Raw genomic sequence first — 144,179 nt, 5'->3', positions numbered from 1 at the left:
AACCAAGTGTTATTTAAAACATATCAGATTATTTAAACTCAAGAAATTTAATTGTTGTTTCTTTTCTTGTCTAAGTCTAAATATTTCAAGAGAAGTTAGAAATGTTTCTACAAAGAACATGTAACAAGCTAGCATTATCAAAACAGACTAAGATTTATAAATCTGACCATGATGTTTAATGGTAAATTAATCACCTATCCTGGCTGTGTTTTCATCCTATAGTAAGACAGTTTGAAATTATTCTCATGCATTTCTTGAATAACTTATCAAGTAAGTTCTGACTTGAAACAATTTTTTCAATAAGTATGTTTTGGATGGAAAATGTTTTAAATGATAAAATAAGGTTTTGTTGCTGTTGTTGTTCTAAAGTAAAATGACAAGCAAAAAAAGCACTCATTGGTGACAAAAGTATGTATTCATTGGCAAAGAGAAAGCCTTGCTAACAAATGGTTCGATAAATTGAATAACTGCATGCAGAAGAACGATCCGCTTCTCTCACCCTGAGGAGCACTCAACTCCAAATGCACAAAAGACATTAATACAAGACTTGAAACCCTGGAATTCCTAGAAGAAAAGTGGGAAGAACACTTCCTGATGCAGGCAGAGCTAAGGCCTCTCTGAAGAGGACTCTAGTCATCAAGAAGATGGGACAAATGGACAAATGGGACCACGTGAAATTAAAAGATGTCATTTGGAACTCATGGATGGAGTCCATGACCATCATGGCTAGGAGCATGGCAGCAAGCAGGCAGGCATGGTACTGAAGGAGTAGCTGAGAGCTGACATCCTATTCCCTGAGTGGCATACAGAAAGAGGGAGAACTGGGACCTGTGTGGGCTTTTGAATCCTCAAAGACCACCCCAAGTGACACACCTTCTCCAACAAGGATACACTTCAAATCCTTTCCAAATAGCTGCACAAACTGAGGACAAACATTCAAATATATGAGTTTATGGAGGAGATTCTCACTCAAACCACCACAGGGTCTCAGCACAGCGAACACGACTATTCATAAAAAAAAAAAAAAAGACAAATGTTGCTGAGGATATGGAGAAAGAGGAATCCTTAATTATTGTGGGTGGGAGTTGTAGTGGTCTAAATGATCAAAATACATTATATAAGAAAAATGTTTGCTAGAACATTGCAGCAGAGACCACAGAGGAATGCTGCTTACTGGCTTGTTCTCCGGAGCTTGCTTAGCCTGCTTTCTCACGTAGCCTAGGACAACTTGCCCTGGGGGTGGCACCACCCATGATGGGCATGGCCCTCCTGTATCAATCATGTTTTCCAGGAAGAGATTCACACAACAGGCAACTGCCACCAAGCCTGATCTCTGGAACTGGATGACAGAGTTATATATGGTAGAGAGAACAGACTCCCAATGTTGTTCTATAATTTGAACATATAATCCATGGCATGTGCACACCCAGACATGCACATATATACACATACATACACCATAAGCAAACACCACACATACACATGCATATACATATACCACACGCAAACACAAATAAATGTTAATACTAAAGAAATAACCACCACTCAGAGACTGTAAGCACCTCTGTGCTGATATTGTGGGTCAGACACTAACTTAAGCCCAGAGGACAATCAACAAAGAAGCTAAGTCCTCTCTTCTAAGAGTTTCCATCCTCTTTGTAGGTAGAAGTGACAGAAAGAAAGCAAGTCTGTGCTGTTGGGTGGCAACAAGTGTCAAGCAGAAGAATAAAGGAGGGTAATCCTGGAAGGACAGTGCTGCTTCAGAAAGCAGGAAGCAATCTTCTTACTAGTGGAAAATCATTCCAAAAGAATGGAGAAGCCAGTGCAAAGGTCCTGAGGTGAGCAAGTTCCTGGTGTGTTCAAGGAATAGAAAGGCAGAGCAGATAGATAACCCACAGCTGAGTGAGTGAGGAGCATGAAGTGGGATCTAATGTCAGAAAAGGGCAGGGTGGGATGGAGAGGGTCATGTAGAGCTCGGGACCACTGAGAGGAACCAGTGTTTCCCTCACCGTGAGATGGAAAGGATAGGAAGGTTTGACTAAGAGGTGACTTAAACTAGTTTACATATTAGATTGTAATTCTGGCTCTAAGACTGAGTTACAAGAAGACCATGAAGCATCAGCAGGAGAGTTAGGAAGCTGGAGCGCAGACCCAAGATGCTGGCTGGACCAGCGGTCTCCTTGGGCACAGTGAAGAGTCAGATTACAGATCTGTTCAAAAGCCAGGGTCAGGGCTGGGGAGATGGATCACTGGATAGAGCACCTGCTATGCCAGCATAAGGACGTTTGTCTGATCACAGCATCCTCACAAATGCATGCTGGGATGGCTACAGGCTTGTCATCCCAGAGCTCAGGGGGAGGAAACAGAGAGTACCCCCAGCTGGATGACTACTTAGACTACCCAAATCCATAAGCTCTCAGGTCACACACACACACCACACACTTGCAGAAAAAAGATGATGTTCATGGAAATCAAATACCAGATTTGAGATTAAGGAGAGTCCAGGAGTGAGAAAGACCCAGGGTTTGGGGCCTGAGAGCTATTTCCTGAAATGAAAAGTCTGTGCCCTGAGCAGGCTACAAGGAGGAGAGTGAGTGCAGAGATCCAGAGCACAAACCTGGGGAGATCCAGGAGCTTTTGCTGAACTGGGACCTGTTGGCAAACCTGGGAGACCCACAATAGTAGATGAGTGAATCGAGGCTCAGACATGAGTCCTGCACTCAGGAGGCAGGGCCTCTGCAGGCCTGGATGAAGCTCTCAAGCCCGACTCCTCCAGCCCAGGCGTCTGCAGAGATTTCATAAGAGGAAATGAGCTGAACAATGTTGAAACTCCACTCTCACAGCTCAGAGGAAGAGCAACTGCGCAGGCTCTCTGACGTCTGGCTTCCTGGAGGAGCCAGAGTCTCTTTCACTTTCAAAATACATTGACTTACTGAAGAACCTTGGCCTGGGACACACATCAGTGAGCCCCATAGAAGAGCAGGGTGAGTAGTGGGATCAATGGAGTCCACCAAACCATTTGAGTTGTGGGAAGGAAGTCCTGGCCTGACTGCACTAAGGCATACTGTGGCAGACATGGGTGTCCCGTCCTGAGAGCCAGGGCCCAGGCTCCAGCCCTGCTTGGAAAGTCTGCAGGCCAGCGCTGGTGGGAGGGAGGTGGCTGGATTCCCCTGTGTGCTTCATGTGCCTGTTCCTGTCATAGTCTGTCCTGCACCCTCCTCTCTCCTGTCTGACCTGAAGCTGCAGGAATAAGGGACTCCAGTGGTGAGGGGTTTTGTGGGAAGCCTGAGGATGAGAAACAAAGAAGACAAAAGTAGCAGCTGGGGCCAGTAGGTGTTGCCTAAGCTGATGACTTATGCCATGCAAATTTATTTAAAAGTACAACATCATATCAACTATTTGCAGGGGAAAGTGGCCAAGGTCAAAAGAGATCTAAGTCAGACAATGTTAGCAGAAAGAATCCAGGATGTCTCAGATACAGCTGTCTTAGGACTCATAACCACAGCCCAGGGGGGAAAGTCAGGTCCCCGGAAGGCACAACATCCTCTGAGTCACTGGCTCCAACATCAGGCCACCCTTGCTAGGTCCACCTCTAGACAAAGACAGAACTAATGTCCTTTTGTCTGTTCATCAGAACCTCTGGGAAAGTCTTGGGTCTTTCTGGCTCCCCACACTTTGCCATGTGTCTCCACTTCAGCAGATCAATTTAAAATTCTTTTCCTGTTACCTGAAGTCACTCCACAACCTACACCCCCTTAAATCCTAGGGAGAGACCCTACCACCACCTCCATTCTCCTCCTCTCACAGGAAAGAGCCAGTAAGAGAATACACCTCCCCTTCTTTTTATCTGTCCTCGGGATCAGATCTTAATAACCTAAAGAAGAAACCTTAGACAACTAAGAACTCCTGACTCAACATAATGATAAGCACACCTGCCTGACAGGAAAGTCAACTCAGTAAGGAGAACACCCACAGACATCATTCATGAAACTACAGAGAACACATCCACTGATAAAAACCTTCCTCCCAGAGTTCCCTCTTCTGCCCTACAAAGCCCAAGTCCTGCACCTGGACACACAGTCTCCATCCCCAGGAGACCCTGGAGTCCTTCAGGTGTCCTGACCAGAGGACAATTGTCCCAGTAAAGGCTACTCTACTCTTTCTTTTATTTCCAGCTCTCCTCCATCAGATTGTTCCAATCAAACACCTTTTCCCAGCACGTAAATGGCTGACAGAGACAAGGATCCACTGGCCTCCTGCTTGGAGCAACAAGAGAAGGGAAATATGAAGATGTATGGACAAGCGCTACACAGCCAGGCATGATCCAGGAGCCCTATCAACATAGGAGCAGCTCAGTCCCAAGAGGCTAGTGCCAAAGAGGAAGCTCAGCATAAGGGTCAAAAGGTCTTGGACCCCTCCCACTACACCTGCAAACAGACCTGGAGATGCAGCAGCCCTTTTCTCTGTCAGAGAAGGACTTAATGCAAAGTAAGTACACCAAAGACCCCAACCCACCACTACAGTGACCCCTTCATTACCACTGAGCCCTCCTGACAGGTTTCCTGGGCAGGCTAACCTGTCAAAAGAGTTCACAGGTCCCAGGAGAGGCTGGAACAGGAAGGCTTTCAGAAAAGCTGTAACCGAATGCTAAGCCACACACAGTTTTGTACACCTATGCATTTCAGGCTCTCATGTGGTCCTCATAGCCCCCAGGGAAAAGCAGTCAGAAGCTGTAGTGGGGAGAGGCAGGCATTCAAAGGGGGCTCTGAGGAGGCTGACACAGGGATCAAGCCAGCTCCCAAGAGAAGTACTTGGTGACATTGAAGTTATAAGCCCAGACTTGGAGCTGGGCAGAGGCAGACTACAGCCCTCCTCGATGTCTCCATCTGGGAAATGGGAAGGTAAACAGTTGTCTCCCTGGACTGTGCAAATAAAGTAATAATCCACATTGAATATTAAACAATCTAATAATCAATAAATGCTCAGTAATTATAAATACAAGCCCATGTGATTGCTGATGCTCTTATTATACTTCGGAACCCTGTGGGACAGAAACGCAGAGCCCCACCTGAGGGAGCTGAGGCTCAGAAAGGAATAGAGACTCACACAGAGGAATAGTGTAGAACCAGGACAGCTGTGTGGACTTCATGGTTCCAGAGCAGGACCATTTCCCAGCAGCACTTGTGACAGTGTCTTTCTCCCCATGAGACTATAGAGAAGGGTATGAGTGTGAGCAGGAAGGACCACACTCTTGCTTGTTTGGCTTCTATAGCTGCCTCTATGACAAACGCAATCTCTGTATCCTTCCCATTGCACATTCTTCTTCATTTCCCAGATCCACAGACAAACCCACTATATGGTCCCTTAGCTGGCCAGAACCCTTGGACCATGAGCTCAGACCATGAGACTTGGAGACACTTAAAGATCTTCAAGGGGAAACTTTTTAAATTGGAACCTGAGGAGTCTGGATTCAGAAGCAAAGACAAGCTGAGCTGAGGGCTGTGGGTGGGACTTCAAGTCCACATAGGTGATGTTTCTTCACAGGTGAGCCTCCACCTGTATGGGACCAGGAATAGGGGACTTAAGTGGAAAGGCAGAGGGGCCATGGTGGAGTGCTAAGAGTCACAGGCTGGAAATGATCCCTCTGGGCTCTGCAGTGCTGAAACTGAATTTGACACAAGGGGAGTCTGGAACCCATGGGGTCAGCAGTGAGCCTAGTGTAACTGGCATTCAGAATTCAGCTCAAAACACGAGTGGGAACTGAAAATCTCAGAGATTATGCAGGTCCTGAAGCTCCAAGGTTTATTTCTTGGGCTGGACCCCAAGAAGAGGGTAGGCTCCTGTCTCAGCTTCAGCTAGTTTCTTCTACTCCCTAGACTAACAACTCAAAAGAAGGCTTCTCATACCTGTTTCTAGAGTTTATGTTAGACAGTCTATGGCTTTTGTGGAAGCAATGTCATCCCAAATGGAATATCTTCATTAATGTGTTTGTGCGTATGTGTGTACATATGTGTGTATGCACATGCACTTAGAAGTACTATATGTAATTTAAGTACATATGAAACAATGTGACTCCCTAAATAACATCCTTCATGTTGTTTATCCCTCCTTCTATTTCTATTTTGTCCTCCTTCCCTCTCCCCAGTTAAAGCCCTCCACTTCATTTTTCCAATTTCCCCCTTCACAGAACCTGTATCATTCTATTCCCCTCTCTAGAGCTCCTTCCCACCCCATGGTTCCTTCTATTTCTATATTGTCCTCCTTCTATATATTTCTATATTGTCCCCAATTAAAGCCCTCCACTTCATTTTTCCAGTTTCCCCCTTCACAGAACCTGTATCATTCTATTCCCCTCTCTAGAGCTCCTTCCCACCCCATGGTTCCTTTTCTCTTCCCTGGTTTCTGCAGTGACTCCAGGTTATGTAATAACATCTGAAGATTTGGAGCTAGGAACCACAAGTGAGAGAGAACATCAGTGTGTCTTCCTAGGTCTGGGTAACCATACTTAATAGAATATTTTCTAGTTATATCCATTTACCTGCCAAATTTGTGATTTTATTTATAGGTCTGTAATAAATCTTGAAACCTGGAATGGTAATCCCTCCAGCATTGTTTTGCTCAGGATTCTTCTGGCTGTCTAGGGTTTTTGAGACTCTATATGAATTTTAGGATTTTTTTTCTAGTTCTGTGAAGAGTGTTGTGGTGAAGAGGGCATGGTGACACATGTGTGTAATCCCAGTACTCAGGAGGCAGATCTCCAAGAGTTCAATGCCAGCCTATTCTACATAGTGACTTTCTTGACAGCCAGTGACATAGAGAGAGAGACTCTATTGAATAAACAAGAGCAAATACAGGAGCAAAAATGTGGTGGGTGCAGAAACTAGAGAAATTGCTCTGTAGTTAACAGCACTTCTTATTGTTGCTGAGGACCCAGGTTTAGTTCCCAGCACCCACACAGTGACTCAGAATCATCTGTAACTTAAGTTTCAGAATCATTGTTCTCTTGTGACCTCCTGGGCTCCTGGCACAAACATGGTACATATACATACATGCAGACAAAATACTCCTACACATGAAATAAAATAATCTTTCTTAAAAAGGAAAAATGTTTAACAGATGTTGTAGGCATTTTGATTGGGATTGCATTAAATCTGTAAGTTGCTTTTGGCAAAATGATCATTTTTCACAATATTCTGCCAATCTACAAGCATGGGAGTTCTTTCCATTTTCTTGTGTCTTCCTCAATTCTTTATTCAAGGATTTGAAGTTTTAAATGAAGGAGTCTTTCACCTCTTAGTTAGACTTATTCCTAAATTTTAATTTCTTTGATGCCATTTATGTGGGAAAGTGTCCGTGGTCTCTTTCTCATTGTATTTGGTGGTGGTGTATAAAAATGTTACTGATTTTTGTTAAGTCAATTTTTTTTTATCCTGCCACCTTGGTACAATTGGTGATCATTTAAGAAATTCTTCTGGTGGACTGTTTGGGATCTCTTACGTATAATGTCATATCATGTATATGTAGAAATAATCTGACTTCTTTTCCCATTTGTATCCATTTAATTTCCTTCTCTTGTCTTATTGCTCCAGCTACTGCTTTGAGCACTATATTGAAAAGGAGTGGGGGAGGGGTGACGGAGAGGTGGCTCAGCATTTGAGAGCACCAGCTGTTCTTCCAGAAGACCTGGGTTCAATTCCCAGAACCCACATGGCAGCTCACAACTTTCTTTAAATCCAGTTCCAGTGGATCTGACACCCTCTTCTAACCTTGAAGGCACTGCACATATGTGGTGTACATACATGCATCCAGGCAAAACACCCATACACATAGAATAAAAAATAACATAAGATGGAACCTATGGCCTATGCTGAGACACTTTGCTTAGCTTTGGTGTAGGGAGGAGGGGACTGGACCTGTCTCAACTGAGTCTACCAGGCTGGGCTGACTCCCCAGAGGAGACCTTGCCTTGGAGGAGGTGGGAATGGGGAGTGGATTAGGGGGGGAGGCTGAGGGGTGGGAGGAGGGAGGACAGGGGAATCTGTGGCTGATATGTAAAATTAAATTAATTATAAAATAAAAATATTTTTAGAAAAAGAATTTTAAAGGAAGAAAGGGTGTAGGAATAATGAACATCTCTGTCTCATTCATAATTTTAACTGGATTAATTTGAGGTCTTTCTCCATTTAGAAAATGTTGGTTGTGTGTTTGTTATAAAGAACATTCACTATGTTGAGGTATGGGTCCCCTGACCCTATTCTCTCTACAACTTTTCTCATAAAGGAATTTTGGGTTTGTCAAAGGCTTTTTTTGCATCTACTGAGATAATCATGTAATTTTTCTTTAGTCCCTTTATATGGTTTATTATCTTCATTAGTTTATATAGTGCATTAGGGTTTCTATCGCTGTGAAGAGATACCATAACCACTGCAACTCTTATTAAGCAAAACATTTAATCGAGGCTGGATTACAGTTTCAGAAGATTAGTCCATTATCATCATGGTGGGACATGGCAGTGTGCAGTCTGACATGGTGCTGGAGAAGAAGGAGCTGAGTGTCTACATCTTGATCTGCCTGCAATATAAGGAGTCTTTGTCCACATGGACATAGCTTGAGCATCGAGGAAGGAGAGTTCAAAGCCTAGCTCCACAGTGACACTCTTCCTCCACAAGTCCACGCCTACTCCAACAAAGCCACACTTCCTAATTGTACCACTCTCTATGGGGACCATTTTCTTTCAAATCACTACATATGTTTTTGTTGAACCACCCCTGAATCTCAGTATAAAACCAACTTGGTCATGGTGGATAGCCTTTTATATATGATTGTATTCAGTTTACAAGTATTTTATTAAAGATTTTTCATTGATGTTTATCAAGGAAATTAGCATGTAGTATTTGAGAGATTTTTGTTTGTTTATTGTGTATTTGTGTGCTTGTGTGTGTGTATCTATCTGCTTTTGTTATTAGAGTTATACTGGCTTCATAGAAGGAGTTTGGAAGTGCTTCTGTTTCTGTGGGGATGGTTTTTGTTTGTGTGTTTGTTTTTAACTGTAGTTTTTTGCATTTCTTTTTTATTTTAATTTTTCATTTTACATACCAACTACAGTTTCCCTTGCCTACCTTCTCTCTCTCCCTCTCAACTCCATCCCATCCAAACCCCCATCCACTCCTGTGGGGCGTCAACTAAGTTTGACACATCAAGTTGAGGCTGGACCAAGCCCCTTCCCTCTCTATCATAGCTGAGAAAGATATCCCACCATAGGCCAGTTCATGCACCAGGAATAAATCCTGGTCCCACTGCCAGGGGCCTCACAAACAGACCAAGCCACACAACTGTCGCCAACATTCAGAGGGCCTAGTTAGGTCCCATGCAGGCTCCCTAGCTGTCAGTCCAGAGTCTGTGAACTCCCACTAGCTCGGGTCATCTGCCTCTGTGGGTTTCCCCATCATGTCCTTTACCTGGCCTGCTCATACAATCCCCACTTCCTCTCTTCAACTGGACTCCAAGAGCTCAGCCCAGTGCCAAGCTGTGGATCTCTGCCTGTGCTTCCATCACTCATTGGATGAAGGCTCTATAATGACAAAGTATTCACCAATCTGATTACAGGGGAAGGCCAGTTCAGGTACCCTCTCCACTATTGCTAGGAGTCCTGGGGAACACCTTGTGGATTCCTGGGAATTTCCCTAGCACCAGGTTTCTCCCCAACCCTATAATGTCTACGTCTATCAAGATATCTCTCTCATTGCTCTCCCTCTCCATCCTTCCTCCTACTCAACCATTCAGTTCCCTTATGTTCTCATCCCCAATCCCTTCCCTTCTTCCCCTGCTCCAAGTTAATTGAAGAGACCTTTTCTATTTCCCCCTCCCAGGGTGATACATGCATGTCTCTCTTAGGGTCCTCCTTGTTACCTAGGTTCTCTGGGGTTGTAGATTGTAGCCTGGTTATCCTTTGCTTCACATCTAATATCCATTTATGAATGAGTACATACCATTTTTGTCTTTCTGGGTCTGGGTTACCTCACTCAGGATGATTTTTCATGATGTCATTGCTTTTGACCGCTAAGTAATGTTCTATTGTGTGAATGTACCACATTTTCTTTATCCATTCTTCAGTTGAAAGGCATCTAGATTGTTTCTAGGTTCTGGCTATTATGAATAATGCTGCTATGAACATAGTTAAGGAAATGTCTTTGTGGTATGCTTGAGCATTCCTTGGGTATATGCCTAAGAGTGGTATTACTGGATCTTGAGGTAGATTGATTTTCTGAGAAACCAACATACTGATTTCCACATTGGCTATACAAGTTTGCACTCCCACCAGTAGTGGAAGAGTGTTCCCCTTACTCCACAAACTCTCCAATATAAGTTGTCATCAGTGTTTTTGATCTTAGCCATTCTGACATGTGTAAGACAGTATATCAGAGTTGTTTTGACTTGCATTTCTCTGATGACTTAAGATGTTGAGCCATACCTTAAATGTTCTTTGGCCATTTGAAATTCTTCTGTTGAGAATTCTGTTTGGATGTGTACCCCATTCTTTAATTGGATTATTTGGTATTTTGATGTCTAATTTCTTGAGTTCTTTATATATTTTAGAGATCAGCCCTCTGTTAGATGTGGGGTTAGTGAAGATCTTTTCCCATTCTGTAGGCTGCAGTTTTGTCTTATTGACCATGTCCTTTGCCTTACAGAAGCTTCTCAGTTTCAGGAGGTCCCATTTATTAATTTTTGCTCTCAGTGTCTGTGCTACTGGTGTTATATTTAGGAAGTAGTTCCCTGTGCCAATGCATTCAAGACTACTTCCCACTTTCTCTTCTATAGGTTCAGTGTAACTAGATTTGTGTTGAGGTCTTTGATCCACTTAGACATGAGGTTTATACAAGGTGACAGGTATATGTACTATATGTACTCTTCTACATGTCAACACCTAGTTATGCCAGCACTATTTGTTGGAGATGCTTTTTTTTCTATTGTACACTTTTGGCTTCTTTGTCAAAAATCAGGTGTTCATAGGTGTTTGGATTTATGTCAGGGTCTTTGATTCAATTCTATTGATCCACAAGTCTGTTTTTATGCTAGTACCAAGCTGTTTTTATTACTATAGCCCTACAGTAGAGCTTGAAGTTGAGGATGGTGATGCTTCTAGAAGTTCCTTTATTTTGCAGTATTGTTTTGACACTCCTGGGTTTTGTTGTTATTGTTGTTGTTGTTTTGTTTTTTCATATGAAGCTGAGTATTATGTTTTTCAAGGTCTGAAGAATTGTGTTGGGATTTTGATGAGGATTGCACTAAATCTGTAAATTGCTTTGGAAAGACTGCCATTTTTACTATGTTGATCCTACCTCTCCAAGAGCATGGGAGATTGTTCCATTTTCTGATACCTTCTTCAATTTCTTTCTTCAAAGACTTAAAGTTCTTGTCATACAGGTCTTTCAGTTGTTTGGTTAGAGTTACTCCAAGATATTTGATGTTATTTTGACTATTGTAATGGGTATTGTTTCTCTGATTTCTTTCTCAGTTCATTTATTTAGTTAATCTTGTATCCTACCATATTACTGAAGGTGATTGTCAACTGTAGGAGTTCCCTGGTAGAATTTTTGGAGTCACTTGTGTATAATATCGTATCATCTGTAAATAGCAAAAGTTTGACTTCTTCCTTTCCAATTTGTATCTCCTTGATCTCCTTTTCTTATCTTATTGCTCTAACTAGAACTTTAAGTACTATATTGAATAGATATGGAGAGAGTGGACAGCCTTGTCTTGTTCCTTATTTTAGTGGAATTGCTTTGAGTTTCTCACCATTTAGTTTGATGTTGGCTGTTGGCTTGCTGTATATTACCATTAATTAAGTTTACCTATGTACCTTGTATCCCTAATCTCTCCAAGACCTTTATCATGAAGGGGTATTAGATTTTGTCAAAGGTTTTTGCAGCATCTACTGAGATGATTGTGTGATTTTTTTCTTTCAGTTTGTTTATATGGTGGATTACATTAACAGATTTTCATTTGTTGAACCATTCCTGCATCTCTGGGGATGAATCCTACATAATCATGATAGATGATTTTTTTATGTGCTTTTTGATTCAGTTTGCTAGTATTTTATGGAGTATTTTTGCATGAGAGAGATTGGTCTGTAATTCTCTTTCTTACTTGCTTTTTTGTGAGGTTTGGGTATCAGGGTAACTGTAGCCTCATAAAAGGAGTTTGACAGTGTTCCTTCTGTTTCTATTGTGTGGAACAATTTGAGGAGTATTGACATTGGCTCTTTGAAATTGTGGTAGAATTCTGCACTGAAATCACCTGGCCCTGGGTTTTTGTTTTTGTTTTTGCTTTGGTTGGGAGACTTTTAATGACTGCTTCTATTTTCTTAGGGGTTATGGGTCTATTTAAATTGTTTATCTGGTCTTGATTCAATTTGGGTATGTGACATCTATCCAGAAAATTGTCCATTTCTTTTAGATTTTTCAATTTTATGGAGTATAGGTTTTCAAAGTATGATCAAATGATTCTCCGGATTTCCTCAATGTCTGTTGTTATATCCCCCTTATAATTTCTGATTTTGTTAATTAGGTAATCTCTGCCTTTTGGTTAGTTAGCATGAGAGTTTGCCCATCTTGTTGTTTTTCTCAAAGAACCAATTCTTTGTTTCATTGATTCTTTGTATTGTTCTCTTTGTTTCTGATTTATTATTTCCTGTCATCTAACCCTCCTGGGTGAGTTTGCTTCTTTGTGTTCTATTTTTCAGATGTGCTGTTATTTTGCTAGTGTGAGATTCCTCCAAATTTTTTTATGTGGGAAATTAGTGCTATGAATTTTTCCTCTTAGCACTGCTTTCATAGGGTCCCATAAGTTTGGGTATATTGTGTATTCATTTTCATTGAATTCTAGGAAGTCTTTAACTTCTTTCTTTATTTCTTCCTTGACTCATTGATGATTCAGTTGAGCATTGCTTAGTTTCCATGAGTTTGTATGCTTTCTGTAATTTGTGTTGTTAAATTCTAACTTTAAGCCATGATGATCTGATAAGATACAGGGGTTTATTCCATTTTTTTAAATCTGTTGAGATTTGCTTTGTAACTGAGTATGTGGTCAATTTTAGAGAAAGTTCCATTAGGTGCTGAGAAGAAGGTATATATTCTTTTGTGTTTGAGGGAAATGTTCTATAGATATCTATGAAGTCCTCTTGAGTCAAAACATTTGTTAGATCCCTTATTTCTCTGTTAAGTTTCTGTCTGGCAGTACTGTCCATTGGTGAGAATGGGGTGTTGAAGTCTCCCACTATTACTGTGCAGGCTGGATGTGCGATTTAAGCTTTAGTAATGTTTCTTCTACACATGTGAGTGCCCTTGTATTTGGGGCATAAATGTTCAGAATTAAGACTTCATCTTGATGTATTTTTCCTGTGATGAATATGAAATATCCTTCTTCATTTCTTTCGATTAATTTTAGTTTAAAGTCTATTTTGTTAGCTATTAGGATAGCTACATCAGCTTGTTTCTTAGGTCCATTTGATTGGAAAATCTTTTTTCAACCTATTACTCTGAGGTAATGTCTGTCTTTGAAGTTGAGGTGTGTTTCTTGTATGTAGCAGAAGGATGGATCCTGTTTTCATGCCCACTCTGCTAGCCTCTTTTATAGGTGGATTGAATCCATTGATATTAAGAGATATTAATGACCAGTGATTGTTCATTCCTATTTGTGTTTGTTTCTGTTTTGGGGATTTGCAGGTGTGAGACTATCTATTGCCTGTGTTTTCATGAGTGCTGTTAATTTCCTTGGGTTGGGATTTTCCTTCTAGTATTTTCTGTAGGGCTGAATTGTGGATAGGTATTGTTTAAATATGGTTTTGTCATGAAATATCTTATTTGTTATTTGTCTATTAAGGTTGCAGATCTCTTCTTACTTTAACTTTCAGGCTTGGATGAATCCAGAATTTTGTCCATTTCTTTTAGATTTTCCAACTCAGTAGAGTACAGGTTTTTAAAGTTTTTCCTTGAACAATTCTGAATTTCTTTGGTGTCTGTTGTATTGTTTCCCTTTTCATCTCTGATTCTGTTTGTTTGAGTCCTCTCTCTTTTTTCTTTTGGTTAGTTGGGACAAGTGTCTGTCAATCTTCTTTATTTTCTCAAAGAACCAGCTCTTAGATTCATTGATTCTTTGTACTCTTTTCTTTGTTTCTATTTCATTAAATTTTGTCTGTTTTTTTTATTAGTATTATTTCTTGCCATATACTGGTTTGTGATTGGTTTCTTCTGGTTTTTTCAAACTCTTGAGTTTTAAGTCATCTATCTGTGATCTTTCTGACATTTAATATAGGGACTTGGACCTACAAATTGCCCTTATAGGAATGCTTTTAACTAATTCCAGAGGTTTTGTTCTGTTGTGGTTTTTTTTTTCTGTTTTCATTTACTTACAGAATTTTTCGTATTTCTTTCTTGATTTCTTCTTTGACTTATTCATTATTTAGTAATTTAATCTCCATGATTTTGTGTATTTACTACAGATTTATTTACTGTTAATTTTAAGTTTTATTTTATTATGGTGAGACAGGATACAACGAGGTATTTCAACTTTTTTGAATTTGTTAAGATTTGCTTTGTGACCCAGGAGGTGGTTTGTTTTAGAGAAACTTCCTTGGGTGAGTGAGTGGATAATATATTCTTTGTTGTATTGGTAGATTATTATATAGTATCTTTCAAGTCCATTTGATGTACAATATCATTTAATTCTAACGTTTCTCTGGTTTTTTTTGTTGTTTTGTTTTTGTTTTTTGTTTTTTTTTGTTCCCCCCCCGCATGACCTGTGTTGTACAGAAAGTGGAGTATGAAATCATCTGCTATTCGTTGGTTGGTGTTATTCTGTGCTTTCATTCCAGTACTCCAATTATTACAAAATTGGAACCACCAGTGTTTGGTGCATATATTTTTAAGATGTAATGTCTTCTTGGATAATTATTCACTTGATTAGAATGTAGTGCCTTTATTTATCTCTCTTGATTTCTTTTAGTTTGAAGTCTATTTTGTCAGGTACTAGGATAGCGGAGACTGCTTGCTTCCTGGTCCCATTTGCTAGGAATAGTTTCCATATTTTCTCATTAAGGTGTTGTCTATCTTTAAAGCCAAGAGGAGTAATTACAGACAACAGAAAGACTGATATCCTTTCTTAATGCACCAAGCCAGCCTTTTATTAGGGAACAGATCCCATTAATACTATTTAAGTTACTATTGAAAGGTGTGTATGCTGACCATAATAATTTTGTTGTTTGTTTGGTTTTGGTGCTCTTAGACACACTGTATGTTTCAGTAATTATCTTTTCCTTCTACTGTCTCTTATTTATGCTTATTTTTCTCTCCAGTAGAAGTATTGCTTCTAGTATTCTCTGAGGGAGTGGCTTGGTAGACATGAATTATTTTAACCTGTTTGTATCATAAACCTGTTTTTTCTCTCCTTCAATTATGACAGATGATTTTGTTGGGTACAATTAGTCAAAGTTATCATCTATCTATAAAATATGCAGTATGTTGCTCTAAGACCTTATGGCTTTCAAAGTTTCCATGGAACAATCAGCTGTTATTCTGATTTATAAGCCTTTATATTTGATCAGTTATTTTTTCTCTTATAGCTTTTACCACCCTCTCTTTGCTCTGCATATTTAGTGTTCTAATTATAATATGTCATGGGAATTCAATTTTCTTTCTGATCCTTTCTACTAGTAATATCTGTGCTTCTTGTATATGTATGAATTTGTCTTTCCTGATTTGGAGGAAGTTTTCTTCTATAATCTTGTTGAAATTCTAGTCTGTGCATTGACACAGGAGTCTTCTCCTTCATCAATGCTTATAGATAGAAGATTTGGTCATTTACGGTGCCCCACACTTCCTACAATTTCATTTAGTTTTTTGTTTGTTTGTTTTAGGTTTTTTAAATATTGTTTTGCTTATGTGATCTAATTCCTCTACTTAACTTTGAGTCTTGATATTCTATCTTCTACTTGATTCATTCTATTTGTAAGGCTTTCCTGTGAACTTTCTAATCAGGTATTGAGATTTCAATTTCATCTTCATTTCAGCTTGTGTTCTCTTCAATATTTCTATCTTTTTGTTGAATTCAGTTTTCAAATACTGAATTATCTTTGTTGTTTCATTCAGCCTTGTGTTTGTGTTTTCTTGTACAACACTCAGGCAATTATTCACTTTTAGTTCATTCTATTTAAGTTCATTCCTCTAGTTGTTTCTGACTTCTTTAATTTAAAGAATTAATTTAAATTCCTTTATTCTTTGAAGTTTACAATTGTTCAACTACGTTCTTGGTCTTAAGACATCTAGGTTAATTCTTACTGAAGAACTTAATTTCTATGGGACTGTTAAATTCGTAGGGGAAAATATAGTATTGACCTTTCACCTTGTTATTGCAATGACACCTGGGCATATGGGCATCTTTTGTTGCCTCTGTTTCTGATATGAACACATCAGATTGGGCTTAAACACATGATGTGGCACCCTGCCTCAACCTGGGGTTAGGAAGAGTGTAGGTGGACCTCAACAGCCTGAACTGGGGCCAGGTTTGGGGATTGTGGAGGGTGCAGTCAAGGCAGGGTTAGACAGACTCAACAAGCTAGACCTAACAGCACAATGTGTAGGTTCAAGTGAGTCTGAAGGATGGCTATGGTGTAAGTAGTCATGGTTTGATGAGAGTTGCCAGGATGGATGTGGGATGAGGGAAAACACAGAGCACATGTAGTATATCTGTTTCTGTGTGCCACATGACTGGGCTAGAGGGTTCTTGGTAGAGAAGGGTCTATGATCTAGTGAGTCTCAAAGGAAAGGAAATGAATCAGGAAGAGTTCATGATCCACGAGAAGCAATTGCAGGCCTATCAGGATTAGGAGTGGGCGGTACTCCAGAGAATGCAGGTAGAATATTTATGTCTCCATATCAGCAGGATAAGTTAAGATGTTCCTGGTGATCAGGTGGGTCCCATGGGGAGACGAGGATCTAGAAGGAGATCAAGATCCTAGGCAAGCAGCTGTGGAGTGAACAGTGTAAAGGGGTACTGTATCTAGGAGTGCAGGTCTAGAATAATTCTTCTTTATTTGTTTGAAAAGTTAATATCTTTATATACTGTAGCTTCATCATATTCACTTCCAAATCCTGTCTACTCACTCCCCCCAGGTCACCCTCCCAACCATTGGCTCCCATTTTCATGTCCTCTCTGTTTTTTCATTCTGTGGTTCTCATTGTTGATTTGTTTTATAAAATCTCTCAATCCAATTAGTGGTGTCTGGTAGAAAAATGACAGACCTTCTTGGGTTGGTATTATGCAAGTCATGTGCAAGCAGCTATAGCTGTGGTGAGTTCACGAGTACAACAGCCATGTAATGTTCAGAAAAACACATCTCACAGCACTCCACGCCCTCTAGCTCTTTATTCTTTTACCTCTTTTGCAATGTTCCCAGAGTCTTGGGATATCCCAAGATATCCCACTTAGAGCTAAGCACTCAACAGTCACTTAATCAGCATTTTCGCTATAGGTCTCTACATTGATTGCTGTCCACTACACAGAGAAACTTCTCTGGGCACAGTTGAGTATACCACAAAATCCCACAGAGCATTGCTGCTGGCTTGAATTCTAGCATGTTATCACATGGACAGCCTTTGTGACTACCATTGAACTGCCTTTTGTGACTGTTACCTTTTTTAATGTCCAACCTCTGTGTGAAGTGTTTGAATCTTATCTGACTTCTTCCTGAAGTGTTCAAAGCCTCTGGAAAAACTTGGGTGTGAGGGACCTTAGGAAACCAAGATTCCATGTGACTGAGAATTACTTTGATTTATTTCCTTAAGGGAAATTCAGGAAGAGGTTTGGGTATGCAGAAATTGATTTGTTAAGTTGTAAATTGTATAACCATAAAAAAATGGTCTTTTGCAAAGCAGTGGTAATCAGTTCACCAGAAACTGGCTTCCCTGCTGTTTCTAAGAAAAAATTCACCCTGGAGTGACCCTGTTTCTCCCACGGACCTGCACAAAAGCAAACACTGACAGTTGAGAGAAGCAGTAATCTATGGGTATAAGTGTAACTATTCAGAAAGTGTATTAACATTATGCTCATCTAGCAAAAATAGCAATAGGTCTTTCCCTAGGGCCTATAACCTCCTGAGTCATGAGCTTTAGACCAGGTTTACAGATGTGAATTCCCTGCTGTTGAATTCAAATCTAATTAGAAATTCCTCAAGTTTAATCATGAGGCAGATGACTACTCTACAACCTTCATGTCATTATTGCATCTGTGAGTCTGTCTCACTTAGCATGTCAGTATTGTAGCATCCAGGGTCACCATCTGGTAGTATCATTGATGTTTTTCCCACAGTGTCCTCATAGCACTTCCTAGTACTATGACAGTTACACAGCATGGAAGAAGTTTCATGTCTGTTCCAACTTGGAATCTCTAAATCCTGTAACAAAAGTATGTTGTATCTTCAGCAACAGGGTCTTAACTCTAGTTCTGGGTGACCACCAAGAGCAACAGCAACAGGCTTTGCTGCTTTTGGAGTCTCTGCATCCTCCCTGACCAGTAACTCTTAGAGAGGTACCCCATACTTGGCATTGGGATTTGCCTTTAATAACTCATAACTCATGTCTTCTGAGGAAAGCACAGTGTACCCATTGCTCATTTTCCTACATTTATCTAAGTTATATTTTTGATTAGCTTACAAAGTGGTGTGGTTCTATAGGATCATTTATACATCGTTAGTTTTGGTTTACCCATATCACCCACTCCTCTCCCCTGTCACACAATCCCTATTCTCACTTAAACATTGAACCACTTAAACCTCACTTAAACATTTTCAATCACAATGGTTCTACTCTGTCTCTACCACTCCAGGCCTTTTACCCTATTCCTCTATTGGGCTCATTATAGCTTCCTGATCTCTAGAAACACTCCAAATAAGTCTCACATGGTCCCAACTCTAAATAAAAAGCTACAGGTAATTGATGGATGCTGAGAGAGAGAGACAGAGAGAGAGAGAGAGAGAGAGAGAGAGAGAGAGAGAGAGAGACTCAGCCTTCTCGAGAGATGAGGTTATCCAATCCCAAGTGGTCAACATTAAATACACAACAGCAACATGAAATAGACTCGGCAGAATGTGTGTGTACATGCATGCATTATGTATGTATGTATGTATGTATGTATGTATGGATGGATGGATGGATGTAACAATCATTAGAGAAGAAAAGGAGAATTTGACAGGAAAGAAGGGAACACAGGAGGAATTGGAGGGGAGACTAAAAAGGGTAGAAATGATGTAAATATGGTATAGATGTAGTTAATTCTCAAAATGTAACTTAAAAGAAACTTTAAAAATGTCAAATTAAAATGCAAATCTAAATATAAGGATCATCATATCATATATATGTTATATGATCCACAAATAACAGGAAAAAATGGCATGGTTGCCTCACTAAGTAGAATATTTTCCATTCAATCAATTTTATGTGGATTTTGTATTGTCCTTTTCTTATTTCTACATGTATATGTGTGTTTTGAATACATGTGTGTGTGCATCTTTGCATGTGTTTGGGCATACATAGGTGGGGGGGTTATAATTTGTGCTTGTGAGTACCTAAATTGATATCTGGAATCTTCCTTGGTTGCTCTCCTGTATTCATTGAGACAGAGCCTCTCATCCATGCCCAGAACTTGTTCATGGAGCAAGTCTAGCTGGACACCTTGCTCTGTGGATCCCTTGACTCAACTTTCTAAGCATGGAATAACAGGGGCCAAAATGCAAATGCATCATGTACAGGGACTTTTGAGAAACAAATTCCAGTCCCCATGCTTTCGTGTCAAACTCATTAACTTGCTGCCCCAGATGTTTTTAAGTGTGACAGAACTGAAGAGGACTTAGATGTGTGCATGGTAGCAGATACATCCCAGATGAGAGGTCTTGGAGAGCACAGCTGAGGAAGAGCTGAGCCCTTTCTTTGCACCTTGGGAAGACATGGCCTGAGTAAGGCAGACTTTGCCCACAGACATGAGTGATCAGCATGCTATGCTCAGGAGATGTTAGATGTTGTCCTACAGAAGACAATGTGAACAGATCTATAGATCCAGATTTCAAGGAAAGCTGGCCCCTGAAGCCAGGCTCTCAGGGGCTAATTGTGTGATAATATACTCTCACCAAATTTTCTCCAGTACTTTGGCCAAGGCAGGACAGGTAGCTGCCTTATACTTTGCGAAACTGGAAGGTGCTGAGGATTGGATTCTGGTCCATGGGGCATCCTCCTATCTGTCTTATCTTGAGTTCCTTCCAAAGAAGATGCTGAGATGAGATTTGTGGTCAGGTCCACCTGGAGAGAGGACTCCTCAGATGCACTGGTTGGAGGAAGGGGGAGTGTGGCAGGAGGGAGGAAGTCAGCGAAGTGTGCTGTGTGAACAGTGGGGCAGGTGACATCAAGAGCAAGTGTGTTCCTGTGTTTTCCATTGGCAGGACAGGAAACAGAGACTGGGAAAATTTTGTTATTTCTGTTTGATTGATTGTTTGACTGATTAATTGATTGATTGGCTGACTGACTGATTACAGCCCAGGATGTTCCCAAACTCATTGTATGGAAAAGCTGGCCCTGAACTCCTGATTCTCTTGCCTGTTTTCTGAGTGATGAATTACAGGACTATACAATCATGCTTAACGGCCTTTTTGTTTGTGTGTTTAGTTGGTTGGTTTTTTGTTTGTTTTTTTTAGAACTTGTATATTTAATTACACTTCTGGAGTTTGAAGTCCAAAAATAGAGACTACAACTTCTCTGCTTAAGAAATAAAAGTATACAGGCGAGAGGAGGCCTGCAGGAGAGAAAGGGAAGCCCTTCCCACAACAGCTTGTCCATTCCTAGAAGAAAAGTATTGGTCAGCTAATAAGGGGCATGCCCCATGGCTCTAAAACCTTAGTGCCTTATTAGACCCTTGTCCCCTTAGTGCCATACTGTCAACTGGTTTCAGTGTGAACTAAAGACACCCAAACAGTAGTCACAAACAAGGCTTGTTGTTACCAATGATATCTGGAAGGCCTGGGGAGAGGGGTCCAAGACTATGTCATGAAGCATGAACTCTAACCATCCCAAAATCATCCCTTCAGACCCATAATCTCAGAATTTACAGAATGATGTTGTCAGGACTGCAATGGTGGAGGCCATTGTGATCTCTCAGGAGCAGACATTAGCTACAATGTCTATAATCTCCCCAGTACTCCATGCCCTCTTGCAGTAGAGATCACAGCCCCCAATTACAGATGGGAAAGCTGAAGCACAGTAGAGCTATGGGGTCATCTCAGACTGAATGAGAACAGAGTTGTACCTGTGAATTCACTCTTTATTCTCAACCACTAGAGCAGATCTGACATAGAGTAAAACATTAATAAATATCTAAAGTGTGAATGAACATTGTACAGCATTATTATTAATTAGACTAGTGAAGACTTGAACGAGATCCTTCTAGTCTAAATCTCACGTTCTTTGCACTGCCCTGTTCAGAATATCCCAGTGCCCACAGCCAGTCTGTCGTACAGCTTAGACAGATATCTAAGTTTATCCAGGTGTTGAAGGGTGGAAGGAAGAGAGCATGAGAAGAAAGAATGAAAGGAGAAACAACTCTACTATGGACACTTACTCTCCATCCTTCTTCCCTAATTTATGATTCATTTCAGAAATACATCAGAATGAAGGAAGAGAGAATCTTTACCACACTGCATCCTGGAAAACCAAGGATTTGCTTCAAAATTTCACACAGCTATTACTTCTACAAAAATCTTACCCAAGAGGCTGGGACACTTTGGTGTGGAAAAGATGGCGTAAAAGTAAACCAGAGGAGAGGGGACATCTGATTGAGATCCAAGAATTATTTTATCCAAACCCAGATACCCAGGAAGAGCCTCAATTAGTCATATTAGAGGGGGCTGCTGGGATTGGGAAGTCAACGCTGGCCAGGCAGGTGAGGAGAGCATGGGAGGAAGGCCAGCTCTACAGGGATCGCTTCCAGCACGTCTTCTACCTCAGCTGCAGAGAGCTGGCCCAGTGCAAGCAGCTGAGTCTGGCTGAGCTCATAGCAAAAGACCAGACTGTGCCTGCAGCTCCCATCAAGAAGATCCTGTCTCAGCCCAAGAAGCTGCTCTTCATCCTGGATGGCATAGATGAGCCAGCATGGGTCTTGAAGGAGCAGAATCCTGAGCTCTGTCAGCACTGGAGCCAGCCACAGCCTGTTCACAGACTGCTGGGCAGTTTGCTGGGGAAATCTATCCTGCCTGGGGCTTCCTTGCTGCTCACAGCTCGGACCATAGACCTACAGAAGTTCATCCCTGTCTTGGGGCAGCCACGTTGGGTGGAAGTCCTGGGCTTCTCTGAGTCTGGGCAGAAGAAATATATCTACAAATATTTCACAGAGAAAAGAGAAGCAATTAAAGCTTTTAGATTTGTTAAATCAAACCCAGTGCTCTCGACCCTGTGTGTGGTACCCTGGGTGTCCTGGCTGGTCTGCACATGCCTGAAGCAGCAGATGCAACAGGGAGAAGACCTCTCACTGACCTCATGGACCACCACAGCCCTCTGCCTGAAATACCTTTCCCAGACAATACCAGCAGAGTACCTGGAGACCCATCTCAGAAGGCTCTGCTCACTGGCTGCTAAGGGAATCTGTACAAGAAGGACCTTGTTCAGTGAATTAGCTCTCCAGCAGCAAGGGTTGTCTGAGGATGTCATCGACAATTTCCTGAAGGTGGGTGTCATTCAAAAGCAGCCCAGCTCTCTGAGTTACAGCTTTGCCCACTTGTGTCTCCAGGAGTTCTTTGCAGCAATGTCCTTCATCTTGGTGGATAGTGAGGATATATATGGTGATATGGAAAACTACAGAATTGTGGAAACACTGATAGAAGTGTATGGAAGACAGAACCTGTTTGATGCACCCATTTTGCACTTCCTATTTGGTCTTTTAAGTAAAAAGGGAATGGGAGAAATGCAGAAGATCTCTGCCTGCAGGTTTCCTTGGAGGACATGGTTGTACCTGCAATGGCACATCCTAGAGGAAGCCCTATACCATCAACCATATTCTCTGGGTTTGCTCCATTGTCTGTATGAGATTCAGGATAAGGAACTCCTGACATTTGTGATGGAAAATTATCAAGAAACAAGGATGCATGCCCCAGTGGATATGCTACATCCAAGGTTCCTGACAAACATGAAGCATCTGCTGGTCCAGACAGACGTGGAGCTCATGGTGGTCACTTTCTGCATTAAGTTCTGCTGCCATGTGGAGAGGCTTCAGCTGAATCATGGTGGGCAGCAGGAGAAAGCGCTGATGGCCCCGAGGATGGTTCTGTGAGTATCCAGACACAGTCCTCTCTCCAGCTTCCCTGTAGATCCCATGAGCACACATGTTTTGAACACCAGCAGCACTCTTAGCTGGTTCCAGGGCAGCAGGATACAGGTCATCAGTAACATCTAATTGCTAAATCTGATGATCTTTCTCTGCTTCCCTCTGTGTGCCTGACTATGTGATGAGCTATGAGCTTTTATCTCTCCCTATGCCTCAGCAAGAACCCCCTAACTTCTCTGAGTGTGTGTGTGTGTGTATGTATATGTATATGTATATGTATATGTATATGTATATGTGTATGTATATGTGAGAGTCCCTATATTTTTCCTGTCCAGATTACTTCCCTATATGTGTCAATGAAGGCTGCATGGGCCTGGCACTCAGCCTGAAGGCTTCCTAACTACCTGCCAATCCAGCAGCAGTGTAGACCTCCCCTTCCAGAGTCTCCTACCGCCGTGCAGAAGTGATGACTCAGTATCAATATATGTTTCTCTCCTCTATAGATGATTCATTAAGTGCTGATTTTATGTCACACCCTACCAATCAATTGCAAGAGGAGACGTAGAGTTGCTGCCCCGAGGATTTCAAAACTGGGAGAGAAGACGGCGAACTACTCTAGTTAGGGCATGACTCTTGCAATAATAAGGAACATGCTAGTGCTCTTGAGTTGAGGACTTTAACAACAAAGCAAGAACCCATGTGAAAAACTCAAAAGTAGTAGAGCAAAGGTTGGAGAACAGGAAGAAGATGAAGAGATGAGGGGAAAGGGGTCAAAAAGAACAAATGTGATCAAACTTTCTTACATGTAGGAAGTTGTCTCAGTGACTCTCACTTTATATGATTAGAATGGACCAATAAAAACATGCCTGCTGTAGAAGAGTGTGATTTACCAATTATCAAAACAATAAAAATTAGTATATGTGGTGATATATTGTGTACCCTAATAAAATTGCCTGAAGATCAGAGAACAGAACAAGCCACTAGATTAAACATAGAGGCCAGGCAGTGGTGGCACACACCTTTAATCCTAGCACTCAGGAGGCAGAAATCCATCTGGATCTCTGTAAGCTCAAAGCCATCCTGAACTACATGAGATTGATTCAGTCTAGGAGGGAAACAGAGCCAGAGAGTGGTGGCACACACCTTTAATCCCAGTGCTGGGAAGCACATACATGTCTTTAATAGATGGGCAGAGAAAGGTATATAAGGTGTGAAGAAGCAGGAACTAAAAGCTTTTCAGACTGAGGAGTCCTAGAGGTAAGACGTGGCAGTGGCTTGTTCCTTTATTTCTCTGATCTTTCAGCATTTGCCCGAATATCTGGCTATGGCTTTTCTATTAAGACCTTTAGAAATTTGAACAAGTATCCTCAAGAATTCAATTAAGGACAGCATTAAGAACTGGGATAGCTGAGCTTGGTTGTACACGCCTGCCATCCCAAATTCAGAAGACTAAGGAAAGGTCAGAAGTCCCAGTCCAGCCTGGGCTACATAGTGTGAGGCTGTCTCAAAATATTACAGTTTAAGGATGTAACTCATCAATAGAGGAATTGCCTAGTGTATTGGTTAATTTTCTGTTGCTGTGATAAAACACCATGGCCAAGACAACTTATAGAAGACTTCATTTGGGCTTATGGTCCAGAGGGATCGGGGCCCACCATGGCAGAGGAAAAGGATGTTAACTGGAGCAGCATCTGATAGCTCATTTCTTGAAGGACAAGCAGGAAGAAGATGGAGTATCCTCTGAATGGCTCAAGGCTTTGAAATATTAAATCTTGCCCCACTGACATATTTTCTCCCACAAAGCAACACCTCCCAAGCCTCCTCAAAGAGTACCACCAATTAAGAGCCAAGCATTCAAATGCCATTGATTGGGTAGCATCTCATTCAAAACACCATACCTAATAGCCCAGGTCCCAAGGTTTTGTCCACAGCATGAAAGTAAAAATGTGACATGCCCTTTAATATTTTCTCTATATACTTTTATATGGGAACATTAAGCCACACAATCTCTGTTGTCTTATATTCACATTTATTTTCTTACTGACTCAAGGATGTCTTCTCTGGTTGCTAATGGTCTAGTGCAATATCATTCTGAATAGCCTTATGATATTGCCTAGGGAGAATACCTTGGTGAATTGGATCATTTTCCTGTTCTTGGCCAGTATAAGTTGTTTCTAAGTGTCTATGGTTACAGAAAAGTGCGCCTTGAATGACCTTGATACAGATGTTGCAAGTAGAAGTGGTCTGCTGTGGGGCTTCAGAAGAATTCAAAGTATTCACCGAGACAGAGACCAGATAGGGCAAGAGAAACAAGAACAGCAGCCTGCTTGCAAAAGACAGTGGCCTTTTAGAGCCTGGGGACAACACCAAGGGAGAGAGAGAGGCTTCAGCTGCTAGTGAGAAAGTAAAGTTGAGGGGAAAATTCAGACAAGGCAGGGAGACCAGCAAGGAGGCCTTCGCACACTAGGCCACAAGGGGTGGAGGCTGGCCAAAGTCAAAGAATCCAAAATGGCAGGTGAGTGTCTTAGTTAGGGTTTCTATTGTTGGAAAGAGACACCGTGACCACAGCAACTCTTACAAGAAAACATTTGATTGTGGTGGCTCACTTACAGTTCAGAGATTCAATCCATACCATCATGGTGGGACAAGAAAGTGTACAGGCAAACTTCTACTTGTACTGGAGAGGTAGATGTTACATGTTGATATGCAGGCAACTGGAAGAACTGTGTCACTGTGCATGGCTTGAGCATATATGAGACCTAAAAGCCTGCCTCCACAGTGACACACTTCCTCCAGCAAGACCACACCTACTCCAATAAGGCCACACCTCCTTAAATTTCTACTCCCTTTGGGGACCATTTTCTTTCAAAACACCACAGTGAGCAACAGCTTCTGTGTGTGTGTGTGTGTGGCTCATAATGGTGCCTCATTTTTTTTTTTTTGAATAGCACATTCTGAAGTTCCACTTTCAGTCAGTATAAATACTAAACATGCATCAAAACTAACATCTTTTGTGGGCTTGGAGAGTGGTTCCACTCTTAAGAGAACCTGATGCTCTTTCAGAGAGTGTGGATATTTCCCAGCACCACATCAGATGGCTCACAACCACCTTTATCTACAGTCCCAGAAGATCTGATGCCCTGCTTCAAGCCTCTGCCAGTTTCTACATGCATAGAGTACACACAGACAAGCAGGCGTACAAACATACACTGTCTTAGTTCAGGTTTTTATTGCTGTAAAGAGACGCAATGACCACAGCAACTCTTATAAGGAAAACTTTTAATTGAAATGGCTCAGCTCGCTTACAGTTTCAGAGGTTCAGTCCATTTATTATCATGGTGGGGAGCATGGCAGTGTGCAGGCTGCCGGAAGTTGACTAACATCCTCAGTGGTATCCTGAGCAAAGGAGACCTCAAAGTCTGCCCCCATGTGACACATTTCCTCCAACATGGCCACATGCCATGGACTGGCCCATCAGGGGTACCACGACCATAGGGGGACCAGAGCTTGGGTAGTCAGGAAGGCAAGGATTCGGTGAATGACAGACAGACAACACACTCAGAAGTGGTTTGAATCTGCTGCAATTTTACTTCTGCAAATCAGTAGTTTATATACAGAAAAGAAAACTATCAAGTCATACAAGGAACAACAAGAGGTTGGCAATAATTCAATTACATCATCTTTAAAAACAGTAAGCATATAATTATTAATCGGCGCTAGACATATCCCTTCACTCACAAGAACTTTATGACCCAAAGAGCAGTCTGTGTTTTTTAAACTTAGTACAGTTCCTAGACTTGTGTAGGCTTCTTGCAGCTGTGTCCTTCATCTTTATCTCAGCTGCTCGCTAGTTTATTATTCATTTTTACTTTTCTGGTTCTCATGACCCATTTAGCCAATTTGGATGCTGCAGATCCTCCCTAAGTCTTTCTTTACCATATATCTCTTCTAATATAAAATCTTTTTACCTGCTGGAATATGGACTCTTGTACTTTTACACCTGTAAAGGGAAGGGGTTTTGTTGTAGTCCTTAAGTTTTCCATGGTGAACTTCCTCAACAGAGGGGCCCACCATCTGCCTCCTATGAGATAATGCTTTCTGCCATAAATCACTTAAGTTGGGATTCCTAAAGGATTCCTAGTGGGTGAGTGTTCATTCCCTAGAAGTGCCTGAACTATTATACTTTCTATTATCTAGTGGCTTGAGGCTTGAGGTCTTTAAGGAATAGTTCATTCTGCTATATCTAAATAAGGTCCATGTCCAGCTTTCCCTTTCCTCCATAGTTCACAACCCAAGCATTCATTAATTTTGGCTGTGTTTTATAGATTAATTAGAGCATTATCAGAAAAGCAGTTATACAGAACCCATAGCCCAGAGAGCTCATGATCTGTGAAGCACGTCTCCTTCGAGAAGGAGGAATAACACGGGCACTCTGCCAGGGACCTCCAGGGAGCTTAGTCCCGTGGGACATGAATCTCCCATCCGCTATTATTGACATAATTGTTCATGTCACACGGACGACACTGGAGTTGGTGTGGTAGCCACACCCACTCCAACAAAACCATACCTCTTAATAGTGCCACGCCCTATAAGATTATGAGAGCCAGTTACATTCAAACTTCCACACATACAAAAAGTAAAAAATAAATAATTTTTTTTAAAAAAAACACCATCCTTCAAAGTTTAGTATTTGGTTTTTCTTAACATCTCTGGTTATAAAAGAATCCTATACTTTTGTTTCAGTCAAAGTTGGCCACCTTTAATCTGTGTTTTTGAACTTGTGGTTTTATTTTGATTTTGTTTACAGTGTTAGGGATCAGATGTTTCACACACCAAGCCCTTGTGTTTTGGAGCTCAGCCTGATTTAAAATTCACCGTTCTCCTGCCTCTGTAAGCTTGGTTTCTGGCATTAAAGGAATGGACTACCACTCAAGGTGGTTCTCTCTCTCTACCTCTCTGTCTTTCTCTGTCTGCCTGCTTGTCTTTCTGTGTGTGTCTCTGTCTCTCTCTCCATCTCTGTCTCTGTGTCTGTCATTTACCTCTATGTTTGTCTGTTGATTTCTCTTTCTGTCTATCCTGCTCTGTCCTCTCTGTGTATCTCTGTCTCTCCCTGTCTCTACCTATCTACTTATCTCTCTCTATCTATTCATCCTCTCCCATTTCTCTTGTAAAGATATAGGGACCATATGGACCAACACATCTACAATAACATTTATGACCATGCTTAACATCCCACCACAGAGTTGATCTCAACCTCTTCTTCTGTCCAGTTTTCTTTTATGAGATTCTAGAATTCTGTTCCAAAAGAAAGCAGTTATATTCTCATCGAAAGGAAGAGATTGAGTTACCAAGGTCCCCTTTAGTGCCAGGGTCTGTGGTTGGTATTGTAGATTATAAAGAAAAGATGCTAGCCACCTGTTCACACCTTGTGGGACACTTAGACAGAGTCAGAAAGAGACACACAAAATGAACACACAGCATGCTATAAGGATGTGGATGAGGAACCATGCATCAAAACGTTGGAGCAAAGGAGCATGTAGAAGCTGGTGAATCCTGGGGGTGGCATATTGAGGCCTGGTGCTCAGAAAGAGAGAACCCTAATCTGCTGTGTGGGGCTCTGTGAACATACAAGTTATATCCCTCATGTCCTTCTCTTTCTCTTTCCCCCTCAGGTCCAGGTGGACCCCAATCACTAATGACAGTTGGAAGATTCTCTTCTCCACTCTTAAGTTCACAGAAAACCTGAAGGAGCTGGACCTAAGTGGAAACCCACTCAACAACTGTGCACTGCGCAGTCTTTGTAAGACCCTGAGGTACCCTGGATGTCACCTAAAGACATTGTGGTGAGTCTGGCTTGGGTTCTCCCCTGATGCTAGGATGGATGGCAGGAGAGCAAAGCAAAAGCTGAGTCTGGAGTGAGACTTAGTAGTCTTCAAATATTCACCAAATGTTCTTGACCACACCAGTAACAGAGGCCAGACTTGTTATGATAATCAAATGGCTTCTACTCTTGGGGATCATGAAAGACTGACATTCAGCAGGGAGCCCCACTAGCTATTGATAACAAGAGGCCCATGAGGTCCGCAATGGAGCAAACTTCCTAAGGAAGTGGCTACAGCAGAGCTCAAGAACACGGAGTAAGAGGCTAAATGAAGCAGGAGGGAAGAAAGCTCCAGGCCCAGGGAATGGCATCACCCAGTCCCTCCTGCTCTCTGCCCTTGTAACCAGCCTTCTACTTTGTTTGTATGGACTCCATCTTTACTAAGATTTCACATAACAAGTGAGATCACGCCCTATTCTACGGCTGGTGAATTTCACTTCAGATGGCTCTTGAAATATACCGGGGAGCTGTCCTGGGCCTCATGGAGCTCTGCCAGGGCAAATCACAGCAGAGAAGTGGTCCCCAACCTGTACTCCATTGCTCCTCCAGCTCAGCTGGGGGAAGCATGGAATTATCCACCTAGACTAGAAAAGGCACTCCAGAGAGCTAAACACTGGTAGCACCTCATGCCAGGGCTCACAAAATGAGACGGGAGCTGGGTTCCCAAGAGCAGTGAGCCTGGAGAAACTGATGGTGATCATCTCCCATGCAGCCTTGTCAACTGTGCCCTCACATCCATCTCCTGTGCGTACCTGGCCTCAGTGCTCAGTGCCAGCTCCAGCCTGGCTGAGCTGGACCTGCAGCTGAATGACCTGGGCAACCGTGGTGTGAAGCAACTTTGTAAGGGGATCAGGAATCCAGACTGCAACCTCAGAATCCTGTGGTAAGTAAGACCCCAAGATTCCTTCTGGGCAGATGGACACAGGTATATTATTAGATGACAAGACATAGAAAAGATAAGGGACAGATAATGCACAGTCAGCCTGGCTCCTGGCCAGGCGTGCCACGACTACCCTGGGACTTGGGGAAGTCATTGTCTTTTTTAAAACTCAGTTTCCTCATCTATTAAATAAAATGTCACACCCACCTCTTAGATTGTAATGACACAAAATGTACATATGTAAAAACAAAGATAATACCAAGTGGGTAGCTAGGCAGCGTGGAATCACATGTATTAGCAAGGCTATATATCCTGAAAGACTCCCAGGTTTTCCAGGACAGTGATTTCCTCAATTATTTGTAGCTAGAGTTTTCCTGCCTGGCCCACAGTCAGGACAAATCTTTGTCACCTGCCAGTCCCACAGCCGCTCAGACCCAACCAAGTAAACACAGAGACTTATATTGCTTACAAATTGTATGGCCGTGGCAGGCTTCTTGCTAACTGTTCTTATATCTCAAATTAACCCATTTCTATAAATCTATACCTTGCCACATGGCTGGTGGTTTACCAGTGTCTTTACATGTTGCTTGTCCTGGCGGTGGCTGTAGTGTCTCTCTCTCCTTCTTCCTGTTTCCCCAATTCTCCTCTCTCTTTGTCCCGCCTATGCTTCCTGCCTGGTCACTGGCCATCAGTGTTTTATTTATATAGAGTGATATCCACAGCAATTATTCATCCATGAATTCATGCATTCATGCATTCACATCAGGACTTATATGTGTAAGCATTGATCCAGACCCTAGGGATACAATTACAAACACACGTGGCTCTGTCCCTCTGAAGCTATGTGGAAAGAGACAGACATAGGTCACCCATCAGCACATGACTCTGTACTGACAAGCTCTGCTGAATGCTGTGGAGTCAACAGTATTGTGAGAATGTCATGCTATGAGAGATTCCACATTATTGAATGGCTCAGGAGGGTTTTCTGAGTCCTGAAGAAAAAGTATGATTTGGGTGGGCCAAGCCGAGGCCAGGGCCCAGACAGAGGCAGAGTTGGGGAAAGCTCTGGAAAAGAAAGAGGCAAAGGCCTAGACAGTCACCATGTTTCACTACAGCAGCCTGAGATAGTCCTCTGCACCAGAAATGCTGCCATTCCCCCTGAACTACAGTATCACACAAGCTCAGAAGCCTCCAAACTAGATCCCTGGAGACCCTGGTCCTCCACTCAGCCCCTTCATGCTGTCTCTGAGCTTCTCCCTCTCCTGTCCCTCCACCTCCCCAGCACAGCCCACAGCCAGTTTCTAGTGAACTTCCCAGAGGTTGCTGGCCAGTGCCCTTCATGGGCTAGAGAACCACAGAGGCTCCCGATCCCTGTACCCAGAATCTTCTGGTTCTTCCAGGCAACAGGAGTCCAGCAGGCCATTCCCCGATACTTCCTTTGTCAAGCCTTCTTCAACTCTATTATTGTTATTATTATGTTATTTATGAATGTGAGTGTGTGTGTGTATATATATATATATATATATATATATATATATATATATATATATATATATATATATATATATATATCACTGGTTCTCAAGCCTCCTAGTGCTGTGACACTAAGTTTCTCATGTTTTGGCGACCCCAAACCATAAAATTATTTCTTCTTTACTTTATAACTATAATTTTGCTACTGTTATGAATTGTAATATCTGATGTTTCCAATACTCTTAGGCAACCTCTGTGAGAGGGTCATTAGACACCTCCACACACAAGTCGCAAACCACAGGTTGAGAACCACTGGTATATATGAGTATAGGTACCCCCAGAGACTAGAGGAGTCAAAGTCGCCCAGAACTGGAGTTACAGGTGGATATGAGCTGCCTGATGTGGGTTCTGGGAATTGAACTCAGGTCCTCTAGAAGAGCAGTATGTGTTCTTAACCACTGAGCCATCTCTCCAGCTCTCTGGTTTGAATGCATGGGAGCAGTTGGGCAGTGAAAGGGTCTTCTTTCCACCTCTCTGGGAGCTGAAACTGGCCCAACTGCTTGGCACCTTTGTTCCCCAGCCTGCTTTGAGCCATGACTGTTTCTCACAGGCTGAAGAGCCTGTTCAGATGTTCAGAGCTGGTGTCTGCTGCATGTGACATTGCTCAGCTTCTCACAGGTACAGGACCCTTTCCCCTCCATCTTTGTCTGTGCCTCACAGTAGGCAGATGGGAGTGGTATAGCTCTGGTTATGGACCGAGAATGTGAAAGCCCAGAGAAGCTCTAACACCCAGAAATCCTGGAACTTGAAGGTCATAAGAATGGGACCAGCAGACCTAAGGTAGTGGCTGCTGTGTAAGGAAAATGCTTCATTGCTTAGCACTAAAGGAAAGGGGGAGGGAGATGAGAATGGAACCAAGGCTCTTTCCCTCAAGGAGAATACCCGTGATCCCAGCACCTTGTGTTTACTTTGAAGAACTGCCCAGATAGGGAGCATGGGAATATGGCCATGACCTCCAGCTACTGAGATTGCTGATGACTACTCCGTGGCCCCTTGTTAATATGACTCCCCTCATCGATGGCCATGTTCCCTTCCCTAGGACAGTCTGTCTCCAATGACCGACCTGTGGGAAGGGGCTATAAATGTCAAGACCCTTATTTCAGCTCTGGAAAATTCCAAAGGTCCTCATCCTGGCTTCAAATTTCCCTGCACAATGACCAACCTTTGACCAACAATGACCAAGAATAATACGGCTCCTCACTGAATCCATCTATGAACAACAGAGCCCAGAATTCTGGACCATGAGACCTCATGATCCTGTGATGGATCTCAGAAGAAACATCCCCCTCTTGTGCTTACAGGCTGGACCAGGCCCCTCTTAGTGACCAGGTGATGATGAAGCTCAGGGCCCTGGAGGCAAAGAATCCACAGCTGCTCATTTCCAGCACATGGTAAGGAGTGGGCACAGAACTCCTATAGGTCAACACAGGCCCTATGTGGCTGGTCCAGAGCTGAGAGGTGGGAACAGGGTCCTGAGATGATGGAAAAGACAAACAGATCCAGAGATCCAGGAACTACAGCAACAAGAGTGAGATAGTGTGTGTGTGTGTGTGTGTGTGTGTGTGTGTGTGTGTGTGTGTGTGTGTGTAATAGTTGTATGACCTTAAGAAACAGAACCATATAACATGTCTTCTTAATTTCTTCAATTGGAAAAAAAAGAATATGAAAAGCTGATTTAGTGGTGAATCCTCTGGCACAGCAAGTGTGATAATAGTAGATAAGAGTAGCCAGCAGTGAACCCAGACCACTGGACAATGAAAATAGTCACCACACCAAGGAGAGAAAGACACAGACAGAAAGACTCTTAAGGAAAAAAAACCACAATGTGTATCACTGTCCCAACCCCAATACTCAGACACATGTGCACACACACATACACACACTTAGGAGGGTCAGCCACTCATTAAACAGACATTCCTGCAGATCTACTGTGTTTCATACACTATTTTGGGATCTGAGGGCACATCAGTGAACAAGGCAGGCATGACCTCAGTCTATCAGGGAGGAGACACTTGTTCCTCCACAGTCACATAATTGTACCTGGGAAGGATATTAGTGCAGTACTCATCTGTTTGATCTCATTGAAAGCTGAGGTGAACTCTCAAAGATGGGAAATGAGGGATGAAAAGAAGGAGAAAATTCCAGGCAGACATAGAGGTTCTAAGGAAGCAGAGAGAGCAGCACACATGGGGAAACCATGTGTGAGACCATCTGCTCTACCTCACTGTCATCTGGAAGCTCCACAGAAATGCAGGTTCTCAGGACCCACTCCATCCCTCCTGACTCAGAATCTCAGGTGGGGAAGCTTCCTTCAGTGAGCTTTCTGACTGAGCAGCCTGTACAGGTGACATTTGAGCATAGTGATTTGCAAGCCACTGGTCTAGAGGTCATTGAGCAGGAAAGGGTGACATAGGAGGATCCAGAGGTGAACAGAGACCACAGCAAGAACTATGACCCATCCTAAGAACCTTCTGTTTCTCCCCAGAGGAAATGAGAGGCTTTCTAGCACCTCGGCTATGAAGGGGCATCTCTACCCATTTTTTATGGTGGCTACCACATAGAAAATGAACTAGAAGGAACCAGATCAGAAGCAGGGATGCCTGCCAGAGGATGCTGCAGAGGTTCAGGACACTGCTCACTCCATACCGGGACAAGGATGGAGTCTGTAGAGGGGGAGAGTAGAGAACAGAAAAGAGATCTAGAAGGTACTGTCTAGGTGATTAGCATTGAGGGTGAGTGATTATTAGTTTGTATTGTGCAGTTATAACACAATGTCTGACACTGGGCACTTAACATAAAGAACTTAAGATTATTTCTTGCAGTTCTGGATACAGGGAAGGGTAAGGGCATGGACCCTGCATCTAGAAAAGCCCTTCTTCCTGTTCCATCCAACTGTGCAATTGGGAAGGCTGAGAGTGAGAGGCCAAGGTGGCTTTAGTGACAAGTCCTGTCAGGCCACAGGAATCTATGTCTGTGATGATAACATTAACTCCTTTGTTAAAGCAGAGCACTCATGATCTCACTGTGTCTTATCCTTCATCCCATCAGCACTGTGGCTTTGGGGATTATCCTTCCTATGTATGAACATTGGGATACACATTCAAACTAGAGCAAAGGAAGGGTTGATGTGATGATCCCAGTTCTGGGGTATGGACACCCAGGATAATGGGGGCATTCTTAGAGATACAACCCAGAAAAGAATCATAAGACTGAGTTCAAATTCAAATGCCTTAGATTTTATGTGGGCATATCATGTACACAACTCCCATTTCTCTGGTTTTTCCTGACATCTGAGGGAAAGAACTTGTCTGTGTGTAGGAAGCCACGTGTGATGGATCCTACGAAGAAGCGGGTTAGAGAAGAAATGGATGATAGCCCAAAATCACGTAAGCGACAGAGACTACAGTCAGGTATGTGATGAGTTCAGACTCAGCATCATGATTGCCAGATGAAGGGACATCTGTGAAAGGAAGTCATCATTTCTTTCTTTTTTAAATTCATTTTTTTATAATTTTAAACATGAGTATGAGTACTGTATTTAGATCATTTCTTTTCCTCTATCTGCCTACTTGTGACCTGCCTACAAACTCTCTCTCTCTAATTCATGAATTCTTCTTAAATATTATTATTAAATATATGTGTGAATACATACATGTATGCATATGTACATATTAATACAACCTGATGATCCCATTTGGTGTTGGTCATGTATGCATCTTTAAGGCTGACCATTTGGGATTGGATAACCTGTTATGGAGTTCTTTCTGAGGAGGACTGATTTTATTCCTCTATAGTAGCTGTTATCTGTGACTGGGGCCTTGTGAGATTTCCCCCCATCCACAGTATCATGACAACTGGTGTTGTCATTGTGCAGATCTTGTAGAGGCAGTGATATTGTTGAGATTTTATGGGTGCAACATCCCTGTCACATACAGAAGACATGATCTCAGATGTGCTGGAAATCATTTCTATCGCCCTGTCTTTGACATGGACCAGGACAGTTCTCCACAAAGAGCCCCACCCCTCTAAAGGTCTTCCGCTACTAGAACACAGAGGGAGGACTGCTTCCTTCTCTCCCAGCCTTGCGGGTTGGTGCTGCCCATCTTTCAAGTCTCTGGCTTACATCAGGCTCTGTACCAGGGCTTCCTGTCTTATTCTGAGCTCCTATGGCCTGGGAATCACCTCCCCATCCCTGATTATTCATCTATTCAGTTAGGTTCTTTTCACAACCTACCCATTGGAGACATGTTAGGAAAATTAACACTTATGGGCCAATAGGAAATGAAACACAACAGCTGGGTAGGGAGCAGATATTAGGGTTGTAGGATCACTCAGAAGGCAAGCAGTGGTAAGAAAACAATACAAAATGCAATGTATGTACTATATATAGTATATATAATATGCATATATAGTATGTCACACACACATACACACACACACACACACACACACATATATATATCATACACACAACCTGGAAACAGAGTTTAGCCTTGAGCCAGAACTAGGGAGGGCTGGGGAGACATAAAGTGACCAGTGTCTGGCTTCTTCTAGAGGAGGGGTGCTCACAACTTATACCACTAGAGACCTTCCATCCATCTCCACCGGACTCCGCAAGAGGTAAGCACCTGGAACCACTGGGGACTGAAGATGACTTCTGGGGCCCTACAGGACCTGTGGCTACTGAGGTGGTTGACAGTGAGAGGAACCTGTACCTGTGAGTGAGCTCTGCCTGGCAAAGGCTGACTTTCCCCAGCACACTTTCCACAAGGGATCCCCACAGATAACACCCACCTAGTCTCTACTGTGCCACCTACTCACCTCACCAAGACAGGTCACAAGGCCAGGAGTGGAATAAGAAGTGTGAGCTATTATAAAAATAGGGATCTTTATCATAAAAATATTTTCAAACATTTATAAAACAGGAGAGCACAAGAACTTCCCTGTCCAATTACTCAGCTCTAGCAACCATTTTTCCAAATTTGTTCAAATACTCACATTCATCCTCTGTCATCACTGTCACAGTATTGTGAGTCCAGGACATCAAGTGACTTCACACACAAACATTTCACTATGCCTCCCCCGTAGTTAAGACAGGACCTCGTCTTCCATAACAAGCACACCATTACCACATCAACAGAGCTGAAGGGAGTCCTTCATTCCATCTAAACAGTCTGTGCTATACTTTGCTTATTATCTGAATTATAATTTTTCTGCAGATTATTTTATTCATGATGTAAACAGCATCAGACCTCTCGTTATATTTCATTTCTCTTGTCTCTTAGATATCCTTAAATACATACTTCAGGAACATAGAGTCTAAAAACTGAAGATGTACCTCAGTGGTAGAGCCTCTGACTAGTGTCAAAAGTCCTAGCTTAATCCACAGAACTTTTCACACACATACACACACACACACACACACACACACACACACACACACACCTCTTTCATCACCACAGGAATATCTAACTACTCTAGGTATATGTTACCTGTAGGTTTGCATTAGATCACTCAGTACTCATAGGTCCATAAGATGGTGTTGACGTTGTTATCCCTATGTAGAGATGAGGAAACAGATTTGGGGGTTAGGTGACTTAGTCAGGGATCCACAAACAGCTAGAAGAGGAACCAGACCTCAGAGCCATCTGGCTGAAGTCTGCTGTGTCCCCAGCCCTGCACTGGGTCTGCACCCAGTAGAGGAGCAGAGCTAATGTTCACTGGTGTCTGCCTCTTCCTCTTCTAGAGTTCAGCTCCCTGTGCCTGGTTCCTACCACTGTCCCAACATAGGACTCCGCTTTGTGGTGACAAGGGCCGTGACCATCGAGATTGGATTCTGTTCCTGGAGCCAACACCTGGACAAGACTCCCTTGCAGCACAGTCACATGGTGGCTGGGCCTCTGTTTGACATCAAGGCTGAGCAGGGAGCTGTGGCTGCTGTGCACCTCCCTCATTTTGTGGCTCTCCAAGGTAACCAAGGGAAGCATAAGGAGTAGAGGGGTGGTAATGGGAGGTGTTGACAGGTCACATAGCAGACAGTAGAATGGTGGTGATGAGGAAAGGTCTCATGGCTTCCTTAGCAGGGCAGAGCAGGTTATGAAGGTGGACACTGAGATGTTTTGTTGTCCCTTCTCGTCTGATGTATCTTTTTTGAAGCACATGTCTCCCAGCCTACTGACCTTATTTCTGTTTTACCTGAAGGAGTCCCTGAGTGGAATCCAGCTCAGAGCAGAGGAAGATAGTGTTTGTTCATGGTGATAAAGATTATGAGTAGCTCCAAAAGTGATCTTAAGAGGGTAGATACAACAGCTGAAGAAGTCATAAAAAAATAAGGTAGAAATACAGACTGTTCCGGGTTATATAAGATCCATGAATAAAATGGTTCACTGAATGACCTCTCAGGATTCTTGCAGGATCTTTGACTTAGGCACATTGCCTGGCCTCAGCTGCTATCTGAAACTGTGTAGCATGACTCAGTGACCCACCAATGTAGCATCTTTCAACTCCCCAAAAAACAAAAAAACCTATAGTGATGACATTGCCAAGTTCTGTTGACAGTTTGAGATGTGGCCACCTTGGACCACAGCTGTATGATGTGCTGACCATGAGAAAAACTTCCTTGCATTTGCATTTGTGGAACAGGGAACACTATCACTTCAGGCTTTCTGCCTTTAAATGAATGTGGATCTTCACAAGATGAGTCTGTGAAGAGTGAGATTGTCCCTCGGGCCCCCTTTCCTGCTGTCACCTGCTGCAGCCTTCCCTTCAGTGACGCTGCTCTCTCACAGTTACAGCGGGTTGTGTAGAGTCATTCTGGATGTTTTCTGTTCTGAAACTCCTCCTGCCAAATTAGTCCCTTATGTTTAAACTCATCTTCACTCATATTCAGCGCATTAACACAATAAATCTAGACTATTGACAAAACTGTTGGATGAATGGATCCTTTCACAGTTCCCAATGGAGACCTTGCTGCTCTCTGCAACCTCATGACTGGCCTCCACTGCCTCTCTCAGCTTTCTTGTCTTCCTGCTTCCACCCAAATGTCCCCGTAAGCTCTGCTCTCAGCATGGAAGTGCTTTCCTAGTCCTGAGTACAAAACTCTTCACATTCCAGCCACAAACAGATCCAAAGCTGAAGAACCACATGATTTGGTTTATTACAACAAAAACCTGAATCCTGGTATCAATTTTCTGTCCAGGTTTACTTTACGTATAGCTCAAACAAAACACTTGACCAAAGAAACTTGGAAAAGAAGGATTTGCTTTGCCTCAGAGTTAAAGGAATAGTTACTCATGACATACAAGTCTGAGAACATAGAGCTTGTGTCACCTGGTAACCTATGTCAACAAAGTGAGCAGAATGCTTGTGCTCATGTGACCTTCTCCACTTTACACATTCCTGGGTCCTAGTCTATACAATGGTGCTACATACAGTGGATAGGTCTTCTCTACTCAATTGATCCAATCAAGACAATCTCCTCCCATCATCCCCTGAGGGCTGTATCCAAGTTGAATCTAGATTTCATCAAGTTCACATTTGACATTAACTATTCCAGAGATCCATCCAGCTTGTTCAGTGAACAAAGGTACCCTGGGTCTCTTTCATAATGTCAAAATTCTATTCTGTCAAGTGATCAGATTAACAGTGTATGTTATCATGGCCTGACTTTAGTGTTAATGGCTTGCTATTTCCTCTGATCTCCAGGCAAACTTTATTTATTAACATGCAAATAAAATATCACCGTCTTTCAGCATAAATAAAATATCACCACAGTCCTCTTTCATAACAGCAAAACTCTATTCTGCAACTAACAATTTAGAGAAAACTGCCAAACCCAAAACACAGAAGCTGGTGATGGCAGCCTCTCTAAGAACCTCCTGGTTGTGAAGTTTCTGACAGTAGCCTCTTTGGCTGTATTCTTTATAGCATCTTGGACGAGACCATGAAGAGCCTCCACTCCACTGTAAATGCTCCCCCATCAGCTAGACAAGGACCGAGGTTAAACTGCCTCCAGTGAGGGTCAGTCTACATGAGTCACCACTGGCAACAACTCACACTTACCCTCCCTGGCATGGTGATTGATAATGAGGAAACAGTTGATAGTTCTGCTGTGCTGTCATTGGACATTAATTAATAAAACTTAAATTTTGATCATAATTTTCCTCATGAACATCAAAAAATAAATACAAACTAAATGGAAATCATAACCAAAGCAACTTATAGAAGAAAGATTTTATAGGGACTCACAATTTCAGAGGCTGTGTCTGTGACAGGGAGCATGGCAGGGAGCATGGTAGAAAGCAGGCAAATTGGCACCGGAGCAGTAACTGAGAGCCTGTGCACAAGGAGGAGGGAGAGAAAGAAAACTGACAAAGGCAAGAGATTTTGAAACCTCAAAGACCACCAGTGATAAAGCTCCTCCAACCAGGCCACACCTTCTACTCCATCTCAAATAGTTCCACCAAATACAGGGGCCCATTCTCATTCAAACCACAACAATCTTCTAAATCATAGAGTGCTATTTTTCCAGCCTAGCATAGATCAATAGGAACATTAATTTTACATCTCTTGAATCTGTTCTTTTACAGAGGGACAGGTAGACATCTCCTGGTTCCATGTGGCCCACTTTCAAGAACATGGGATGGTCCTAGAAACCCCAACCAGGATAGAACAGCATTATGCAGTGCTGGAAAACCCAAACTTCTCCCCAATGGGAGTTCTAATGAGAATGATTCCTGCTTTTGGACACTTCATCCCCATCACTTCCATCACATTGATCTACTATTACCTCAATCTCAAGGATGTGACATTTCACCTTTACCTGGTCCCTAATGACTGCACCATTCGGAAGGTAACACTGAGGACCACAAAAGTGAGTCCAACGTGGGCTGAGAGAAAACTTGAGATGCAGCTAGTGAGCTCCTTGGAGAGATTCTTACTGGTAGTGGGGATACAGTTCTATAAAGGGAACCCGTGTGTGTGTGTGTGTGTGTGTGTGTGTGTGTGTGTGTGTGTGTGATTCTTCCCTCTTCTTGGCCCCCCTCACATTATCATTTCCCCCAAATGGCTTTGATGCCCATTTACTAATTCCTGCACAGCTTTCTATAGCCTCTTTCCACCCATCAGAAGGATGGGAATTCTCCATGCACAATCTGTAGCCAACACCCTTCTTCTGTGGCAGCATCCCTGTTCCCACAATGAATGTGACAGTGGCCAATAAGTCAATAATCTGTGTTGCAGAATACCAGATATAAGAGTGTCTAGGGTGTGTCAACACCCCACCCCACAAAAAAATCTACTAAATGATCATCTCACCTTATTCAGAACAGATTTGTGGGCCAGAAATCTAGATAAATCACTGTCTGCAATGTTCCCTAGGCCATTGATGATGAAGAAATGAAATTCCAATATGTTCAAATAAACAAGCCACCTCCAGTAGACTCTCTTTATATTGGTTCCCGATACATTGTGTCTGGTTCTGAGAAGCTGGAAATCATCCCGATGGTGAGCATCCAGGTGTCTGCTACTATTCAAGGTCGGATGGCAGGCTTGGGAAACCTGTGGGGCAGGTTACAAGGTTTTAACAGCAAACCGAGATTCAGGAGAAAACAATTGGGATATGGGATGATCAAGAATACATCCAAGTTAGGCAGAAAGCAACTTAAGGGACTGAACAGGAATACAGAAGGCCTGGAGAATTGAGAAATTAGATTCAATATGGCAGAAAGAAGGGCCCAGCATAACATGGAATAGAGAGCAAGCCCTGGCTGAGGCTGTGTGAACAGGACTTTCAGGATGAGCTCTCACTCATCCTTAGGTGTTAGCATTTGAATCTAAAAGGCCTCCTACAGGTGTAAATGTTTAAATACTTGCTCCCCAGACAGTGGTAGGATTTTGAGAGTTTGTGGAAACAAATATGTGAGGCCTGGCCATTAGAAATCGATCATTAGTGTTAGGCACTGAGGGTTGTAGCATGCCCTGCTCCAACCTCATGGTATTATTTGCTCATCCCCTGGGATATTATGAGCCCTGCCATAATCTCCTGCCACCAAGAATGGAGCTCCAGCTTACATGAATTTCCCACCATGAAACTAAACAAGATAAACCCTTCCTCAAGTTGCTTCCTGTGAGGTTTTTGTCAGTGATGAGAAAAGAAACAGCAAGATGGGGTCCTAGCTGGGTCCTTAACCTTCTGAATGTGTGTTCAAAGGCTGTGGGTTACCTCAGTACAAAGACAGCCAGTGTCTGATGTGGTGTGCAAGATCAAGAAAGTATGGGGGTGGGGACAGCTCTCCTTCACAGGACGAGTAGTTCATTCTCACACAGTAATTCTTTCTCTCTTCAGGAACTAGAGCTGTGCTACCGGAGCCCTGGAGAATCCCAGCTCTTCTCTGAGATCTATGCTGGCCACATGGCTTCAGGGATTAAGCTGCAAATCAGAGACAAGAAGCATATGAATCTCATATGGGAAGCCTTGTTGAAACCAGGTAAAATTAGTTTAAGTCCAGATACTCCAAAGGTTGAAGAAAGGCAATGAGTGGTGAAAGGTATATTGTCATTAATTCCTGGTGTCATGAAATAGTGAGATTAGTTATGTGTCTTTTGCTAGATCCAAAACAGGTGATCTGACCACAGTTTAAACTATGACGCTGTGTTAGTCAGCTGTTCCCCATTGTGAGAAACTATGTGAGAAAACAACTTAAAAATAGAATGGTTTGTATTGATTCATGATCTTAGAACCAAATTTCAGTTCATGGTCAGCTGCCTCCATCTCTTTGAGACTGAGGAGAGACAGGATATCATTGAGTCGAGCTTGTGAGAGAGGAAGCCGTTTGCCTGGTAGGTCTGAAGTATGGAGGGGAGAGGCAGTTAGAGTGAGAGGGAGGAAGGAGAAGAAGGGGAAGAGAGGGGGAGAAAAGGGAGAGGAGAGGAGAGGAAAAGAGAGGAGAAGAGAGGAAGGAAAGGAATGAAGTCCTTGCAAGATGTTCTCTTCCAGGACATCCCTCTAGTGCCCTGCTTCTTCCAATTGACACTCATATAGTTTCCATTCTCAGTACTCACATTAATAACTGCATTAGTGTATGGTTTCATTCATATTCACAGCCCTCAGGACCAGTCACCTTTGAATACGGATTCATGACTAATCCTTCAACACATCTGCATTATCATGGAACACATCATATCCAAATTACCACACACCCTAAAGCCCCATTTTCTCAGTCCTCTGTCCTGATTTCCTCCCCCATTACTCTTGAAATGACAGACTTTGAGATGTACAAATCATCTGGTACCAGTTCACGTAATATCTCAGCTTTAAAATGTAGGGAATTTTGCTAATAGGAGATACTCAATCTCAAATCCTTACAAAATTTTAAATGAATTTTGTGTTTTGACAATTTTATACATATGTACAATGCTTTCTAGTAACTCCACCCTAAACATACATTCTTATCTCCCTCCTACTCCTGCCAGCCCCTCCACTTTAATACAAATTTCTTCCCCACATTCAAAAAGTCTTGCCTTGTGTCCCTCAGAGTTTAATTGGGACCATCTGTGTGTGCATGGGTTTTACAGTAAAAACCTAGTGAGCTCAAAATCAGGGATACAGATGGATTGTATACCTCCCTTGTGCCCATCATCTACTATTTGTCAATACTTTAGTAGTAAGTGGTACTCTCCCTGGGTGCTGATTCCCCATGTCTAACTGACTGATGGGCAGGCTCTACTTGTGTGGGTCCAGAGACAGTAGGTGCAGGTGATATGAGTTCATGATGGCTCTGGTCATGTCAAGCTTAGAGGACAGCACATCACAGTCCTTCTCCATATCTTCTGTTTCTACATTCTTTCCACTTACTTTTCCACAATGTTCCTAGAGCCTTAAAAGTGTGGTATAAGGCCGGGCGGTGGTGGCGCACGCCTTTAATCCCAGCACTCGGGAGGCAGAGCCAGGCGGATCTCTGTGAGTTCGAGGCCAGCCTGGGCTACCAAGTGAGTCCCAGGAAAGGCGCAAAGCTACACAGAGAAACCCTGTCTCGAAACCCCCCCCCCCAAAAAAAAAAAAAAAAAAAGTGTGGTATAAATACCTACTTATAGGGATGAGTACTCAACCATGCCTTATTCTCAGTATCCTACATAGCTGTAGGTATCTACACTAACCTCCATTCACAGCAAAGAGAGGCTTTTCTGATAAAGGCTGAAAGTAGCCTTTGTCTGCTGTATAAATACTGATATTTAAAAGGGCATTGATACTTCGTCTGCCTAAGCATCAATACTAGCTTCTCTCAAGGGACTAAGACCTCCACAGATATGGGTTTGCTTGTTTTACTAACTCTATAGTGCTAGCGATGGATTCTATCTTGAGGAGTGGGACTGCAATTTAATTGGGAGCTACAGGTTGCTCTCATCATATATGTGCCACTGTTGCAGCTGTGGGACCATCTTTCCTGAAGGTTTTTTAAAGATCATAGAGTACAGAGCTGGGTTAGCTGTTGTTGATGACTTTCCTTCTTCAGCAGCCTACATAACACTGTGAAACCTTAGCAACAGCAAGGAAGCTTCCCACACAGTTCCAGCTTCAATTATCTATACCACGTATCCATGATGTATGGTGTCTTCAGCCGTAAGGCCTTATCCACCAGTTCTGATGGGGAACAAAGAAGAATGACATGCACCTGTATTGTCTTGGGAACCTCCAGGGCCCCCCTGACCAACAGCTCCTATGGAGATATCTCACTCCTGGAACTGGGTTTTTGTTTTGAAACTCACTGCTGCTAAGACCTCCCATTTCAAGCACTGTAGTCCTGAATTCAAATTCTTCTGTGCTTTTTATATTGGGTTACCAAAGACAGGTTTCCTTCTAACTTTTAAATGCTGTCTTCATTTTTATTACAACATCCCACCATCTTCCTTATCTCCTCCATCCCCCACCCCACTTCTTGTTTGACCATTTCTGACCCCAGCATTCCCTCTCTTCTCTCATGTTACCTCTACCCTCATGACACTTCTGCCCTCCTTTCCCCCCTTAGGCCCTGCCCCATTTCTAGTGTTCTGGTTACCAGGGCACACCATGTTAACACCACAAAACTAAAGACTCCAGGACAGAAATCAATGTGATAGATATGGTGTTTTCTTTCTGGGCCTGGGTTATCTTGCTCGATATTTTTCCTATTTTGTATGCTTACCTTTCATAATGTCATTTTCTTCACACCTGAAAAAATTTCCATAGTATACATGTGCCACATGTTCATCTGTTGATGGACATCTAGGCTGATTGCCTTTCCTAGCTACTATGAACAGGACATGATTGAGTGAGCATAGTTGTGCAAATATCTTCATAGTAGGATATAAATTCCCTTAGATATATTACTGGGAATGGTAAGGCTGGGTTTCGTGGTAGTTCTAGTTCTTAAGAAGCCTCCAGGTTGACTTCCACAGTGGCTGCACTAGTTTGCACTCCCATAGGCAGTGTATAAGTGTTCTTCTTTCCCCACATCCACTCCAGCACTTGCTATCATTTGTAGCCTCAATATTGGACATTCTCAAGAAATGAAATGGAATTGTAAGTAATTTAACCTACCCTTCCCTAATAGCTAAGTGTTTCCTAACCTGTGTGTTTTTTCCTTTGAAAATTCTTTGGTTTTTTCTTATGGCCTACTTTGTTGTTGGGTTATTTCGTTGGAATTTGGCTTTTGAGTTCCACATATATACTAGTTCCTAATCTTCTGTCAGATCTTAGCTGGGAAATCGTTTCTCCCATTCTTGGCTGCATCTTCACTCAAATAAGTTTCCTTTGCTATGCAAAACTTTTTTTATTGTCGTGAGATTTGATTTAGCAATTGTTGGTTTCATTTCCTTATTCACACAGTCCTTCCTTATGCTGCTATGTTGAAATGTTCTCCCTACATTTTTCTCTGCCTGGCTCAGGGTATTAGGTCTCACATTGAGGTCTTTGGTTATTTGGAGTTGATTTCTAAAGGAGAGGTATAGGCACCTGGTTTAGTTTTTTCCATGTGTTGCTCTCTAGGTTTTCCTGTATGATTTGTTGAACAGGCTGTCTTTTCTCATGAGTATATTTTTGGTTTCTTTGTCAAAAGCCAGGTGGCTGTGGTTGTGAGACTTTTGTCTAGGCCCTCTATTCTATTCCGATGACCTTGGAGTTTTTTGTGCACACCATGCTGCTATATTTACCGTGGCTGCAGTATTAATTTGAAATCATGTGTGCTGACACTTTCCACAATAGTGTTTTTATTTAGGATGACCTTGGGTGTTCACACACAACTTAGAGTTGATCCTTGGCTGATAGAAACAATGTTGCTACTTTTATTTATATTAAGCCAACCTCTTCCACGTGTTTTTTCTTAATTCTTTCTTCAGGACTCATTAGGGTCTATATCCTTACATATGAGAAAGTATTCTAATACTAGAAGATTATAATCATGGTTCTCTTGTGTCTACAATCTTACATTTTAGTTTTTAAATTCATTGTCATTCAGGGATTTTGTTCATTAGATGCTACAGTTTATCTACAAGTCAGGATGCCCCAAGACGGTCCAGCTAGCACGAAGTGGAAGCACTATTATCCTTCCTTCATACAAACAGAACCAGGGATTCCAATACTATAAACTGGGTCCTTGGGATGACTTCTCTAAACTCTTAGAGCACAGTGAATTTAGGGTCTTCTCACACTCTTGGGGCTTCTACATGAGCTGAAATCTATTAACCTCCCTCACTTTTTGCTAAAATCAACTCACTGTTCCCATGTGCTCAGTCTTTCATTGTATTGATTCAGCCATCAAATCAAGAACACACGTTTGTGGCATGTGAGCATACAAGGTCAAACAAGGTCAAGAAAATAGTTTTCTACCAGAGTTAGATGTAAAAAAATTTAAACCAGGCCGGGTGGTGATGGCGCACGCCTTTAATCCTAGCACTCAGGAGGCAGAGCCAGGCAGATCTCTTTGAGTTCAAGGCCAGCCTGGTCTACAGAGCAAGATCCAGGACAGGAACCAAAACTACACAGAGAAACCCTGTCTCAAAACAAACAAACAAAATTTTTAAGCCAACCAGTAAGAGATTTGGGTAGTTCTCCACATGAAATTTATTATAAGATAAAATTGAAGCTGTGATCCTGTGGGAGAAATTATCTATTGCTCACTCACATGCCCTCTCTCTCTATGACAATAGGCTCAGGACCTAAGATTCCCTGCACACCTGAGGAAATATTCACCTTCTAGAATATATCAGAATTTCTGTAGTTCTTTCTCAAAATCTCAGGCGTGGATGGGAGTTTCAAGAGTGCACTGAGTATTGCTGACAGTCACCATTACAGATGCATCATCTCTCCTTTCTTCCAGGGGACCTCAGACCTGCACCACCCATGATCCCTGCAGCCCACAAAGGTCAGTAACAGGTATAAGGAGTCCAGAGGAGCCAACAGTGTTCCACTGGTAGATCATCTGATTCTTGAAAGAAGGGCAGTGAGAAAGGAGAGAACCTCTCCTTGTAAATTTCACCAGGATCGGTAGAAAGAGGTGCATACCCAAGGCAGAGTTGCTCCCATGCACCTTGTTGCTTCCCATGGAGACAATAACTCCACCTACTCCTAACCTGAACACCCCAGGAAGAACCCTTCCCCCTGATCAGGTCATTGTCAGACTAGTAACTGGTTTCAGGAAGGTAAAGATATTCTTCAAATGACCTTCCAGAGGAAGGAGGGACCCAGGGGGGACAGATGAAGTAGGTGAAAAGAACAAGAAGTGGGCAGCCAGTGGGAGAGCCCATGGAGGAGCCTTTCTTCTCTCAGTACCAGTCTCATCTTCACCCCTAGATGCTGCTGCCTCACTACACTTCCTGGACCAGCATCGGGAGCAGCTGGTGGCCCGAGTGACATCAGTGGACCCTGTCTTGGACAAGCTGCATGATGCTGTGCTGAGTGAAGAGGAGTATGAGGCGGTGCGGGCTGAGGCCACCAACCAAGACAAGATGAGGAAGCTCTTCAGCCTCAGTCGGTCCTGGACCAGGGCCTGCAAAGACCGAGTCTACCGAGCTCTGAAGGAGACCCATTCTCACCTGATCATGGACCTCTATGAGAAGTCAGGTGGTGTCTCTGAGGAATCCTGACATCTTAATAGCTGAGGAGTGAGCACTCTCACTTGAGTCCTGGGTCTGCCTGACCTTCCTTTGGCACTTGGTTTCCTCATCTATAAAGGCCACCAGTGTTGCCTTTCAAATGGCAATGTTTCCAGGACACCTCTTAGGGACCCAGATGTTCCCTCCTGGCCTTTGCCAGCCAGATGTTTACATTGGGTGAGCATCTCAGTAAATGTCCAGTGGAGCCAGCAAGTCTATACAGGCCTTGTCCAGCTACTTTATGGTGTGAGTGGCCAGCCTTGAGGCCATCTGACCCCCGATAATTCAAACTGTCCTGGAGAGCATGGGAATGGAGACAAGGAGATGATACTTTTCCCTGAAAAGTGAATGTTATAATGGCATTCCTGCTGAGCTGCACCTGGCCTGGCTCCAGAGAGTAGCACCTAGCCCTAATCCATCTTTTGCTTAGCAGACACCTTTGGTTTCCCTTGTTGCCCTCCATGTGAATCCTGTTTCCCAAGGATAAAAAGGCCTATGCAAAACATGGTTCAGGAAAATCAGAAGACCATGGTACCCGAGAAATCTAGGAATTTGCACTTGGCATTGTATTGTTGGGAGCCCCTTTCAGGTTGTTTTGAGCATATGGAAATTAACTGGCTAAACTGTTTTGGAGAGAAATAAAACTGCCCTAGGCAAAGGGATAGTGCTTTAGTCCTTTGAGGCTGAACCCCCCTGCAGCCATGAAAGGCTAGATTCATTCTTAAGATGCCTCTCAGTCTTCATTTCACAGACCCTCGTAAACCCACACACCCATGTCATGACCACACAGTTACAGAATATCATATTGAAAGACCCTAACCCTTCAGGCTTACACCCCTCAAGCCCCAGGAGAATGAGGAACTAAAAAGCTAGTTCCAAGGGCAAACTGACTCAGCCATTATTCAACCACCCTTACCACAATGTATGGAGATTTCTGTTAAGATATGTTGCTCAACTGTGATTGGGATAATTGCAAGTGTTCCAGGAAAGACCACTGTAACCTTTGTGTAACCTTCACTCCCACCCTGATACCCCCCAGAGGTTCCGGGGAAAATTGTGCATGTGGACATGATTGTACCTACCCTGTGATTAGGCCATAATCTTGTGAAAGTAGCCCCTAGACATGAACCAACAGGAACAAAATTGCATGGGAATTGTAATCATATGACTTTTGTGGGTTTTCCTTTTCCTTTAAAAGTACCTATGTGGCTGCAGTACGGTGGGACTCTTGCTCTTGGGAGGAGAGTAGCCGGACTGTACAGCCACATTAATAAACCTCTTGCTGTTTGCATCAACTGGACCGGAGTCTGGGTTCTTGGGGCGCCCACCTGAGAAGGTAGTGCCCTGGGTCTGGGGTCTATCAATATGAATAAGAAAGGTAGGGGGCTTCTCAAACATTTCCCACCCTCAAACACTTTATCCCAAATAATTTCCATATAACTCTGGGTATGTAGATATATAAGTATATAAATCAATGTTTTTACTAAAATTAAATCTTAAAGAAATTTGTTACAAACAACTCTTTGTTGTAATATAATGTTTACCATTTGTTAAAAATGACAGCAAATTTGCAAACTACTGAAATGCCTGTTTTTGTTTATGTTTGGCATAAGGAATTAAATCTTGATGGAATATTTGATACTGTAGACATTGGGAATCTTCAGTGTTTTTCAGAGTTGGTGGATATTTTACATTTCTGGTACTTTACACAGATGTGCAGTGTGTATTCCAGAAGCTGGTAGAAATTCTATTCTAATCCCAAGCCAAAATTTACTTACAATCTCTTTATATAACTCAAGTCAGCAACTCAAAACACCAACTTGTAAAATGGAATGTCCTCACATAATGCAGTTCAAAGATATACTAACTTGATTCTTACATCCTAGATAATGAAAATGGGAATATATTTAAATCTTTACACTCCAAAATTAAGGTATCATGTTTCTATGAGAATAGAAAATCCCATATGTACAGGGAAAATGCTGTAAGCAGAGCCTAGACTCTGAACCAAGGTGTTTCAGGAGCATCATAGGGGTTGTATGGTGCTCGGGCTCAATCAGTGCAGAATACTCATTCTGTGTGCTTAGAACTACAGGTGTGAGGAAATCATATGGTACACACTGCAGACACACCTCAGACACAGTGCACATTTGAATTAATCTTGGCCACTGAATGTGCACAAACCTGTTGTTCTTGTCAACATTTCCCAATCACACATTTAGTTCCGTCATCCCATATGGAGGTGGGATTCACAGCTTGAGAAACTCATGTACAGTGGTAGAATGGTGGTGAACAGAAGGCTTGGCGGCTAAGAGCTGCTCCTGCAGAAGATCGGAGTTCTACTCCCAGAACCCACATCAGGCAGCTCAAACCCGTAACACCAACTCCATGTGGAGGAATTCATGGCACTCACACACAGGTGCACACTCAAATACACACACACAGAAACACACAAATATGTACACAAGTGGGCACACACAAGCACACAAATAATTTTTTTTAATTTGTATAAAACAGTGACACAGTTGGATTCCTCTCTCCTGCTCACCCATCTACCAGAGTAGGACTTGAGACGTGGTGAGGCTGTGTGTTTGCCAAAAGGGTAGACATGCTAGTCTCTATCCCCAGGCCACCCAGTTTCTTTCTGGACCAAGCTCATACTCCCCTCCCAGTCAGGCCCATGACCAAAGCCATTAGCCTGGCTTCTCAGTGCCTCCCCTCTCCTCCTCTGGGCTCTGCAGGTGTGCTAGCTCTGACTGTGGGAAGCTCTGAAGCCCTCCTTTTTCTCTCTTGGAACACAGTGTTTTCCTTATTCTAACTCATGCCCTGCACTGTGTCACAGGCAGGTGGCTTCTCCCCAGACACCTTACCCAGAATCTTCTAGGGTTTTATTTGACAAGAGATAATTCCAAGTTTTGACCTCCCTTTCTGCTATATTTATTTCATCAGAAGTTTAGAAATAACTTAAAACTGAACGAATTGAGTAATTACAAGTGAAGTCAAGGTTCTGTTTGTTTGTTTGCATGTTAGCTTGTTTTTTGAGACAGGGTTTCTCTGTGTATCCCTGTTTCTCCGAGAACTCACTCTGTAGACCAGGCTGGCCTCAAACTCAGAGATCTGGCTGTCTCTCCCTCCTGAGAGATGTGATTAAAAGCCTATGTCACTACACCCAGCCTGAAGTCAAGGTTCTTAAATGTGTATGACAGATGAAAACACAGGGCTTATTTGTAAGTAAGTGAAAATGCTAAAAAAAAAAAATCAATAGCTAAATATCAATTTCTAGGTAGCCCATGCCTCCTTACTGATGCGGTTAGGATGTTCTGAGAAAAAAAAAGCCCTGATAGGACAGATTCTGTGTCAGGCAGAGAGACATAGTCTCTATAACCGAGTCTTCAACTTGGCTCCTCTGGAGGACATGTCATCTGGACAGTGGCAAAGGTTTTGTTTCTTCGGTCACATACTGGCACATTCACAGGGAAAGTAGTTAGAGAATAGAATATCTCAGTATTAATTTTCCTTCCGAGAAATGTTACGATGCCCTTTCTGTGCTGGACATCTCAAGATGTGATCTGTGCAGTCTGCACAGCTGTTATCATTTTACAAACACAGTGTGGTGTCACTAAGAGACTCCTGAACCTACAGTAAGTTTTAGATCCTTTAATAAGTCTGAAAGGGACAATAAGTATTTAGAAATAGACTTTAGAATACACTTTAATCCAACAGGAGCTAGTGATTTGAGAAAAATGTGTTTTATATAATGAAGAAGAGTTTATTGACATGTCTACATCTTTTGTGTTAATGATAATTAAGCACAATCATAAGGGTAAAACTCTGAAAACTGAACTTTAAGATGACTAAGGGTTCATCCTTTTTAAATGTCCTATAGTCCGTAGCTTTCATAAGAAAAATTTATGTAACATTAGGTTTTAAAATGGCAACTATCGGCTCAAGTAGCAGTCTGGTCAGGGAACAGCTTTTCTTATTTTTTAACTGAAAATACCCTTTAATAAAGACTTTTTTTGGATCAAGTTACCAGCTGTGGCTTAGCTGTCAATAAAGTGAGTTTTTCAATGTGACCTGATACCAATAGTCACAACAAGTGCTGAGGGAACTTGCTTCTTTGCTTGAAGTAGGGATCGGGGGTTGGCTGTGTTTTCATTTTGCCTGGTCCTTCCTTACATTGTTAGGATATTTTATTTAGCATTTTGTGTCTTCCAGGAGAAACATTACAAAATTAAAAACTATAGTCCTTGGTTCTTGACACCTTAAATGGTCTACTTTCTTTTTTAGCCAAAAACATGTTTATTTTTCAGTCCATATTTATATATCAAATCTATTTATTCCTAAATTATCAGGATTAGACTAGGAAACTGGATGTATTTCTTCAAAGTGTTTCCCTTTGACAGAAACTTCATTTTATAGAATCTAAACATTAACAGTTTGAAAAAAAAAAAAAACAGGCTCTAACAAAACTCAAGGAAACCCATTGCTACTTCAGTCCTTGTTCACCAGGAAGCAGCGTTGTTACATTGTTTCCATTTAGTAAAATCTGATGTAATTTTGTATCCTTCTTCCTTCTGGTGTAATTTCAAACTGTGACATCTTCTAACAGCATATTGACAACGCCATCCAATCCTAGAAGTGTACCAACAATTTTCTTATCACTCTTTGTCACAGTGTGAACTCTTAATCATATACACTTGTACATAAATAATGAAGGAACTACCACAGGTTCTTGGTCATGTTAGCCGCCATGGCTGTGCAGGAATTATGTTTTACTTTAACACATGTACAGTGCTTCCTTCAAGGAAGCCATGCTTGGTCTGGGATGTGTATAATCTGGTAAGTGAGCCCAGACCTCTGAATTCTTGTCACCTCCATCTTACAACAAGCCCAAATGTGGCTGTCCAACATGCCAGACTGTGGCAAAACAAGCTAACCTTCCCATGGTGAACAATGTTGGCTCAAACCAACAGAACCCCTTTTAAGGGCAAAGTATACAAAAACACGTAACTCTTAGCAGTGTGATCCTGGAGTTACCTCTGCTGTTTTCCCACTAGGTGGTGCTAGGAACAAATGTTTCTATCAATTCTGGGGCAGACAGAGCCAAAGGTAATAAGAGCTTGGTGAGAGAGGTCCATGCAAATGACTGGTCTTCCATTGCTCTGAGTAATCTCTAATAAATGTATTTCTATTCACTAAGATAATCTTAATAAACAATTCTTTGAGATGTGGAAATGTCAGAAATGAGGAGCAGATGTTAAATTTACATCTCTCCAGAAATATCACACAGCACTTGGTCAACAAATATTTGAGCATACACAAATGAGGCTATATACTAGATGCAGATATAGACTACGCATGAAAAAGGCATATATTCAAGTGTCACTTCAAATATATTATCAGATAATTTGAACTCCAGGAATTTAATTTTACTTATTATTTCTTTCTTAATGTAAGTCTAAACAATGAAAGAAAAGTTAGAAATTATTCTAAAAAGAATATGTAGCAAGTGTGTGATTTTCAGACTTCTAGGACCACGACTTATCAAAGCATACTAAGATTTATAAATCTAACCATGTTTTTTTTTTTGTGGTAAGATTTTTGTGGTAAGTCTTTATTAGGGTTTCTATTGCTGTGAAGAGACACCATGACCACGGCAACACTTACAAAGGAAAACATTTAAATGCCTTGGCTTACAGTTCAGAATTTCAGTCCATTACCATTATGGTGGAACATGGTGGTGTGAAGGCAGACATGGTACTGGAGTAGAAACTGAGAATACTACATTTTTGAACTGCAGACAATGGAAAATGAACTGAACTAGGCATACTTTGAGCATAGGAGACCTCAAAGCCTGACCCCACAGTGACATATTTCCTCCAACAAGGCCATACCACTCCAACAAAGCCACACCTCCTAATAGGGCCACTCCTTCTGGGGGTCATTTTCTTTCAAGCCACCACTCCCTGGCCCCCCAAAGACTTGTAGCCATATTAAATACAAATGCATTCAGTCCAACTTTAAAAGTCCCCATAGTCTACAACAGTCTCAAACTTATTTAAAAGTCCAAAGTTTAAAGTTTCTTCTGAGATTCATGCAATCTTTTAACTATAATGCCCTGTAAAATCAAAATCAAATAGCAGATCACATACTTCTAACATATAATGGCACAGGATATACAATACCATTCTGAAACAGAGAAGAGTGAGGAAATACTGAAACAAAACAAGACCAAAAATAAGCTGGGCAAACTCCAAACTCTGCACCCCCATATCTAATGTCAAAATGCTCTTCAGATCTCCAACTCCTTTCAGCTTTGTTGACTGCAACACATTTCTCTCTCTCTCTTGGGCTAGTTCCACTCTTTGTCAGCAGCTCTCCTCAGCTCTCCCATGGTTCTTGCATCTCCAACAACTTGGTGTCTCCAAGGCAATCCAGGCTTCACCTTCACAGCTTTGTGAAATGGCCTCTCTTAAGTTTCCATTCAGGGACACCCTGGATACATGCCTTGCCTCAGGGGCTTTCCTTAGTCACTCCTTAACTCTAAAGCTAGAACCATGTGGCTAAAACTACCAAGTTCTGCTGCTTTCTAGGGCTGGAACTTGGCTCCCTTGTTCAATTACATCTTCACCAGCTTTCTGTTTTCAATGCTTTCCTTCACTGCCTAAGCTTGGCTGTTCTGGAACATGCTCTGTAGACCAGACAGGCCTCGAACTTAGAAATCCACCATCCTCTGACTCTCCAGTGCTGGGATTAAAGGCATGTACATTCACTCACACCCAGCTCTAAGCTTTTCTTAATTCATTTTCACAAGGTGGAAAGTTAGTTGAGTGGGGACTTGCCCTGAGATCACCATTCCTGTTATTCCATTTATTAATCTGTTTATCTCCTTGAAAACAGGACTTAGCTCCATTTCACATCCTGGTGCTCTTTTTCTCCTAGAATTGTACATCTTATGTTTTCCCTTGTTCAGTTTGATTCTTTTGATTATATATCTTCATTAGAGTTAACACTAGTAACCACACAACAGAGCCTATGTGTACACTTGGTTAAATTGAGATTTCCTTAGCCAATGCAATTAATCTAAAACTAGTTACTCTGGCCTCCAGCAGACATTTTGGACAAGGGCAAAAAGAAACGACATTTTCCACAAAATATCACAAGAAAGATCTTTAAGCAACATGCTAAAATTCTTCTCCTCTGAAATCTCTTGAGCCAGGCCCTTACAGTTCATCAAATCACACTCAGCACCTGCCTTCTATGCTCCTACCAGTGTGTCCCATTAAGCAGCACTTAAAGCATTCAGTTGCTTTTCCAGTCCACAGTACCAATGTCCATATTCCTTCAAACAAAAGCATGGGCAGGCCTATCACAACAATATCCCAATCCCTGGTATCAACTTCTGTCTTAGTTGAGTTTCTATTATTGTGAAGAGACACAGTGATCATGGCAACTCTTATAAAGAAAAGAATTGCATTAGGGTGGCTTACAATTCAGAGGTGCAGTCCATTTTCACCATAGTGGCAAACTGAAGTATGCAGGCAGACATGTGCTGGAGAAGGACCTGAGGATACTATATCTTGACCTGTAGGTAACATGAAGTGAACTGAACTAGAGCTTGAACATAGACTTCAAAGCCCACCCCAGAGTAACACACTTCATCCAACAAGGCCATACCTACTCTAACAAAGCCACACCTCCAAATAGGGCCATTCCCTTTTGGGGACATTTTCTTAAAAGCTACCACAATCACCTATACTGCAATGTTTTCATCCTATAGTAACATTTTGCAATTATGTTAATGCATTTCTTGAATAACTTATTATCAGGGACTATGGAGGTTGCAGCTACTCAGGGTCCAGGAAGAATCTACAACCAGCTGTTAATCTAATCTTTGATGATATTAAATGAGTCTTTATACACCAAACTGTTTAGTCCATTCACTTTATTTTTCTTAGTCAAGATTCTATCTACACAGCTTCAATTCTATTCTTATACTTAGCTCCTCTCTGTCACTTCTTCTCCTGTCCTCTCATAACTCTAACTCTTTTCCATCTCCATCCTCATCTTCATCCTCATTCTTCTCCATCGAGGTTCCTTCCTGTTCCTCTCAAGAATCAGTCTCTCCCTTCCCAGCTGCCTGACTCTTCCAATACAATGAAAAGCTCCCAAGGTCCTTATAAGAGCCAAGATATCCAGCTTGATTTGCAACCCAAAAAAGGAGTGAATAGAGGAGGTGGAATCAGATAAAGCCTGGAATAAGTCAGAAAGGGAATTTATGTGCTCAAAATATATTCTTATAAGTGGTTAGATGAAACATTATGAGTCTATCATAAATGTACTCAAAATACAATCGTACAGGTAGATAGATAAAAGAGTGTATAAGTCACTAAAATAAAACTGCCTCTATTTTTTTATGCTGTCATATACTGGCAGGGCAGGGTAATTTTGCTCAAAGCTAGGAAACCTGTCTCATACCTACATTGAACCTGGTATGCAAAAAACCCTTTTGTTCTGAGTCAATTGCTCTGGAATGCCATTTGGGCTATGAGAGAAAGGAGAGTCTGAGCTTCATTTGCACAAGAAACAAAGCTACACCTAGGAGACAGGTGGTGTCTCCCTAAGGGTGTTTACCTTAATTCAGGTAATAGCAGTTGGTCTGTTTGCTATTTTGGCCTAGGATGCTTGAGAAGAATTTCAGGTGAAATGCACTGTTAAAAGTTCTTGGAGGAAGTTATGAATGCACATGAAATTCATAGCAGAAGACAGCTGATATATTAAAGGCTTATTAACACCCAATATTCCTGGATGTTTGGCTTCTCCTCCAGAAGGATTCCTTGATCCTACTAGGTATAACTTTATCATATACAGCTGAATCTCTTTCATATTCCTGCAGCCCATAGCAACTTCTCAAATACATTCTAGCTTAAAACAATCTATTGAGGGCTAGAGAGGTGGCTCAGAGGTTAAGAGCACTGCTTGCTCTTCCAAAGGTCCTGAGTTTAATTCCCAGCAACCACATGGTGGCTCACAACCATCTGTAATGAGATCTGGTGCCCTCTTCTGGCCTGCAGGGATACATGCAGGCAGAGCACTCCATGCATAATAAATAAAAAACAACAACAAAAAAAAATCAATCTATTGAATAAGAATGTATCAGAAAAAAATATGTTAGACACAAAAACATTTCCCACTAAATTCAACTAATTTGTGTAGGGAAAAGGGACTGGCTAAGAAACCCACCCTGACCCTGGTGGACTAGGGAAAGATGGGACAGATAAGTCCAGTGAAAGAAACACAGTTTGGCTCAAATAAGAGCCATCTCTGCCCCTGGCCAACTGATTCATGAAACCATCCAATCACAGAGCAGGACAGTAGCATCTTGGGCCTGGGGACTAGGACCAGGGAAAGATACACAGCCTAGGTTTGGGACCTGAGTCAGAGAAATGAACCAAGGAAACATGCTCTGACACTGAAACCAGTACAAAAGAAATACTCTTGGTCTCTAGAATCCGAGTCAGTGAAAGAAATGTGCCCTGGCCTTAGAATTAGCTAAGTAAGGCCAGTGAAAGAAACACAGTGTGGCTCAAATCAGAGTCATCTCTGCCCCTTGCCAACTAACTTGTGAAACCAAACAATCACAGAGTAGGACAGTAGCACCCTGGTCCTGGGCCCCAGGACCAGGGAAAGAAACACAGCCTTGGTTTGGGACCTGAGTCAGAGAAATGAACACTTTATCCCAAAACACAGAAGCAAGAAAACATGCCCTGACTCTGAAACTAGTGCCAAAATAACACTCTTGGTCCCTAGAACCAGAGTCAGTGAAAGAAATGTGCCCTGGCCTTACAGTTAGTGTCAAAGAGCCAAGAAAGGTCAGTGAAAGAAACACTGTTTGGCCCTGAAAGCAGGGCCATCTCTGTCCCTAGCTCACAAAACTGGCCAATCCCTGGGGAGAAAAAAACTAACCAATCACTGGTTGGCTCTGCCACCAAGACATCCAATATAAACCGCCCTGCCTGGTCAGTTGTGGGATGTTCTCTCCATGCTGGTAAAGGCAACTACTCTCCTGGACTCCTCCTTCCCAAATAAATCAATTTCTCAAAAGTTTTGGATGTGAAGATATTCACTGGCGTAGAGAAGATCCTTGCTAAGACATCGCTCAGTGGACAGAGCCAGGAGGAGCTGAACAGAAGACCCTTGCTGAGATGTCCCTCAAAGGACAGAGAAAGGAGGAGCTGAACAGAAGATCCTTGCTGAGATGTCCCTCAGTGGACAGAGGAAGGGAGAACTGAAAGAGCTGAAAAAATAACACTTCTCTCCTGAGCCAGAGGAGATTGCTACATTTCTGCAATTTCTTAGGCAGGATAAGCAGAGCTCTGCTAGGAAGCCCCCTTAAGTGGGGGCTGAGCAAAGCTCAGCTGTAAGGGCTTCTAGGAGAGGGGCAAGATTGCAATATCCTGCAGGGAGACCATTCCCTGTGGGCGCCATGGGCCCTGACCCCCGACTGTGAGTGGCTGCAGCCTTGCTTGCTGACCAGGTGTCCTCCCTATTCAGATTCCCTGCCGGTGTCCTTCTCACCTTAGGATCATCAGAGAGCTTACCGGAGGTTCTTTGTTCCTACATCCTGCTTATGGTGTAAACAACTTAGGTGCATCCTGTATTTGGTGTAAACAACTTAGATGCAAGAATGCAGAACATTGGGTCTAGATTGTAGACCATTGGTAGTGAACTTCTGCCCTCAGGGGATCCTCCATTTGTGTTGTAAGCCTGTATTTAAGGTTTCTTCCCTCTTTCAATAAACGGCATTCGACATCCAATCGTACGAATGACTCGCTGTCTCTTGTCTCTATTTTTTAATCTGCAGCCCTTCGCTCGGACATGGTGAACGGGTATTGGTAACGCGGGCGTTACTGCTACAATTCCCCATCACACCAGGTATAGCCTGACTCTCTCAAACAGTCTGGATACCCTTCCCTGCTGAAGCAGTTTCAGGCCTGATCCTCCTGAGCAGTCAAAAAAGCTTCCCTTCCAGGGCTGAGCTGTCTCTTTGCAGCTCAGCAATCAGAGTTGCCCTAAGCAACTCCAGGTGTCCAGGACACCTCCAGGGTAGAGTTGTTCTGAGCAGCTGGGGGTGTTTGGGATACTTCGCCCTCCAGGGCTGAACTTCTCTTTGCAGCTCCAGCTGTCAGTGCTGTCCTAAGCAGCTCAGGATGTTGCCTGACACCCCAAGTAGTCAGGATAACTTTCCCAGAGTTGCAGAACTCACATTTTGGTGCCAAAACCTGGGACCAAACCAATAGAGTTGCAACAAATTTCCTTACAATTAAGATTCATAAGGGCTCACAGATACTGAAGCAACAATCACAGAGCCCATATAGGTATGAGCTAGGCCCTCTACTTATATGTTATGATTGTTAACTTGGTGTTACTGTGGGACTCCTAACAGTGAGAGTTAGTTGCATCTCTTAATCTTTTGACTGTTCTTGGGATCCTTTTCTTCCTACTGTGTTACCTCATCCAGCTTAGATATGTGGGTTTGTCCCCAATCTTATTGTAACTTGTTATGCCAGGTTTGGTTGATATCCCTGGGAGGCCTGCTTATTTATGAAGGGAAATCAAGGAGGAGTGGATCTGGGAGAAAGGGGAGGTGTGGGAGGTAAACTTGTAGTAGTGGTGGGGGAAGAAGCTATCATCATATGATATAAGAGAGAGGAATAAATTCTTTTAATGTTTTCAAAGAAAAAATAAGTGCTTTGTTCTAAAGTAAAATGATAAGCAAAAAACATTCCTTGGTGACAAAAGTATTCATTGACAAAGAGAAAACCTTGGTAACAAATGGGACTGCAAAAAAAAAATTACATATCTACATATAAAAGACTGATCTCTCCTCTACCCTGCAGAGCAATCAACTCCAAATGCAGCAAAGACAGCACAAGACTTGAAACCCTGGGTCTGCTAGAGAGAAACCAGTTCATGGTGCCAGCACAGATAAAGGCCTTTCTGAAGAGGATTCTACTCACCCAAGAAATGGGACAAATTGACAAATGGTACCATATGAAATTAAAAACTTGGGGCTCATGTTTTGGAGTCCATGACCATCATGCTAGGAACATGGCAGCAGACAGGCATGATGCTGAAGCAGCAGCTTAGATCTTACATCCCTATAGGCAAGGAGAAGGTGGAAAGAGCTGTAGCAACAGATTCCACAGAGCCATTGCATCTGGCTTGAATTTCAGAGTGATAGCACCTAGGCTTTGAACTACTTTTTGTTTAGTGTCAATGGTTGTTATCTTTTGTTTAAAATCGGGATAGATATCTGAGTTGCTCTTTTGTAGGAATTACAGAGCCTTTGCCTAACTTACTCTTGGAGTATCTGGCAAACAAGGAGGTTTCATGGCTGATGTTTAGGCAAATGGTTTCTTCAAACAAATCCAGATAATAGTTTTGGGTATGCAGAAATTGGCTTGCTAGAGGTGTGATTTGTGTAACAATAAAGGAGATTTTGCAAAGCTACAAGGAGTCAGTCCATGTAGACTTTTACTAAGCCTGGATTACACTTTGGAGTGACCCTTTTTCTTCAACTGACCCATGATAAGCAGAACAGTGACATGGGTACCAAATGTAGTGCTTGTAGAAAGAAGGGATCTGGACACTCCAGGACTGGAAGTTAAAATTGTACTTACGTGTGTAAGTGAGGACTCCAGGATTTGATAGGGACATGAGGAATTTAAACTCCCCATCTCTGAAGCAACGTTATGTGCAGTTGTTAAAATGCTTGTTAAAAGGAAAAGCATTAACTGCACAATTACTGCAAATATAAAGATACACATAAAATGGCTTCCAAGACAAAGACTTCCAAGACTATTAATAATTGACAGATCAAAGTAATATGTTACTTGGGATCTATTTAAAAAAGGACCCCCCCCCTTTTTTTTTTAAGATTTTATAAAAATGCTCCATGGGTATTACCTAAGTAACCTCTTAAAATCATATAGAAATTGTTTTTAATGTTTTTATAAATGACTTTTGAAAAGCACAAAAAGCATGTTTACATACAAATTCCACATGTTTCACAAAAAATATTGTACCCACTGTGGGTTATACTGCTTAAATTAATATTTCTGCATTTCAGAAACAGCTTGTAGAATGATGTTTAAAAAGTGGATACATTCCTGGAAAAGCTATTGGAAAGAAATACCAAAGAAAATCAAAGAAAGGCTATACAGGTTGTCTAGCAGCAGAAATTGGCTACCCAAATTTGGAATAGGGGCCACTGCCAGAAGCCCAACTGTTCTACCTTTAAAAAGACTAACTAATAAGCTTGTATGGGTAGAGCAATGGCCCTTAACTAAAGAAAAAGTACAGGTACTTGAGCAACCCGATAGTAAAAGAAAAGTTAGATATTAAACACATTATAGAAAGCTAGTAGTCCTTGGAATTCTCCTGCATTTGCAGTTAAAAAGGAAATCTAGAAAAATGGAGAATGTTAACTGATTTCAGATCTGCAAATAAAGCAATTGTATGGTGATATTTTGTTGCTGGAGGGCTTCTCTCCAGGTTCCCCAAGCCCCGCAGTCCCACAATCCACTTATAAAATAATCACTCAGACGCTTATATCACTTATAAACTGTATGGCCGTGGCAGGCTTCTTGCTAACTGTTCTTATATCTTAAATTAACCCATTTTTATAAATCTATACCTTGCCATGTGGCTGGTGGCTCTTACCAGCATCTTTACATGCTGCTTGTCCTGGCAGTGGCGGCAGTGTCTCTCTCCTCACCCTTCCACTTCCCAGAATTCTCCTCTCTCCTTGTCCCACCTACTTCCTGCCTGGCAACCTACTTCCTGCCTGGTCACTGGCCATCAGTGTTTTATTTATATAGAGCAATATCCACAGCAATATTTAATTTGTACTAAAATGTTATTTGTATATTAATAAACAAAGCTGCCCAGGGGTCAAAGCTATTAGAAAGTCATAGGAAAGCTGGGTGGTGGTGGTGTACGCCTTTATTCCCAGCACTTGGGAGGCAGAGCCAGGCGGATCTCTGTGTGTTCAAGGATACATCCGGCATTGGAGACACATGCCTTTAATCTCAATACCAACCATAGAAGACCTGAAGGTCTGTTACAGACAGGCAGTGATGAGGCAATCAAGTGGTTGGGTTTACAACTCTTGGATAATATTAGAGGAACCAGCCTCAATATTATACATCCCAGGGGCTCAGGAGAGAGAACTACTAATGGCGAGGACTACTTTCAGGAAATAGAATCACAGCACACCAAGCTCTATAGTCCACTTGCTTTAATTCCTCTGGAATAACATCCTTTATACACAGCTTCAGTTCTGTTCTTATGTCTATCTCCTTTCTTGCCTGATTTCTCTCTATATTTATCTACTGCTTCCTCTAAGTTCTATCTTAATTCTCTTGTCTTAACTCTGCCTCAACTAGGTACTTTTCATCTTGTTCTTACCCAGCTAGTACTTCCCCATCTGACTCTTCCTCACCTTCCATCTCATTCCTCTGGTACTCTCTTCTAGCCCTAAAACCTAGTTCTTCCCCATCTCAGTTTGTTCCTCTCAAGTTCTTACCCATCTAGTTCTTCCATTCTCTTTTCTCTTCTCTCCCCTTTGTGTCCTGGAAGTCCCGGTATATAAAGGGAGGGTCCGAGCTAAATTGTGTAAAGCTATTACTTAATGTCTACCTGACCTAGGCATTGTCCCCTTGTGTGATTTACCTTAAGTCAGGAGACTCGTATGCGGGCTGTTATCACTGTTAGTCCTCGGAAATTGGGCGACCACCTGGGTGGTGTCTCCTTTAGTCCTTGAAAGTGGCTAGGGGAGATATCTGATTCCAGAGAAAGCCTTTCCTGAGGCTGTTCTCCAAATGCCTGGAATGTGTATGTCCAGAGAGTGATCAGTCCACATTGTTAGTCCTTCTTAGGGAAAAGTCAATTGGGAAAACTATGAAGGCACACATGATTTTCATAACAGAAGACAGCTGATATATAACAAGGCAAGTAACACCAAAAACTCCTTGGGATTTGGCTTCCTCTGGAGGAATTCCCTGATTCCTCCAGGTAGTGACTTTGCCATAACCAGCTGAGTTCTTATATTCCTGCGGCCCACAGCAAAAATCCCTGCCTCTCAATAATATATACTATATATATATATATATATATATATATATTTCATAACACTGGCATGCCTTTCCACTGGCAGGGCTGACCCACATTTTCGCCAAAAACTCTGTAATAAAACTATTATTTTCCTTTTTCTATAGTCCCTACTACTTTGTCTTTAGTCCCAGTTCATTTGTCTTTAGTCCCTTTTTTCTTTTGGTCTTTAGTCCCCCCCCCCTTTTTTTTTCTTTAGTCCCTGTTCATGGTGCCATTCTGTGGGGTGTTTACCCACCAACCCCACAGATCCCCAGAGTTTTCTTGAGTGGGAACAACAGGAAATATTAGATAGAAGGATTTATATTGCTGAGATAAAGAGATAGGAAATAAAGGATAGCCCCGAGAGGGCCTGGAACCTATTCCAACAGGCCCTGACTGTCTCTGCCTCAGGGTATTTATAGAGATGCCAAGGGGTGGAGCAAAAGACCTCCCCGCCCCCAGCACAGCCAATTGCAGATCATCTCAAACACCTGCACTCAAGCCTGTGGTCCTAATCATCCTCTCTATGCAGACCTGCTGGGTAAAGCCACGAGGAACCTGAAAACGGGCTCCCACACAGAGGAGGAGATCCTCAGTTGTCATAAGAACCAGGTAGCCAAGAAGATTCAGTAACCACAAGAATATCCATATCTCCACAACTTACACCTATGTGAATTGGAGGATTAGGAATATAGGCCTAATATGTATGCTTAATCCCCTTTACGTGTACAGTTACTATAGACAGCATCGCAAGGAACAAATTGTAGCAAATAGTTCCCTAGCCAGTTGAGCTATTAATTCTTTCCCCTTCATCAGGCAATTTCTTAAGCTATCCCCAGGTAGGGGAATCAGCTATCCATTTCAGAAGCTTTTTAAATCTTTCTTCCACAACTTGTCATCTCCTGCAGAAACATAAGCATAACCTCAGTCCCAACACAACATCTTTCCTGGTTTCCATCCTGATGTCAAAACATTCATGTAGTACACAGGCTGACTCAATTCAGCAGATTTCTTTTTTTAACCAAAATCCAGCAGCTTTTTCCCCATAGCCCAAAGTCTTTCATCAGATCATGTCCCTGCCTCATTGGCATTTTAAAAATTTGAAGTTAGTAAATCAGGGAAGCTCGGTCCAAAGCACTCGCTGGTAGCAGTGAGGCCAGGAGGAGCTTGCCCTTTCTTTGTGAGGCTAGTTCTTAAAGGCACAAACCACATAATTCATTTCCCACAACCTGCCTCCCTCTCCTTGGTTAGTATCAGTTTCCTTTTTTCAGTCTTTCATGTTATCTTTATCTCCCGTTTGTTCAACAACCATGTTAGGAGTTTTACATGTTATCTTTATCTCCTGTTTGTTCAGCAACCATGTTAGGAGTTTTATGAGCTGTCTCTGGGGTTTGAGAAGTTTGGGATGTTTTATGACCAATTAGCCCCAACCAGATGGTCGAATATCCTGACTCTATTTCTAAGTCCCTGTAGCTGATATCACCACCTGGAAAATTGAAAGGGGTCTAAGTTCTTATCTACACTTAGGAATCCTGGTTTAAGCTTCTCTTTGTTCTGTAGGGGATAGATTGGGGGGGGAGGGTTACTGAGGTTTCTCACTATCATCTATCCCTTTCTCAATTTCTATCTGTGAAAAATAAGTATAAGGTATAGGGCAGTAATATAGTATAGGAAAAACTTAGGAATGTAAGATTATGGAGAAAAAATAAGGCAACTAAACAGAAAAACTTCAATTTTCTAACTTTGGGGGCTATGAACGCAAACTGGGGGAAAAATCTCTCTTTGGGATTTATGGGTAGTAAAAAAGCTCTTCTCTGAGCTTATGGGGAAGAAAAAGTTTCCCATGGAAGCCTCTTTGACCTGGGGACAGCTGAAATGCTAAGTCCAAGCAGCAGGAGAAAGTGTTTTCTCCCTGAGGCAAAAATGGGGGTGTAAAAAGCCAAAACTTTTAAAGTTCAGAAGTTTTGGGAAAAGTTGGTCTTTCTCTCTTGGGGAAAAAAATCTTTCTCTTAAACTAAAAAGCTTTTCTTGGAAAATTCTTTCTAAAAAGCTTTAATCTTTCTCAAAAGTTCTCTTAAAAAACCTAAAAACTAAAGACTTTCAGAACTCTCTCTCAGAAGGACAAATTGGAATCACCTGAAGATACTAGTATGGGTACTACCTGTGATTAGCTCTAAGGGAAAACAACAAACTTAAGACAGCAAAACCTCTCCAAGTTCTTTCAAGCTTTAAAAATCCTCCCTGCAATGCAGGAGACAGGAATGGAGTTCCTAAAAATCTCTCTTCTAAGCTCTGTCTCTTCAAGCTAGTAAAAGGCAATGGGTCAAAGTCCCCTGAGGGAAACACTTGGGAGAGTGCAGGTAAAGACCTACAGAGAGCCCAAAAGGGCAGGAAACTACCTGAGAAAAGCAAAAAAACCAAGCTTTTCAGTTACAGCAGAGCTGAGGCATTCAAGGGTTTTTTTTCTGAGTGAGCTATGAAAAGGTGCTCCTATTCATCCCAATGCAAAGATCCCCTGAAGCAATGCAAACTGTTAGCATTGTATCCTCACTTCTAACCAAAAACTAAGAAGCAACTGGCCATTGTCTGAGTTGGAGTGCATTTTAGGGATACTAGGGTTCCTACAGTTGCAAACTTTGTGGAGCACAGAGTTGAGGCAGGAAGGTGCAGGACCCAGGGGAAGATTGCTAATGAACAAAGCTAAAGCCGGTAAGAACGGCACAGTTGTCCGCTTTCCTACAAGTCCCAGGTTTATAGGTCCACAGCTGCAAAAAGAAATCTGAGAAAAGCTTTCTTATCAGAGTAAGGACCTTTCTGGGAAAACAGTAAAGCTGAACTGTGTCTGAAGCAGTTGTACTGCTGAGTCAGAACTCTGTCTGGGCAAAGAGCCCAGCCAGGGCAAACAGAACTATCCAGGAGTAAAGCTTTCTTTTCTGTCAGAGAAAGCACCTCTTTGAGAAAAGCTTTGTTTTAACTGACTCCCTATGAGATGAGGAAGTGTAGCCCTGAGGGGTGACTGCTTCTGGCATAAGCTCTGTCCTTGAGCATCCAGACAAGCAAACACAACCCACTGGGAGACTGGGCCAGGTGAAGGCCTGAGGAGGCAAAACACCTGTCCTAATGTGAGCTTAGATATGGCAAAAACCTCCCTTGCTAAGCTTGATTTATGAACACAAACCTCAAACCCCGAAAAACAGAAACGGAGTAAAGCCCCTACCTTCAAAAGCAAAAAATCTCCCACTGTAGTTTGGGAAACTTTCTGGGGTAGAGGGGATAAACTGAAACCAAACTGGATACTGTCAGGGAGAAAGACTGAAGAAACAGAGGGGACAGATTCCTCCCCAGAAAGTGCATGACCTGTGAAAGCTGCTAAGAGTTTGAGGCAGATTGAGGGGGGAAAAAGCCCTTACCTCCAAATGCAGCTAGCAAAGGAACAGAGCAGCCTGAGATATCTGAAGCTCTGCCAGTTCCGGAATGGTGTATCACAACTCTATAACGACAACACTCACTAAATCCCCGTGTTTTATAGCAAAGCTGACGATAAACTCTAAACTTTAGAAATGATGTACATACTTCCTGTCTAGTTAAGAGAATAATAGAGATAGTGATGAAAATTAAGAGTAAGAAGTAGAAAAAGATGAAATTAAGATATGTGAGTTTGTAGAAATTATTCTCTTGTTAGATCTCTGTGTTAAGAATTCTTTGGGTGTTTGCTAAATTATATATATGCTAATGGTAGCCCTATATAAGTTTGTAAAAGAGATCTATAGAGTTCCTTTAAGAATGTAAGCTTGCATGCTCGCTTCGGCAGCACATATACTAAAATTGGAACGATACAGAGAAGATTAGCATGGCCCTGTGCAAGGATGACACGCAAATTCGTGAAGCATTCCATATTTTTACTTCTGTTAAAAAAAAAAAAGAATATAAGCTTTCAAGAAGCATCTATGGTAGTCTTAAGACATGTAGTAATAAGCTTGTAAGATGCTAGTTGTAAATGTAAGTTTAAATAAAAAATAAGAAGATGGAATGAATATAAGAAGTATATAAGAAGTAATAAGAAATATATTTGCTAAAGTAGTTCTATAGTTTCCTTAAAGAGTATAAATAAGTAGATGTTAATATGTTATATGTGAGTTTGTAAAAATGTGTATATGTTGAGTGTGAGTTTATGCTTAAGCACATGTTATATGTGAGTTTGTGAAAGTGTAAATATTGAATGTGAATCTATGCTTAATGTATATGGTAAAAGAATCTGAGACACAGAAGATAGTGTCCTAGTAGACTGCAAAGTAGGCAGTCTGAATGGTTTCAAAAGCTCCAGAAGCCGCTAAGAAGCTAAGAATGGTGGATGCCAGAACCAGCACAAGGCATCTGTAGCTGAGATTTGTGGAAAATCAACGCAACACAGAAAAACCTGAGCTAATATCAAAAACAGTGCAGTTTAGAATACTACTGTACCTAAGAAGGTCTCTGTCTGTGAGACAAAAGTTGCAGAGATGCTTGTTTGAACTAAAATTGTTAACTGTAAAAAGTTTTGGTTGTAAAATGTCTCTTCATATTTTGAAGTGAAAGTCTGATACCAGAATTTATTCCTTGTTTGAACTTTTTGAACTTAAAATGAGATAAAACTACAAATAGATTTTGGTTATGGATTTCTTCATATTTGGAAGGCTAGCACCAGATTTTATCGTTTGAATTTTGGGGCTTAAGAAATGAAATGAACAATAGAGATTTCATTGCAAAGGGACAATTTTGAGTTTACTTATAGTAATGACCTAGGAACTGTTTTCTGGAATTGGGTTAAAAATGGAACTGTTTAAATGAAGACATTTATTGTTTCTACCTGCACTAAAGATGCAATATTGTGTATGTATGTATGCTTTATGAACTGGTGATTCATGAATTGTTTTATGGAACTGTTTATGTAAAAATGGAATTACTTATGGAACTGGTTTTGTGTTACAAATCATACTGTTTAAATGGAAAAGTTTGTGTTTTCTAACTAGGCTTGAGACTTTGCTTAAAAAATTATAAAGAAAAGGGAGAGTTAATATTCCTTAGTCGATTTAGTTTAAAAACTATTTTCTTGTTGTTTGAGTGGATTAATGTCATATTTTGTTAGTAAGAAATGCAAATGGGGTATACCAAAAGACTACTTTTAAAGTGTAAAGAGTTTTATTAAGAAACTGCTTTTGGATGTTTTGCTAAGTTTTCAAAGTGTTAATGGTTAGATTGAGAATACTGCATTTCAATGTAGACTTATAGGAATTGTGTAAGTTTGGGTTCCTCTAAATAGGTTTGAGATTGTTTTAAAAAAATATAAAGAAAAGGAGGAGTTATGAGTGAATTAAGGTTGAATGTATGTTTGTAGAAATTATGTTTAACCTATTTATATTAATGCATCCTGGTTTTGTGGAGTTAAGGAAATATTTAAGTTTGATGTGAATACATCAAAAATTTCCCTATGTTGTTAGCAAGAAATTTCAAATGATTCTACCAAAGTTAAAGTTGTAAGACTGAGAAAATTGTTAACTCCCTATATGCTAATTCAAATGGTTCTGTAAAGAGTTTGCTTTGAATTGTAAGATTGGGAGAATTGTGACTATGTATAGCAGTATTTATGTTAACTTGTTAAGGGTAATGACGAAGCTAAGGGATTAAGTTTGTAATTGCATTAAGTTTTTGGTTTAGAAAGGGTTTGATGAAGCTAAAGACTGCTGTAGTCACCTTGGACCTAATTCAAAAACGAAATGCCATCTATGTCATCCTCTACTCCCATACTGGGAGGTGAAACAGCGATGGAGATTAATAAATATATTAAGAAGGGGGGACCTGTGGGAACCTGTTTTCAGGTTCTTCATGGCTTTACCCAGCAGGTCCTCATAGAGAGGATGATTAGGTCCATGGGCTTGAGTGCAGGTGTCTGCACTTGGCTGTGTTGGGGGAGGGGGGGCTTTTGCTCCACCCCTTGGCATCTCTATAAAAACCCTGAAGCAGAGACAGTCAGGGCCCATGAATAGGTTCCAGGCCCTCTCGAGGCTATCCTTTATTTCCTATCTGTTTATCTCCGCAATATTCTCTGTAATATAAATCCTTCTAATATTTCCTGCTGCTCACACTCAAGAAAACTCTGGGGAACTGTGGGGTTGGTGGGTAAATGCCCCACACCTCTGGAAGAGGGGAAAGAAATCAGAAATTATACTATGAGAGTACAAGGTATTCCTATTTGTACTACAAATATAACTTTGAAAGTGTGGTAATCTACAGTTAATACTAACCAGGATTTTCATAAATTTTATAAGCTTCATGCATCTGGTTTTAGAGGACAGGAGATTAATGATACTAGTTCCATAAATCTACCATTTTTTAAAATGTGGGTTACCATCAGGCAATGTGATTGGGTGCACTGGCAACAACATAAAAGTGAGAAATCTCCAGTGCTTATCAATATCTCCCATGGAGAAGACATTGATTGGAGCCCTTATAGGTTCCCTCAAGGAAAATGTTCTCATTCAGAATTGAGATGGCAATGGTATAATTCAAATGGAACTATGGAAATTAGTTCTACTGTTAATGAACCTATTTGATGGTATGGAGTTGAAATCCAAGTCAGGTCTTCTCTTGTAATTTGGCAATTCAGTTAAGATTAACTTGTGGAAACTAGCAAGGGCCTTCAGCCTTCTAAAGCATGGGAAGGAGAGTTAAACATTAAGGATGGTAAGTATACTTTGTCTTTTAGATTAAATCAGAGTCACCCCTTTGTAGCATGCACACCATTACGTTATTTGTTACTGAAAAGATCTGTACAATGGCACCCTAATAACTCTGGTATCACTTGTGAACACTGTGCTCTTCATACCTGTGTTAATTCTAGTATATCTTTAAATGTCACCTCTGAAAGTTTATATATTAGAGCAAGGCCAGCAGTCTGGATACTGGTGAAGCTGTTGAAGCCATGGCATGACTCATCTGTGATGATTCTAGTACAGAAGCTCACTGAAAGAATATTAAGAAGAATTAGTCAGATGTTTGGACTGATTTTTGCTGTGGTTATGGGAATTGTTACATTAACTACTGCAGCTTCTACAATTGAACTGGTGCTTCATAAAGAAATTGAAACCACTGAGTTTGTTAGAGCCTGCCATAACCATTCTACAGAACTTTGGACTCAACAGAATCTAATACATAGTGAGATAGTTAATGAAATAGCTGATTTGAGGCAAGCTGCAATACTAATATGAGATCAGTTAGAAATATTGAGTGAACAGATAAAAATTAAAATGCGATGGGAAGGTTACATCTCATTGTATTACACCTTTAAAGTTCAGTAATAGTAAGTATGACCAGGAAAAGGTTAAGATGCATTTGATAGGTCATCCTAACTCTTCTCAAATGATTTATGATTTACAGCAAGAAATTAAGGGAACCTTTCCAAAAAGGTTACCTGATGTGACAGGAATGGATGTTATGGAAAGCCTTGAAGACACCATAACCTCTTTTAATCCTATACATCATCTTAATAAATTTCTTGTTCTAGTGATTGTTATTCCTGTTGCAGTGATAATAACTTTATTGGCTTTCAAGTGTATTTTGTCTCATTTGCATAAGATTGTAAAACAACACAATGGAGAAAAGGCTGTAAGGTTACATAATCTTCAACATAATCCATTAGAGCTTAAAAAAGCGGGGAGGGCAGGTAGCAAAAAATTCCACAGAGCCATTGTATATGGCTTTGATTCCAGAGTGCTAGCACCTAGGCTTTGAACTACCTTTTGTATAAGTTGGAGATTGTTACCTTTTGTCTAAGTCAGAGATTGGTACCTGTGCTGATCTTTTTAAGGAATTACAGAGCCTTTGCATATCTTAGTCTTGGAGTACCTGGCAAGTCAGTAGGTCAAATGGCTGAGATTTCTTAGACAAATGGTTTCTTCAAACAATTCCAGAAAAGAGATTTTGGTATGCAGAAATTGGCTTGCTGGAGGTGTGATTTATATAGCAATAAAGAAGGTTTTTGCAAAGTCAGGAGGGGTCAGTCCCTGAAGACTGACTTTCCCAGTTGCTTTTGCTAAGCCTGAGTTACATTTTGAAGTGACCCCTTTTCTTCAACTGTCCCACTCAAAACAGAATGCTGACAGAGTTAACTGGGAATAATGTGAGCTTTAAAACCTCACAGCCCACCCTCTTGACACACCTCCTCCTCCAACAAGGCCTCCTAATCCGTCCCATATAGTTCCACCAAACTGGAACCAAGCATTCAAATATCTGAGCTAATGGAGGCCATTCTCAGTCAAACCACCACAGCGTCTCACAGGAACAAAAAAAAAAAAAAAAAAAAAAAAAAGAAAAGAAGAAAAGAAAAGAAAAAAAAAACCAAGGATAAGAAAGAACAAAACAAATCTCTTGGGGCTCCAGCAAAATGGCTCAGCAGGTGAAGGCAGTGGTCTACAACAATTTTGTCTGAACTGAAATCTCCATCTTGAAGGGAAACTTGTTAAGACACAAAATATGTAGTTGTTGGGTTTCTATTTCCACGATAAACACCATAACTGACCACAGCAGCTTGGGTAGAAGGGTTGATTTCACTCTACAGTGAAGGCCTACTGTCTTTGCTGAGGAGACAGGGCGGGAACCAAGAGCCAGAACACTGCAGCAGAGGCAACAGAGGAGTTCTATTTACTGGCTTGCTCTCTAGGGCTTGCTGGGCCTGCTTTCCTACCTGGTCAGGACCACCTGTCCTGGAGTGGCACCAACCATAATGGGCATGGCCCTTCTACATCAATCATGTTTTCCCAGGAAGAGATTCGAACAGCTGTTGAATGGACACTAACCCACACGAGCACATGGCTCTGACAGGCCTTGCCCTTCTCCCCAATTACCTATGTCTTGATAAAAACACTTCAGTTCCCAAGGTCCACTCCCGTATTTGGCCAATCCCTCCTCTTGAGGTTGACTACCAATGTCCAGCTAGCAAAGTATTGAAGTCCAGCTATCAAAAGCACCCTTTGGTTCACCTAATTAACATGCTCAATTAAAATTAAACATGTCATCCATCATCCTAACCCAGGGTTTCCTCTTGTACCTTTATAAACTGTCATTTTCCTCAGGGCCACATCTGTCTTCTCTATCCAGACAGTCCTTTGTCCTGTGGGACAAATACCCCTGCGCCCTCTCTCTTGTTCCCTTTCCCTTCTCCCTCTTCCTCTATCTCCTGTCTTTGTCCCTTGTCCTTGCCCTTTGTCTCTCTGGGACAAACAATTCCTTTGTGCTGAGAACTTGGTCCTTGGGGTCCCGATCCAATACTTTCCCTTACCACAGGCATCTGCCACCAAGCCCAATGTCCTGAGTTTGAGTGCAGGCTTGCACATGGTAGAAACAGAGAACTTAATCCTAAATGTTGTCCTGTGACTTACACACATACTCCATGGCATGTGCACACATAACACACACACACACACACACACACACACACACACTAAACATATATAAACACACACATACCACAAGAACACACTACACACATACCACACTCACAAAACACACACACACTACACACACACATCCCATATATACACACACACATATGCCATAAGCACACACATACACATGCACACACACACACACACACACACCACATATATGCAAACACCACACACGAACACAGATAAATAAATGTTAAAATTTAAAAATAATTACCCCTCAGAGACTGTGAAAACCTCTGTGCTGATATTCTGGGTCAGGCACTAACTTGGACCCAGGAAAATAACAATCAACAAACAAGCTAGGTCCTGTATTCCAGAGTTTCCATGCTCTTTGTAGGTAGAAGTGACAGAAAGAAAGCAAGTCTGTGCTGTTGGGTGGCAAAAGTGGTGACAGAAGAATGAAGGAGGGTAATTCTGGAAGGGCAGCGCTGCTTCACAAAGTGGGGAGCAAATCTGACTATTGGGAAGTCATTCCAAAAGAATGGAGAAACCAGTGCAAAGTCCTGAGATGAGCAAGTTGCTGGTGTGTTCAAGGAATAGAAAGGCAGAGCAGATAACCCGCAGCAGAGTGCGTGAGGAGCATGAAGTGGGATCTAATGTCAGAAAAGGGCAGGGTGGGATGGAGTGGATCATGTAGAGCTCGGGACCACTGAAAGGAACCAGTATTTCCCTCACAGTGAGATGAAAAGGATAGGAAGGTTTGACTAAGAGGTGACTTAAACTAATATAAATATTAGATTGTGACTCTGGCTCTAAGACTGAGTTACAAGAAGACCATGAAGAATCAGCAGGAGAGTTAGGAAGCTGGAGCACAGACCCAGGATGCTGGCTGGACCAGGGGTCTCCTTGGGCACAGTGAGAAGAGTCAGATTACAGATCTGTTCAAAAGCCAGGGTCAGGGCTGGGGAGACGGCTCAGTGGATAAAGCACCTGCTATGCAAGCATGAGGACATTTGTCTGATCACAGCATCCTCACAAATGCATGCTGGGATGGCTACAGGCTTGTCATCCCAGAGCTCAGGGGGAGGAAACAGGGAGTACCCCCAGGTGGATGACTAGTTAGACTAGCCAAATCCATAAGCTCTCAGGTCACACACATGCACATACATGTGAGTCCACATGCACATGAACATGCACACACCACACACCTACAGAAAAAAACATATTATAAAACATTATCAAAACATATTTGATATTTAGGAGAGTCCAGGAGTGAGAAAAGACTCTGGGTTTGGGGCCCTGAAGTCACTTCCTAAAATGAAGAGCCTGTGGGCTGGGCAGGCTACAGGGAGGAGAGGGAGTGCAGAGATCCCCAGCACAAATATTGGAGATCCAGGAGCTTTTGCTGAACTGGGACCTGTTGGCAAACCTGGGAGGCCCACATTAGTAGATGAGTGAAGTGAGGCTCAGACATGAGTCCTGCACTCAGGAGGCAGGGCCTCTGCAGGCCTGGATGAAGCTCTCAAGCCTGACTCCTCCAGCCCAGGCATCTGCAGAGATTTCACAACAGGAAATGAGCTGAACAATATTCAACCTTTACTCCCAGGATTCAGAGGAATACCATCTGCACAGACTCTGGTGTTTGGCTTCCTGGAGGAGCCAGAGTCTCTTTCACTTTCAAAGAACACGTTTACTACCTGAGGGGCCTTGGCCTGGGACACATCAGTGAGCCCCATAGAAGAGCAGGGTGAGTAGTGGGATCAATGGAGTCCATCAAACCATTTGAGTTGTGGGAAGGAAGTCCTGGCCTGACTGCACTAAGGCGTACTGTGGCAGACATGGGTGACCCGTCCTGAGAGCTTGGAGAGTCTGCTGGCCAGCTCTGGTGGGAGGGAGGTGGCTGAGATCCCCTGTGTGCTTCATGTGCCTGTTCCTGTCATAGTCTGTCCTGCACCCTCCTCTCTCCTGTCTGACCTGAAGCTACAGGAACAAGGGTCATTAAAAGTGGGGTATTTAGAGGGAGGACAGGGAGGAGAAACAAAGAAGACAAAAGCAGCAGCTGGGACCAGCAGGTCTTGCATGAGCAGATTAATTAATCCAAGCAAGCTTTTTAAGAAATCTAGCATCCCATGTACTATTTGAGGTGTGGTGTGGACAGCCAAGCTCAGTAGAGAGCTAAGAACACAGGATCCTTCAGACCCAGTTGCCTTAGGACTGATAACCACAGCCCCAGGGGGAGGAGTCAGGGCTCCAGAAGCTACAACTTCTGTTCCTCAGAGGCACTGACTCCAATGTCAGAGTGACTTTGCCAAGTCCACTACTGGACATGTCACGGAACTAGTGTTCCCTTTGTCCTTTCACTAGGGCCTATGGGAAAGTTTTGGGTCACTCTTACCCTCCACACTTACCCATGTGTCTCTATGGTTTTCTCTGGGTAATTTGTTCTTCCAGATAGTTGGTTTTGAGTTGTTTCCCCCATGTGGTGCTCAGGAACAGGAGACTTCTAAAGATTCCTTCACAGAGCCTAGCTTGAACTCAAACTGGACTCTTGAGTCTCCCTCTGTGATGCCTCTCCCCACCCTACACTCTGTCACAGTAATGGCTAAAGGATTTGTCTCCTAGAGTGGGACATTAGAAATAGAAGAAGCCAAGGAACAGAGAATAGCGAGTGTCCTGCACATTCCATCCCTGCATCCTCCACCCCTGTCTTCCTATCCTCTCATGCTCCTGTCCCTGGAATCCCAGCACCCCTTTCCTGCATCCCCCAACCCTTCTCCCTTGACTAGCATCCTCTAATCCTCCCAGCTGTCCTGTTCCATGTCCTGCATCCTTCCATCTTCTTGCTTTCCCATCCCTACATTTCCCACCCTCCATTCTCCAGATGCCCACCTTCCCACTCCTCCCTCTCCATCACTTTCCAAGGCTAGGCCTGAGCCAAGTCTTTGCTCCTGTGGTTCTCCAAAGTTAGAGACTTAGATTTCCTAGTGGTGGGAACTGTACCCTCCTCCAGGAACAGCACTGCTTCTGCATCAACAAATCCAAGCTGGTAGAGAAGCCAAAGACTTAATTAAGGACCAGACAAAGATTCAGTGACAGTCATCTTCCTAAGGACAGGCTTTTTTTCCCCCCCACTCTGACTCCTCCCCTTGGTCTCTCCATTCCTCCTTATCCTCACACTTCCATTTTCCCTGTCCTTTAAAAGATTTACACAAGTTCCTCCTGGATCAAATCACTGCCATCTCGAGATCCACACTAGGACAATGGCTACCCTGGCTAGGAGCTTACTGGGTCCCCTGTCTCCAATCTCATCTTATTCACTATAGCCCTCCTCTCTAATTACTTTTTCAAAGTTTTCTTCAGGAGAATATGGAAGAAATCATATGATCTACCACAGCAGATCTAGTTAAAACTCCTTTCCTACTACATGAATTCACCCACAACCTATTTTCCCTTAAACCCTAGGCACAGAGCCTAGCCCCACCTCCATCATCTCCCTCCCACAGGAAACAGTCAGTGAGAGAATATGACCCCTTTTCTTTTTATCTGTCCTCAGGGTCAGATAAACCACCTTAATGGCCTAAGAGAAGAAACTTTAGACAAGCTGAGAGCCCCCGACTCAGCATAACAGCACACCTGCCTGTCATGAAAGCCAGTGCAGTGAGAACATTGCTCGCATCATTCATGAAACTATAGAGAAGACATCACTTATAAACTCCCTCCCAGAGTTCCCTCTTCTGCCCTATAAAGCACAAACTCCTGCACCCGGACACACAGTCTCCATCCCCAGGAGAGCCTGGAGTCCTTCAGTTGTTCTGATCAGAGGACAATCTGTCCCTATAGAGGCTACTATATTTTTTTTCTTTTATTTCCAGCTCTCCTCCATCGATTCTGATCAAATATCCTTTCCCAGTGCAGAAATGTCTGACAGAGACAAGGAGCCACTGACTTCCTGCTTGGAGCAGCAACAAAAGGGAGACTTGAATCTCTATGGACAAGAGGTGCATAGCCAGGCTTTATCTGAGGGCCCTATCAAAAAAAGAGCAGCTCAGCCCCAGAAGGAGAGTGACACAGAAAAGGCTCAGCATAAGGGTCAACAGGTCTTGGACCCTTCCCACTACACAGGGAAAAAGATGGACCTGGAGCTGCAGCATATGGAAGCCCAGGAAGAAAAGGACTTGATGCTAAGTAAGTACAACAAAGACCCCAACCCACTACTACTGTGACCCCTTCATCACCACTGATCCCTTCTGACAGAGTTTCCATCTGCAGGCTAACCTGTCAAAAGAGTTCACAGGCTCCAGGAGAGCCTCGAAGGGGAAGGCTTGCAGAAGACAATACCAGAATGCTAAGCCACACATAATTTTCTACACTGGTGCCTTCTCAGGCCCCGTGTGGTCCTCACAGTCCCCAGGAAGAAGCGCTCAGAAGCTGTAGGGAGAGAGGCAGGCATTCAGAAAGGGTTCTTAGAAGGTTGACACAGGGTTCAAGCCAGCTCCCAAGAGAAGCACTTAGTGACACAGAAGTTACAAGCCCAGACTTTGAAGCTGAGCAGAAGAAGACTACAGCCCTCCTCAATGTCTCCATCTGGGAAATGGGAAGGTAAACAGCTGTCTCCTTGAGCTGTGGGAGTAAAGTGATAATCAATATTGAATATTAAATAATCTACTATCTAATAAATGTTCAGTGATTATAAAAGCAAGCCCAGTGATTGCTGATGCTATTATATTTGCAACCCGGTAGGACAGAAGCTCAGAGCCCCACATGAAGGAGCTGGGGCTCAGAGAGGAATAGAGACTCAAACAGAGGACTAGTGTAGAACCAGGACAGGTGTGTGAACTTCATGGTCCCAGAGCAGGACCACTTCCCAGCAGCACTAGTGACAGTGTCTTTCTCCCACTGAGACTATAGAGAGGGGTATGAGGGTGAGCAGGAAGGACCCCAGCCTTGCTTGTTTGGCTTCTACAACTGCTTCTCTGACAAATGCAACCACTGTATCCTTCCCATAGCACATTCTTCCTCATTTTCCAGACACACAAGCACACCCAAAATGCAGTTCCCTAGCTAAACAAAAACAGGCAACTATTGAGCTCAGTCCACAAGGCTTGGAGACACTTTGAGATCTTAAAGGAAAAACGATTTAAATTGGAACCTGAGGAATCTGGATTCAGAAGCAGAGGTAAGCTGAACTTAGGGTTGGGATGGGACTTCAGAGCCACATAGATGGTATTTCTTCAAAGGTGAGCCTCTGCTTATATGGGAACCTGGGATGGGAAATTTAAATGGAAGGGCAGAAAAGCAATGGTGGAATGTGATGAGTCACAGGCTAGAAATGATCCTTTGGGGCTCTGCAGTGCTGAAATTGCATCTGACACAATAGGAAATTGGAACCCATGGGGGTCAGCAGCGAGCCTAGTGTAAATGGCATCCAGAATGCAGCTCAAAATATGAGTGGGAACTGAGGAACCTAGGGGGCATGTAGGTCCTGAAGCTCTGAGGTCTATTCTCTTGAGCTGGACCCCAAGAAGAGGGTAGGCTCTTGCGTCAGCTTGAGCAAGTTTCTTCTACTGACTCTCATATTTCATTCTCAGTTACTGAGGCCACTTCTCCTTCTCAAGCATCAAAATAGCCACTTCTCTCCAGTGCACAAGGTCTAGAGAGAGAGGTTAACTTGTCCTAGCTCATATAGCACATAGAGACAAACACAGGGCTGGAATCTAGAACAATGGAGCCTGAGAAATGACTTCCTCCTCCTTCATCCTGCTGCTACGCTATAAAAATCCTGGATACACATAACCCCTGTCCCTCTCTTCACAGTCCATTCTTCCCACCAAACATTAAGCTGGAGTAGCCTGAGTTCCATAGTAAAATCCTATTAAAATTTACTAACTCCGGGAATTAGTTACTTGTCATTTTTTACTGTTATTATGACAAAAGCAATTTAAAACTAAATGGTTTATTTGGCTCACAGATCAAGAATATAGACCATCAGGGCAGAAAAGCCATAGCTGCAAGACATTGAAAGAGCTACTCATGTTTTGTTTACTTGGGAAAAAGAAAGATGAATGCTGGTACTCAGGTCACTTTTCCTTTCTATTCAGTCCAGGACTCCAGCCCCTAGGATGGTGACATCTGCAATTAAGATGGGCCTTCCTACCTCAGTTTACCTAACCTATCTCTCCTACAAATCTCCCCAGGGACATTTCTACTAGGTACTTCTAGATCATGTGACATTGACAATACTAGCCATCACACCATCACATCATCTCACAGGATCATAGTAAGAGTTCAAAATGTTAGTGTCTAAAGCACAGTGGGTGTTGAGCTAGCTGTTTCTTCCCTGTCCTTTCTCACTGGGAGAGTCCTATTCACACCTTCACTAAGCTTGTCCAGCCACACCTCCAGACCACGAGTTTCCAGGCCAAGGGTCACCCAATCTTTCAATATCCGAAGGGGTTGTCTGGGGCCGGGGAACCTCCTTTCAACCCATAGCACAGCAATCTGGAAGCTCCTGACATAAGGTGACCTCCAGCTGAAAGTTTAAATTCACTGCTCAGGTAACATGAGCTTCTTAATGTAAAGCAAAGACATGATCAAAGATTCAGTCCCCTGGGGCAAAGTGTCAGCATAACACCCTGGACCTGGAGAGCCCTAGAGAGCAGCCTAGAGATTCTGCCCCTGGAGCCTCAGTGTTGAGCTCAGGACTGCTCCCATGAGGCCCTTGGAATTAAGGGCAGTGGCTTCTCCAGCACAAGAAACAGCTGGATTTCCAGGCAGGGAACTGGCAGACAGGAGAATCCATTACCACAGGATCCCTCATCACTCACCTTCCCAGGTGGCCAAGGGGTCATCAGGGGTTTGCTGACACCCACTCATGTCAGGACCTATGCCCAGGGCTTCCCTTGAATCTCACTCACACTTAAATCTCACAGTCACTCTTGAGAGAGAGACTGCTTGTTGTCCCACCTTGGGGACAAGAAGAGCAAGGCTTAGAGAAGTGAAGGCTCACAGTGGAAGAACTGTATTCAGCCTTCACTGTCACAAGTCACAAACTTAATGCCTCTGTCTTCCTCTCTCTGGCATCAGGGCAATGAGGACAGTCACAAAAGTCAGGAAAGTACAAGCTCTGTGTGCCAAGGGCTTGACCTTGAGCAATACTGCCTCTCAGTACTAGAAGATTTCATCTTTGAAGTCTGAGCTACACTCAAAGAAAAGCATCCCTTCTACTGCCAGCTTGCAGTAAACTTGTAGAATCCAGGGCCTTAAAATATGACCCAGGATTAAAGTGCATCAATTGACTTAATTGGTCCCACCACTTCCCATTCAAAATATAAAGAGAGGAAGAAATATAGGAAGGAACTTAGGCATCATATAGTGTAGGGTTTTTCTCCCTCTCACTGGGTTGGTGGGGTGAGGGAGAGGGAGTCACGACAAGTTTCCTGGGACAAAGACTCTGGAGACCAGCACTGAGGTGCAGATCTGGTTTTATGTGTATGTTCACTGGCATATATGCATACATTATCCAATCAGCTAAGGTCATAGAAAGTTACTGTCCAATGAGTTCAAATGACATGCAACCCACGTTATGTGAATGTGTGTGTGTTAGGGAGAGTGTGTCTAGTCAGTGTGTTTGCAAAGGGAAGAAAGCAGACAACACCCTGGGCTATGGCACCAAATTAGAGGATCTCCAATTATCTGGGACTCCATTATGAGTCATCTGTGTTCCAGGGACTCAGATCTGCTCAAACAGATACAGGAGGTGTTGGCACTTCTCATATTTTCTGTCTTTTAGTGACACCATCTAAACAGAGACTAAACTCTCATGTTCCCCTTTTTCTATTAATTCAAGGCTAAATGGTGCCATGAGAAGTACCATTTGAGTATTTGCTTGTTTTTTATATGTGATATAACCTTCCACATTGCAATATTATAGAAACATACAAATGCAATAACATCTTTGTAATGTAGTAACCTTAGGAATGAAAACAGCAAGTGTGATGTTATGAGGTCTGAAGAGTTGCTGTAATTAAACAGTCCATTGGATTAGAGGATTCTGGCATGCAGGGTGATGGGAACGTGTGTTTTGTATTAGCTTTTATCAACAGCAGATAAAAGACCAGTTGAAGAGAAAGACACTTTTCATTGATTCTAAGTCCTGATAGGTTGTCTCATCTCAAAACTTGAACAATATAATATCCAACAACAGCCTCATAGTAAATGCTCAATCCACATGGCATGCTTTGTGACATATCAATAAGAAAAGTGAGAAACTGAGTAAAGGGTATGACAGGACATTTTAGTCTTTGTGGATCTCTGTCACACCTGTACAGCTCCGCTGACACAGTCTTAAAGATGAACAGAAAATAGAACAACAAATAACCATGCTGTACTCCAATGATGCTGTGTTTATTGACATTCCTCTTGGTTTCATTTTGATGTTTCACTTTCTTCTTTCTTTCTTTCTTCCTTCCTTTCTTTCTTTCTTTCTTTCTTTCTTTCTTTCTTTCTTTCTTTCCTTTCTTTCTTTCTTTCTTTTTCTCTCTTGTGCATGCTTGCTCATTCATTCCCCCTCTCCCCCTCTCTTTCTTTCTTTATTTTAATCCAGAAATGTATTCCATGACATTTGCAAATATAAACATCATCAAACTCTGTTATTTTTCTTCTGTTGCCCCTCCTTCTCTTCCTGGCCCCTCCCTCTCCCCAAATATCCTCCCTTCTTTCATGACATACCTGCTCTATTACCCTATCCTGTCCCCTTCCACTCCCTTCAGATTTCTTCCTTTCCTTCATGGTCAGTCCTCTTATACTAAACATTAAATTATAAATTTCACATACCTTTCATGACAAGAAATAGTCTTCTTCTGATTTTATCTAACTTTTTACACTCATAACCACCATTCTCAGCTTACAAAATCAAGTGGCAAACAATGGCCAAATACAGGCAGGTATCCGTGTGTGTGTGTGTGTGTGTGTGTGTGTGTGTGTGTGTGTGTGTGTGTTTCAACAGAGTTTGTTAAACTCTATTCATGAAAATATTAAAACAAAACTCATTAAGAGCATTGGAGCAAGGAATTTTTTAAGGAAAACCAAACTTAAAAAACAAAGTTCTCTTTCTCATTTTTTAGAATAACATTTTTATGATGGCCCCACCCTGCTCCCTCTCAAATTCACAACCTCTTCTTCATATATATATATATATATATATATATATATATATATATATATATATATTCAAACAAATACTTAAATGCAACCTGCTGAGTTCATGTGGTGTTGCTTATATGTATATGATTATAGGACTTCTCAAGACCACCTACTCAATAACCATTAGGTTAATACTGGATAACCATTAGGGAGATCATCACTGGGAAAGACTAGCACCCCTTCTCAGCAGTCATTAAGTGACCACAGCTCTTCATCTAGAGATGGGGTCTGGTGAGATACTCCCATCCATGATGGCATGTCAACTGGTGTAGTCATTGTTCATACCTTCTTTAAGCAGCCATACTGTTGAGATTTCATTGGAGCACCTTCCCTGCCATATCTTTAGACACAATCTTGCAGCAGACTTCCTAGTTATCTGGCTCCTAGGATCTTTCTTCCTTCCTTCTTTTCCACAATGTTCCCTGAGCATTAGGGGTAGGGGTTATGTTGTAGATATATTGATGGAGTTGTTTATCTCATTGGTAAATTATTCTCTGAATTTTTTTTTTTTTTTTTTTTTTTTTTTTTTTTTGGTTTTTTTCGAGACAGGGTTTCTCTGTGTAGCTTTGCGCCTTTCCTGGAGCTCACTTGGTAGCCCAGGTTGGCCTCGAACTCACAGAGATCCGCCTGGCTCTGCCTCCCGAGTGCTGGGATTAAAGGCGTGCGCCACCACCGCCCGGCCTATTCTCTGAATTTTAACCAGGTGTGACTTTATGTAATGATCTCCACCTGCTTCAAAAGAAGCTTCTTGATGAGGAGGAAGAGCTATACTTATCTGTCATTTGTATAAGGACAAGTATTTAGAATGTAGTGAGGGTTTACACTGGTTTAATCAAGCAACAAAGGTAGTGATCAAGCAACAAAGGTAGTGTCTCCACTAAGATCCATGACCTCACTAGCCATGGGTGGTTGGTCTATAGTACAAAGCATTATTTCCTTCCTGTTGAGTGACCTTTAAATCCAATTAGGCAGTTGTTTGTAGCAGGCTTTCTTGGACTGCCAGGCCCCAAATCATGACACATAGACTTTTAACTGTGAATGCTCAGCCTTAGCTTATGCCCATTTCTTGCTAGCTCTTATAACTTAATTAAAATTTTTTCTCTTCATCCATTTTTCCTCAGAGCTTTTTACCTTTCTTACATCCTGTATGGCCTACTTTCCTACTTCCTTCATATCTGGTGTCTGGCGGCTGCCTGACTTGCTAACTCTGGGTATCTCCCTCTGTTTCTCCCTTGTTCACTCTTCTCTCTGGAACCTAGATTCTTCCTTCTACTTACTCCCTCTGTCTGCCAACTGCGCCTATCCCTCTACTGCCTATCTATTGGCCATTCAACTTTTTATTAAACCAATCAGGCCAAGCCTTATGTAGGGAAGGTGAAACAAATGTAAAACATCTTTATATAGTTAAACAAATTCAGCACAAACAAATGGAACATACCTTTACATAGTTGAAGTAATATTCCACAACAGCTATTGGCTACCACCAAGATATAACCTTTAGGGATACCTTGTCAGGCTGATTATCATGGTTCAATGGTGTCCCAACTGGATAGGTGTTTTACTTAGGTTTCCTATTGCTATGATGAAACACTATGACCAAAGAAACTTGGAGGTAGGTTTATTCAGATTATACTTCCACCTCACAGTTCATCATCAAAGGAAATCAAGCAGGATAGGGACCTGGAAGCAGGAGCTGATGCAGTGGCCATGGAGGGGTGCTGCTTACTGACTTACTCTTTGTGGTTTGCTCAGCCTGTTTTCTTATAGAATGCAGGACCACTAGCCCAGGAATGGCACCATCCACAATGAACTGGTCCCTCCCCCATCAATCACTAATTTAAAAAAATTCCTGCAGCATGCCCACAACCTGATCTTACAAAGACATTTTCTCAATTGAGGCTCCCTCTTCTCTGATGTATCTAGCTTGTGTCAAATTGACAAAAAACTAGCAAGTACAATAGGATTATTGGTTGCATTCAGGATTATTGGCTGCTTTCCACCCTTCGAAATTCACATAGTACTTTGCAGAATTAAAAAAGCCAGTTCTTGTAGATGTAACCAACCATCTTATTAAATAAGAAACACAGAATCAATGCAAAGAAGAAAGCCAAGAGATCAGAGCTAAGAGCCTTACCCGCCTGCTGCAGCTAGCCTCTTCAGCCAAGAGACCTCTCTGAAAGAGACCTACTTCCTGTCTGTTTGTCTTTATATAGTCTTTCTGTTCTGCCTTCTCATTAGTTGTAAACCCAAACACATGACTGCCTCGTAACTGCCTGTATGTACAGCCTTCCAGGTCTTCTATGGTATTAAGATTAAAGGCATGTGTCTCCAATGCTGGCTGTATCCTTAACCACACCGAGATCTACCTAGCTCTGCCTACCAAGTGCTGGGATTAAAGGCGTGCACCACGAACGCCCAGCTCTGCTATGGTTTGCTATTAGCGCTGACCCCCAGGCAACTTTATTTATTAACATATGTGGGAGCCCGTTCTGGGGTTCCTCGTGGCTTTACCCAGCAGGTCCGAATAGAGGATGATCAGGACCACGGGGCCTGAGTGCAGGTGTCTGAGATGGTCTGCACTTGGCTGTGCTGGGGGAGGAGGTCTTTTGCTCCACCCCTTGGCGTCTCTATAAAAACCCTGGACCAGAGACAGTCGGGGCCCGTTGGAATAGGTTCCAGGCCCTCTCGAGGCTATCCTTTATTTTCTATCTGTTTATCTCCGCAAGATTCTCTGCTATAAATCCTTCTATCTAATATTTCCTGCTGATCGCACTCAAGAAAACTCTGGGAAGCTGTGGGGGTGGTGGGTAAACCCCCCACAGAATGGCGCCGAACAGGGACTAAAGAAAAAAAGGGACTAAAGAAAAAAAGGGACTAAAGAAAAAAAGGGAAAAAAATAAGGGGGGACTAAAGACAAATGAGCAGGGACTAAAGACAAAGTAATAGGGACTAAAGATAAAGGAAAATAATAGTTTTAATACAGAGTTTTTGGTGAAAGTGCTGAGTCAGCCCTGCCAGTGGAAAGGCATGCCGGTGTTATGGAATATATATATTTTTATATATATATTTTTTGGTGAGGCAGGGGTTTTATCCTCAAGAGAAAAGGAAAGCGGACTGGAAGGATGTCCAATGCTGCAGCGAAATTCTCTTCTGTCAAAATTTTCTATCTTCTATCCCTTTCTCAAATTCTATCTGTGAAAAATAAGGTATAGGGTAGTAATATAGTTTAGGAAAAACTTAGAAGTGTAAGATTGTGTAGGAAAAAATAAGTAAGGCAACTAGACACAAAAACTCTCCAATTTTCTAACTTTGGGGGCTTTGAAAGCAAACTGGGGAAAAAAATCTTTCTTTGGGCTTTTCGGGTAGTAAAAAAGCTCTTCTTTGAGCTTACAGGGAAGAAAAAGTTTCCTATGGAAGCTTTTGACCTGGGGACAGCTGAAATGCCAAATCCAAGCGGCAGGTGAAAGTAATTTCTCCCTGTGGCAAAAATGGGGGTGTAAGAAGTCAAAGTTTAAAGTTGGGAAGTTTTGGGAAAAGTTGGTCTTTCTCCTGGGGAAAAAAATCTTTCTCTTAAACTATAAAGCTTTTCTTGGAAAATTTGGGGAAAAAAAAAAAACTCTCTAAAAAGCCTTAATCTTTCTCAAAAGCTCTCTTAAACTTAAAAACTAAATTTGTCCTTCTGGGAGATGACAAAAATTAGAATCACCTGAAGATATTAGTATGGGGACCACCTGTGATTAGCTCTAAGGGAAAACAACAAACCTCTTAAGACCGCAAAACCTCTAAGTTCTCTTTCAAGCTTTAACAATCCTCCCTGCAAAGCAGGAGGCTGGGACAAGTTTCTAAAAACCTCTTTTAAGCTCTGTCTCTTCAAGCTGGTAAAAGACAGTGGCTCAGAGTACCCTGAGGGAAACGCTTGGGGGAGAGTGTGGGTGAAGAGCTACAGAGAGCCCAAAAGGGCAGCAAACTTTACCTGAGAAAGGCAAAAAGCCAAGCTTTTCAGTTACAGCCGAGCTGAGGCAGCAAAGGTTTTGTTTGAGCATTTCAGAATGAAAAGGTGCTCCTAATCGTCCTATGCAAAGATTCCCTGAAACTGTTAGCATTGTATCCTCGCTTCTGAGCAAAAACCCAGAGGCGACTGGCCAGCGTCTCTGAGTTGGAGTGCATTTCGGGGATACTAGGGTTCCTGCAGTGGTAAACTTCCTGGAGCACAGAGCTGAGGCAGGAAGGTGCAGGACCGGGGGAAGATTGCTAATGAACAAAGCTAAAGCTGCTGGGAACGGCACAGTTGCCTGCTTTCTTATAAGTCCCGGGTTGATAGGTCCACAGTTGAAAAAAGAAATCTGAGAAAAAGCTTTCCTATCAGAGTAAGGACCTTTCTGGGAAAACGGTAAAGCTGGACTGTGTCTGAAGCAGTCGTGCTGCCAAGTCAGAACGCTGTCTGGGGAAAGAGTCCAGCCAGGGCAGAACAGAACTATCCAGGAGTAAAGCTTTCTTTTCTGTCAGAGAAAGCATCTCTTTGAGAAAAGCTTTGTTTCAACTGACTCCTGATGAGATGAGGGAGTGTAGCCCTGAGGGGTGATGGCCTCTGGCATAAGCTCTGTCCTTGAGCACCCAGACAAGCAAAAGCAACTCACTGGGGGACTGGGCCAGGTGAAGGCCTGATGAGGCAAAGCACCTGTCCTAATGGGAGTTTAGAAATGGCAAAAACTTCCCTTGTTAGATTTTCAGTCTGTACGCAAACCACACAGACCCCGAAAACAGACAGAAAACCCCTACCTTCAGTAGCAGAGAAAGCCACCACTGTAGTGTTGGAAACTGTTTCTGGGGTAGAGGGGATAAACTGAGACCAAATTGGATACTGTCTGGGAGAAAGACTCTGAAGAGAGAGGGGACAGATTCCTCCCCAGAAAATGCATGACCTGACAAAGCTGCTAGAGTTTGAGGCAGATTCAGGGGGAGAAAAAAAAGCCCCTACCTCCAAAGGCAGCTAACAGAGGTACAGAGCTGCAGACAGATACCTGAAGCTCTGCATCTGGGGGGTAAGGAATAAACAAAATGAAAATAAGATCAGTGGGAGAAAATCTCTCTGAAAGAGCTATGGAAAAGCTGTTGTAAATGATCTTGTTTTTCACTGACTGGCTAAGACAAGCACAAGCCCCGAGGAAAGTTGCTATCAGAAATGCCAGCCTCAATGCGCGCTAACGAGGCAGGTGTGGATCTGATCAGGGGGCCAGTGTCTGATGAAGGAGAGACACCTGTTGAAGCCAGCTGAGTGAGAGACCAGAAACCTCCCAATGTCCCATAGCTGAAAATGTAAAATGCTTGTTCAAATCTCCCATTGCAAAAGCAAAAAACTTTGTTCAAACCTCCCGGGCAAGAATTTGTAAGCAAGTCTGGTAAAAGAGAACCAGTTGACTCTCAAACCCGATAAGAACTATGGGAAATGATATATGGGACTGATATTATTATGGACTGATATAAGGGAAATGCATTCTGGGAAATGTAGTTTTTCCGCTAAAGATGGCGACATTACCCTGAAACACTTTTGTCAGCTCTAAGCTTAAAATACAGCTTTTAAAAATAAGGAGGAAAATCATCTAAGGGTTTAAGTGTCAGTTCCGATGAAAAATTGAAAGGATACGGAACTAGGTGCTTCGCGGTTTGGGGCTCCATTGGTAAAATGCCTTATTTACCCTAATAGCTGTGCAAAGTTTTTAACGGTAGTTGGATGACAACAAGCTACCTTTAAGAGCAAACAAGCCACTTTAAAATCCTTAAAACAAGGGAAAGCAGCTTATAGACTGAATTTTGTCTTAGATATGAAGAAACTTATGTTGAAATTAAAAAAGTTCTCTGCCTTGAACGAACTGCCTGCAATGAGTAATTCCTTTGCAAATCTAATAAGGAGACAAGGAAACAGACATTCAAAAAAAAAAAAAAAATGACTGCTTTATAGATGGGAAACAAACTTCAAAAAATCTAGCTGTCTTACAAAAGAGTTGCTTCACCTGAAAGTTCCTTATAAGAAATCAATGCTAAATATCACTGCTGCTAATAACATCAGGAGTTAAAGCTAATGAAGTGAAAATACTAAATCCTGAAACTCAAGTAAAATGAAAAGATCCCTGCTCGGGATTATGGAAGGGTCCTGATCCTGTGTTAATATGGGGTCGAGGACATGTTGGTGTTTTTTCACAAGAGGAGAATGAAGCTTGGTGGTTACCGGAGCGTTTGGTGTAAGGAGCGTGGAACTAAGAAAGGTCAGGTCAATGACGTTTCCTATAAAGGAACCAAAATGAAAGTGGCTCGATTAGTATTTCTGAGGTTTTGTCACTGGTTAATGCAAACAGTGAGGAATAAGAGTTCGGAGCTGTGCAACTTTTGGCTTTACTAGCTCCTTTAGAAAAATACCTTATATCACCTAATAGCTGTGCAGTATTGGTGAAGAGCTTTACAGAAGCTAAATGTGGTAATTTCACCCTCAGTGTGAAGTTTTTCGGTAGAACGAACCAAAAATACTGCTGTGATAGAGACGTTTGTTTGAATTAAAGTTCTTAGGGGAGCTATTATGAATTTGGGTGAAGGGACAGCCTCTAGTTAAAAACCGTTTACCGCTGACAGTGCATCTCTGCCGGTCCAAAAGGCTGACAGAAATGGCAACTTTGGAGTGTGGCGTCGTCCGGAGAATGTTACAATCCCCTAGCAACAAGTATCACAACTCTATAATGACAACACTCACTAAATCCCAGTGCTTTATAACAAAGCTAACTAGAAACTGGAAACTTTAGAAATGATGTACGTACTTCCTGTCTAGTTAAGAGAATCTTTCTGATAGAGATGGTGATAATAATTAAGAGTAGGAAGTAGAAAGACAAAAATAAGATATGTGAGTTTGTAAAAATGCTGTCTTGTTAGATCTGTGTTAAGAAATCTTTAGGTGTTTGCTAAGTTAGATATATGCTAATGGTAGCCTATATAAGTTTGTAAAATAGATCTATAGAGTTCCTTTAAGAATATAAGCTTGTAAGAAGTATCTAAGGTAGTCTTAAGACATGTAGTAATAAGCTTGTAAGATGCTAGTTGTAAATGTAAGTTTAAATAAGAAATAAGATGGAATGAATATAAGTATATAAGAATTAATAAGAAATATATTTGCTAAAGTAGTTCTATAGTTTCCTTAAAGTATAAATAAGTAGATGTTAATATGTGAGTTTGTAAAAATGTGTAATGTTGAGTGAGTTTATGCTTAAGCACATGTGTGAGTTTGTGAAAAAGTGTAAATGTTAAGTGTGAGTCTATTAATGTATATGGTGAAAACACCTGAGACACAGGAGATAGTGTCCTTGTAGACTGCAAGGTAGACAGTCTAAATGGTTTCAAAAGCTCCAGAAGCCGCTAAGAAGCTAAGAATGGCAGAGGCCAGAACCAGCACAAGGCATCCGCGGCTGAGATCCATGGAATATCAACGCAGCACAGAAAAACCTGAGCTAACAGCAAAAACGGTGCAGTTTAAAATATTACTATAACTAAAAAGGTCTGTCTGTGAGAACAAAAGTTGCAGAGACGCTTATTTGAACAAAAATTAACTGCAAAAAGTTTTGGTTGAAAAACATCTCTTCATATTTGGAAGTGAAAGCCTGATACCAGAATTTATTTCTTGTTTGAACTTTTTGAACTTAAAATGAGATAAAATTACAAAAACATTTTGGTTATAAATTTCTTCATATTTAGAAAGCTAGTACCAGAATTTATCATTTGAATTTTGGGATTTAAGAAATAAAAAAAAAATAGAGATTTCATTGCAATGGGACAATTTTGAGCTCACTTATAGTAATGACCTAGGAACTGTTTTCTGGAACTGAGTTAAAGTTGTAAGACGGAGAAAATTGTTAACTATATATAGCACCATATATGCTAATTCTAATGGTTCTGTTAAGAGTTTGCTTTGAGTTGTAAGATTGAGAGAATTGTGACTATGTATAGCAATATTTATGTTAACCTGTTAATGGTAATGATGAAGCTAAGGGATTCTTTAAGTTTGTAGTCGCCTTAAGAGTTTTGGTTTAGAAAGGGCTTGAGGCAGCTAAGACTGCTGTAGTCACCTTGGACCTAATTCAAAAGAGAAATGCCATCTATATCATCCTCTACTCCCATACTGGGAGGTGTAACAGCTATGGAGATTGCTGTAAGCCATTAATAGTTATTTTTTTATATATTAAGAAGGGGGGACCTGTGGGAGCCCGTTCTGGGGTTCCTCGTGGCTTTACCCAGCAGGTCCGAATAGAGGATGATCAGGACCACGGGCCTGAGTGCAGGTGTCTGAGATGGTCTGCACTTGGCTGTGCTGGGGGAGGAGGTCTTTTGCTCCACCCCTTGGCGTCTCTATAAAAACCCTGGACCAGAGACAGTCCGGGCCTGTTGGAATAGGTTCCAGGCCCTCTCGAGGCTATCCTTTATTTTCTATCTGTTTATCTCCGCAAGATTCTCCGCTATAAATCCTTCTATCTAATATTTCCTGCTGATTGCACTCAAGAAAACTCTGGGAAGCTGTGGGGGTGGTGGGTAAACGCCCCACAAACATACAAAAAAAATCACATTTCAGTACAGTTAAAATATCACCATATTTCCCCTTTTCTATTTTAATAAAAAGGAAAAAGGTTATAACTAACATAAGAAAAACTACATACAAAAGTACAATAACTATATACAATATATACAAGTAATAAATACCTAAACAATGTCTAGTCCGTTTGTATTTGACAAATTCAGAGAAAATAATTCTATTATCTATTCTATTTTAGTAAGTCCAAAATGTACCTAATTCACTTTCTATCCTAACTAGTCTTCAACTATAACTAACTAATCTTCAACTCCCTCAGAGACCCAAGAAGGAAATAATATTAGCTAACAAAAATAAAAACAGGAAGTGCATGCAAGCAACTTCCAAAAATTTATGAGTTGACAGAAACAGCCAGCTACCTGGACAGTCACCTGAGGTTTCTCTGCAGTGTTGGGGCATCATCTTCAGCCTATAGGCTTAGTGTATCTGATAGACTCATTTGTGAAGTAAGATGTACACAAGGTCAACAGTTCAACCTCACATTGGGTGAGAGCAGTTCATGTACCAGAAACACCTAAATTCCACTAGTGTCATGTCATGATTCAGGATTTTAAATTCTGGAAATTGTCGATGGTTTTTTTAATTCAGCTGTCCATTCTTCTTGGCTGTGTACATATGACTTCATCAGAGCATCCCGTTCTTCTCCACATCCCACCATTAAATGCTACTCTACTACTGAGAGGCATGAGCTTAGTTACTCTTCAAGAATAACTCTTTCAGCTGCTGTTCCATTGCACATCAGAAGCCATTGGCCCACTGCCTGTTCGGCTGCCTTCGAAGAAAAGGTCACTGTACCTTTTCTGGATTGTGAAGGCCACTTCAGGGATGGTGCCATATCATCCTGGCCTCAGAAGATTCCTTTTGATAAAGCCATAACCACACTTGTTTTGGCAAGAATCAGTAGTCTTTTGTTTCGTGTCCTGTCTGTCCTGTTTGTCAACAGTTGATTCAAGGATACTTTGTTGTCCAGTGGCTAACTTTTGCCACAATGAAAGTAACTCCGTATGCAGTTTCTTCAATGCCCATATTTTCTCTGAAGTAGATTGGTACTGCCAGGAGCCGACATGTCTCATAGTCATAACAAAAAAGAAAAATTTTCTAAGTTACTAAAACATTTTAAATGTCATATTCTGTAGATCTCTGAAGAGTTTGAAGATGACCTGTCTATCTAAAATATATCGGCTCAATTTTTAAAACATATCTAATATGACTACAAGTTCTATTGTAATGTCTAATTACTAACTTTCATTTCTTTATAACCTAATAGTTGGTAATAATAACAAACAGAAAATTGCATTACATTGTTAAATGAACAGTATAAGTACAATTAGAAATATACATATAGCATTTTCTAACAATATCAATTTCAAATTTGTATACAATATAAAACAATCTAATCCAATGTATGTAGGGAGCCGCCATTCTAAGATGGCTCTGGCTTCCTGGTAGCCTAGCTGTAAACAACTCCATATTTGGCTATGCTCTCGGAACTACCTGTCCTGTGACCTGCGCATGCATGGGTATGGTAATTGACCTTATGTCCTCAGCCTATCCCGTGGCTCCCCGTGCTTGCATTCTGGCGGGACCCAATCACAGTACGGCACGTTTGCCTGAGTCCTCATATAAGCAGCTGCAATTTAGTTCTCGGGGCCCCTCACCTTCAGCTCTCCCTTAATCAAGAGGCGCTCCAATAAAGTGTGATCTGAGAAGAATCCTCGAGTGGTGGTCGTTCTTCCTTGCTGTCCGAGGAGCTCGCCGCAAATGTAAATTATTTAAAACTAGTAATTGTCTTTTTCTTTTTTTTTAAACAAGAAACTTAAATCTAATCTCCTTTGCTTAGCCTTTTTCCTAACCCTTGACAACAACTTGTAACCAACCCCCCTAAACAATGAAAATTATCCCAGACCCAAAACCCATTAAAAAGACCAAAAAACCACCGGCCCCACACCACCTCTTTGGGAATGTGGGTGTCGTATTCTTAAAATTGCTTCCTGCTGGGTATGGGCAAAGTTATCTTTAAAATTTTCCTGAAAGAAAAATTTTAGGTTAATTGTCAAATTCTAGGAAAGGTAACTATATCCTTCATTATTATCCAGTCTGTGTATAATGCCAAAGTTCAGGGTTTATCTCAAGCCCTTATTCAAGTAGTCTTTGAGACTGGATCATCTCAGCTAGGCCTCTCAAAATTGCTCTGAGCACTTTGTAGTTCAAAGCTGATCTGTAGATGATGTTTGTCAGCTTAGTGATATTATTATTGTCCATGTGGAATTGTTGTTGTTGTGGGGCTCCATCTACTTTCTGGAGACTTCAGTTGATATTAGGCTTGGCCGTGATTTCCTGCACAAAACTGATAAGAGACTCGAACACAAAGATATAATATATATGCAGCTAATTGAAGTCTTTTTTCTAGAATTAGTTAGTACTCTATATGACCATTCATATCTTAACAAAGTTTAAAATGTATATATATGTATATATATATTAATCTTATAAATTTTGATATAAAATTTATACATTAAGAAAAGTTTAAAGAATCAGAATAGAATCAAAGAGTTGAGATTAGTAATAGGATAGTTCCTTAATTAATTTGGCTTTTCTTCTGTCCCAGAGCAGAAGATGGCTCTTTTATTCTGGCATGATACAGGGAGTTTGCATTTTCCTTTTAACAACATGCTTGAGTTTAAAGAAGGAGAGAGTCATTCTCCAACTCCAAAGTCAGCTTTAAATTTTAATTGAACTGGTACTATTAGAAGACCAATAGTGTTAGAGCAAAAAAAAAAACATTTAGGAAGACATAAAATTTTTTAGATAATATATACCCATAAGCCGTTTCACTCTGTTTCCTGAGATAGATGATTTGTCCCTTTTCTTCAGTTGTCTCATTTGTCCAGTGTTCTTCAGATTCCTTAGCCTTCATTCTCCTAAAAAACAAAAGCAAAAACCTTTCCCCAAGACTAATTTTGGGGATGTTCCTTTTTGGTAAGTTATTATCTGATTAAATGAAAAGGCATGTGTTACTGGTATAAGTTAGTTTAAATTGGATGTTCATGCTAGTTGATGGGAGAAAGCTTCTGGATCAGATATACCTTGAATCCTCCAAGTCCTGTGTCAAAAAGAGATGTTTTCAGCAATTAGGCCTTACCTTCAACTTCTAAGAGGCAACCAAGGACAGTAGCAGTAGCCTCTATTGTTTTGGGAGTCCTTTGTACTCATTTGACTAACAACTCAAAAGAAGGTTTCCCATGTATGTTACTAGTGTTTATATTAGATAATCTTTGGTTTTTTGGAAAACAACATCATCCCAAATAAAATATCTTTGTTAATGTGTATCCGTGTGTGTGTGTGTGTGTGTGTGTGTGTGTGTGTGTATAAACATGCATTGAGAAGTGCTTTATGTAATTTTAAGGACATTTAAAACAATGTGATTCCCTAAATAACATCCTTAGTGTTATTTGTCCCTCTTCCCTCTACTTCTATATTGTCCTTCCTCCCCCTCCAAGTTAAAATCCCCCAACTTTGCCGGGCGGTGGTGGCGCACGCCTTTAATTCCAGCACTCGGGAGGCAGAGGCAGGCGGATCTCTGTGAGTTCGAGGCCAGCCTGGGCTACCAAGTGAGCTCCAGGAAAGGCGCAAAGCTACACAGAGAAACCCTGTCTCGAAAAAACCAAAAAAAAAAAAAAAAAAAAAAATCCCCCAACTTCATTTTTTTTCCATTTTCCCCCTTCATAGAACCTTATCATTCTATTCCCCTCTCTAGAGCTCCTTCCCAACTCATTGTTCCTTTTCTCTTTCCTGTTTCTGCAGTGACTCCAGGTTGCATGATGTCAGAAGATTTGGAGCTAGGAACCACAAATGAGAGAGAACGTGAGTGTGCCTTCCTAGGTCTAGTTAACCACACTTAATACAATATTTTCTAGTTATATCTGTTTACATGCCAAATTCATGATTTCACTTTTTACAGTTAAATAGAATTCCATTTTGTATATGTTCCACATTTTCACTATCCATTCATCAGTTGAAGCATTTGCATTGTTTTCATTCCCTAGCTATTGTGAATAGAGAGAATATAACCATGACTGAGCAAGTTTCTGTGGAGTAGAATGTTTAGTCTTTTGAGCATATGCCAAGTAGTGGCACAGCTGGATCAGATGGTAGAACTACTTTTAGTTCATTTTTAAAATATCCAGGACACTTGGGGACAGTTTGTAATATCACCAACAGTGAATGGGGGCTCCATTTTCCTCGAATCATCTCCACATTTGTTGTCTCTTATTTTCTTAATCTTTAGCCACTCTGACTGGGGTAAAATGAAATTACAAAGTTGTTTATTTTGCATGTCCCTAGTTGCTAAGGATGATGAACACTTTCAAAGATATTTCTTGTTCAATTTTATTTATTCTTATGAGAATTCTATTCCAATCCATAGCCTATTATTTAATTGAACCATTTGTTGTTTAACTCCTTGTTTTTGAAATTCTTTATATATTCTCTACATTAATCATCTGTCAGATGTATAGATGGCAAAGATACTTTACTTACTACTCTGTGGGCCTCTTCTTCATTCAATGTATTATTTTCTAGATGTACAGAAGCTTTTTACTTTAATGAGTTCCCACGTATTCATTGTTGGACTTAATTCCTGGGCAAATGGAATCTCATTAAGAATGTCCTTTTCTACACCCATATTCTGTAGGGTACTGCCTATGTTTTCTTCTAGCAGTTTCAGTGTTCAGGTTTCATGGGTCTTTGATCCATTTGGATTTAACTTTGTGCAGGGTGACATACGAGTCTTGTTTCATTCTTCCAAATGTATGCATCCAGTTTTGCCAGAGCCATTTGTTGAAGATGTGGTCTATTATGCAGTGTACATTTTGGCATCTTTGTTTGTTATCTGATAGCTATAGTTAGGTGCATGCATATTGGAATCTTCTTCTAAAGATTAAACAGGTACATGCCTGTTTTTAAGCTGATATCAAACTGCTTTCATCGATATGGCTTGTATACACCTTGTCTTACTTAGAGTTTCTATTGCTGTGAAGAGACACCATGACCATGGCAATTCTTATGAAAGAAAACATTTCATTGAGGCTAGCTTACAGTTTCAGAGGTTTAGTCCATCGTCATCATGATGGGACAGGGTGGTCTGCAGGCAGACATACATAGTGCTTGAGAAGGTGTTGAGAGTTCTGCATCTTGATCTGAAGGATCAAGGAAGGAAGGAAGGAAGGAAGGAAGAAGGAATCTGTATCCACACTGTGCATTACTTGAGCCTAGGAGATCTGAAAGCCCACCCCCACAGTGACATAATTCCTCCAACAAGGCCACACCTATTCCAAAAAACCCACAACTCCTAATTGTGCTGCTCTCTATGGGGGCCATTTTCTTTCAAACCACCACATATGTTTGTTGAACCAACCCTGCATCTCAGTATAAAACCAATTTGATCATGGTGGATATCTTTTTCATATATGATTGTATTCAGTTTACAAGTATTTTATTAAGGATTTTTGCATCTCTGTTCATCAGGGAAATTGGCATGCAGTTTTTGGGAAATTTTTGTTTGTTTTGTTATGTTTGTATGTGTGTAGGGGGTAAGTATTAAAGTTATACTGGCTTCATAGAAGGTATTTGGAATTGATTCTATTTCTAAGGGATAGTTTTTTGTTTCATTTGAATAACTTAAGAAGGATTGTTGTAGAGCTTATTTGAGAATCTGATAGAATTCTACTGTAAATCCATCTCTGCCTGGCTGATTTCAGTCAGAAGGCTTTTTTTTTTTTTTACTGTTTCAATCTCCTTATTTGTTATTTGTCTGCTTAGGTTGTAGATCTCTTCTTGGTTTAAATTTTGGAGGCTTGGATGAATCAAGAACTTTGTGCATTTCTTTTAGATTTTCCAACTCAGGTTTTCAAGTATTTCCTGGTACCATTCTAAATTTCTTTGGTGTCTGTTATAATGTTTCCCTTTTCATTTCTGATTCTGTTCATTTGGGTCCTCTCTTTTCCCCCCCTTTTGGTTAGTTAGGACAAGGGTCTGTTAATCTTCTTTATCTGCTTAAATAACAAGCTCTTAGATTCATTGGTTCTTTGTATTGTTCTCCTTGTTTCAATTTATTCATTTCTCTCTGTTCTTTTATTACTTGCTGTCTTCTACTGGATTTGGAGTTGGTTTGTTCTTGTTTTTCAAATCTTGAGTCTCATCATTAAGTCATTTAGCTGTGCTCTTTCTGATATTTAATATAAGTATTTGGATCTATAAATTTACCTTGTAGAATTGCTTTTAACTCATCCCAGAGGTTTTGTTCTGTTGTGTTTTCATTTTTGTTTATAGATATTTTTTATTTCTTTCTTGGTTTCTTCTTTGACTTATTTGTTATTCAGTAGTGAGTAGTTTAATCTCTATGAGTTTGGAGATTTGCTACAGATTTACTTGTTGATTTTAAGTTTTATTTCATTATGGTCAGACAGGATACATTGAGGTATTTCAAATTTTCTGAATTTGTTATGACTTGTTTTTTTTTCTAGGATGTGGTTTATTTTAGAGAAACTTCCTTGGATTGCTGAGTAGAATGTGTACTCTTTGTTATTTTAGTGGAATAGTCTATAGATACCTGTCAAGTATATTTGATGTACAATATAATTTAATTCTGATGTTTTTCTGTTTAATTTTTTTGTCCAGATGAGCCATGAGTTAGAGAAAGTGGAGTATGAAATCACCTGTTATTCTTAGGCTGATGTTAGTCCGTGCTTTCATTTCAGTACTACATTTTTTCACAAAATTGAGTACACCAATGTTTGGTGCATATATTTTTAGGATTATAATGTCTTCTTGGCTAATTGTTCCCTTGATTAGAATGAAGTGTTCTTATCTATCTATCTTGATTCCTTTTAGTTTGAAGTCTATTTTTGTCAGGTACTAGGATAGCAGGACCTGCTTGCTTCCTGGTCCTAGTTGGTAGGCATATTGTTTCCATCCTTTCTCTTTAAGGTGCTGTGTAGCTGTTCTGGTTCTATGGAACCAGGTACCCTGGGAGTAGGGGTGAGAAGGTATGGAGACAATGATATAGGCTCTGGGAGATTGCAAGAAAGCTTGCTTATTCAAACAAAGGCTCTGTCATATTGGGAAATTGGTGGGCTTTTGCCTCTATAGCTGTTGTGGCATTTCTTGATTTGGCCCTGGGTCTTAAGTTGGCAGTTGTCATCTTGGGTGTCCAGTTTCAGGCTCCTCTGGGTCAAGGCATCATTGTGCATGCCACAGCTTTTTTTTACTTGATGCTTAGCCTGTTCATCTGACATGTGGACCTTATCTGCCTCAGTGCTGTCTATCTTTAAAGCCAACATGAGTAATTACAGACAACAGAAAGACTGATTTTCTTAATCCTTTCAGCCAGCCTTTTATTAGGGAACAGATGTCATTGACACTAATGAAGTTACTATTGAAAAGTGTGTGTGCTGATTATAATAATTTTGTTGTTGTTTGCTGTTGGTGCTCTTAGTCACACTGTGTGTTTCAGTAATTATGTATTTCTTCTAATGTCTCTTAGCTATGCACATTCCTCTCTTTAGTAGAAGTATTACTTCCAGTATTCTCTGCAGGGCTGGCTTGGTGGACATGAATTCTACTTGTTTGTATTGTGGAAGTCTTTCTTTCTTCTTCAACTATGACAGGTGGTTTGTATTTGTACCCATACAGTAGTCAAGGTTGTCATCCATGGTCTTTAAAATACAGAGTATATTTCTCCAGTACTTTCTGGCTTTCAAAGTTTCCATGAAACAATCAGCTATTTTTCTGATGTGTTTGCCTTCATATATGACTTGAGTTGTTTTTTTCCCCTTTGATAGCTTTCAATACCCTTTCTTTGCTCTGCATGTTCAGTGTTCTAGCTATAATATATCATGGGAAGTTTTTTTTTCTGATCCTTTCTGCAAGTGATATATGTGCTTCTTGTAATCTGTATGAGTTTGTCTTTTCTAATTTGGAGGAAGTTTTCTTTCATGATTTTGTTTAAGATCTGGTCTGTGCATTGATCAAGAGTCTTCTTCATCTATGCCTATAAATAGAAGATTTGGTATTTTCCTGGTGCCCTACACTTCATACAAGTTCATCCAGATTTTTTGTTTGTTTCTTTCTTTGTTTATTTGTTTTAATTTTTAAATATTTTTGCTTATTTGGTCTAATTTCTCTACTGAGCTTTGAATCTTGATATTCTGTCTTCTACTTGATCCATTCTATTTGTAAGGCTTTCCTTTGAATTTTCTAATTGGGTTATTAAGTTTTTCAATTTCATCTTTATTTAAGCTCAAATCTCTTCAATATTTCTATCTCTTTGTTACATTCAGTTTTCAAATATTGAATTATCTTTGTTTCATTCAGCCTTGTATTTGTGTTTTCTTATACAACACTCAGGCATTTATTCTCTTTGAGTTCATTCTCTTTAAGTTCATTGAGCTAGTTGTTATAACTTCCTTAGACTCCATACTTCTTTGATGTTTACAATTGTTCAACTAAATTCTTGATCCTTAGGGTTCATCTAGCTAGTTCTCACTGGAGAACATATCTATGGGACTATTGAATTGAGAAGTGGCAAATATTGTCTTGACCTTTCATCTTGTTATTGCAATGATACCTGGGTATGTGGGCTTCTTTTGTTGGTTCTGTTTCTGATATGAACACAGCAGTTTGGGCTGACACACAGGATGTGCCATCCAATCTCAACCTAAGGTTAGGAAAAATACAGGTGGACCAGCCTGGGCTGGGACCATGTCTGGAATTTGGGGAGGGTGCAGTCTAGGAAGAGTCAGGCAGACTCACCAGGCTGGACTAAAGTACAGGATGTGTGGGTCAAGATGAGCCTGAAGGATGGATGTGGTGTAAGTAGCCATGGGTTGATGAGTGTTACTGGGGTGTGTGTGTGCCTGGGAGCACACAGAGCAAATGTAGTTTACCTGTTTGTCTATGCCATGTGAAGGGGCTAGAGGATTGTTAGTGGAGAAGAGTCTGTGAGCCAGTGAGTCATAAAGGGAGGGAAAGAAACCAGGAGGAGGTCATGGTCCCTAGGAAGCAACTTTCAGGCCCATCAGGAATCAGAAGGAAGGGGATGCTCTGGAGAATCCAGGTATAATATTTATGTCTCCACACCACCTGGATGAGCTAAGATGTTCCTGATGACCAGGTGGGTCCCATTGGGAGGAAGAATATCTAGAAGATCAGCATCCATGGCTAGCAGCTGTGGAGTGAGCAGAGTGGAAGGGTGCTATGTCTGAGAGTGCAGGTCTAGAACAACTTTTATTTAACTGTTTAAAATTTTCATATCTTTTTATACTGTAGCTTGATCATATTCACTCATAATTCCCCTCTACTCACTCTACTAGGACACTTTCTCATCCATTGGCTTCTATCTTTATGCCCTCTATTTTTTTTTGTTTTGATGTAGTTTTTATTGTTGACTTGTTCGGTTTTTATTGTTATTTCTTTAAAAACCTCTCAATTCAATTAGTGCTGCCTAATAGAATAATGACTGATCTTTTTGGGTTGGTCTTGTGCAAGTCATGCACAAGCAGCTATTAGCTGTAGTGAGTTCTTGAGAACAACAACCATGTAACATCCAGAAAAAATATCTTGCAGCACCCCTTCCTGCCCCCGAGCTCTTTCATTCTCTCTGCCACCTTTTTTGCAATGTTCCCAGAGCCAAACACTCAACAGACACTTAATCAGCATTTTGACTATAAGTCTACATTAATTGCTGCCCACTACAGAGAGAAGCTGCTCTGGCCAAAGTTGAGTGTAGAGAGAAATCCTGCAGAGCATTGCAGCTGTCTTGAATTCAGGAGTGTTAGCAAATAGGCAATGAACTGGCCTTTGTGAATGTTACGTTTTTAATGGCTACCTTCTGTTTGAAGTGTTTAAATCTTATTCGAGTTCTTTCTAAAGGGTTTGAAGTCTCTATAAAACTTAGTTGTGAGGGAACTTGGAAAACCAAGACGTCATGTGACTGAGAATTGCTTTGGCATTTGATTCTTTAGAGGAGCTTCAGATGAGAGGTTTTGGTATGTGGAAATTGACTTGTTCAGGTATAAATTGTATAACAATAAAAAAGGTCTTTTGTGAATCATTGGTAATCAATTCATCAGAAACTGGCACTTCAAGCCAAAATTCATTCTGGAGTGACCACATTTCTTTCATGGACCTTCACAAAACCTAAAACTAACAGTTGAGAGAAACATTAATCTATGGATATAAGCATAACTATTCAGAAGGCAGATTAACAATATGTCCATTTAGCAAAACAACAGCAATAGGTCTTTTCCTAGGGTCTATAAACTCTTGAGCCATGGGCTTTAGACCTCATTACAGGCATGAATTCCTTCCTCTGGAATTCAAATCTAGTCAGAAATTCCTCAAATATAATCAGGAGGCAGATGGGTACCCTATAACCTACATGTCATTATTCCATCTGTGAGCTTGTCTCACCTGGTAGGTCAATATTGCAGCATTCAGGGTCACCATCAGATATCATGGATGACTTTCTCCTCCAGTGTCCTCATATCACCTAATACTACAAAAGTTACCAGCATGGAAGAAGTTTCATGTGTGTTCCAACTTGGAGTATCTAAGTCCTGTAACAAAATTATGTTATGTCTTCAGCAATAGGGTCTTAATTTTAGTTCTGGTAGACCACCAAGAGCAACATCAACAGGCTTTGCTATCTTTTGGAGTCTCTGCACCCTCCCTGACCATGCTTGGTATTGGGATTTCATTTAGTAACTCATGTCTTCTGAGGAAAGCACAGTGTACCCATTGCTCACCATTCACATTTATCTAAGTTATATTTTTGATTAGCTTAAAAACTGGTGTGTTACCATAGTGTCTTTCATAATTGTTAGTTTGGTTTACCCATCCCACCCACTCCTCTCCCCTGTCACACAATCCCTACCCTCACTTCAACCTTGAATCACTTAAACCTCACTTAAACATTTTCAATCACAATGGTTATACTCTGTCTACACCCCTTAAGGCCTATTACCCTAACCCTCTCTTGGGCTCATTATAACTTCCAGACCTCTAGAGACACTCCAAATAAGTTTCACATGGTCCCAGATCTAGATGAAAAGCTACAGGCAATTAATGGCTGCTGAGAGAGAGAGACCCAGTCTTTTCCAGAGATGGGTTCCTCATAGGTTATCCAATCCCACGTGGTCAACATTAAATATATAACAGCAACACTACATAGACTCAGCACAATGTGTGTGTGCATGTATATATGTATATATGTATGTATGATGTATGGATGTAACAATCATTAAAGAAGAAAATGTGAATTTGAGAGGGAAGTAGGGGACACAGGAGGAGTTGGAAGGGAGATTAAGTGGGTAGAAATGTTGTAAACGTGGTATGGATGTAGGAAATTCTCAAATTTTAACTCAAAAGAAACTTTAAAATAACAAATTAAGCATAGAAATCTAAATATATGGACCATATACATAATATATGATCATATGTCATATGATCCACATATGACAGAGAAATGTACCATTTGTCTCTTTGGGCATGGTTACCTCACTAAGTAGGATATTTCCCATTTCCATCCATTTTCTGTGGATTTTATAATTGGCCTTTTTTTCTGTCTATATGTGTGGTATGTGTGGTATGCATATATTTGTGTGTGTATCTTTGCATGTGTTGATGCATACATGTGTGGGCATTTGCACTGTGTGTGCTTATGAGCGCCCTAAATTGAGGTCTGCAATCTTTCTCAGTTGCTCTCCAGTATTCATTGAGGCAGAGGCTTTCATCCATGCCCAGAGCTTGTCAGTGGAGCAAGTCTAGCTAGCCATCTTGTTCCATAGATTCTCTGTCTCAGCTTTCTGAGTTTGAAATAACAAGGAGCCACAATGCAAATGCATCATGTACAGGGGTTCTTGGGATCAAAATTCTAGTCCACATGCTTTTTCTTCAAACTCATTAACTTGCTTCTCCAAATGATTTTAAAGTGCAGCAGAACTAAGGAGGACTTAGATGTGTGCGTGGTAACAGATACATCCTAGCTGAGAGGTCTTGGAAAGCACAGTCTAGGAAGAGCTGAGCCCTCTCTTGGAACCTCAGGAAGATATGACCTGAGCCAGGCAGACCTTGGCCACAGTCATGAGTGGTCAGCACACTACACTCAGGAGATATTAGATGATATCCTACAGAAGACAATAAGAGCAGATCTATATATCCTGATTTCAGATGCAAGTTGACCCTTGAAGCCAGTTTCTCAAGAGTTAATTGTGTGAACTGATGCTACATTCTGTGCTCTCCCCAAATTTTCTTTAGCACCTTGGCCAAGGCAGGACAGACAGCAGCCTTGTACTTTGAGTAGCCTGAGGTGCTGAGGGATGAACTTGGATTCTGGTTCATGGGGCATTCTCCTATCTGTCTTATCTTGAGTTGCTTCCAAAGAAGATGCTGAGATGAGGTTTGTATTCATGTCAGAAACTTGAGAGAACACTCCTCAGATGCACTAGTTGAAGAATGGAGGAGTAGGGCATGAGGGGGAATCCAGCAAAGTGTGGTGGTGTGTGAATGGTAGAGCAGGTTACATCAAGAGCAAGTGTATTAGTTCATTTTTGATTGCCAGTAGAGGAAACAGAGACTGGGTAACTTTTTGTTGTTGTTGCTATTGCTGCCGTTGTTTTTGTTTGTTTGCTTGTTTGATTGATTGAATGATTGATTGAGTGATTGATTGATTGATTGATTGATTCATTGACTGATTGTAGGCCAGGATGTTTCCAAACTCACTATATAGAAAAGCTGGCCCTGAGCTCCTGAGTCTCCTGCCTCTGTCTATGGAGGGATGAGCTATAGGTGTACACCATAGTGCTTGGTAGCTTTTTGGTTGTTTGTTTGTTTGGTTGGTTTTTGTTTGTTTGTTTTAGAAGTTCTATATTTAACTACAGTTATGGAGTCTGGAAGTCCAAGACTAGAGACTACAACTGCTCTGCTTAAGAGAAAAAAGTACACTGCAAACAGGTGCCTGCAGGAGAGAAAGAGAACTCCATCCTATAACAGCTTGTCCATTCCCAGAAGAAGAGTATTGATTAATTATTAAGGGACCTGCTCCCAAGACTCCAAACACTTGTACTAGAACCTTGTCCCTATACTGATACACTGTAAACTGAGTTTCAATGTTAGTTTCAACATGAGTTTCAGTGGAGACAAACAAAATCTAAGTAGTAGTCCAAACAAGGCATGTTGTTACCAATAATATCTGGAAGGTGATACAAAACATTCCTGGGGTTGCCAGGCCTAGGACAGGGGAACAAGTTGATGTCCTGAGACATAAACTCTAAAGCATCCCAAGACTATCCCTTCAGAACAACAATTGCTAAACTTACAGAATGATGTTGTCAGGACTGTAATGGAGGAGGTCAATGGGATCTGTTAGGAGCAGACATATGCTCCACCATCTGTAATCTCCTCAGTACTCCATGACCTCCTAGAGGGAAAGACCACAGTCCCCAGATTACAGATGTGAAAGCACAAGCACAGTGGAGCTATGAGATCATCCCACAGATTGAATGAGGACTGAGTTGTGTCTGTGAATTTACCTTTTATTCTCAACTACTAGAATAAATATGACACAGAATACATCAATAAATATCTAAAGTGTGAATGAAATTATACAGCATTATTATTAATTGGTCAAGTAAAGACTTGAACTAGATTCTTCTACTCTAAAGTTCACATTCTTTGCACCTAACTGTCCAGAATATCCCAGCACCCACAGACAGTCTGTTGTACAGCTGAGACAGATGTCTAAATTTATCCTGTTGTTGAAGGGTAGAAGGAAGAGAGAAAGGAATGAAAGAACAAACAACACGGAGTTTACTTACGCTCCATCTTTCTTCCCTAATTTATGATTCATTTCAGAAATACATCAGAATGAAGGAAGAGAGGTTCTTTACCACACTGAGTCCTGGAAAACAGAGGGTTTGCTGCAAAATTTCACACAGCTACTACTTCTACAAAAACCTTGCCAAAGAGGTCAGGAGACTTTGGTCAGGAAAAGCTGGCATCAATGTGTAGCAGAAGAGAGGGGAAATCTGATTAGGATCCAAGACTTATTTTGTCCAAGCCCAGATACACAGGAAGAGCCTCAACTAGTCATATTAGAAGGAGCTCCTGGGATTGGGAAGTCAATGCTGGCCAGGCAGGTGAGGAGAGCATGGGAGGAAGGCCAGCTCTACAGGGATCGCTTCCAGCATGTGTTCTACTTCAGCTGCAGAGAGCTGGCCCAGTGCAAACAGCTGAGTCTAGCTGAGCTCATAGCAAAAGACCAGGCTGTGCCCACAGCTCCCATTAGGCAGATCCTGTCTCACCCTGAGAAGCTGCTCTTCATCCTGGATGGCATAGATGAGCCAGCATGGGTCTTGGAAGAGAAGAACTCCAAGTTCTGCCTGCACTTGAGCCAGTCACAGCCTGTGTGCTCACTGCTGGCCAGTTTGCTGGGGAAATATATCCTTCCTGAGGCTTCCTTGCTGCTCACAGCTCGGACCACAGCTCTACGGAAGCTCATTCCTTCTTTCAAGCAGCCTTGTCTAGTAGAAGTTCTGGGTTTCTCCAAGTCTGGATGGAAGAAATATATTTTTAAATATTTCACAGAGAAAAGAGAAGCAATTAAAGCTTTTAGCTTGGTTAAGTCAAACCCAGTGCTCTCAACACTGTGTGTGATACCCTGGGTGTCCTGGCTGGTCTGCACTTGCCTGAAGCAGCAGATGGAAGAAGGGGGAGACATCTCCTTGACCTCACAGACCACCACAGCCCTCTGCCTGAAATACCTTTCCCAAACTTTCCCAGTTCCTACCTTGGGGTTCCAGCTCAGAGCTCTCTGCTCACTGGCTGCCGAAGGGATCTGCAGAAGAAAGACCCTGTTCAGTGAGAGAGATCTCTGGGAACAAGGGTTAACTGAGAATGCCACTGACACTTTCCTGAAGATAGGTGTCCTTCAAAAGCAGTCCAGCTCTCTGATCTATAGCTTCTCCCAGGTGTGTCTTCAGGAGTTCTTTGCAGCGATATCCTACATCTTGCGTTATAATGAGGAGAGAAGTGGTTATATGGAAATCTTCAGTATTGTGGAAACACTGAAGAAAGTGTATGGGAGACATGACCTGTTTGAAGCACCTACTGTGCACTTCATATTTGGTCTTTTGAGTGAACAAGGAATAAGAGAAATGGAGAGGATCTTTGCCATCAAGTTTCTTTGGGAGACAAAGTTACATCTGCAATATCACATCCTAGAGGAAACTCTATACCATCAAACATATTCTCTGGGTTTACTCCACTGTCTGTATGAGATTCAGGATAAGGAGTTCCTGACAGATGTGATGCACAATTATGGAGAAACAAGGGTGCATACCCCAATGGATATGGGACACCCAGTGTTCCAGACAAACATAAAGTACCTGGTGGTCCAAACAGATGTGGAGCTTATGGTGGTCACTTTCTGCATTAAGTTCTGCAACAATGTGAAGAGGCTTCAGCTGAATAGGGGTGGACAGCAGGGACCAACCCTGACAGCCCCCACGATGGTTCTGTGAGTATATAGATAGAGCCGTCTCTTCAGATTCCCTTTGGATCTCCTGAGCACACATGTTCTGAGCATCAGCAGCACTCTTAGCTGGCTCCAAGGCAGCAGGATAGAGATCACCAGTGACATCTAACTGCTGAATCTGACCACCTTTCTCTATTTGCCTCTGTGTGCCTGACTATGTGATGGGCTATGAGCATTTATCTCTCCCTATGCCTTGGCAAGGGCCACCTACCTTCTTGATCCAAACGTTCTTTACCCTTCACAAGGTTCAAATGTCCCATAGTGACTGAACCTCTCTCTTACCATGCTTTCTCTCTGAGAGACTGCTCATCAGCTCATACAGGCATCATCCCCTGTCCCATGATAGTGACCTTACCCCTAAGATTTTGACACCATCACCTCAAGTTCCTATGTGTGAGAGTCTCTTGTATAATATTAGTGGAACCAGCCTTAATATTATACATCCCAGGGGCTCAGGAGAGAGAACTACTGACGGCGAGGACTATTATCAGGAAATATAATCTCAGCACACCGAGTTCTATAGTCCACTTGCTTTAATTCCTCTGGCATAACATCCTTTATACACAGCTTCAGTTCTGTTCTCATGTCTAGCTCCTTTCTTGCCTGATTTCTCTATATTTATCCACTGTCCCTTCTAGGTTCTATCTTAATTCCTTCATCTAGTTCTGCCCCTTCTAGGTTCTCATCCATCTTGTTCCTTCCCATATCATCTCCTCTCCCGTCTCCTCTCTCCTCTTCTCGTTCTACCTCATCTTGTTCTTTCTCATCTTCCATCTCGTTCCTCTTGTCCTCTCTTCTAGCCCTTCAATCTAGTTCTTCCCCATCTCAGTTCGTTCCTCTCAAGTTCTTACCCATCTAATTCTTCCATTCTCTTCTCTCTTCTCTGTCCTCTCGTGCCCTGGGAGTCCTGGTATATATACACTTACAAGCAGTATTCCCTTAGCAGTGCAAAACCAGGCTTCCAGGGTCAAATGGAGGGGTGATAAGAATCACACAGGGAGGCAATAACCATTAATTATCACTTGCAACCCCAAAGGGAAGTGACCAATGGGGAAATGAATTAACTAAAGGCTAAATTCAGGTAATATCTAAGAAGAGGGTTCTTATGTGCTCAACTATAATCTTAAACATGGTTGGTAGAAAGTGTTAAGAATCTATAAGTTGCTAGGTCAATGGGAGAAATAAAACTGTCTTCTTTTTTCCTGTAGCTCCTGTCTGTCCAAGCTATCTGCCATTTTTCTGCAGGGTGGGGGAAAGTGTGCTCAGTTGCTAGGCAACCTGTGTACAGCTAGATGCCTCTAGTGATAGTTAAAGGGAGATCTGGAACTGGTGGTAAGGTTTGGGAAAAGAGGAAGTAAGGCTTAATTGGCACATCTGCCAGGCCTTCTCAAACAGGTAGCCTGGATGCTTAAGTCTGTTCTTAGAGAGTACAGAGGTATCTCTGATAAGGTACTTTCCTCCATCCGGTGATGGACCTGGCTGGATGCTACCAATAATGATAATTACAGGGAGGCTTGAACTGGGAGTTCTGGCTGAGCATAGCTGTTAGCACAGAAGTTTATCTAAATATTCCTAGAAGTGGTTAGGTAAGTAGTTAGAGGTCTATAAAGTTAGTAAGGCTGTAAGAAAGGAGGGGTCTGAGCTAAATTGTGTAAAGCTATTACTTAATGTCTACCTGACCTCGGCGGTGTCCCCTTGTGGAATTTACCTTAAGTCAGGAGACTCGCCTGTGGGTTGTTATCACTGTTAATCCTCGGAAATTGGGTGACCACCTGGGTGATGTCTCCTTTAGTCCTTGAAAGTGGCTAGGGGAGATATCTGATTCCAGAGAAAGCCTTTCCTGAGGCTGTTCTCCAAATGCCTGGAATGTGTATGTCTAGAGAGTGATCAGTCCACATTGTTAGCCCTTCTTAGGGAAAAATCAATTGGGAAAACTATGAAGGCACACATGATTTTCATAACAGAATATAGCTGATATATAACAAGCCAAGTAACACCAAAAACTCCTTGGGATTTGGCTTCCTCTGGAGGAATTCCCTGATTCCTCCAGGTAGTGACTTTGCCATAACCAGCTGAGTTCTTATGATATTCCTGCGGCCCGCAGCAAGAGTCCTTGTGTTTTCTCTGCCCAGATGACTTCCTTTTATGTGTCAATGAAGGAAGCATGGCCATGGCACTCAGCCTGGAGGCTTCCTAACTTCATGCCAATCCCAGCAGCAAGGTAGACTTCCCCTTCCAGGGTCTCCTACCACTGTGCAGAAGTGATGGCTTGGTATCAATATGTTTCTCTCTCCTCCATAGATGATTCATTAAGTACTGATTTTATGTCAGGCCCTACCAATCAATCTCAAGAGGAGACATAGAGTTGCTTTCCCTAGGATTTCAAGACTTGGAGAGAAGACAGCCAAATATTAAAAATATATAAGGTGTGAATCATACAATAACCAGGATTATACCAGTTATCTTGAGTTGAGGACTTTGACACCAATTTGAACAACACAGCAAGAGCCCATGTGAAAAATAAATAACTTAAATGTTGTGGAGCAAAGGTTGGAGAATAATAAGAGAATGAGGATAGGAGGGGAAATGAGTCAAAGAGAACAAATGTAATTAAACTGTGTTACACACATGTGGGAAGCTGTTTCAGTGATTCTAGTTTTATATGATTAGGATGGACCAATAAAAACATGCTTGTTGTATAAGAGTGAGGAGTTACCAATTATCAAAACAACAAAAATTAGTATCCCTCCAGAATTCCATTTCTCAGAGAGGACAGCATTAAGAATTGGGGTAGTTGAGCTTGGTCATGCACTCCTGTCTCCCCAAACTCAGGAGGCTGAAGCAAGAAAACCAATAGTTCCAGTCCAGCCTGGGCTACATAGTGTGATGCTGTCTCAAAATATTAGGGACTATGAATATTACTCATTTTGTAGAGAGATTACCTGGTGTATTGGTTATCTTTCTGTTGCTGTAATAAAACACTATGGCCAAGACAACTTATAAAAGAGTTTATTTGGGCTTATGGTCCAGAGGGATAAGTGTCCATCATGGTAGAGGAAAAGGATGTGTGATGAAAGCAGCAGATGAGAACTCATTTCTTGAACCACAAGCAGGAAGCAGAAAGAGTGTACTGGGAATGGCTCAGGGTTTTGAAATCTTAAAACCTGCCCACAGTGACATATTTCCTTCCACAAAGCCACACCTCCTAAGCCTCCACAAAGAGTACCACCAATTGAGGACCAAGCATTCAAATGCCCATGACTAGATGACATTTCATTCAAAATACCACATCTAATAAGTCCAAGACCTAGGTTTGAACTACAGCATGAAAGAAAAAAATGTGACATGCCCTTTAATTTTTTCTCTGTATATTTTATATGGGGTCACTGAGCTACACTATCTCTGTTGTCTTATATTCACATTTATTTTGTTAGTGAATCAAGGCTATCTCCTCTAGTTACTAAAGGTCTAGTATAAGACAATTCTGAATAGCCTTATAATATTGCCAAGAGAGAATACCTTAGTGAATTGAAACATTTTCCTGTGTTTGGCTTTTGATTCTAAGTGTCTATGGTTATGAACCAGTGAGCCTTAAAGGACCTTGATACAGAAGTTCCAAGCAGAAGTGGTCTGCTGTGGAGCTGCAGAAAAATTCTCTGTATTTACAGAGACAGAGACCAAATAGGGCAAGAGAAACAAGGAACATCAGCCTGCTTGCAAAGGACAGTGGCCTTAGGAGGCTGGGGAAAACCCCAGGGAAAAGAGAGAGGCTGCTAGTGAGAAAGTAAATTTGGGAAGAAATGTCAGACAAAGCATGGAGACCCACAAGAAGGCCATTGCACACAAGGAAAACAGGGGTGAACCTTGGCCAAAGTCAAGGAATCAAAAATGGCAGGATGGGCAACTTCTGTGTGTGTGTCTCAAATGGTGCCTCATATTCTTTGAACAGTACATTGAAAAGTTCCACTTTCAGTCCGTGTAAATACTAAACAAGCTTCAAAACTGCCATCTTTTGAAGGTGGTTCAGTGTTTGAAACCACTTGCCTCTCTTGCAGAGGGTGTGGATCCATTCCCAGCACCCACATCAGATGGCTCACAACCACCTTTATCTACAATCCCAGAGGATCTGATGCCCTGCTTCAAGCCTCTGAAGCTTTGGCATGTATATAGTGCACACGGAGAAGCAGGAATAAATATGTACACATAAATAAAGCTTTTTAAAAAATGCCATCCTTGAAAGTTTAGTATTTGGTTTCCTTAACATTCTTTGGTTTTGTAAAATTAAAAGAAAACATTCTATACATTTTGTTTCGGCCAAAACTGTCCATTTCGAATCTGTGTTTTTGGACTTGTGAGGTTTTTTAAGTGTGTTTCATTGTTTTGTTTACAGTGATAAGGATCAAATGTTGAACATGCCAGGCAAGGAGTTACTCCCAGCTCCTAGGGGTTTGTAACTTAGGCTGTTTTAAAATTCATCATGTTCCTGACTCTGTGCATTAAAGGAATGCACCACCACTCAGGGTGGTTCTCTCTCTCTTTCTCTCTCTTCCTATGTGTCTACATCTTTTTGTATGTCTCTCTGTCTCTGTCTCTGTCTCTCTTTCTGTCTGTCAATTTCTCTCTGTGTTTGTCAATTTCTCTCTGTGTTTCTCCCTATCTCTATCTCTCCCTATCTCTATCAGTCTATCTATGTATCTATGAATCTATGTATGTATGTATGTATGTATGTATGTATGTATGTATGTATCATCTATCTATCTATCTATCTATCTATCTATCTATCTATCTATCTATCTATCTATCTATCTATCCTACTATCTATCTATCTCCTCTCCCCCTTCTTTTGGAAAGATATGGGGACGTGTGAACCAACACATCTGTAGTGTTTATAACCATGCTCAACATCCCATTATAACCACCTCTCCCAAGCTCTCTTCCCATCCCCCCTTTCCAGTTTCCTTTATGAGACTCTAGAATTATTTTCCAAAGGAAAGCAGTTACATTCACATCAAAAGAAGGAAGGTTGCCTGAATTACCAATGCCCCCCTTTATGCCAGGGTCAATTAAAAAGAAAAGATGCCAGCCACCTGTTCATACCCTGTGTGACACCTAGACTGAGTTAGAAACAGACATACAAAATGAGCACACAGCATGCTATAATAAGGATGGAGATGAAGAACCACTCAAAGGAGAGGATCCAGATGTTGGAGCAAAGGAGCATGTAGAAGCTGGTGAATCCTGGAGATGGCATACTTAGGCCTGGTGCTCAGGCAGATAGAAACCTAATCTGCTGTGTGGGGCTGTGCACCTCAGACCATGCACACATGGTTCATACCCTTATGCCTCTCTCTCTCTCTCTCTCTCTCTCTCTCTCTCTCTCTCTCTCTCTTTCCCTCAGGTCCAGGTGGACCCCAATCTCTAATGCCTGTTGGCAGATTCTCTTCTCCACTCTTGAGTTCATAGAGAGCTTGAAGGAGCTGGACCTAAGTGGAAACCCACTGAGCCACTATGCACTGCGGAGTCTTTGTAGGACACTGAGGTGCCCTGGATGTCACCTTAAGTCATTGTGGTGAGTCTGGCCTGGGTTTTCCTATGAAGCAGGAATGGATGATAGAAGAGTAAAGACAAAAGCTGGGTCTGTGGTGAGGCTTATTGTTCACCAAATATTCACCAAACCATCTTGACCACATTTGTAACAGAGGTCAGATTTGTATGATAACAAATGGGGTCACGTTCTTTGGGATCATGAAAGACTGACATTCACTAGCTATTGCTAACAACAGACCCATGAGGTCTGCAGTAGAGCAAACCTCCTGAGGAAGTGGCTACAGGAGAGCTGGAGAACACAGAGGAAGAGGCTAAATGAAGCAGGAGGGAAGAGATTTCCAGGCCCAGGGAATGGCATCCCCCCATTTCCTCCTGCTCTCTGCTCTTGTAGCCAGTCTTCTACTCAGTTTCTATGGACTCCATCTTTAATAAGATTCCACATGACGAGTGAGCTCATGCCCTATTCTATGGCTGGTGAATTTCACTTCAGATGGCTCTTCACATATACCAGTGAGCTGTCCTGGGCTTAACGGAGCTTTACCATGGCCAGTCACAGCAGAGCAGTGGTCCCCCACATGTACTCTACTGCTCCTGCAACTAGGCTATGTGAAGCATTGAAATGTCCACCCAGACTAGGAAAGGCATTCTGGAGAGGTAAGCACTGCTAACAACATGCCAGGACTCACAAAGGGAGACCTGAGCTGAGTTCTCAAGAGCAGTGAGTCCTGGAGAAGCTGATGATGAGCATCTCCTATGCAGGCTTGTCAACTGTGGCCTCACATCCAGCTACTGTGTGTACCTAGCATCAGTACTCAAGGGCAGCTCCAGCCTGGTTGAGTTAGACCTGCAGCTGAATGACCTGGGTGATCGTGGTGTGAGGCTGCTGTGTAAGCAGCTCAAGAATCCTGCCTGCAAGCTCAGAATCCTGAGGTAAGTAAGACACTGGGATTCTAGTCTGGGCAGGGGGCAAGAGAAGGGACATAGATGTGTTACTAGATGACAAGACAGAAAAGAAAAGGGACAGATAATACATAGTCATTCTGCCTCCTGACCAGCTGTGCCACTTATACTCTGGGACATTGCAAGTCACTGTCTTCTCTAAAACTCAGTTTCCTTATCTATTAAATGGAATGTCATACTCAACTCATGTATTGCAATGACATAAAATGTACATATGTAAAAACAAAGATAATACCAGGTAGGTAGCTGGGCACTGTGGAATCGTATATATTAGCAAGGCTATTATCCTAAGGGACTCCCAGGTTTGCCTTACTCCAGGACAGTGCTTCATTTCTTTATTCATTCATTAATCAATGCATGCATGCATCCATATCAGGGCCTCTGTGTGCCAAACCCTGGTCCAGGACCTATGGATACTATCACAAACACACATGGCTCTGTCTTCCTGAAGCTGTGTAGAAAGAGACAGGCATATATTGCCTATAAGTCTGTGATTCAGTATTAACAAGCTCTGTTGAATGACGTGGAGTAAACAGTATTGTGAGAATGAAATGCTGTAAGAGGGCCTTATTGAATGGCCCAGGAGGGCTTCTCCTAGGCCAACCTGGAGACAGCAGCCCAGACAAAGGCAGAGTTTGGAAGAGCTCTGAAACAGAGAGTGGCTGGAGCCCTGGGGTTTCACTATAGGAGCTTGTGGTGGTCCTCTGTCTAGAATCCCTAAGGGGATATGGCTATGACCTCCAGCCACTGGGATGTTGATGGCTACTGTGCTAGCCTTTTCCAACAAGAAGAGTATCCTCATCTATGGACATGTTCCCTTCCCTGGGACAGTGTGTTTCTAGTGACTGACCTGTGGAGGAGGGTGTAAAGGGCCACACCTCCATTTCAGCTCTGGAAAGTTATAAAGGTCCTCACCCTGGATTCAGATCTCCCTACACACTGACCAAGCCCCACTGAGAACGTGTCATGGACATACCTCCTTCCACTCAGCCTGCTGCTCTTCATTCTTTGTCCTGGTTTTGACTGAGGAATAAGCCTTAATAAGGCTCCTCACTGGCTCCATCTACAGACAACAGAGTCCAGGATCCTGGACCCTGAGGCCTCATGATTCTATGGTGGATCTCAGAAGAAATAGTCCCCTCTTGTGCTTATAGGCTGGACCAGGCCCCTCTCAGTGACCAGACGATGATGGAACTCAGGGCCCTGGAGGCAAAGTATCCACAGCTACTCATCTCCAGCACATGGTAAGCAGTGGAAACAGAACTCCTACTGGTCAACCCAGGCCCTCTGTGGTTTTTCCAGAGCTGAGAGGTGGGAAAAGAGTTCTGAGGTGTTGGGAAAGAAACAGATTCATGCAGAAACCAGGAACCACAGCAACCAAAGTGAGGAAGGTTTCTGTGTGTCAGGGGTTGCATGGTTTTCTTTTTCTTCTCCTCTTCCTCTTCCTCCTCCTCCTTCTTCTTCTTTAGCAAAAATAGAATCATATAACATGCCTACATAAGTCCTTCTATCCTAAAAAAAGAATATAAAAGGTGAGTTAGTAGTGAGTCTTCTGGGTGCAAGAAGTACAATACTATAGTACTCACCAGTAAACTGAGTCCCAGTAAAAAACACATTTAAGAAACAGAAAACCTTTTAGCAAACAAAAAACACTATATGTTTCACTCTCCAAATCTTAATGCTCACACACACACACACACACACACACACACACACACACACACACACACACACTGTGCTATGGGATATAAAGCCTCAGGGAAGGAAAGTTATTTTCCATCCCCAGAGGCTGTGCTGAAGCCCCATGTTCTCCCAGTTTAGTCAATTTCAGTTCATGACCATGGATCCCATCTATCCTCAGATTCCTAGCTGCTGTGCAATGTTAAATAGAGGGTCCTATAAACATGGATGGCCATTCATTCATTCATTGAACAAACAAACATTCATGCAAGACTCACTGTGCATCATATACTATTTTTGGATCTGAGGACACATCAGTGAATACGGCAGACATGACCCAATATGCATTATCTCAGTACAGCAGTAAAGGGACACTTGTTCCCCCATAGTCCACATAATTTGAGTTGGATTTTATGTGGAGATATTGTATACACAGCCTTGGTTTCCCCAGTTAATCCTGACATCTGAGGAAATGAACGTATCTGTGCATAGGAAGCCAAGTGTGATGGAGCCTACTAAGAACATGGATGGAGAAGAAATGAGTGATAGCCTGACCTCATTCAAGCATCAGAGACTACAGTCAGGTATGTGATGGGTTCATTCCCAGAGCATCATGAATCTATACTATAGGATAAAAGGGAATCTTTATCATCATTTCTTCCTTTTTTAATTTATTTTTTTTTAGAAATTAATACACAGGTACTATATTTAAATCATTTCCAGCCCTCAGTCTGCCCACTCCAACAACTCCTATGTCCCACCAACTGTCTCAAATTCATGACCTGTTCTTAAATACTATTGTCAATATATGTGTGTTTACACACACACACACACACACACACACACACACACACACACACACACACACAACACATAATGAGTCCATTTAGTGTTTTCATATATATATGTCTCAGATTAACTACTTGGGACTGGGTAACCTATTAGGAAACTCTTCCTGGGGAAGACTGTTTTTATCCCTCTCCCACTAGCTATTAATTGCTTATAGCTCTTCGTTTAGGAGTGGGGCATTATGAGCTCTCCCTCATCCACATTAGCATGTCAAATAGTTTTGTCATTCAGCATATCTTATTGAGGCAGAGATATTATTGAGATTTCATTGGTTCAATTTCCCTGTCACATACAGAAAAAAAAATATCTGCAACAGATGTTCTGGAACTGGTCATCATTTCTATCTCCCTGTCTCTGATGTGGAACAGTACAGGCTATCCAATAAGAACACCACTCCTTGCAATACATTCCATACCTAGAACCCAGAATCTTTCACAGCCTTGAGGACCACTGATGGCCTTTTCTCAAGTCTGTGGCTTGGATCAGGCTCTATGTGAGGGTTCCCTGTCTCATTCTGAGCTGCTATGGCCTGGGACTCACCTTCCAGTCCCTGCTCATCTAGATTTTGAATTATGTTTGCTGTGGAATAATCCTCTTGTAAACTATAAAGATTTGTTAGTCGAATTGGTTTAATAAAATGCTGATTGGTCAGTAACCTCTGAGTAATTATTTGGGAAGTTGCTGCTGGGTATTGGGAATTGATGGTGGGACAGAAACTTTTGTGTACGTACATTTCTTTCTTTTTCAACATATACACTTGATGCATGCTAGGAAAAATCAACCTTTATGGACTAGTAAGAAATAAAACACAACAGCTGGCTTGGGAGCAGGAATTATGGTGGGATGGCTGCTCAAAAAACACAGTGGAAAGACAATAAAACAAAATGCATATGTAACAATGAATAGCAAGCAGGTAGCCTGAGGAACAGGGATGAAAACTGCAGGCACACTTCCTGCTAAGACCCAGAATAGAGAACCTGGAAAAGATTTCAGCCATGGTCTATTACAGGAGAAAGCTGGGGAGATGAGTCTAGACAACACAGAGTGACCTCTGTCTGGCCGTTTCTAGAGGAATGGTGCTCACAATTTACACCACTAAAGACATTTAATCCATATTTTCCTGCCTCTCCAGGACACAAGCACATGGAATCATGGGGAACTGAAGATGACTTTTGGGGCCCTAAAGGGCCTGTGGCAACAGAGGTGGTTGACAGAAAGAGGAATCTGTACCGGTGAGTGAGCTCTGCCTGGCCAAAGGTGACTTTCCCCAGCACACTTTCCACACTTCACCTAGTCTCTACTGTCTCCTCTCCTCACAAATGCAGGACTATAGGACAGGACAGGAATAAGAATTGTGGGCTGTTACAAAAATAGAGGTCTTTCTAATAAAATTTTTCATGAATTTACAAAACTGGAGAGCACAAGAACTTCCCTGTCCAATTACTGAGCTCCAGCAATCATTTTTCCAAGTTTGTTTTAACTGCTCACATTCCCCCTTTGTTATCACTGTCACAGTATTGTGAGTCCAGGACATCAGGTGACTTTACACACAAACATTTCACTATGCCTCCCCTGCAGTTAAGACAGGACCTCATCTCCCATGACCAGCACACCATTACCACATCAACAGAGCTGACAGGAGTTCTTCATTCCATCTAAACAGTCTGTGCTCAACTTAGATCATTATCTGAATTGTGGTCTTTCTGCTGGTTATTTTATTCTTGGTGTAAACAGCATCCCTCCCCTCATTATATTTGGATCCTCCTGTCTCTTAGATTTCCATTAAGTCCCTATATTCTCTGCACTCCTGCTTTAATAACAACCACAGTGTGTCAAGAACCTACTAGGAGCTGAGAACATGAGGATGCATACAGCAGCTTTATCCTTCAAGGGCCATAGTCCCTTGAGTAATGAGTGACTGTATCCACAGTCATGGTGTCTTCCATGACCTGCTACCCTCCTCCAACAATGTCTCAGTTTCTCCAGTCACTGTCTCAGCTGGGGAAACTCTTACTGTCAACTACCTTCCACAAAAACTGACACCTATCCACCAGCCAGCTACCAAACAGGAAGCCTTGAGAAAATCACTGAAAAATCTTGGTAGAGCATTTTTTCAGGGCCAAGGATTTATCACTGATATTAGTGGATGGACTCTTATTTGGGGGAAATATACTCCTTAAGAATATAAATATTAAAAACTGAATATGTAATTCAGTGGGAAGGCCCTTGTCCTGTGAGCATAACATCCTAATTTAATCCCCAGAAACACACACACACACACACACACACACACACACACACACACACATACACACACACACACCTATTTCATCACCTTCATTGTCATCACAAGAACAGTTAACTGCTCCAGGTGTGTGTTAACTATAGGTTTGCATTAGAACCATCAGTACTCACAGATCTATAAGATGGTGTTGACGTTGTTACTCCTGATCACAGATGAGGAAACAGATTTAGGGGTTAAATGACTTAGTCAGGGATCCACATAGAGACTGCAGAGGTACCAGAACTCAGAGCCTGTTGCGGTAATGTCCGCGTTACCGATACCGGTTCACCATGTCCGAGCGAGGGGCTGAGGATTAGAAAATAAGAGACAAGACACAGCGAGTCATTTGCCATGGCTGAATGCCAAGTGCCAAATGTCGCTTATTGAAAGAGGGAGGAAACCTTAAATACAGGCTTATAGCACAATGGAGGATCCCTGGAGGGCAGAAGTTCGCTACCGAATGTTCTACATTCTTACATCTAAGTTGTTTACACCAAATGTAGGATACAGGAATAAAGAACCTCCAGTGATCTCTTCGGTGATCTCTCCGGTGATTGTTAGGTGAGAAGGAAACCAGCAGGGAATCTGAATAGGGAGGACATCTGGTCAAGGTCAGCAAGCAAGGTGGCAGCCACTCACAGTGGGGGCCCGGGGCCCACAGGTACCCCTTTTTACTTAAAAAAAATTAGCTTTTGACTTAGGTTGCGTGGGACATCAGCAGGTCACCTTACTCGTCATGGAGACATCTGCCCAGGCCACACAAGTGCTCTGTCTTAGGTTGATGACCGCCCCCCAAGCATTGCCCATTTCTGAATACTCATTATCATATAGACTCAACCATGTGAGTTGTAGAGTAACTGCTGTCAAAGCTCTCAAAGTGGCGCTGGGCTTGTAATCTGTGCGACAGAGAAAAGACCAACAGAAGTCCTAACCCACCCATAGCCAGGAGGCTAAAGGCAATTGAATCATTCCGTTCTTAAATGAGTCTTACTGTAAATTGGAGTCCTTGTAAGATGGTATCCCATAAGCAAATGGAACTTGAGAGTTTAAATAATTTTTACAACTGTCAAAGCCAATTTTAATGTATAATAGTGGAATTAAATTTATCATGCCCAATAAGATGAAAGAATAACTACTGTGGTAGCTACTTTTGTTGCCAGGGTCTCCATTGTGCTAGCTGTAGTAACCAATTATGAAATAGCAATCCCAGAAGCAATAGCAGCAGTGGCCATCACCACTATAACAGCAACAATGGCAACAGCAATGTCAGAGTCTCTTTTGGAGCATGTGAGCATCATCTGTGTCTAACTGCCACAGTCCACTGGCATGGATGCAGCTCCAGGAACATGAAACATCAAGGCCCAATTTTTTTTATCCCAACACTACTTAGGCTGTCAGGTTTGTAAAAGAACAACTAAGAACCATAAAGAAAACAAAAACAAAACCAGCAAACAAGGAGCAGAACTAATGGTCTCAATAATGGTTACATTTAGGCTCACAAATTTGAAGGTATCTTTAAAAAGGCTAGATGAATTTCAGGAGGCCAATAAATGTTATACAGAGCCACTCCTGAAAAGAAGGTACTACACCAGCTTGAAGAGGGTTGTAAAATGTGAAAAGGCTTAGCTGGCATGCTATTGTTAACAAATGAAGGTCATTGACCTTCAGAGTTATCCTTAATCTCCAAGGTATGGCACATTCTCAACATTTTTGAAAAAAGTTACCATACATTATCTTCTGAAGAATCCAACCATATGGCTACAGTTTCTAGGCTTACAATAATGTTTGCCAAGGCTGGCCGTATTGGGCTCTCAATCCCCATTGGCATCAGAAGGGGAGAGTTTTTTACGAAGGCCCAATAGGTCTCTGCCATGTTGGGATTCAGCAGCAGCCACAGGGCACACACAGCATTCAGGAGCCCAAAGTGGAACTTCATTGTCCTGCGAAAGACACAAACAGATCCCGGGGCCCACATCAACACCGGATCGGGTTCCCTCCAAGTGCCAGTAGAAAGATCTTTCCATCGCACCAGAGGATGATTTGTAACAGGAGCCCTCCAGTGCTTATCTGTAGCGGATACTCCAGCAGAATCCACCAATAAAAAATTTAAAATATATAAAACAAGGGAAAGAATAGAATGTGGAGAGGAGAGATGAGCCCCTAGCTCCCCCCTTTTTACTTTAGCAATATATGTTTTTAAGGTATGATGGCAGCGTTTTACTATAGCCTGTCCTTGAGGATTATAAGGAATATCAGTCTTATTAACAATAGAAAAGTCTTGGCAGAATTTTGAAAATCCCGTACAGTTATAGGTGGGACCATTATCAGTCTTTACACATTTTGGCACTCTCATATAGGCAAAAGCATGAAGACAATGATTTTTTACATCTTTAACCTTTTTTCCTGAATGGGCAGAAGCAAAAATTAGAGAAGAATATGTATCAATAGACATATGGACATATTGTAATTTTTCAAAGGAAGGCACGTGTGTGACGTCCATCTGCCACACATGATTAGGTAAAAGTCCTCAGGGATTAACTCCCAAATGAGGAACAGGTAAAAATTCTACATAAATAGGACATGATTTAACTATCTGGATGGCTTGTTCCCGGGTTATGCCTGTATGATGATGAAGAGATCCAGCATTAAGATGATAACGTTGATGCAACTGAGTAGCCTTATCAAAGGCAGAACAAACTAATGTGACAGCCATACAAGTAATGGCATCAGCCCTCTGATTACCTTTATTTAGAGGTCCAGGCAATTGAGTGTGAGCTCTAATATGGCCCACATAAAGGTTATGTGAGCGGGACCATATAAGTCCTTGTACTTGCAATAAATATTTATGAATGGGAGAAATAGATGGTATGTAGGCTGTTGTCTCCAAAGGCATAATGGCATGTGCCATTTATTGACTATCAGTATAAATATTTACACTCTCATCAGAAAACATCCGTAAAGCAAGCAACAGTACCTGTACCTCTGTCATCTGAGCAGAAATGTCTTGGACTTTTATTCTCTTTACTATGTTACCAGAAACCACCACAGCAAAACCATGTGAAATGCCATCAGTAAATACCACACAGGCCTGAGGAATAGGAGTCATCTGTACTATCTTGGGAAATATAACAGGATACAATTTAAAAAATTGACACATATCATTGGAGGGGTAGTGAGTATCAAACCGATCCTGTATGGAGCATGTCAATATGGTCCAATCATTATCATTAGCTTGCAACCATGTTATTTGAGACTGGGTGTATGGGGTCATCACAATATCTGGCTCCTTACCAAAAGTTTGAACATTGATCTTGATTCCCTTAAATATAATCTGAGCAACAGCCTGTGGATAAGGAGTGATGATTTTTGTTGGAGAAACTGGGGAATGTACCCATAAAATAGGACCTGTTTGCCAAAACACTCCAGTAGGTGAATGGGAAAAACAAAATATTAAATACAATAAGGGAGAAGAAAGATCTATATACTGTACGTGAGCCTGCTCTAGGGCCTCTTGTATACGTTGTAGGACTACACGTTCTTTACCTGTTAATTTACGGGGAGATGAAGGGTCAGGGTCACCCTTAAAGACATCATACAAAGGACGAAGTTGACCTGTTGGAATCTTTAAAGTGGACCGAAGCCACTGAATATCTCCCAGAAAGGTTTGGAAATCATTAAGCGAGCGTAGCTGATCCGTACGCAGAGTAATCTTTTGTGGGCATGTGCCCGTGCGTAACAATTCATGACCTAAATAATGATAGGGAAAAGATACCTGTACCTTTTCTGGGGCTATCTGTAAATTAGCCAGGCTAAGAACCTCTTGTAAATTAGAAAGGGCATCAAAAACAAGTTTTTTATCTTTAGCAGCCATTAATATATCATCCATGTAGTGAATTATATAAACACCTGGAAAAGCTTTTTGAACTGGAGCTAGAGCCAAAGACACATAAATTTGACATATAGTAGGGCTATTGGCTATTCCTTGAGGCAATACCACCCACTGATATCTCTGATAAGGTTCCTTATACTGAAAGCAAAGCAAGGACTGTCCTCAGGATGCAAAGGAATGGTGAAGAAACAATCCCTCAAGTCAACCATAATTAAATGTCAATGTTTAGGAATTGTCATAGGGGCAGGCAAACCAGGTTGTGTTGTTCCCATGAAAAGCATGGTTTTATTTACAGTTTTAAGATCCTGTAATAGCCTCTATTTTTTTGACTTTTTTTCTTTTTCCTTTTTTTTTTTTTTTTGGTTTTTCAAGACAGGGTTTCTCTGTGTAGCTTTGTGCCTTTCCTGGAATTCACTTGGTAGTCCAGGCTTGCCTTGAACTCACAGAGATCCGACTGGCTCTGCCTCCCGAGTGCTGGGATTAAAGGCGTGTGCCACCACCACCCGGCTTTTTTGACTTTTTTTAAATAACAAATATGAGTGAGTTTTAAGGTGAAGTGGAAGCAATGATATGTCCAGCATCTAACTGTTTTTTAACTAATATGTTTGTAGCCTCTAATTTTTTTTTTAGTTAGGGGCCATTGTTTTATCCATATAGGGTCATTATTTTTTTAAGTGATTTTTATTGGTTGTATAATCAAAGGCTGTTGTGTAGTGACCTCTATGGAAAAGACCCTAATCTTTTAGTATCCCCAGGACCTTTAATGACATAGCTTTGGTCTGCCACAGGGAGTGGGTCTCCCTGTAACATTTTCCCTAAGCCTCTGTCTGGGCAGTAGCCCTGACTCTCTAGCATCTGTTTATAGGCTATGTAGTAAGTACAGTTCCCATATCATCTAACATATCTCTTTTTTATAAATTTACTGGAATGTCAGGTAGCATAAAGGGTTGAAAAGCTTCTGCATGAACTTTTTCATCCTTTTAATTTAAAAGTAGCCTGTTTTGTAATGGCGTCTGAGCTGTGCCAATACCTTGTAGGTTAGAGGTGGAATCTTTAAGGGGTCAATTGGGATCTCAGGATGTTTGTGAAATTATAGATATATCTAGCATCAGAATCTAATAATATTTTAATCTTAATCTCATATAATTTTGTTTTTAATTTAGGCTGTTTATCATAGATAATTGTTTGTTAAAACATCTTTTTTTGTACTTTTAAAGCCTCTAGTTTTATATATAGATGTCATTTTGCATTTAAAATATGAAAGTAATAATAATTGAGCAATTTTATCATCAGCTTTTATTTTTATGTTTTTTATATATGTCAATTATAAAAGCATTAAATACAATCTCTATAGGATTTGAAAAGGTAACTTTAGGTAATATTCTGGAGTATTTTTATAAAATCTTAAAAAGAGGATCCTTTTTTATAGATCCCAGATAACATATTAGCACAAATAGCCAATTATTAACAATGTAGATCAAACAATTTATCTGTATTTTATTTATTGGAAAAATAATTTTGTAACCTTTTTATTAGGAAGAGATTATCATCGTTCCTTCTTTCTTGGATCTCGGTGGAACCTCCGTTTGTTGTGGTAACGCCCGCGTTACCAATACCCATTCACCATTTCCGAGTGAGGGGCTGTGGATTAGAAAATAAGAGACAAGAGACAGTGAGTCATTTGCCATGGCTGAATGCCAAATGCCAAATGCCATTTATTTAAAAAGAAAAAAAAACCTTAAATACAGGCTTTCAGCACAATAGAGGATCCCTAGAGAACAAAAGTTCGATACCAAATGTTCTACATTCTTACATCTAAGTTGTTTACACCAAATACAAGATATAGGAACAAAAACCTCCTATGATCTCTCCAGTGATTGTTAAGTAAAAAAGAAACCAACAGGAAATCTAAATAGAAAAAACATCTGGTCACGGTCGACAGACAAGGCACAGCCACTCACAATGGGAGGCCGGCACCCACAAGAGCCATCTGTCTAAAATCTGCTGTGTCACGAGTCCTGCAAAGGATCTGCACCCAGTAGATGAACAGAGCTAGTATTAACTGGTATCTGCCTCTCCCTCTTCCAGAGTTCAATTCCCTGTGGCTGGTTCCTACCACTGTCCCAACACAGGACTCCACTTTGTGGTGACAAGGGCAGTGACCATCGAGATTGGATTCTGTTCCTGGAACCAACATCTGGATGAGACTCCCTTGTGGCACAGTCACATGGTGGCTGGTCCTCTGTTTAACATCAAGGCTGAGCAGGGAGCTGTGACTGTTGTGTACCTTCCTCATTTTGTGGATCTCCAAGGTAACCAAGGGAAGCATAAAGAGTAGAGTGGTGGTAATAGGTGGTGTTGTCATTGTAGGATGTCATACAGGAGAGTGTGGCATGGTGGTTGATGAGGAAGGGTTTATGACTGTCTTAGTAAGGCAGACAAGATTATGAAAGTGGGCACTGAGATGTTTTGTCATCCTTTCTTGTCTGAAGTATCTTCTGTGAAGCATCTGTCCTCCTTTCTTATAACTTTATTTCTGTTTTAGCTAATGTAGTTCCATGAGTGGAAAGTGATGTCCTCAGTAGCAATATTAACTGGCATTTATTAAGTGCTCTTTACACAGCATATATCTCAAGAACTCATCAGGAAACAGAGAATAAATTGAGCAATTTGAAGAGATTGTTAGAAAGTAAGACTAAGGAAACTAACAAGAAACATTTAGTACCCAGGGTCTAACAACACTATGAGCCATTACTGCTTACAGGCAGGGAGAAAATGACATCACCAGATCTCATCAGAGAACTGGAGCCAAAGGAAGAGTGGTGTCCTAAGAAAAGAGGGGGGCTAATAAAATGTCCCCATCTCAGTCATCTCCAAAGATTCATTCAGAAGGTATTTTAATAAATGCAAGTTTCCCAGTGAAAGACCTTATTTTTAAAAAGCTATTACTACCAGCCCCCAGCTCCCATCCAGCCCAGAGCTCCCATTGGGACCAGAGGTGAGTGTCTGGAGTCATACCCAGGGAGTCCTGCCCCCAGGTCCCATCCCTGGGCACCAGCCATTCCTGGGGAAGACCTGCCCAACCTGGCCTCAGTTTCTGGCCATTGGGCAGGGCCCCATGGTAAGGTTCCCCTTCTCCAAGGCGCCTCCCCTCCCCCGCAGACCCTGCAATCTACACACCCTGCCCCCACACCCATCCACCCGAGACCCCCACAACTTCCTGAGACTTAGTGACCAGCCCCCAGCTCCCATCTGGCCCAGAGTTCCCATCTAGCCCAGAGAGCTCACAGCTGGCCCAAAGAGCTCTCATCAGGCCCAGAGAGCTCCCATGTAGCCCAGAGAGCTCCCACCCAGCCCAGAGAAAGAGAGAGCTCTCATTGGACAAAGAGGCATCATTGGACCAAGAGTAAACTCAGGAGACAGGGAATCTGTCAGCCCTGATTAGACCAAGAGTGGCTTTCTGAGAAGCAGAATCTGCCACCTCTCATTGAACCAAAAGAGGCTTCCTGAAACACCGAATCTGTCAACTCAGTCTGGACAAAGAGCGCTGATAAGATCAAGAACAAATCCACGATGAGATGGGCAGATGTCAAGGCAGAAGTACATACAACAAAATAAAGAGCAATATAGCATCACCAGAACCTAGGCCTCCTCCAACAGCAAGACCTGAACATCACAAAAAGGAAGAAACAGAAGAAAGCAACCTTAAGAACAACATCAAGAAGATGCTAGAGGCTTTTAAAGAAGAAATCAAAAATGAAATGGAGGAAAAGCCAAATAAAAAAGTGGAGTAGCCGGGCGGTGGTGGCGCACGCCTTTAATCCCAGCACTTGGGAGGCAGAGGCAGGCGGATCTCTGTGAGTTCGAGGCCAGCCTGGGCTACCGAGTGAGTTCCAGGAAAGGCGCAAAGCTACATAGAGAAACCCTGTCTCGAAAAAAAAAACCAAAAAAAAAAAAAAAAAGTGGAGTAAATCAATAAAGAACATTAAAAGTCAAACAAAAAATGGGAATAATGCTATAAAAAAAAAACTAGAGGAAAAGACAAATAAAACAATAAATCCCTGAAAGAAAACAATGAAAAAGCAATGAAAGAGATGAGGGAAACAGTCCCAGACCTGAAAAGGGAAATAGAAATAATGAAGAAGACACAAAGAGAGGGAATGCTGGAATAGAAAATCTGAGTAAATGAACAGGAAATACAAATGCAAGCATAACCAACAGAATACAAGAGATGGAAGAGAGGATCTCTGATGTAGAGGACATAGTAGAGGAAATGATTTCATCAGTCAAAGAAAATACCAATGCCAAAAAAATTATAACACAAAATGTCCAAGAAATCTGGGACACCATGAAAAGACAAAACCTAAGAATAATAGGGATAGAGGAAGGAGATGAATACCAATTCAATGTCACAGAAGGTATTTTCAACAAGATCATAGAAGAAAACTTTCCCACTTTAAAGAAGGAAATGCCTATGAAGATACAAGAAGACTATAGAACACCAAACAGACTAGACCCCCCAAAAGTCCCCTCGACACATAATAATTAATCAACTAAATGTACAGAATAAAGAAAGAATATTAAGAGCAGCAAAGGAAAAAGGCCAAGTGACTTATCAAGGCAAACCCATCAGAATAACACCTGATTTCTCAATGGAGACTTTGAAAGCCAGAAGGATGTACACAGATGTAACTCAGACACTAAGAGACCATGGATGCCAGCCTAGACTAATATACCCAGCAAAACTTTCAGTCAACATAAACGGAGTGAACAAGACATTCCAAGACAAAACCAGATGTAAACTATACTTATCCAAAAACCCAGCCCTACAGAAAGCACTAGAAGGAAAATTCCAACCTAAGGAAGTCAGATACACCCTTGAAAACACAGACAATAGATAACACCACAGCAGTAAATCCCAAAGAAGAGAAGTACACACATACTACCACCAAAAAATGACAGGAATGAACAATCACTGGTCATTAATATCCCTTAATATCAATGGACTTAATTCACCTATAAAAAGACATAGGCTAACAGAATGGATACAAAAGTAGGACCCATCATTCTGCTGCATACAAGAAACACACCTCAAATTCAAAGATAGATACTACCTAAGAATAAAAGCCTGGGAAAAGACTTTCCAATCAAATGGTCTTGAGAAGCAAGAAGGTATAGCCATCCTAATATCCAGCAAAATAGACTTCAAACTAAAATCAATCAAAAGAGATCAAGAAGGGCATTACATACTCATCACAGGAAAGATCCACCAAGATGAAGTTTCAATTCTGAACATTTATGCCCCAAACACCAGGGCACCCACATATGTAAAAGAAACTTTACTAAAGCTTAAACCACATATAAAACCCCACATATTAATAATGGGAGACTTCAACACCCCACTTTCACCACTGGGCAGATCTGCCAAATCCGAAACTTAACAGAGAAATAAAGGACTTAACTGATGTTATGACTCAAATGGACTTAATCGATATCTACAGAACATTCTGTCCTAACAAAAAAGAATATACCTTCTTCTCAGCATCCCATGGAATCTTCTCTAAAATCGACCACATACTTGGCCACAAAGCAAATCTCAACAGATACAAAACAATTGGAATAACCTCCTGTGTTTTATCAGACCACCATGTTTTAAAGTTAGATTTCAACAACAACAAAAACTACAGAAAACCTACAATCTCATGGAAACTGAGTAATGCTCAACTGAATCACCAATGGGTTAAGGAAGAAATAAAGAAAGAAATTAAAGACTTCCAAGAGATCCATGAAAAGAACATACCACATACCCAAACTTATGGGACACTATGAAAGCAGTGCTAAGAGGGAAATTCATAGCACTGAATGCCCACATAAAGAAGTTGGAGAAATCTCACATTAGTGACTTAACAGCACACCTGAAAGCTCTAGAACAAGAAGCAAAGTCACCCAGGAGGAATAGATGCCAGGAAATAATCAAATTGAGAGCTGAAATCAATAAAATACAAACAAAAAGAACAATACAAAAAATTAATGAAACAAAGAGTTGTTTCTTTGAGAAAATCAACAAGATAGACAAGCCCTTATCCAAACTAACCAAAAGGCAGAGAGAGAGAGCATCCAAATTAACAAAATCAGAAATGAAAAGGGAGACAAAACAACTAACACTGAGGAAATCGAAAAAATCATTAGGTCATACTTCAAAAACCTCTACTCCACAAAACTTGAAAATCTAAAAAAAATGGACAATTTTCTGGATAGGTACCACATACCTAAGTTAAATCAAGACCAGATAAATTATTTAAATAGTCCAATAACCCCTAAGGAAATAGAATCAGTTATTAAAAGTCTCCCAACCAAAAAAAGCCCAGGGCCAGATGGTTTCAGTGCAGAATTCTACCAGATCTTCAAAGAAGAGTTAATACCAATGCTCTTTAAATTGTGCCACACAATAGAAACAGAAGGAACATTACCAAACTCCTTCTATGAGGCTACAAATACCCTGATTCCCAAGCCAAACAAAGATGCAACAAAGAAAGAGAACTACAGACCGATCTCCCTCATGAACATTGATGCAAAAATACTCAATAAAATACTGGCAAACAGACTCCAAGAACACATCAAAACAATTATCCACCATGATCAAGTAGGCTTCATCCCAGGGATGCAAGGGTGGTTCAACATATAAAAGTCTGTCAATGTAATACACCATATAAACAAACTGAAAAATTAAAAAAACACATGATCATCTCACTAGATGCTAAAAAGGCATTTGACAAAATCCAACACCCCTTCATGATAAAGGTCCTGGAGAGATCAAGAATACAGGAAACATACCTAAACATAATAAAGGCAATTTACAGCAAGCCAAAAGCTAACATCAAATTAAATGGAGAGAAACTCAAAGTGATTCCACTAAATTCAGAAACAAGGCAAGGCTGCTCAGTCTCCCCATACTTATTCAATATAGTGCTTGAAGTTCTAGCCAGAGCAATAAGACAACATAAGGAGATTAAGGGGATACAAATTGGAAAGGAAGAATTCAAGCTTTCACTATTTGCAGATGACATGATAGTATACATGAGTGATCCCAAATATTTGACCCAGGAACTCATACAGCTCATAAACACCTTCAGCAACATAGCAGGACACAAGATCAACTCAAAAAAATCAGTAGCCCTCCTATATACAATTGAGAAACAGGCTCAGAAGGAAATTAGAGATACATCACCCTTTATAATAGCCACAAATGATATAAAATACTTTGGGCTAACTCTAACCAAGCAAGTAAAGGACCTGTATGACAAGAACTTTAAGTCCCTGAAAAAAAGAAATTGAAGAAGATGTCAGAAAATGGAAAGATCTCCCATGCTCATGGATAGGCAGGATTATCATAGTAAAAATGGCAATATTATCAAAAGCAATCTACAGATTCAATGCAATCCCCATCAAAATACCAACACAATTCTTCACAGACCTGGAAAGAACAATACTCAACTTCATATGGAAAAACAAAAAAAACAGGATAGCCAAAAGAATCCTGTACCATAAAACAACCTCTGGAGGCATTACGATCCCTGACCTCAAGCTCTACTATAGAGCTACAGTAATAAAAACAGCTTGGTACTGGCATAAAAACTGACATGTAAACCAATGGAATGGAATTGAAGACCCTGACATGAATCTGCACACCTATGAACATATAATTTTTGACAAAGAAGCCAAAACTCTACAATGGGAAAAAGAAAGCATCTTCAACAAATGGTGCTGACATAACTGGATGTCAACATGTAGAAAGCTGCAAATAGATCCATATCTGTCACCGTGCACAAAACTTAAGTCCAAGTGGATCAAAGACCTCAACATAAATCCAGTTACTCTGAACCTGCTAGAAGAGAAAGTAGGAAGTAGTCTTGAACTCATTGGCACATGAGATAACTTCCTAAATATAACACCAGTAGCACAGACACTGAGAGAAACAATCAATCAGTGGGACCTCTTGAAACTGAGAAGCTTTTGTAGAGCAAAGGACACAGTCAACAAGACAAAGCAACAGCCTACAGAATGGGAAAAGATCTTCACCAACCCCACATCTGACAGAGGGCTGATATCTATAATATATAAAGAACTCAAGAAATTAGACACCAAAATGTCCAACAGTCCTATTAAGAAGTGAGCTATAGAGCTAAACAAAGAATTCTCAACAGAGGAAGTTCAAATGGCTGAAAGACATTTAAGGAATTTCTCAACATCCCCAATCATCAGGGAAATGCAAATCAAAACACCTTACACTCATCAGAATGACTAAGATAAAAAACACTGAAGACAGCTTATGCTGGAGAGGATGTGGAGCAAGGGGAACTCTTCTCCACTTTTGGTGGGAATGCAAGCTTGTACAGCCACTTTGGAAATCAATATAGGGCTTTCTTAGAATATTGGGAATCAATCTTTCCCAAGACCCAGCTATACCACTCTTGGGCATATTCCCATGGAAGGCTCAATCATACCACAAGGACACATACTCAGCTATGTTCATAGCAACATTGTTTGTAATAGCCAGAACCTGGAAACAACCTAGATGCCCTTCAACTGAAGAGTGGATAAATAAAATGATGTACATATACACAATGGAGTACTACTCAGCAGAGAAAATCAATAACATCATGAGGTTTGCAGGCAAATGGATGGATCTAGAAAAAAATCATCCTGAGTGAGGTAACCCAGACTCAGAAAGACAAACATGGTATGTACGCACTCATAGGAGGATACTAGGTGTAAAACAAAGGATGACTAGACTGCTACTCACAACTCCAGGGAGGCAACCTAGAAAACAGGACCCTAACAAAGGCACAGGGATTGCCCAATGACAGAGAAATGGATGAGATCTACATGAGCACACTGGACATGAGGGGGGTAATGAAGGGCAAGGGTCAAGGGAAAGAGAGCTTAGGGGAACAGGAGATCCCAGTTGGATCAAGAACAGAGTGGGAGAACAAGGAAAAAGAGACCATGATAAATGAAGACCCCATGGAAATAGGAAGAAGCAAAGTCCTAGACAGGTCCCCAGAAATCCACAAAGATAGCTCCACAATAGACTACTGGCAACGGTTGAGAGAAAGCCTGAATTGATCTATTCTGGTGATTGAATGGCCAAACACCCTAACTGTTGTGTTTGAACTCTCATCCAATTACTCATGGAAGTAGATGCAGAGATCCATGGCCACACCCCAGATGGAGCTCCAGGAGTTCAATCAACAAGAAAGAGGAGGGATTGTATGAGTGAGAATTGTTGAGACCATGATTTGAAAAAACACAGGGACAAATAGCCAAACTAGTGGAAACACATGAACTGTGAACCAATAGCTAAGGAGTCCCCATGGAACTGGATCAGGCCCTCTGGATAAGTGAGACAGTTGATTAAATTGAATGGTTTGGGAGGCCCCCAGGCAGTGGGACCAGGACCTGTTCTTAGTACATGAGCTGGCTCTTTGGAACCTGGGGCCTATGCAGGAACACTTTGATCAGCCTGGGCGAAGGGAGGAGGGGACTGGACCTGCCTCATTGAATCTACCAGGCTGAGCTGAATTCCCAGGGGAGTCCTTGCCCTGGAGGAGATAGGAATGGGGGGTAGGCTGGGAAGAGGGTGGGGAGGGGGCTGGAGGAGGGAGGACAGGGGAATCCATGGCTGATATGTAAAAATAAATTAAATTATAAAATAAATTTAAAAAAATATGAAACTCACATTCCCTCCCCCCCCCCAAAAAAAAAAAGCTATTATGACAGCTCTCCAGAGGCTGACACAAGAGAATTTAGAATTTAGGAGCAGCCTAGACTCACAGCCAGATTATGCTTATGAGAGGAAAAAACAACAGGAAAAAGGAGCCAGGTATTGTGCAACTGGCTAATGAGATTGACTTCCTCTCCTGCTTCAAGAAGCACAGAAATAGGCCCACCATACAGACCAGGATAAGCCAGCTTAACAGCAGATGAAGTTGGTGTTTGTTCATGGTCTGAAGGTGATGAGCAGCCATGACAGGGGAGGCCTGACACTGAAGAAGTCTTGAGAAGTAACACAAAGAAACACGGGCTGCTCCAGTCAGCAAGTAGAAAACAAGCTAAGTACGCCCTAGGTTATAGACATTCATATTTAATGGCAATCCCACAAGAAGAAAAAATGAAGGTGAAAAACCCAAGCAGGACTCATTTGAAAAAACTCACAACACAAATATAAACTACAGTGACACCCACAAACACAGAAGGCCTTGAGCTCCAGACCCTGGCACAGGAGCACTGCTACCAGGGTGGTCCTGTGTGTCTTCTTAGTGTATCTAATGAGGCCTGTCCAGCAGGTCTACACTGAGCTCCTGCTGTCCCCAACAACACTTGCCTCAGTCACCACTCAAGCTTCTTCCCTGCAGGCCACCACCTTTCCAGTGCCTTACTCCCACTCTCAGATCAGACAATTACCCCAGTGGAATACTGAAACAAGGTGATTCTGTTACAGTGTAGGAAGGACAGTCACAGGGCTAGGTGGTGGCACATATATAAAATGCCAGAATTCTGGAGGCTAAGGCAGAAGAATTAGGACTTACACCTAAAAATATACAGTAGGTCCCTATACCAAAAAACATAAATGAGAAAATAAATGAAAGAACTTAGTAAGTGGTCTTAAATGCCTCAGTAAACTTCTGGTGGCAACAGTGAAAACTCTAGCACCCCACACTCACCTAAAGTCTGGGAAGGTCATGACTAGCATTTACACTAGCAAGAAGGGAAGTTGGACATGTACAGCATCTCCCCAAATTCTGTCAAACTTGGCACAGCACAAAGCATGGGTAAGTGCCAGGAGGAAGGTGCTAGGGCTGAAGCTCACTTAGGGAAAGCCAGTGATTCAAGGCTCCAAAAATTCACACAGGGTACATTTTAGTGTTTTCCCTGTGAAACTATTACCCAGCATCACTGATTGAAATTCCAATTTGTACCACTTCCTGAAATAGCATTGTCTCATTCTTTGCCACTTTCTGATTCCAAAGCAATCACCCAAGAGGAGAAGAAATGTTCTCTGCTAAACAACACACACTGCAACACTCTTTGTCATGGTGCAAGTTGGAAGAAAACTCAGTGTTGAAAGGAAAGGCAAATGGTGGGTTGTGGAGTGGTACATCCATTAGCAGGGATCACATCAAGCAGACATGTGACATTTAGTATCACGTCAGGATTCTACCCAATTGTTAACTTGACACTCAAGCACATCACTTAAATCCTACCTTTCTACCTCATTCCTCCAAAGTTTCAGTTTTGTCTCACAATCCAAAGAACAATCCAGTTCTAAAGGTCTCTGGTCTTTTATTTAAATTCCAACAGTTTTAAAGTTCATAAAGACCAACTTATCTGAGATTCAAAACAATGGCTTAAATATGAGCTTCTATAAAATAGAAAACAAGTTACATACTTTCAACATACAATGGTACAGAATAGACATTGCCATATCAAAATAGAAGAATCAGAGCATACCAAGGTATGAGAAGACCACAGCAAGACAAAATTCCATCAGCATAATTGCCAACTTCTGCAGCTTCAAGTCCAGCTATGGAGATCATGATATCATTCACTAGATTCCAAAGGACACAGATAACTCCACCCCTCTAGTTCAACCACATGAAGCACACACAAGCTCTTCTTAGGCCATCTCTCTATTCCTTGCCTACAACTTCCTTCAGCAGAAAAATAAATGTGGTTCTGGCTTCTCCATTATCCAGGATGTCCATTCCAACTTAGGCTTCATTTTCAATGTTTCATAGAATGAGCTCTCAGGCGCTCCTTACAGGATCTTTGACTGGAGTATATTGCCTTGCCTCACCTGATATCTGAAACTGTGCAGCATGACTCAGTGACCCATCACTCTAGCATCTTTCATGTATAAAAACTATAGGGATGACACTGCTAGGTTCTGTTGACAGCTTGAGATGTAGCCTGGCCCTGCTCCCCTAGAAAAGCTGTATGATATGCTGACCACAGGGCATTTGCATTTGTGGAAAAGGAAACACCAGTTAAAGTGTTCTGTCTTTAAATGAATGTGGGTCTTCACAAGATGAGCCTACAAAGGGTGAGATTTTCCCTCGGGACCCCTTTCCTGTTGTCACCTGCACTGCAGCCTTCCCTTCAGTGATACTGGTCTCTCACAGTTACAACTGATTATTTATTATCAGGGTAAAATGTTTCCTGTCTTGAAACTTTTCCTGCCAAACTAGTCTTTTATCTGTAAATTCAACTTCACTCACACTGGGGGCAGTTACACAATGAAATTAGATTTTTGGCCAAATTGTCACATGAATGAATCCTTTTACAGTTTCCAAGAGAAATCTGTTACTCTCTGAAAGTGTCATGAACTGTCCTCCACTGTCTCTCTCAACATTCTTGTCCCAATTAGCTCTGCTCTCAGCATGGTAGGGCTTTCTTAACCTAAGTACCTAAACCTCCCACATTCTAGCCATAAAACAGTTCCAAAGGCCTATGAACCACATGATCAGGTTTATTATAGCTATGACAAAACTCCTGGTATCAGTTTTCTGTCCAAGTTGCTTTACTTGTAGCTCAAACAAAATGCCTGACTAAAAAAGTTAAGAGAGAAAGAATTTATTTTGCTTTACAGTTCAAAGGAACAGTTCATCATGACATGGAAGTCTGAGAACATGGAGCTTGAGGTGCCAGATAAACTTGTGTCAACAGAGGAGCAGAAAATAATGAATGACTGTGGTCATGGGTACCTTCTCCAATTTACAGAGCCCTGGATCCTAGTCTTTGGATCCCATACTAGGCAGCTGGTCCAAATAATTAATCCAATCAAGATAATCCTCTTGTGTCATGCCCTTAAGCCTGTATCCAAGTTGATTCTAGATTTCACCAAGTTCACATTTGACATTAAGCATTCCAGAGATCCATCCAGCTTCTCTTTAGTGGACAAAGGTACCCTTGGTCCTCTTTAGTAACAGCAAAACTCTATTCTGCAACTAAAAATTTAGAGGACACTGCCAAAGCCATGACACTGAGGCTGGTGATGGCAGCACCTCAGAGAACCTGCTGGGCATCCAGTTTCTGACAATGGCCTCTGTGGCTGTATTCTTTATAGCACAAATGGATTGTTGGACACCAAAGTTTAGGGTCTCAAGTGGGTGCCCCAAGAACCCAGACTCCAGTCCAGTTGATGCAACAGCATGAGGATTTTTATTAAGCTTCTATATAGAAGGGCAAACTCTGTTCCTAAGAGCAAGAGCCGCATCTTACTGTAGCCCCATAAGGGCTTATAAAGGAAAAACCCACAAAACCCACAAGATTACAATTCCCATACAGTTTCATTTCACAAGATTATGGTCTGATCACAGAGTGATCACAGAATGGGTATAGTCACATCCGCATGTACATTCTTCCTGAAACCTCAAGGTGGGGATATCAGGGCTGGAGTGGAGTTTACACACAGGTGGAACACCTGCAACTATCCCAGTCACAGTTGAGCACATCTCTCTTTTTTTTTTTTTTTTTTTTTGGTTTTTAGAGATAGGGTTTCTCTGTGTAGCTTTGCGCCTTTCCTGGAACTCACTTGGTAGTCCAGGCTGGCCTCGAACTCACAGAGATCCACCTGCCTCTGCCTCCCAAGTGCTGGGATTAAAGGCATGCGCCACCACCGCCCGGCTTGAGCACATCTCTTAACAGAAATCTTTTTACATTGTTATATGGTTGCAGGAGAGATTGAACAATGGCTAAGTCAGGTTGTCCTTGGAACTAGATTTTTAGTTTCTCATTTCCTGGTACTTGAAGTTTCTCTTTTCCTGAGGCTTGGGGGTGTAAGCCTGAAGGGCTAGGGTCTTTCAGGATGAGACCATAAAGAGCCTCCACTCTACTGTGAGTGCTCCCCCAGCAGCAAGACAAGTTCAAATACAAGGCTGCTCTGATGAGTGTCAGTCTGCATGAGTTGCCATTAGCAGCAGGTCACACCTTCCTGGCATGGTGAATTGATAGTATGGAAATGTTTTATTGATCTGCTATGTTCTCACTGAGGATTAATTGATAAAACTTATAATTTTCTTGTTCACAGTTTTTTCACATAAACATAAAAAAAGTAAGTAAAAGATAAAAAGACATCATAACCAAGGCAACTTATACTAGAAAGATTTGAGGAGGATTAGAGTTTTGGGGGATTAGAGTCCATGATCATATTGACAGGGAGCATGGCAGAAAGGAAGCAGGCATGGTAGTAAAGCAGTAGCTGAGAGCTTACATCCTTATTATCAATGAGAAGAGCGAGAAATGAAACTGGAAACAGAATGATCTTTTACAACCTCAATGTCCACCCCAGTGACACACTGCATCCATAAATCCACACCTCCTACTCCTTCCCAAACAGTTCCACCAGCTATGGTGGTCATTCTTATTCAAACCACCACAGTCATTCTAAATCCATGGGTGCTATTTTTCCAGCCAAGCATGGCTCAGTGGAAATATTAAACCTACATCTTTGGATCTGTTCTTCTACAGAGGGACAGGTGGACATCTCCTCGTTCCATGTGGCCCACTTTCAAGAACATGGGATGATCCTAGAAACTCCAGCCAGAGTGGAACAGCATTACACAGTGCTTGAAAACCCAAGCTTCTCCCCAATGGGAGTCCTACTGAGAATGATCCCTGCTGTCAGGCTCTTCATCCCCATCACTTCCATCACATTGATCTACTATCACCTCAATCTCAAGGAAGTCACCCTTCATCTCTACCTGATCCCCAATGACTGCACCATTCGGAAGGTAAAACTGAGGATCAGGAAACTGGGGCCAGGGTGGGCTGACAGAAAACTTGAAATTCAACTAGTAAGCCCCTTGGAGAGATTCTCAACTTGGGGTGGGAATGCAGTTCTATCAAGTGAAAACTGGTGTTTATGATTCTGCCATCTTCTTGGCCCCATCACACCAGAGTCTCCCACCAACTGCCTCTAATACCCTTTATCTCTGCACAGCCTTTTATGGCCTCCTTCCACATATCAGAAGGATTTAATGCTCCATGCCCGCTCCATGCCCAACATGCAACCAACTCCCTCCCTCTAAGGCAAGGACCCTGTTCCAAAATGAACATGACAGAGGCCAATAATTCAATAGTCTGTGTATCAGAACACAAGGCAGAAGGGTGCCCAGGAGGTGTCATCACCCCACCCCACACAAATGTGCTGATCAACCATCTTATCTTATTCAGACCAGATAAAGGTTGTAGCCCAGAAATCTAGATAAATCGCTGTCTGCAATGTTCCCTAGGCCATTGATGATGAAGAAATGAAGAATCAGTTTGTTCGAATAAACAAGCCACCCCCATTAGACTCTCTTTACATTGGTTCCCGTTACACAGTTTCTGGTTCCAAGAATCTGGAAATCATCCCAAAGGTGAGCATCTAGGTGTTTGCTACTCTTGCAGCAAACTGAGATTGGGGAGAAAACAATTGGGATCTGGGATGAGCAAGAATACTTCAAAGTTAGGTGGGAAGCAATTTAAGGGACCACATAGGATTACATAAGACCCAGAGAAGGGGCTAGCCTAACATGACAGCAAGCCCTGGCTTAAGATGCATGAGCAGGACTTTCAGGATGAACTGTCACTCTTTATGGTTTGAATCTGAAATGTCTCCTACAGGGGTAAATGTTAAATATTTGATCTGCAGTTAGTGCTAGTATTTGGGGAGTTGTGGGAACAAATATGTGAGGCCTGGCCATCGGAAGCAGGCCATAGTGTCCAAGCAGGCCTTGAGGGTTATACCCATGCCCTATTCCCCACCTTAGATTTGGATTCCTGATCATTTGGGATATAAGAAGCTGTGCCACATTCTCCTGCATAAAGAATGAAGCCCCAGTTTCCTTGTTCCCCATTATCCCAGCTGGATCCATAAGCCTTTTCCATATCTTCTGTTGCTATGTTCTTCCTATGTCCTCTTCCACAATGTTCCAACCTTCTGATTAAAGATGTACATTCAAAGGCTGTGGGTTACCTCAGTGTAAAAGATAACTAGTGTCTAAAGTGGTGTACAAGATCAAGAAAGTATGGGGGGGTGTAAAGCCCTTGTTTATTGGAGTACAGGTCTCTCTCTCTCTCTCTCCCTGTCCCCCTCCCCCTCCTCCTCTCCCCCTCTCCCTCCCCCTCTCTCCCTCTCCTTCTCCCCCTCTCCCTCCCCCTCTCTCCCTCTCCTCCTCCCCCTCGCCCTCCCCCTCTCTCCCTCTCCTCCTCCCCCTCGCCCTCCCCCTCTCTCCCCCTCCTCCTCCCCCTCTCCCTCTCCCTCTCCCTCTCTCCCTCTCCCCCTCCTCCTCCCCCTCTCCCTCTCCCTAGGAACTGGAGCTGTGCTACCGGCGCCCTGGGGAACTCCAGCTCTTCTCTGAGATCTATGCTGACCACATGGGTTCAAGGATTAAGCTGCAAATTAGAGACAAGAAGCATAAGAATCTCATATGGGAAGCCTTGCTGAAACCAGGTAAAATTTGTTTAGGTCCAGATACCCCAAAAGTTGAAGAAAGGCAATGAGTGGGGAAAGGTGTGTTGTGATTAATTCTTGATGTCATGAAATAGCCAGAGTAGTTATGTGGCTTTTGTTAGATCCAAAACGTGTGGTTACAGTTAGAGTGAAAGCAAGGAGAAGAGGAGCAGGAAAAGGTAACAAGAAGAGAAGGAGAACAGAAGAGGAGGAGGGCAGAGAAAAGGAGGGGGGGGAGAAGAGAGAAGGAGGAGAAGGAAGAAGTGGGAAGCCCATGGAAATATTCTATTCCAGGACATGCCTCCAGGGACCCAATTCCTCCAACTGTTTCCAATACCATGCTCAGTACTCAAGCAATTATGAGCACACTCGTGTATAAAATGACAGCTCTCAGGACCAGTCACCTCTGATTACTGTTGCAAGACTGATCCTTCAACACATGGTAATTTAACAGGGAACACAATACACCCAAATCACTGCATATCCTAAGCCCTATTTTCTCAGTCCTGTATTCTGATTTCTGCCCTAAATGCCACAAAATGACACATTTTGAGAGGTGCAAAGCATCTGGCACCATTTCACACTGAAATGTGAAGAGTTAAAATGAAGGCATTTTTGCTATTATGAAATATTCAATCTTAACCCCATACATAATTTTAAATACATTTTGTGTTTTAACAATTTTATACATGCATACAATGCATTCTAGTAACTCCACCCTAAACACACATTCTTATTTCTCTCCTACTCCTGCCAACCCCTCTTCTTTAATACAAATCTCTTTCCCACATTCATAAAGTTTTTCTTCGTGTCTTTCAGAGTTTAAGTGGGACTGTCTGTGTACTTGTGCATTTTGAACTATCCAGTAGAATCGAGTGTGTTCACCAGTGGGTACAGAAGGATTGTACACATTCCTTCTCCCATAGTCTATTTTTGCCAACATTTTAGCAATAAGTGGAAATGTCCCTGTGACCTGCTTCCCCATGTCTAGCTGACTGATGGGCAGGGCCCTATTTGTGTGGGTCCAGAGACAGGAGGTGCAGGTGCTTTGAGTCCATGATTTACATTGTCATGTTTAGAAGAAAGACAACCTCTTCTCCATCTCTTCACAACCCTTCTCCATATCTTCTATACCTACATTCTTTTCAATTTCTCTTCCACAGTCTTCCTAGGGGCTCAAGGTGGTGATATAAATATCTATTTATAGGGATGAGTATTCAACCATCCTTTATTCTCAGTATCGTGTAAAGAAATAGGGATGTGCATTCACCTCCATTCACAGCAGTGAGTGGCTCTTCTGAAGACTGAAAGTAGACTTTGTCTGTGGGATACACATTGATATTTAGAAGGGCATTGACACTGTGTTCATTTAAGCTAGGCACCAAAAGTAGCTAGTCTCAAGGGCCTAAGACTAAGATTTGTTTGCTTTAATCAGTTTAAAATGGATTCTATCTTCTGGACTGGGCTTGAAATGTAATAAGTGAGCACTGGTTGCTCCCACCACAGTTGTGCCACTGTTGCAGCAATAGGGCCATTTGGCCTGGCAGGATGGTTATTGATGCCTTTTTTTCCTCATCAGCCTGAATAATGCCATCTGACTCTATAAAAGCTTAGTATTAAAAGGACTTTTCAACTCAGCTCCAGCTTGAATTCTCTATATCACATATTCTCTATATTACCACAAGATATGTGGTGTTTTCAGCTATAAGCTCCAATCCATTAGTTCTGATGGGGAGCTGAAAAGAATGAATGTACCTGTATTGTCTAGTGAACCTCCAGGGCCTCTCTGCTCAACAGCTCCCATAAACATATCCCACACTTAGAACTGAGTTTTCATTTTTAAAACTCATCACTTCTAAGACAACCTATTTCAATCCTCATAAATTGTCTTGTATTGGAACTTTTTTATGGTTTTTGTATTGGATTACAAATAATAGATTTCACTATGACTTTTAAAAACTGTCTTCATTTTCAATGACCCATCGTACCCACCCCCTTATCTCCCCCATCCCTCACCCCTCTTGCTGTTTGAACATTTCTGCCCCCAGTATTCTTTTTCTACCCTCATTTTACCAATAGAGTACTGTCCTCCTTTCCTCCCTAAGGCCCTACCCATTTCTAGTTTTTTGGTTTCCAGAGATACACCAAGCTAAACACACAGAACTAAAGATTTCAGGATAGAAACTGCATGTGAGAGATGTTGTGTTTTTCTTTCTGGGCCTGGTTTATCTTTCTCTATATTATTCATATTGTATGTAATTACCTTTCATAATGCCATTTTCTTCACACTTGGAAAAACTCCATGGTATATATTTACCACACCTTCATTACCTAATTAACTGTTGATGAACATCTAGGCTTATTGCTTTTCTTAGCTATACTGAACAAATTTGTGCAAATGTCTTCATAGTAGAATATCTATTCCTTTGAATGTATTACCAAGAGTGGTAAGGCTGGGTTATATGGTAGTTCTAGTTCTTAAGAAGCCTCCAGGTTTATTTCCACAGTGGCTATGTTAGTTTGCACTCCCACAGACAGTGTATAAGTGTTCCTCTGCCCACACATTCACTCTAGCTTTTGTTAACATCTGTAGCCTTGATATTGGACATTCTCAAGGGATGAAATGAAACTTATAAGCAATTTAAACCATATTTTTCCTAGTCGTTAAGTGTTTCCTAGCCATGTGTATTTCCTCCTTTGAGGAGTTTGTTGTTACTCCTATGGCAAAGCTCAGAATCATGTTATTTTCTTGATGTCTAGGATTTTAGTTCCATGGGTATTCTAGTTACTAATCTTATGTTAGATGTTAGCCGGGAAATAGTTTCTCCCATTCTTGGCTGCATCATCACTCAATTAACTTTCCTTTGCTATACAGAACTTTTGAGTGTCCCCATACCTAATTTATCAACTATTGAATTTACTTTCTGTGCTAAGGAGATCTTATTCAGACAATCCTGATTTATGCTGCTGTGTTGAAATGTTCTCCTTACTTTTTCCTTTACAAGTTTCAGGGTATTGGGTCCAACATTAAGGTATTTAATCATTTAGAGTAAATTTTTAAGGTGAGATATAAGGCATCTAGTTTAGTTCTTCCATGCAGTGCTATCTAGGTTTTCCAGCACCATTTGTTTAACTGGCTGTCTTTTCTCCAAAAATATATTTTGGGTTCTTTGTCAAAGGCCAGGTAGCTATGGTTATGTGGACTTTTATCTAGGTTTCTATTCTAATATTGACCTGCACATCTCTTTGTGTCAATAGCATCCTATTTTTACTACTATGGCTGCAGTATTGATCTGTAATCAGGTGTAATAAAGCTTTCCACAAAATTGTTTTTGTTCAGGATTACCTTGGACATCCTATATCTCTAGTGGTTTCACATATATTTCAGCATTTTCCCATACTATTTGTGAAGAATATCTCTGGTGTATTGATTGGGAGTTCATTGAGTATGTAGTTCATTCTCAAAATATCAGGCATGCATGGGTGGGAGCTGCACAGAGTACACTAAGTATTGGTGACTGGGATCATCTCTCCTTTCTTCCAGGGGACCTCAGACCTACACCATCCATGATCCCTGTGGCCCACAAAGGTCAGTAACAGGTATAAAAGTCTCAAGGAGCCAACAGTGTTCTGCTGGTAGATCATCTGATCCTTAAGAGAAGGGCAGTGAAAGAGAAAAGAGCCTCACTTTACAAATCTCACCACAACACGTAGAAGAGGTGCATGCCCAGGGCAGACAGAGTTCCTTTCATGCCCCTTGCTGCTTCCCATGTTGATAATAATTTCACCCACTCCCAACCTGAACACCCCACCATGAACACCTCTTTCTGGTTAGACATAGTTTCAGAGTACTAAATGACCTCAGGAAGGTACAGATATTTTTTCAAAGGACTTCCCAAAGAAAGAATGGAGTCAGGCGTGCAGGTGAAGTATGTAAAAGAAACAAGAAGTGGGCAGCCAGTGGAGGAGCCCATGGAGGAGCCTTTCTTCTCTCACTGCCAGTCTCATCTTCACCCCTAGATGCCCCTGCCTTGCTACACTTCGTGGACCGGCATCGGGAGCAGCTGGTGGCCCGAGTGACATCAGTGGACCCTGTCTTGGACAAGCTGCATGGTGCTGTGCTGAGTGAAGAGGAGTATGAGGCAGTGCGGGCTGAAGCCACCAACCAAGGCAAGATGAGGAAGCTCTTCAGCCTCAGCAGGTCCTGGACCAGGGCCTGCAAAGACCGAGTCTACCAAGCTCTGAAGGACACCCATCCTCACCTGATCATGGACCTCTATGAGAATTCAGGCAGGCAGTGTCTTTGTGGGATCCTAACATCTTAGTGTCTGAGGGGTGAGCACTCTCCTTTGAGTCCTCACTCTGCCTTACCTTCCTTTGGCCTTAAATTTCTAAATCTATAAATCAGTGGCCATCTGAGTTACCTTTCTAATGGCATTGTTTCCAGGACACTCCTCAGAGACCCAAATGTTCCCTCTTGGCTTTCTATAGCCAGAAGTTTGTATGGAATGAGCATCTCTGAAAACTTCCAGTGGAGCCAGCAAGACTATTCAGACCCTGTGCAGACTACTCTTCTGGCCAGAGTGGCCAGTCTCAAAACCATCTGATCTACCACGATACAAGCAGGACTATGAAGCATGGGAATGAGGACAATGAGATGATACTTTTTCCTGGAAAGTGAATATCTTATGAATAGAAAAGGAACAGGACTTCTCAAACATTTCTCACTTTCAGTTTGGTTTTTTTTTTTTTTATTGATTATATTTCCACTTTCAGGTATTGAACAGTTTTATTCATTTCCTTCCACTGTTTATGTTTTCTTGAATTTCTTTAAGGGATTTATAAATTTCCTCTTTGGGGACATTTATCATTTTCATATAGGTTTTTAAGGTTTCTTTTCATTGTGCTTTTAACTACACTGAAATATTTGGGGCCTGCTGAAGTAGGAAAGCTGAGCTCTGGTAGAGACATATTGACCTGGCTGTTATTGATTATGTTCCTTTCTTTCTTTCTTTCTTTCTTTCTTTCTTTCTTTCTTTCTTTCTTTCTTTCTTTCTTTCTTTTTTTCTTTCTTTCTTTCTTTCTTTTTTTACCAGAGTTAGAACGGGCTTTATTAGAAAGAAGAGGGGATAGCAGGGAGAAGCCAGGCCTGGCAGAGGAAGGGAAGCAGGGAAGAGCAGACAGCAGAGAGGAAACAGAAAAGGGTTGATTATGTTTCTATACTAGCACCTGGACACCCCAAAACGGGATGTTTATAGGTCTAGGTGCTGATTTCTGGATTCGTTTTTGTTTGGGTGGGTGTTTTGTTCCTTGGTTTCTGTTTCTTCTCTAGATTTAAGAAAAGTGTGATTGCTGTTTGTTGCCTGGTAGGAAATATTATGGACCTTATATGTGTTGGGGTATCCTGGTAAAATGTATTTCTGATCATCATAAGCTGACACTTAGGAATGGAGATAGGCTAAAAGTCTAAAGGAGTTCACAGGAGGGAGGAGATCAGAGGGTTCAAAAAAATCTGTTTATTTAGCCTCCTTGAAATGAAGGGAGGGACAGTGTAAAAGGGTCACCCCACAAGGTCTGCTATAGCACTGGGGATAAGACTGGTATACTGTATATAAAAGAACAGAAAGAAAAAGGAAAATCTACAATCAGGCTACCTGCTTCCCTGGCAGAAGTAACCTATGGGTTTTCAGCAGTGCCTGCTGGAATTGGGGGCTGGAATAAAGCAACATGTCTAGACAGAAGGGTTGGGAAGGGAAGGTATATGGGATCCACAGGAGATGTGGGCAGAGGGAGAAGGAAGGCTGGAGAAGGTACTCTGTTGCGGAGATAGAGATTAGACTGGTGGATTGGGTTTGGAGGAGAGGAGGTAGTGGTGAAGGTCTTCAGTTAGCTTACATGTTTCCCTGGCCTGCTCAGCTGGTGTGTTCACAGGCAATGAATGCCTGCTGCTTTGGAGAGTAGGATACTGGGATGAGTTGAAGGAAGGAAAGTTGGAGCAAAGGATCATTGAGATTTGAAGGGAATGGGATCAGAGTAGAAAAGAAGACCACAGCAGGGTTTCTGCTACAGAGTTGGGCATGAGGCTTGGGGTACTGGGAACTGAGGAAAAGAAGGAAAGGAGATCTGCAGTTAGTCTACCACAAAGGAATATGCTTTCTTTTCTATGCCTCATAGAATTTTTTTCAAAATTGACCACATTCTCAGACACAAAACAAGTCTCAATAGATATAAGAAAATTGAAATAACTCCCTGAATTCTATCAGACCACCATGGATTAAAGCTAGATATCAACAACAACAGAATGTTTACAAACTCATGGAAACTGAACAACTCTCTTCTGAATTAAAAAAATTGGTCAAGACAGATATAAAGAAAGAAATTAAAGACTTTCTAGAGCTCAATGAAAACCAATACACAATATACCCAAATTCACATGACACAATGAAAGCAGTCCTAATGGTAAGTTCATAATGCTAAGTGCCTACATAAAAAATACTAAAGAGATCTAATACTAGCAACTGAACAACATACCTGAAATCTCTAGAACAATAAAAAAAATAATAATCAAATGCAAGAGGAGTAGATGGCAGGAAATTATGAAACTGAGGACTGAAATCAATAAAATAGAAATAAAGGGAAAATAGAAAGAATCAATGAAACAAAGAGTTGGTTCTTGGAAGAAATCAACAAGATTGACA

The 144,179-nt window shown here is 41.7% G+C and overlaps 2 protein-coding genes and 1 non-coding gene across 3 annotated transcripts in view; all 3 read left to right on the top strand.

Annotated features, from left to right (window-relative positions):
- Positions 1 to 49,080, top strand: part of LOC121826470 (NACHT, LRR and PYD domains-containing protein 1a-like) — a 265,206-nt gene extending 216,126 nt beyond the window's left edge. The window contains exons 2-14 of the mRNA XM_076542818.1: positions 4,176 to 4,488; positions 21,698 to 23,360; positions 29,031 to 29,201; positions 29,952 to 30,122; positions 32,954 to 33,043; positions 34,971 to 35,062; positions 36,207 to 36,369; positions 37,399 to 37,622; positions 40,241 to 40,503; positions 41,031 to 41,156; positions 41,998 to 42,139; positions 47,006 to 47,050; positions 47,479 to 49,080. Of these exons, the coding sequence (XP_076398933.1) occupies positions 4,446 to 4,488; positions 21,698 to 23,360; positions 29,031 to 29,201; positions 29,952 to 30,122; positions 32,954 to 33,043; positions 34,971 to 35,062; positions 36,207 to 36,369; positions 37,399 to 37,622; positions 40,241 to 40,503; positions 41,031 to 41,156; positions 41,998 to 42,139; positions 47,006 to 47,050; positions 47,479 to 47,771 (3,486 nt within the window). The 5' untranslated portion in view covers positions 4,176 to 4,445 and the 3' untranslated portion in view covers positions 47,772 to 49,080. The remainder of the gene's footprint in view (positions 1 to 4,175; positions 4,489 to 21,697; positions 23,361 to 29,030; positions 29,202 to 29,951; positions 30,123 to 32,953; positions 33,044 to 34,970; positions 35,063 to 36,206; positions 36,370 to 37,398; positions 37,623 to 40,240; positions 40,504 to 41,030; positions 41,157 to 41,997; positions 42,140 to 47,005; positions 47,051 to 47,478) is intronic.
- Positions 49,081 to 66,734: 17,654 nt separating this feature from the next.
- LOC143267098 (U6 spliceosomal RNA) lies at positions 66,735 to 66,840 on the top strand. Its single transcript, XR_013042018.1, has one exon. It is a non-coding gene; the product is annotated as a U6 spliceosomal RNA (small nuclear RNA).
- Positions 66,841 to 76,491: 9,651 nt separating this feature from the next.
- On the top strand, positions 76,492 to 141,806 carry LOC102913586 (NACHT, LRR and PYD domains-containing protein 1a-like). Its single transcript, XM_076543989.1, has 13 exons — positions 76,492 to 76,546; positions 104,097 to 105,759; positions 111,176 to 111,346; positions 112,084 to 112,254; positions 113,439 to 113,528; positions 114,457 to 114,548; positions 115,946 to 116,045; positions 123,075 to 123,298; positions 135,516 to 135,778; positions 136,280 to 136,405; positions 137,340 to 137,481; positions 141,026 to 141,070; positions 141,484 to 141,806. The coding sequence occupies exons 1-13, from the start codon at positions 76,492 to 76,494 to the stop codon at positions 141,804 to 141,806; spliced, it is 3,465 nt and encodes a 1,154-aa protein (XP_076400104.1).
- The last annotated feature ends 2,373 nt before the right edge of the window (positions 141,807 to 144,179 follow it).

The sequence above is a fragment of the Peromyscus maniculatus genome, chromosome 8 (assembly GCF_049852395.1).
Source record: "Peromyscus maniculatus bairdii isolate BWxNUB_F1_BW_parent chromosome 8, HU_Pman_BW_mat_3.1, whole genome shotgun sequence".
Classification (NCBI taxonomy): Eukaryota; Metazoa; Chordata; class Mammalia; order Rodentia; family Cricetidae; genus Peromyscus; species Peromyscus maniculatus.
Note: the sequence above shows the minus strand (reverse complement) of the source record. Positions and strands in the feature narration are given on the sequence as shown.

What these genes read in the sequence shown, in the direction of transcription:
- LOC102913586 (XM_076543989.1), top strand. Translation starts at nt 76,492, where the DNA reads ATGGACCTGGAGCTGCAGCATATGGAAGCCCAGGAAGAAAAGGACTTG. An exon ending in AGAAAGAGGAATCTGTACCG is followed by an intron (nt 116,046 to 123,074) that starts GTGAGTGAGCTC and finishes TCCCTCTTCCAG; the next exon opens with AGTTCAATTCCCTGTGGCTG. An exon ending in ATCTGGAAATCATCCCAAAG is followed by an intron (nt 136,406 to 137,339) that starts GTGAGCATCTAG and finishes CCCTCTCCCTAG; the next exon opens with GAACTGGAGCTGTGCTACCG.